Genomic DNA, 144179 nt, shown 5'->3' on the forward strand with positions numbered 1-144179 from the left:
TCGGCCCGAGCTTCGAGCACCCGAGCATTTTAGTGATCGCTCAACACTATCAGTCGTCATCTTGATGAGGACACGGAAGTGTTGCCCGTTACCAGTCTGGCACCCATGGCTGACTTTATGTTACGCTGCCTTAACTGTGACCCTCGCATTGTCAAAATGTTGGGTGACAGTCATTACTGGTTGATGACACTTTTAGACCCCCTCTACAAGGAGACCTTTCACTCTCTTATTCCTGAGTTGGAGAGGTCTACAAAAATGGGGTAGTACCAGAAGGCCCTTGCTGCAGAACTATTAAAAAAATTCCCATCTGAACACGGTAGCGTCAGAGGTCACAGTTCGCTGCCCAACTAAGGCATACAGGCGAGAGAGACGCAACTCCAATCCAGCAGAGGCAGGGGAACACTGTCAATGTTCTAGGACAGTTTTCTGAGACCTGCCCAGCTTACAGGCCCTGAGGCGCAGGGTACTCTCACAAGGAGTGGAAAGTTTCAAAAGATGGTGAGGGAGTACCAGCATCCTCCGTCATTCCTCTGTGCCTTTTAATTATTGGGTATCCAAGCTGGACACTTGGAATGAACTCACTCTGTATGCCTTGGAGGTCCTGGCCTGCCCTGCCGCTAGCGTGTTATCGGAGCGCGTTCTTAGTGCCGCTGGGGGAATTATAACTGATAAGCGCACTCGCCTGTCAACTGACAATGCTGACAAGCTGACCCTTATCAAAATGAACAAGAGCTGGATTGGGCCAGACTTCTCATCACCACCAAATGACAGCAGAGTAACATAAAGTCAAATCCACTGTGTTATTTCGGGAGGTGTATTCCCATGCATCGCTTCACACCCACACACGCTTCCTAATTTCAGCTGTTTTTTGCTCTTCTCCTTATCCTCAGCCTCCACGACCACTATACCACCAGGGTGACCGTGGTCCATGTTGCCAGCATTGCAAGTTCCTCTGTCCTAATTTTTGGCAGCTTTTGCTTGGAAGGCATAGGCAAAGACTATGGGAGACCCACTCCCCAATAATGGGAATAATGTTTTTAATATGCTGTACTGCATGGCTCTTGTAAGGGGCATTAAAATCGTCTTGTTAAGCTACTGTGACCTCCAAGTCTCTTCCAAGGGTCGTTAATATTGTCTTTTTATTCCACTATAACCTCCACCACTCTTCCAAGGGGCATAGATATTATCTTTTTATTCCACTGCGACCTCCACCACTCTTCCAAGGGGCATTAAAACCGTCTTGTTAAGCTACTGCGACCTCCACATCTCTTCCAAGGGGCATTAAAACTGTCTTGTTAAACCACTCTGAACTCCACGTCTCTTCTAAGGGGCATTAAAACCGTCTTGTTAAACCACTCTGAACTCCACAGCTCTTCCAATGGGCATTGACATGTTTTTAATTACCTCTAACCTCCACGACTCTTGCAACGGGCATTGCATTTCCTCCTAATTTTTGTCAGCTTTTGCTTTTCAATGCATAGGCGAACACTAAGGGAGACCCACTCCCCAATAATGGGTAGAAGGTTTTTAATACGCTGTAATCCACGTCTGTTTCAAGGGGCATTGCAGTTCCTAATAATTTTTGGAAAGCCTTCCATTCCCTGCTTAGGCCAACAGTGTACAGGAGACCCAGTTGCTATAAATGGAAAAAACGGTTTAGTTAAGGCCCTCTGACCTCCATGTCACTTCCAAGGGGCATTGGAGTGCCTCGAAATTTTTGGTAGGCATTGCATTCACTGTATGCCTTATAACTGTGTAGCTGAACCGCTCCTTTTGGTACAGAAACATATCCTACAAGACATGTGTGGTTGGCTGGCCTGATATTGATGTGAATGGTCCCTGTTCCTCCTGCTCTCTCAACCTTTGCCACCACCTCATCCATCATTCATCACCTGAAGCTTTGTTTTAACGGGAGTCATAGAACTGGGATAGTAGCAGGAAAACATCCAGCAATCCTCGAAGGAGGTAGAATATGCGCCAAAACGCTGACCACCTCAGGCCTAGCTGCTACTACATACATGCGCTTGCATTCCAAGGAACAGAAAGCTAAGGAGGTGGATGGCCTCATGATCATGAATAATTTACTCATTATGTAGGAGGCCAACCACTGCTGCTGTCTACCTTCTGAACTTTGTGTTGAAACCTGATTGACCCAGGACCCGCAATCCTCTATGTCTGGAGGACGTGTTGCATCCCAATGTCCAACTGTGTCCCGGCTTCCACAATATTAACCCCGTGTGAAGGAGTCAGTGAGATGGACCATTACTGGCCACGTGTTTGTGGTTAGGCTGTCCTTCCCACTAACTGCACTGGGGAGGGCACAGGTAATGTTTTGGTATGCGCGCTTGTGTATAAGGCGCACCGGGACAAATAGGGGCGGCTGGGGACCGTTTATGGACACCCGGCCACCCCCACGCGGCTGGGGACTGTGTGTGGGCACCCGGCCGCGGGGCGGCTGGGGACTGAGTATGGACACCCGGCCGCCCCCTGGCGGCTGGGGACCAAGCGTGGACACCCGGCCGCCGGGCGGCTGGGGACTGAGTATGAATACCAGGCTACCGACGCAGCCATGACGTGGTGGCCAGATTCCACCTCCACATGCCTAAAAGGCCCAATTTCAAGTGCAAGCAAGCTAGCAGTATGGTATTGCAGCCTGGGGGTGGGTGGGTGGCAGGCTGCATACTTGCGCTTGTATTGCAAGTTATGGGGGAGGTACAATTGAACACTGCCCTGGGACAAGGACTTGCACGGGGATAGTTGCAAGTCTGCATCTTCTGATGCGGCAAGGATCACTTCTGATGGGCACACTTTTAGGCAGTGACCTGGTTGTCAGAGATGCTTCCAGGGGTCTTCCCCATGCTGTTCCCATGTCTTTTTAGCACTGTATGCATGTGTCACACAGCACATGGCCAGATAAGGTTGTAAAATGTTAAAATGACATTTCCCGGTGAATGCATTTGTCACAGTTGAAAGCAATACAAACGTGCAAAAACGCATAAAAAATGCTACTTGTGAACATAACCAAAAACAAAAATACTCCTCCACACCTTGGGCTATTTATTTTACCTTATACACAAGTCTTTACCCTGGAAAGGATGTTCCTTAACCCCTTTCCGACCTGGTCAGTAATTGTACGCACCAGGTCAGGAAGGCCGGTTCAGCGGGGGCTCCGGCGGTGAGTCCGCACTGAAGTGAGCACATGTCAACTAATTATTGGAATCGCAATCCACCCGCGGCTGTTAACATGTTAAATCTCTGACAGTGGCATTTAACTTGCGCTTCCGGGAGTCCTAAGCCCCGCCCATCAGTAACCCCGTCACGTGATCGCGGGTCACCAATGGGTGGGCATGACAACTCAGGGTCTGCAGCAGACGCCTGTGGTTTTCATGTCTCAATTGCTATGAGCGCCACCTAGTGGTCAGCGCTCATAGCAAGTGAGCATTTCTCCTGCATACCAGCGATCTGCTCATCACTTGTATGCAGTAGAAGCAATCAGACAACTGCTGCTTCTAGTCTCCTCTGGAGACTATAGAAGCAAGCAGAAAGTGTGAAAAAAAGTTTTTAAAAAGATAAAAAAAAATAAAAAATATATAAAAAGTTTAAGTCACCCCCCTTTCGCCCCATTCAAAATAAAAAATATATATATATATATATATATATATATATATATATATATATATATATATATATATATATATATATATATATATATATATATATATATATATATATATATATATATTAAAAAAAAAAAAAAAAAAAAAACACACACACACACATATTTGGTATCGCCGCGTTCAGAATCGCCCGATCTATCAATATAAAAGAAGAATTAATACAATCAGTAAACGGCTTAACGAGAAAAAAATTTTAAACGCCAGAATTAAGGTTTTTTGGTCGCTACAACCTTGCAATAAAATGCAATAACGGGCGATCAAAACATCGGATCTACCCCAAAATGGTATCAGTAAAAACGTCAGCCCGGCACGCAAAAAATAAGCCCTCACCTGGCCCCAGATCCCGAAAAATGGAGAAGCTAAGGGTCTCGGAAAATGGCGTAATTTTTTTTGTTTTTTTTAGCAAGCTTTGGATTTTTTTTTTCACCACTTAAATAAAAAAGAACCTATACATGTTTGGTGTCTATGAACTCGTAACGACCTGGAAAATAATGATGGCAGGTCAGTTTTAGCAATCTGTGAACGTGGTAAAAAATGGACCCAAAAAACAACTGTGGAATTGCATTTTTTTGCAGTTTCACTGCACTTGGAATTTTTTTCCCATTTTCCAGCACACGATACGGTAAAACCAGTGATGGTGTTTAAAAGTACAACTCGTACTCGCAAAAAATAAGCCCTCACATGGCCATATTGAACGAAAATTAAAAAAGTTCTGGCTCTGGGAAGAAGGGGAGCAAAAAAGGAAAACACAAAAACAGAAAGACCCATGGTCTGACGAAACAGAGGAATGGAAGCATGTGACCCACAGAAGCAGGAGGATCGAGAGGCAGTCAGCACCCATACTGCTCAGGAACCAGTACCAGGCTCTCATGCAGGAGAACCATGAAGAAATACAGCAAAATAAGACTTTGCCAGCAATGAATAACCTTGTAAGCCCTCAGAATCCTCCTGGATGGAGAAAGAAGAATGTTGTGAAGAAAAAACGGAGAGTGGTGGTCATGGGGGATTCCCTGTTAAGAGGAACAGAGGCTGCTATCTGCAGACCAGACATAACCTCAAGAGAAATGTGCTGTCTTCCAGGAGCAAAAATTGAAGATGTGTCTGACAGGATATCAAGACTCTTCAGACCTACAGATCACTACCCATTCCTGCTAATACATGTGGGGACAAATGACACCGCAAGAAAGGACCTGGAAACCATCTGCAGTGACTTTGAACACTTAGGCAAGAAAGTGAAAGAATTGGGAGCGCAGGTGGTCTTCTCATCCATCCTCCCAGTGGATGGCCATGGAACAATTAGGTGGAATAAGATTCTACAGGTGAACAACTGGCTACGTCGATGGTGCCGTCAACAAAGATTTGGATTTCTGGATCACGGAATGAATTACCTATACGATGGACTACTTGCTAGAGATGGGGTGCACCTTACGAAGACTGGAAAACATGTATTTGGAAGTCGCCTTGCTACACTCATCAGAAGAGCTTTAAACTAGAACAATGTGGGAAGGGAAGCAAAAGGCCAGAAAAAGCCATACAGCTGACAAATACTATTGAGATCTCTGCTACTGGAAGTGGAAAAGAAGAACAAAGACAAAACAATTTAAATAATAAAAATATGGGAGGAAGAGAAACCAATCACAAACTAAAATGTTTTTATACAAATGCACAAAGCATGGGCAACAAACAAGGAGAATTGGAACTACTAATGCAGGAAAAGGAATATGATGTCATTGGAATCACTGAAACTTGGTGGGACGATATACATGATTGGAATAAAAGGCTAAAAGGATACAACTTATTTGCAAGAAACAGACTTGATAAACGAGGAGGAGGTGTTGCATTGTATGTTAGAAAAGCGTATATCTGCACAGAGATTGAAGCTTCAGAGACTGGGAGTTCTGTGGAAACTGTTTGGGTAAGAATACAAGGAGAGAACAACGGAAAGGACACCATTGTAGGCATTTACTACAGGCCACCTGGGCAAGCTGAAGATATGGATGAACTCTTTATGTATCAAATGACCAAGTTCTCCAAAAAATATGACGTAGTGGTCATGGGAGATTTCAACTATCCAGACATTTGTTGGGAATCTCTCTCAAGTAAAACTAACAGGTCAAGCAAATTCTTATCCTCTCTTGCTGACAACTTTATCTTCCAAAAGGTAGGGGAGAAAACAAGGGGATCTGCTACTTTGGATCTAATCCTTATAAACAGGGAGGAAATGGTTGAGGAGGTAAAGGTGGCTGGGACCCTAGGAGTCAGCGATCATGCTATTTTAGAATTCTGGATAACTAGAGGAGGAAGACATGTGAAGACTCAAACTTCAAGGTTAGATTTTAGAAAGGCAGATGTTAAGAGACTCAGAAAGAGAATAGGAGGGATCCAATGGCTGGATGTCCTTAAGGACAAAAATGTCCAGGAAGGATGGGAAATTTTTAAAAATGAGATTCTCAAAGCACAATCCTTAACAATCCCGAAAAGAAGGAAGAATGGGAAGCATTTAAGGAAACCAGGATGGATGAACACAGAACTTAAACACATGCTAAAAAGAAAGAAAGAAATGTTTATTAAATGGAAAGAGGGAGGCATATCTAAAGAAGATTATAATGCAGTCTGCAGATCCTGTAGGGCACGTATCAGGTTAGCTAAAGCTGACAATGAATTAAGGCTTGCAAGAGATGTCAAAAGCAATAAAAAAGGATTTTGGGGGTATGTCAAAAGTAAAAGAAAAGTCAAAGATGCTATAGGATTTTTACAGGATGAAAATGGAGAAATGGTAAGAGAGGATGTTGAGAAGGCCGAACTTTTTAATTCCTATTTTGCATCTGTTTTCTCTCAGAAAGAAAATGTAACATCAACTGATCTTCACTGTCCTTTTAAAGGAATAGAGGAATCCAAGTTATCTGTAAACAGAAAGATTGTGAGGGAATATTTAGCTAACATAAATGAGTTCAAGTCTCCAGGTCCAGATGAATTACACCCCAGAGTACTGAAGGAGGTCATAGAAGAAATTTTAGAACCACTCTCCATAATCTTTGAAAATTCTTGGAGAACAGGATAAGTCCCAGAAGACTGGAGAAGAGCAAATGTTGTTCCTATCTTCAAAAAGGGGAAGAAGGTGGACCCAGGGAACTATAGGCCGGTGAGTCTGACTTCTATACCAGGAAAGATCTTTGAACAAATTATTAAACAACATGTATGTAAGTACATGGATAAGAATGAAGTGATTAACCAGAGTCAGCATGGGTTTGTAACTAACAAGTCATGTCAGACTAACTTAATTTCCTTCTATGACAGAATCACTGACTGGGTGGATCAGGGAAATGCTGTAGATATAGTATATCTTGACTTCAGCAAAGCATTTGACAAAGTATCTCACACCATCCTTATTGAAAAAATGACCAAGTATAAAATGGACCAGGCAACTGTTAGGTGGATTCATAACTGGCTTAGTGATCGGACTCAAAGGGTGGTTGTAAATGGCTTCACATCCAGCTGGATGAATGTCTCAAGTGGGGTACCACAGGGCTCCGTCCTGGGACCTGTATTGTTCAACATCTTTATCAATGATTTAGATGAAGGAATTGAGGGTAAACTGATTAAATTTGCTGATGACACAAAGCTAGGAGGGATAGCTAATACTAGAGAAGAGAGAGAGAGGATTCAAAATGACCTAAATAAACTGGAGCAGCGGGCAGCAACCAACAGAATGGTTTTTAACAGGGAAAAATGCAAAGTACTACATCTGGGCAATAAAAATGAAAAAAGCATATACAGAATGGGAGGAATAGAGCTAAGCAACAGTACATGTGAAAAAGACTTAGGTATACTAATAGATCATAGACTGAACATGAGTCAACAGTGTGATGCAGCAGCAAAAAAGGCAAATACAATTCTGGGATGTATTAACAGAAGCATACAGTCTAGATCACGTGAAGTCATTATCGGTCTTTACTCCTCTTTGGTCAGACCTCATCTGGAATACTGTGTACAGTTTTGGGCACCACATTTTAAAAAAGACAGACAAACTGGAGCAAGTTCAGAGAAGAGCGACCAGAATGGTGACTGGTCTGCAAACCATGTCCTATGAGGAACGGTTGCAGGATTTGGGAATGTTTAGCTTGCAAAAAAGAAGACTGAGAGGAGACTTAATAGCTGTCTACAAATATGTCAAGGGCTGTCACATTGTAGAAGGATCATCATTATTCTCATTTGCACAAGGAAAGACTAGAAGCAATGGGATGAAACTAAATGGGAGGAGACACAGATTAGATATTAGAAAAAACTTTTTGACAGTTAGGGTGATTAATGAGTGGAACAGGCTGCCACGAGAGGTGGTGAGTTCCCCTTCAATGGACGTCTTCAAACAGAGGCTGGACAGACATCTGTCTGAGATGATCTAGTGAATCCTGCTTTGAGCAGGGGGTTGGACCAGATGACCCAGGAGGTCCCTTCCAACTCTACCATTCTATGATTCTATGAAATATTTCACAGGAAAGCACTTTCACTTTTGAACATTTTATTGTGAGCCTGTAAAAGTGGCTTAATACCTCTGACCACGTTGTTGACAGCAGTGACCTGGGGGTCAGAAATGCTTCCAGGGGCGATCCCCATGCAGTCCCCATGTCATTTGAGCACTGTCACTATCGTTTTGGGCACTTTTTAGGCTTACAGACTGCCGGGGGAGCCGCCGCAAAAATGTTCGGGTCTTCCATAGACTAACATTGGGCTCGTTGCTCGGGTCGAGCACCCGAGTATCACAGTGAGCTCGGCCCGAGCTTCGAGCACCCGAGCATTTTAGTGCTCGCTCAACACTACTTACAACCAATGAAAACACAAAAGTCATTATCTCAGTAAATTAGAATACTTTATGACACCAGCTTGAAAAATGTTTTTAAAATCCGAAATGTTAGCCTACTGAAATGTATGTTCAGTAAATGCACTCAATACTTGGTCGGGGCTCCTTTTGCATCAATTACTGCATCAATGCGACGTGTCATGGAGGCGATCAGCCTGTGGCACTGCAGAGGAGTTATGGAAGCCCAGGTTACTTTAATAGCAGCTTTCAGCTCGTTTGCATTGTTGGATCTAGTATCTCTCATCTTCCTCTTGACAATACCCCATAGAGAATCTATGGGGTTAAGATCCGGTGAGTTTGCTGGCCAATCAAGCACAGTGATACTGTTGTTTTTGTGGCGCCCTGCTGCGCATTGGTGCCACAGATCCCAGAGGGGTGCATGGGCGTATTTCTCCACAAGATGCCCTCATAGCATACACACACCTCCACCTTCCACCTTAGACCACCAGGGGGAGCCGTTAGGGATATAAAAAGGGAAGGTGGAGGTAGGTAGTCAGTCTAGTCTGGAGTCCACAGAGAGTGAAGTCTTAGTTTCAGTCAGAGTCTGTTGAGAGGAGCTCCTGCAGAAGCTAGCCTGCAGTGGAGCTCAGTCAGTTCAGTCCAGACTCAGTGAGCCCAGATTAGTGAGCCAGGAGCGTGCCGACGCTCAGAGAGGGGCAAAGAGTAGTGAGGCCTACTGCCCGTATAAAGCCTAGAGAGGGCCCCGAGTGTGGCCGAAGGCGAGTGGAGTAAGCAAGCAACATAGGCGGCAGAGGAGCTTAACCAGCTCACCCAAAAACCATTTACCGGACACCGGGTCCGCGTCTGCAATGATTCCTTACATCCAGCAGAAACAACCGGAACCCCTGGCAAACTATATGTCCCAGGAACACCAAAAGCTGATTACGTACCAGGGTCAGGAGTCACGGATGACCAAGAGACCCGGGAGTGTGATCTCCAACAGAAGGCCCTACCACCAGGTCAGCAGGTGCAAGACAGAGACCAAGTTAGGCCTAGCTCCAGGCAGGTCAGAAACTTATCAAGGAAAGGCAAGGAACAGGAGGCCCTATACCCGCTCACTGGGGAGAGTCCTGATATGCACCCTTCACCCTGAAGTACCCTGGACTGTGCCAGAAACACCACCAGTAAAGGTACTGTAGTGAACTGTTGTGAGTGTGCCTATTCTTCCTCTGCCCCGGCTCGGTCCCCTCTGTCCTGCATCCCTTTCTACACTGCCCTGGGGCCCCTCTCCACCTGTGGGGAGTCGTACCAACTAAGCTGCATAAACACCGGCCTCAGAGGACTGTTGCAGCGCTGGTGATCCTCACCAGACACCACAGGTGGCGTCACAAACATTCCCCTATCCCATAAATCTTCCCCCCTTCTTTTAAGAGTGACCCCAGGGTATGGGCCCGGGAGCCGACCACTGCGACATCCCCCAAGGTTAGGCAACAACAAGGCCCGGGCACCGAGTCGTCCCCATCCCCTGGGTGTGTCATTTTTAAACCAGGTATTGGTACTTTTGGCAGCGTGGACCGGTGCCAAGTCCTGCTGGAGAATGAAATTTCCATCTCCAAAAAGCTTGTCGGCAGAGGGAAGCATTAAGTGCTCTAAAATTTCCTGGTAGACACCTGCAATAAGTTTGGTCTTGATAAAACACAGTGGACCTACACCAGCAGATGACATGGCTCCCCAAGCCATCACTGATTGTGGAAACTTCACAATAGACCTCAAGCAGCTTGGATTGTGTGCCTCTCCACTCTTCCTCCAGACTCTGGGACCTTGATTTCCAAATGAAAATTGGAACTCTGGGACCTTGTGGAGCGTGTCAATGACTGCTTTCTGGACATCTATCAAGTCAGCAGTCTTCCCCATGATTGTGGAGCCTAATGAAACAGACTAAGGGACACTTTTAAATGCTTAGGAAGCCTTTGAAGGTGTTTTTTGTTAATTATTTTAATCTACTGAGATAATGGCTTTCGTGTTTTCATTGACTGTAAGCCATGATCATCAACATTAACAGAAATAGATCACTCTGTTTGTAATGACTCTATATCATAGAATCATAGAATCATAGAATGGTAGAGTTGGGAGGGACCTCCTGGGTCATCTGGTCCAACCCCCTGCTCAAAGCAGGATTCACTAGATCATCTCAGACAGATGTCTGTCCAGCCTCTGTTTGAAGACGTCCATTGAAGGGGAACTCACCACCTCTCGTGGCAGCCTGTTCCACTCATTAATCACCCTAACTGTCAAAAAGTTTTTTCTAATATCTAATCTGTGTCTCCTCCCATTTAGTTTCATCCCATTGCTTCTAGTCTTTCCTTGTGCAAATGAGAATAATGATGATCCTTCTACAATGTGACAGCCCTTGACATATTTGTAGACAGCTATTAAGTCTCCTCTCAGTCTTCTTTTTTGCAAGCTAAACATTCCCAAATCCTGCAACCGTTCCTCATAGGACATGGTTTGCAGACCAGTCACCATTCTGGTCGCTCTTCTCTGAACTTGCTCCAGTTTGTCTATGTCTTTTTTAAAATGTGGTTTCACTTTTTGCATTGAAGAACTGAAATAAATTAACTTTTTGATGATATTCTAAATTAGTGAGATGCACCTAAATATACAGTACAGACCAAAAGTTTGGACACACCTTCTCATTTAAAGTTTTTCTGTATTTTCATGACTATGAAAATTGTACATTCACACTGAAGACATTAAAACTATGAATTAACACATGTGGAATTATACACTTAACAAAAAAGTGTGAATCAACTGAAAATATGTCTTATATTCTAGGTTCTTCAAAGTAGCCACCTTTTGCTTTGATGACTGCTTTGCACACTCTTGGCATTCTCTTGATGAGCTTCAGGAGGTAGTCACCGGAAATGGTACTTCACAGGTGTGCCCTGTCAGGTTTAATAAGTGGGATTTCTTGCCTTATAAATGGGATTGGGACCATCAGTTGTGTTGTGCAGAAGTCAGGTGGATACACAGCTGATAGTCCTACTGAATAGACTGTTAGAATTGGTATTATGGCAAGAAAAAAGCAGCTAAGTAAAGAAAAACGAGTGGCCATCATTACTTTCAGAAATGAAGGTCAGTCAGTCTGAAAAATTGGGCAAACTTTGAATGTGTCCCTAAGTGCAGTTGCAAAAACTATCAAGCGCTACAAAGAAACTGGATCACATGAGGACCGCCCCAGGAAAGGAAGACCAAGAGTCACCTCTGCTTCTGAGGATAAGTTTATCTGAGTCACCAGCCTCAGAAATCGCAGGTTAACAGCAGCTCAGATTAGAGACCAGGTCAATGCCACACAGAGTTCTAGCAGCAGACACATCTCTACAACAACTGTTAAGAGGAGACTTTGTGCAGCAGGCCTTCATGGTAAAATAGCTGCTAGGAAACCACTGCTAAGGACAGGCAACAAGCAGAAGAGACTTGTTTGGGCTAAAGAACACAAGGAATGGACATTAGACCAGTGGAAATCTGTGCTTTGGTCTGATGAGTCCAAATTTGAGATCTTTGGTTCCAACCACCGTGTCTTTGAGCGACGCAGAAAAGGTGAACGGATGGACTCTACATGCCTGGTTCCCACCGTGAAGCATAGAGGAGGAGGTGTGATGGTGTGGGGGTGCTTTGCTGGTTACACTGTTGGGGATTTATTCAAAATTGAAGGCATACTGAACCAGCATGGCTACCACAGCATCTTGCAGCGGCATGCTATTCCATCCGGTTTGCGTTTAGTTGGACCATCATTTATTTTTCAACAGGACAATGACCCCAAACACACTTCCAGGCTGTGTAAGGGCTATTTGACCAAGAAGGAGAGTGATGGGGTGCTACGCCAGATGACCTGGTCTCCATAGTCACCAGACCTGAACCCAATCGAGATGGTTTGGGGTGAGCTGGACCGCAGAGTGAAGGCAAAAGGGCCAACAAGTGCTAAGTATCTCTGGGAACTCCTTCAAGATTGTTGGAAGACCATTTCCGGTGACTACCTCTTGAAGCTCATCAAGAGAATGCCAAGAGTGTGCAAAGCAGTCATCAAAGCAAAAGGTGGCTACTTTGAAGAACCTAGAATATAAGACATATTTTCAGTTGTTTCACACTTTTTTGTTAAATATATAATTCCACATGTGTTAATTCATAGTTTGGATGCCTTCAGTGTGAATGTACAATTTTCATAGTCATGAAAATACAGAAAAATCTTTAAATGAGAAGGTGTGTCCAAACTTTTGGTCTGTACTGTATATATATATATATATATATATATATATATATATATATATATATATATATATATATATATATATATATATATATATATATATATATATATATATATATATAATGTTTGTTGGACATATTTGTTGCGAAGGTAAATACGCCATGACAACCTATACAGTTTTAGAGATAGAATTCAGCTTCAAAGACCTTAAGAACCATTGACCATGACCATCAACTTATGTATAGTAATCTGTTGAGGATTTATTTCTTAGAGTTGGCACTGGTGGCTAAGGATTCCAATTTTATATCATGCACAAATTTATTATCAGTATTTGTTTTTTTCTTATAGCCATCAATAAAATTAGTATGCATTGAGAACAGATTCCAATAGAATTGAATTGGTTAAATGGCCATATTTCACCATTATCTCTTATTTACTGTCCCTGTTCTAAATTCACTCGGCTGATCTCTGATCTTTGCAGTAAATGGTTGATGTGCCGGCTGTGCACTTTTAAGGTCAATGTTAGCACAGTATTCAATCACATCTATTATTTCTGGCCACTTTCTACCTGCTCCCTGGGTTTAATGGGGTAACAAAGGAAATGTGAGGTGCTAATAGCAGAAATATAATATGTAAGAAGAAATCATAAAGATGCTTCCCATCAGGGCTGTTTAAAAAACATTTCCATAGCAGCAAAAGTCTTGTTTAAAAGTAAAAAATAGATTTATTAATGAACTTAAGAACAATCTTCTAAGATGTATGTAATATGTATATATATATATATATATATATATATATATATATATATATATATATATATATATATATATATATATATATTAGTATGGAATGTACAGTATGTAGTTCACAAACGCACGCACATACTGGTTGTATATTTTTTACAAATATTTTACAAATCAGAGAACAGAGGATTGAGAATGAGTAAAATTTCCTGTAAAAAGAATCTCACCCGCCACAGTTTCCCACACTGTTGAAGCATAAGAGAGTTAGGTACGGTCTTATCACATGGCCATGCGGGCTTTTCTGTAATCCACTGCATCTATTACATAGGATGGATCATCATACCTGACAAATATTACAGCTGGGGGACCACACTGAACCCTCCCCAATGTTACCTTTCTGTCACCAACAGCCCTCTGCTGCCCACTATCGTCAGCACAATTACACAATTGACAGACGATTAACGGAAGAGTCTGTGGCTGTTTCCACTTATAAGCACTTATAGGCCCGGTTATTGGAGAACTAACAGTAACAGCTCATGGAATATATGTCTATACCCCTAGTACGAAAGTACTACATGCTGCCTCCACCAATTGTTTTTACAGGCGGATTAGACATCTGACAGGTAGCGTATGGCTTCGAGGAGTGGCTTACAAAAAAGTAACAGAACTATTACGTTTTATATTTAATCTAGAAAGCTAGGCAGTGTTTATAAAAAATATACAAACGATTTTACAAAGGGGACAAAACAATACAGCATATACAATTACATAAAATAAAAAGGATTAACAAATGAAACTTACTAAACGCTGGTTACAGAGATGACTCAGAGCTTAGAGGATGGAAGCAATCCAATTGAAAAACGTTTGGTTAACGTGAATCAAGCCTACCCTAATATGTATCTTCCTTAGCATTAAACACAGATCGTAATTTGCCTTGTCTTTTTATCAGCACCTATGTTACACCCACACACCTCCCCTTGATGACTCATAACAGGGCCAGTCATGGGATGTGGATCCAGTTTGAGAAAGTTATGATATTCCCAACATTCACAATATCTTTACTCCTGACAATCACCGGTGTTTGATATTGCCGTTATAATTTTTATCAAGATTTTACTTTTTCATAGATAACTGACAACAGCCATGCCATGTTTCCTATCTGGTCACTATTAATTTGGGGCTAATTGGAATGTTTCACAGTTATGAAAACTATGCATATTCATCCCCTATTAGTCCTGAAGTCAAAAATGTATGTAATTATCATCATTGTACAGTTTACAGTGAATGAAGCTGATGTCTTCATATCAGAATTATGGACTGTAGACATGTGTCACTTATAATCAGAATTATTTCTCATTGTATTTCAATGTGTTCATAAAAAATATTATCTGTCTGATTTTTTGATAAGCTGCTCAGAAAAAATAAATTGTCAAGTTGGCAACCCTCCTTGTACAGTAGTGGTACCAGGGCCATCAGAAATAATCACTTCCTCTCTCCCATTTTTTTATATGAACAATATAATAAAAAATAAAGGCCAAATACAGTTCTCTATCTTTATAATTGTAATGTATACGTGAAAAACTCATGACATAAGGATGGCAACTTGTATGTGATCTGTTTTTTACCTAATCATTGGCTAATAAGGGGCAGTCTGATCCAGAAGACGGATGAAATTAGTGCATGATGCAATATTTTACATGTAGACCATCGATTCTTGTGTAACAATGTCCTTGTAAACCACCACATTGACTTGCGTTAGCATACGGACAGCTCACTGACTATCAGCTTTGTTTACAGAGAGCAGATAGCCGTTTAATACATTCGTCTGAACAAGTCCTAACAAATTCATGGATGTTTGCAAGTTCCAATCAGATGAATGGGACAACCACAAAATTTGCAGTGTGTAAATGAACACTTAGGCTGTGTGCGCACGATGCACGGCAAAAACGCTGCAGAAACGCTTAAAAAACGCATGGTAGAAGGCCTGCCATGATTATCATTGCGGAAAAAAAGGCAGCACTACCAATTATTTTGCAGAAGTGCTGCGTTTTTGCCGCCATTGACTTGCATTAGATCGCATGGATTACGCATCACTATATATGTAGATGCGCATTCCATGCGTTCTAATGTGCGGATGGTACCCAGGTCTAGAGAAGAGGAGACTCTCCTCCGGACCTGGGTACCTTAGAAAACTGTAAAAAAAAGAATAAAATAAAAAATAAATATGATACTTACCTTCTGGCGGCCCGCGCTGCGCTCCTCCTTGCTTGCCGGCAGTTTGCGATGGAATGAAGGACCTGCGCTGAGGTCATAGTCATGTGACGGGTCACGCGACACTGACGTCGGCAGATCCTTCACTCTGCCGCTGCCGGCAGCCGGGACGGAGGGAATCAAGACTGCGGGGGCCATCGGAAGGTAAGTATACATTTATTTTTTATTTTGAACCATTCTTTAGGTCACACTATATAAATCCATGCCGTGTGCATGGTTTAAAAAGTGTGACCAAGTTGACAAGCACTTTCCAAGTGATGCTATAAACGCTTGGAAAACGCTTGTCAACCCGCATGCGGAAATGCAAGTGAAGAACGCTTCACTTCCGCATGTCCCTGGCAGGAAAACGCATGTACAATCCGCAAGCGTTTTTTTCTGCCAGGGAGATGCAAAAATGCTCAGGAAAAAATCCTGAGGATTTCTGCATCGTGGGCACATAGCCTAATGGTCTTCCGTGGGCGTAATACTACTCAGGCAACACAGGGAGAAAACAGTGTGGCAATACTTTATTGAACCACAAATCAGACAATAAACACAGAACAGTCCCAGCAAATATCCAAAATGGTCCAACATTACACAGTCTCACCCTTCCGCTCCGCCCGCCTGGAATAGAGCAGCTGCGACTTTGGGACTTCAAGGGCCAACTACCTCAACCAGTGGCCCCCCGCTTCTGGCTGGCCCCCAGATAGAGAAGGTAGCGGCAAGCTTAGGAAGCTAGCAGTCCATCGAGGTACAAGGCCAGGAGACCCGAGGGGGTCCCACCCTGGCCTCTCCCAGAGTTTTTGTGGCACCCCAGGGGTCCAGTTGCCACAGTGGCATTGCCTCCCTCACAAGGGGTGATGCCATGCTTGGAAGCAAGGAGGGGTCCCCTTATCAGGTTTTCCAGCATACAACACTTTCCTGGCTCCAGATCAGAAAGGGGAGCTCCTCCCCTGAGCAACTGGAATCTGGAGGCAGGGTTAGTAAGAGTTAGTGAGAGGAGTTGAAGACAGTAAGCCAGCTCACCCCAGAGGAGAGAAGCGCAGAAGAACCGGACACCAGAGTCTGAGGTTGTGGGGCACTGAAGGCCCAGCAGCAGAAATCGGAGGGCAGGAGACTGCAGGTCTCCTGGCCCCATCAGACGCCCGGCGACACAGCAACACCATAGGGCCCAGAACCGCCAAGTGGGAGCGACACATAAGGAAGGCCAGAGCTGCCTGCGTTACTGGTGAGGAACATACGTTTTACTCAGGGACGAGGGCCGCAGCATAGCTACAAGCAGCAGGACCAAAAGAGATGAGCGCAGAGGGAAGGCCTAAAACTTCACCTGGCGAGGTGGATCCACCAACTTGCTTCCAGGCCGCCCGGACCTCTACTACCAGATAGTACCCATGCCCCAGTCTGCTTAACAACCGCAAGTAAAGATGAGAGGAAACCGCCATTAAGTTGTGGACTGGTCATTATCTGAGCCATCACCTGCACTACACCGCACCAGCAACATCTACCTCATAAAATCACCATCTACTGCCCTGGAGCTAAGCTCTGCCTGTGGAGAGCTGTACCAACTGTGCTGCATCACCATCAGCTCCAGTGGATCTGCACCGCAGTGGCGGCCCCTTATAGTCACATACCACAGGTAACGTCACGAACATTATATCTTAAAACTTTATTCCCCTTTTACCTTTTCCTTTAATTGACCGTCCTGGGTCACGGACCGGGTCACTGCCACCGTGACATCCCCCAGCATTGACCGGCCCGGCTATTGAGTACCCCACGGCCCACGGGGCGCGTCATACTTGGCGTCATGAACAGGAATCGAACCCCGGTATAACCGGGTACTGTGTGCCTTAGACTTTACTGAACTGTGTCATCACGTCATTTGCCGTCAGCTGAGGGGAAGAAGGAGGCCCCGATCCTGGAACCACCGGGTAAGCGATCCTTCTCGCCGGCAGAGCAGCATACTGGGACGTCAGCAGAAACCCAGGACCTGGCTGAGGTTCACTAGGGGGGGGGGGGGGGGGGGGGGATGCCCAACCTGGGAGAGGATTCAGCCGTGGGCACGGCCGCCGCCACTGTAATGATGTTATCAGTGCCATATATACCAGGGGTGGTGTGGTTGCCCCAGTACTCAAGGGAGTCTCACACCCTGAGCGACTTTGAGGAAAGACAGCGCAGTTTGTTCCAAGTGATCCTGACGCACCCAGGGGATGGGGACAACTCGGCACCCGGGCCTTGCTGTTAGTTTTGGGGGGATGCTGCGGTGGCCTGCTCCCGAGGCCGTACCCTGGGGTCACTCTTAAAAGCAAGGAATAATGGGGGAAGGTGTATGGGATAGGAAGAGTTCGTGACGCCACCCATGGTGTCTGGTGAGGATCACCAGTGCTGCTACAGTCCTCTGAGGCCGTTGGTCAGGCAGCTTAGTTGGTGCGGCTCCCCACAGGTGGAGCGGGGCCTCAGGGCAGCGTAGGAAAAGGGATGCAGGACAGAGGGGACCCAGCCGGGTCAGGAGAAGAATAGGCACACTCAACAGTTCACTTCAGTACCTTTACTGGTGGTGTTTCAGGCACGATCCAGGGCACTGTAGGGTGAAGGGTGCATTTCAGGACTCTCCCCAGTGAGCGGGTGTGGGGCCTCCTGTTTCTTGCCTTTTCCTGGTAAGTTTATGACCTGCCTGGAGCTAGGCCTAACTTGGTCTCTGTCTTGCACCGGCTGACCTGGTGGTAGGGCCTTCTGTTGGAGTTCACACTCCCTGGTCTCTTGGGCCTCAGTGACTCCTGACCCTGGTATTACAGTCAGATTTTGGTATTCCTGGGACATGTAGTTTGCCGGGGGTTCCTGTTGTTTCTGCTGGTCCTAGAGATCCTTGCAGACGCGGACCCGGTGTCCGGTATATGGTCTTGTGGTGAGCTGGCTAAGCTCCTCTGCCCCTTATGTAGCCCACTTTCTCCACTTGCCTTCGGCCGCGCTCGGGGCCCTGACTAGGCTTCACACTGGCAGTAGGCCTCGCTACTCTTCACTGCTCTTATGGCGTCGGCACGCCTTAGGCTCACTAATCTGAGCTTCTGAGTCTGGGCTGAACTGACAACCTCTCTGGGTGCAGCAGACTGACTGTAGCTTCCAGACTAGACTGTAACTGGACTCCTTACAGACTTCAGACCACACTGAACTGCCTAGCTCCACCTTCCATATTTATATCCATAACGGGCTCCCTCTGGTGGTCTGAGGTGGAAGGTGGAGGTGTGTGTATGCTGTGAGGACCTCTTGTGGAGGAGTCCGTCCATGCACCCCTCTAGGATCCGTGGCACCAATGCGCAGCAGGGCGCCACATACCCCCTGTCTGAGGAGCAAAAAGTCAGCATCCTCATAGGCCAGCTAATCGTGCAGCCCAGAGAGAGGTGAAGTCCTGGCCGGGCAGGGACACAGGCACTGTTAAGGAAATACTGGCCCGGTTAAAGGATACCTTTGACACCTGCACAGCAGCAGAGATTAAAATGAAGCTCTACAGGTGCAAACAAAGGGTGCAGGACAGTGTGCGGGACTATGCTCTAAACCTGCAGGAGGCGCTGGGGGCCATTAAACAGGTAGACCCCGACAGTGTGCGAGACGAGGACAGATTGCTAACTGAGCAGTTTATTGAGGGGCTCCTGTCTAACGCTCACCGGACACAGCTCGCATATGGCTCTGCAAATCCCTGATCTAGACTTTGCGCATTTAAAGACGGGGCCATCCGGGTGCTGCGAGAATCAACCCCAAGTGGCACTGCACCCCTCCGGCGCCCAGCTATCACATAGCACCAGGAGTTGGCGTCCTTTTCCCCGGCACCTGTGGATGCTGATGCGCAGACCCTAGATAATGACACCTCTGCAGACCTACGACTTCAGGTCCAGGAGCTGACCAAAAGTGTGGCTACGCTAACCAAAACCATGCAGGCCATGCAAGTGTCTCTAAAGGAAAGAATCCAGCTGGTTTCCAGTCCAGATGACATCCCGTGGCGACGACAGAGAAGAATTCCACCGACCAGGGGAACAGCGATCGCTACGACCAGGACGGACAACCCATCTGCCGCTGCTGTCAAAAGGCGGGGCACTTTGCAAGATTCTGCAATTTAAAACGAGCAATCCCTGGGGCAGAGCGCCAACCCCCAGGAGTAAGATGACCAGGCCCACAAAGCTGGCGAGAAAAGTACGTGGGATGACGACTGGTCCTACCTGTCGTGCTTGATGGCATCCCGATGAACGTGTTGCTGGACACGGGTTCCCAGGTGACAACGATGCCATATATCCTTTATAAACGATACTGGACTGACTAAGACATTACCCGCAGTCCAGATGAACATCTTAACATCTATGCCTGCAATGGTCAGCCCTTGCCTCAGGTGGGGTATAAAGAGGTGACCATAAAAGTTGGCCGAGTAGAATTGCCATCACAAGGAATGATTATTGTTGATATTGATCGCCGAGAAAGTCATCCTATGATAACTATAGGCACCAATGTGATAGAAAATTGTCTTGAAGAAATTATTGTTTTGTTGCAACAGGTCGCAGAGACTGCCAGTTCCAGTCAGCAGCGAGTTCTGCAGAAGGAGATCAGAGCCCTGATGCAGAGACAACGGGTAGAGCTGTCTGGAGGAGAAGTTGGCAGTGTCAGAATGAGTGCTCCATTCCCCATTGCAATGCCCCGTAGGAGTGAAATGTTAATATGGTGCTGGGCAGCAATAGGTCTCAAGGGTCAACATTACCAGGCCCTGTTAGAACCCATGTACTCTGATAGTAGGCCCACCATCTTGATGGCCAGGGGGGTGGTCGATATCCTCAAGGGGAGAGTACCGATACGCATCCTGAATTGTGGGGAGAAAGAGGTCCATTTACCCTGGTATGCCACCCTTGCTAAGCTGTTCACTGTCAGTAAAAACGCAATAAAGGCAGTGGAACCCTTGCCTCCATCCAAAGAGGGGGGAGTATAATGGCTCCAGGGGGCAGATGGAGAATTCGTGTCAGAAGCTACAAGTAGGCACTGACTCCACCCCTTTGCACCAAAAGCATGTGGTGTACCGGGTGGTCCAAGAATATGAGCGAGTCTTTAGCAAACACCCACTAGACTTTAGGCAGATAAAAGGGGTCCAACATCATATCCCCACAGGTGATCATCCGCCCATTAAAGAGAGGTACCGGCCTGTACCCCCATCTCACTATCAATGTGCCAAAGGAATATTACGGGAGATGAAGGAGGCTGGGGTGATCAGAGATATTTGTAGCCCCTGGGCAGCTCCATTAGTTCTCGTTAGAAAGAAAGATGGTACAATGAGGATGTATGCTGATTACAGGCAGATTAACCGCATTACACATAAGGACGCCTACCCATTACCCAGAATTGAGGAATCATTAGCTGCACTAAGATCCGCTAACTATTTCTCCACTTTGGATCTCACCAGTGGGTATTGGCAGGTTCCCGTGGCAGAGGCAGATAGAAAGAAGACCGCATTTACAAAACCAATGGGCCTCAGCGAGTTCAACTGCATGCCATTTGGGCTCTGCAACGCCCCAGGACTTTTCCAGCGGTTAATGGAGTGTTGCCTGGGACACAAAAACTTCGAAACCGTTCTGCTGTACCTAGACGATGTAATCGTCTACTCAAAGACATATGAAGACCACCTGGAGCACCTGGCCGAGGTGTTCGAAGCCCTATCTGGTTATGGCCTGAAAGTAAAGCAGTCCAAGTGTCACCTGTTGAAGCCCAAGGTGCAGTACATAGGTCATGTGGTAAGCGCCAAAGGTGTAGCACCAGACCCTGAAAGAGTCACCGTGACCAAGGACTGGCCAAGACCCTCCACTATCAATGAAGTGCGGCAGTTCCTCGGGCTGGTAGGCTACTACAGGAGATTCATCGAGGGTTTCACCAAGATAGCGGCACCCATGCAGGACCTCCTAGTGGGCCAGTCCAAGAAGGCCAAGAACCCAAATCCTCCGTTCAAATGGGGTAAAACAGAAGACCAATCCTTCACTCGACTGAAAGTGGCTCTTACGGGAGACGAAGTCCTGGCCTACCCCGACTACTGCCAACCCTTTATACTCCATACGGATGCCAGCAACGTGGGATTGGGAGCGGTGCTGTCCCAGGTACAGCAGGGCAGAGAGAGGGTGATTGCTTACGCCAGCAGGAAGCTCCGTCCTACGGAAAGGAACCCCGACAACTATAGTTCCTTCAAGTTGAAGTTTTTAGCCATAGTCTGGGCTGTAACAGTGTGCTTCAAACATTACCTCGCCTCCTCCAGATTTACAGTCTTCAAGGATAACAACCCACTGACGCACCTGGAGACTGCAAAGCTTGGTGCCCTAGAACAATGATGGATGGCTTGACTGTCTAACTACGAGTTTACCATCAAGTATCGGGCGGGGCATAAAAACACTAATGCTGATGCGCTGTCCAGGATTCCCCAACTTGCCAGATGGGGGAGAAGACCCGGAAGATCTGGAGGAGATAGAGATACCCGCTTTTCATCACGGGGTGACCCAGTGCTCCCACTGTGTGAGGAACAAGCGCTCCGCCAACAGAGAGGCCACGTATAACCCATTGCCCCACCATGGATGGGCAGAGACGCAGGATAGTGTCCCAGCTGTCCACCTAGTAAAGGAGTTGCTGACACAAGCTGGCTCGCACCCTGATTCAGATGCTCCACAGGAGACCCAACAGTTGTGGAAGGAGAAGGGTAAGCTGTTCATCTACGAGGGAAAGCTGTGTCGAAGAAGCATCAACTACTGGACACACTGGTCTGGCAGGTGGTAGTCCCGAGGCGGGATGCGCCAATGGTCTTAGAAGCGTACCACGATGGAGCAGGACACTTCGGGTGGAAGAAGTTGGAAGCTCTGCTACGTGAGCGATTCTATTGGGCTGGCATGAGGAAAGCGATTGAGACATGGTGTCGAGAATGTGGTCCATGCAACCTGAGATGGAAAGACCGTGATAACCAGAGGGCTCCCCTGTAGCCCATAATCACCAAACAACGACTTGAACTGGTAGCCTTGGACCACGTGAAGCTAGCCCCAAGCCGGTCAGGCTATGTCTATGCTCTCACCATAGTAGACCACTACTCCCGATTCTTGGTAGTAGTGCCAGTGAAAGATCAGACGGCAGCCAAAGCGTTTCAACAACACTTTTGTCGCCTGCACGGTTACCCTGAACAAGTGCTGACCGACCAAGGTCCAGCCTTTGAAGCAGAAGTGTTTCAAGAATTCTGTAACTTGTACGGCTGAAAAATAAGGACGACGCCGTATCATCCCCAGACCAACGGGTTGTGCGAGAAAATGAACCAGGTGGTAATAGACCTGTTGAAGACGTTGCCCCTTGAAGAACGTAGCCTGTGGCCAGAGAAGTTACCAGATTTGTTGGACCTATATATCCACATCCTGGTGAACTCCACCAACTGTACACCCGCCTACCTGATGAGGGCAAGACCTGGAAAGCTACCCATTGACTTAGACATGGGAGTCTTAACACCTGAGATGACATCACCAGATGCAGACTGGGATACGGACCGGCAGCAACAATACCGCAAGGTGCAAGAATGTGTGGAAAGAAGTTTGTCCCAGGCGAGACAGAGGCAGGAGAAAACTTACAATCAGCACGCACTTGCAGTTCCCATGTCACCTGAATAACAGGTACTCAAAAGGAAGAGATGAGTCCACAAATTAGATGACCAGTGGGAGGTTGAGCCATACACCGTCTTACCTTCAAATTTTGATAATACCAAGGTGTGCCTCATCAGTAAAGATGGAGGGGAAACTTCAGCAGCAGTCTCAAGAGACTACTTGAAGATAGGCCCTGATCAGTTGAAACACAAAGAAGAAGACCAAGACAACCCCCAGCACACAGGAAAGGTGGAAGAAACGGTTCAAACAATCCTTGGAGAATTTCCCTGGTCTTGGATGCAGGTGAACCGAGCAATCGTGGTACCTGTCCTGACCTTTCTCTAAGCGGCCTCACCGGAAGCTGCAGAGGCTCTAGAACAGCAGAGAGACCAGTCAGCCCCAGAAACAGATGCTTCATCAGCAGCAGATCAGGAGAATCTACCCTCTGCTAGCGGTGAATCTGTCATACCCATGGTGAGTCAAAGAGTTCGTAGAAGACTACCAAGCTTACTGGTGTTACCTCAGACTAACCGAAGTGTAGTTTACATTGACTTACCACATCAGCGGTAGACACTAGAGATCAGTGTAGGTCATTGCCCACAAATGTACTGCGTAGATCAACCTGTAGTACTAGAGGTCAGCTCCCTGTGCACTGGAGGAACTAAAGTGTAAGAGAATAAAAATATAAAGTATATAGTTGTTGAACTTATGGACAATTGGACCACAGGACTAGGTGTGGTCAGGACAATGTTAAAAATAGTTAATAATTGGCCTTGAAAATAAACTGCAGGCGTGTCCGAAAACCAGGCCCACTGACAGAGTGCCCTGAAGCCACGCCCAGGGACGATACACAAAGTGGGTTGAGGCGGTTCCCACCAACCAAATTTCAGTTATCCGGAAAGAAACAATTCCCGGATAGCGGCGTAAAGACTAAGCGCCGCAAAGACTGCTACCAATTTTTGTTGGGTTTTTGTGACTTTTGCTTTTTGAGACTTTGTAAATTGTTTGTAATGTGAATTGTTATTGTTGTTAATTGTTTAATTCAAAAGGTGTCCTCAGTCCGGGAGTGCTGAATTTATCTAGGAGGGAATGTGTCCGGTTGCCACAGTGGCATTGCCTCTCTCACAAGGGGTGATGCCATGCCTGGAAGCAAGGAGGGGTCCCCTAATCAGGTTTTCCAGCACACAACACTTTCCTGGCTCCAGACCAGAAAGGGGAGCTCCTCCCCTTAGCAACTAGAATCTGGAGGCGGGGTTAGTAAGAGTTAGTGAGAGGAGTTGAAGACAGGACAGCGACGAGGAAGGACCGGTTGAGTGGAGCTGTAAGTCAGCTCACCCCAGAGAAGAGAAGCGCAGAAGAACCGGACTCCGGAGTCTGAGGTTGTGGGGCACTGAAGGCACAGCAGCAGAATCCGGAGGACAGGAGACTGCAGGTCTCCTGGCCTCATCAGATGCCCGGCAACACAGCAGCACCATAGGGCCCAGAACCGCCACGTGGGAGCTACACATTAGGAAGGTCCGAGATGCCTGCCATACGAGTGAGGAACAGACGTTTTACTCAGGGACGAGGGCCGCAGCATAGCTACAAGCAGCAGGGCCAAAAGAGATTAGCGCAGAGGGAAGGCCTACAACTTCACCTGGCAAGGTGGATCCCCCAGCTTGCTTCCAGGCCGCCCGGAACTCTACTACCTGCTAGTACACGTGCCCCGGTCTGCTTAACAACCGCAAGTAAAGATGAGAGGAAACCGCCATTAAGTTGTGGACTGGTCATTAACTGAGCCATCACCTGCTCTACACCGCACCAGCAACATCTACTGCCCTGGAGCTAGGCTCTGCCTGTGGAGAGCAGTACCAACTCTGCTGCGTCACCATCAGCTCCAGTGAATCTGCACCACAGCGGCGGACCTATATAGCCACATACCACAGGTGGCATCACGAACATTATATATCTTAAAACTTTATTCCCCTTTTACCTTTTCCTTTAATTGACCGCGCTGGGTCACGGACCGGGTCACTGCCACCGTGACATCCCCCAGCATCGACCGGCCCGGGCCCAGCTACGGAGTACTCCGCGGCCGAGGGGGAGCGTCATTTCCATGTGGCCAGATGCCCGGCTGGTCCCAATCTGGCTTCTCCGAAGGTCTCCATGGGTTCCAAGCGACCGGAGGGTCTCACCTAGCAACCCCAAACAACATATCCATGGGGCCAGGTGACTTCATCCTCAACTGTCCTGAAGGATGTCTCTCATTCTCCTTGTAAAGTCTTTCTGATCCCCTTGATTCTCCTTGCAGCACTACAGGCATCCCTGTTTATATTTACATCTGTGTAAGGTCATCATTCACAGGTTGGGGAAAGGGCAGCACTCAGGTCTCAATGTTTGAGCATTTAATGAATTTTCGTAGTTTGTACTCCTGTTTTGTGAGTCTACAAGCCACACAGGGTCCACACAAAGGTTAACTAACATGTTTAGCAAACATTCATTGTTCCACAGACAACAATCAGGGTTATACAAATAATCGTATGTCGGTCTTGACCAGCCACAGAAAAACACATACATTTACAAGTCAACACAAAGATATTAGTGTATTTCTCTTGGCTTAACAAATCTAGACGTCTGGCTGATTAAGACTGAAAGCTGTATCGTCACAGGCTCGTTCAGATGAATGTATTAAATGTCAATGTGCTGTTCGTATGCAAAACTGGTATGGTCACTGACCATTGTAAGTCAATGTAATAGTTCACATGAATGTTTTTACACAAAGAATGATAATCTGCTTATAAAAAAAAAGTCGCAGCCTGCACTATTGTGATCTGTGTTCTGGATCAAACTCGCCCATTATAAGTCAATGGGTTGTAAAAAGAAAACAGATCACATACAGGTTACCATCCATGTGTCATGAGTTTTTCATGACTACATTACAATTATAAAGATAGGGAACTGTATTTGGCCTTTTTTTTTAATTAAATTGATCATGTAAAAAAAAAGAAAAGAAAGAGATAGTGATTCTTGTTATAAGTAAATTGGTGTGAAAAAAAATGGATCACATACGGGTTACCATCCGCATAGCATGCAGTTTTCACAGATCCATTACAATTATAAAGATAAGAAACAATATTTGAGCTTGATCAATTATTGTTGTTCATGTAAAAAACGGACATATGAATTACATACAGATGAAAAATAGTCAGTTTTTTCAGGACGTAATATGGACGATTTTGAACAGACTTGTATTAACCCATCCTAATAGACAGAATAATAGTCTAGGCAGTCTGAAGATTTATCAGATTTATCACAGTGGTGCACATTGTAAAGTAGGTTTGGTGCATTTTGCTTGAAGTCAGACATTTTCTCTATCTTTTAGTTTACTTAACTTAGTCCATTAATTTTTGCCATTACATGGTCTCATACCAATAATACATCAGACGTATTTTAGGCTTGACAATTTTATGGTGACTTTTCTAATCACTTTTAAAAATAACAAATGTGAATCATTGTATACAAACTTTTTACAGTTAAAAGTCTCGAAAACGTCTCCATCCAGACCAAATATTATATTATGTTACATATTTTCAGTTCAAACATATTTCTAAGTATATTTGCCATTGTCTTTGAGAGGCTCATCCCACTAAAGACTATTCGTCAAAGCAATTTTGAATGAACATTTCCAAGAGGTTTCACTTTATATTAGCACTAGGTAAAGGTGGTAAAACATCAAAATCTGACTGCATCTACTGTAAATCAATGTGATTTGACTAATAATATAAAGTGTGTTACATTTTAAGCAAGAAACACTTAGCTGAAAAGTTAGCATTAGAACCTGAACCAGGTCTATTATTTGGGATCTTAGATCTAAGATCTAGATCTAAGATCTACTGTTACTATAATTTTGGCAATTGATTTCTTAGATAATTACTCTTCAGACAATAAGCTTGTTGGATATGGAAGAATGATCAGAAGAGGGAGCTGCTGCTGTAAATGTGACTAGACTGAATCAGTGCAAAAAATAGACATTCTTTCATGCATCGTACTAATGGGAGAAGTGTTCTAGCATGTGAATTTCCAAGCAATCTGTTACAGTGTACAGCTGCTAATCAAGCAACATTGACCATCTTAAATAAAATCTTAAAGAAATTAATGTTTACATTAGTATATAACTATGCACTTATAAGTTAACAGCTCTCTGTGAATATAAAGCGAGAAACGTGTTTAAAAAAAATAAGATGAAAAACCATACTTTTTGAAAAAAAAAAGCCAGCCTTATACGAAAACCCACTGAAGTAATATGCAACAAATGTATTAAGAAAGATGCTCTTAATAAATTTGGCACAATCTAATCACAAACTAAAAATTATGGTGGCAATTCATTAAAGAGGTTGTCCACTACTATAAATAATACCCATAGCACGTCACAGACCCCCCCATTGCACACCATAGTCTAGCATCCAGCATGCACTTTCCCTCTCCTCTGCATTGATTGGCGGTAAGAGCATGCTGGATGATGGGCTGTGACGTGCAGTAACACGCCGCCTAAAGCCCAGTAAATCAGAGGGGTGCATGTCACTGTGTCACATCTGTGTGAATCCGAAACTTGAGTGACATCAGCGGATGTCAGAGGAGTCTTCAGCTGGGGTCACATGATGCCTAGTGAGTGGTCAGCGATAGCACCGCTCACAGGCAAGAATGACAATGGCAGGTAATTACAAAAAAACTTTTTTCTAAAGTTTAAATTGATGGGGGCATTATTTATAGTAGTGGACAACCTCTTTAAGGTGTTTACTCCAGAATTCTGGCATAAACACTTTAATAAGCCACAATATTTTTGTGCAACTTGGAAACTGCACAAAAAATATTGCAACTAGTGATGAGCGATCATGCTCTGTTCTCACCCGAGCATCTAAATGCTCGAGATGCTCGGCGAGTACCTCCGAAATGCTCGGGCGGGAACTCGAGTCACCCTCCCCGCATGTTTGGTGCTGTTTTAACAGTGAATAAACATGCGGGGATTGCCTCCCACTCACTGTATTGCCGCATCCATGTTAGTTGTGTCATTACAGTGATTGGCTGGCCACTTAGCATTATCGGGTCTATATCAGACCCGGTGACCCTATGCTTGTCACAGTCTACCCTTCAGATAGGCAGAGTAGGGAGAGCTACTGCTGAGCTAGGGAGAGAATTGGCAGTTTATTAGTGAGGTATTAGGTACTCCACAGCTATACAATAAAACATACAAAAACAAAGCTAAATGGATTTTCCTGGAAGAAATGTTAACAAACTTTCTTTCCAGGGTCATGACTTGTATATAAGGCCAATTAAAAAAAAAATAAAGGTATGGACTGTGGAAGAGATTTATCCAACCAGAATGAACACTCCTCTCGGCTGATTATACCACCTAGCAGCACCTGTCCCTATTGTAAATGCATCTAATAGTGGTATCAATAGGGAATAGAATAGATTTGTATTTTTTTTTCAGCAGCACGCAGTATAAGGCAATAATACTTGTCTGGTTCGGTGTAATACGCTATCATACTGTGATAGCTCACCCGTAAACGAATTTCAGATAAGACAGGTAATATTCCAGAATATAAAATCTATTTGAATTGTCCTTCTCATTATTAAGAAGTGGTTCTCCTATACTGTTATATTGTATGCAGCAATTTCAAGGGCTGCCAAAAATTAGGATGCACTCCAATACACATTAGAGACTTTAAAAAAAAAAAAAAAAAACTATAAAAACACAGCAAGAGCTTTAGTATAAAAATCAGACTCGCCAATGTAACCTCTTAATTCTTGCAAGCTTCAACACAATGTTCACAAGGCAGACAGCAGTGGTGATCGGTCCCCTAGACAACGAGCAAACTCCTTCATGATGATAGAGGCCACCATCTCCTGAGATTGGTGGTACTTTTCTGTGGGAATGAGCTGGTCTCCAACCAGCCAGGAATATCCAGTGAATGGCACACCATGGTTTGGTATTAGCACCCAATACCAGAATTGAAACCATCCACAATTTCCATATCTCAGGAATTTTATTTGGTAGACTGGCTGCCCAAACATTAGTTTCTCACAAAGGAGTTGAAGACACTGAGTGGCAGTAAGTGCAAGTTTCTCCATCATGACCTGTTTGTTAGATATCAGAGGGAGAACAGAACTGGACTTTGCCAAGGTGCCAGATTGCATCTTAAGTCTTATAGATTGCTGGAGCCAGTCCACAGTAAAAAAACAGCCATAGAGTGTCCGAGAACATTTACACAGACTTTTCTTAGCCAGGGCTGCTTCTTGGTTAGAGTTGTATTTCACCTCAGCCATATTCTTTAGGTCGGTGAAAGGACTGGCAAAGAGCGAAACCGTATCTAATCCAGCTGTCATTTCTCCCAGGATATCCTCTAATGCATCTTGTTCCATAAGCAATGGCAGCCCATCCAACATCAGCTCACATTTCTCGGTGTTTTGACACACATAAATCTTTATGCCTTGAATTTCATGGCTACAGAGTTGGGCAATGGCCTGATCTGCAATACGTTTTGAGAAATAACATGCATAAGCAAAGCCACAGTTTAGGCCACTGAAGGTCATCATTAAAGGGAACCTGTCAGGTTCTAGCTACTATCTACTTTGCCCCCATTGCTTTGTTAGTGATGCAATGTGCATCACTAACAAGCTTTTTCATTAAAATTGGTGGTATTATAATGATTTTATAACCTTTTATGTACTTAGATCCTACCTGCTCGTTTTCAGTCATAGGGGTGTGATTTTGCTGGTAAGCTCCCTCCGCACGCACGGACCAGCGGCCGGACATGTAGAAATGCGCATGCGCTATAATAGCGCTTGCAGGGAGCAATATTCAAATATGTGGGTGGCGCCAGCAGTGACTGAATGTCCTTACTGAACAGCAGAATCACACCCCTATGACTGAAAATGAGCAGGTAGGATCTAAGTACATAAAAGGTTATAAAATCATTATAACACCACTATTTTTAATGAAAAAAAAACTTGTTAGTGATGCACATTGTATCATTAACAAAGCAATGGGGGAAGTGTAGATAGTAGCTAGGACATGAAAGGTTCCCTTTAAGCGAAAAACATACAGCTTTCCCACAGACTGAAAAAGGGGTATCAATGCATCTTTATATATCTCCTGAGGAATATTGCCAATAAAAATCTCAGAACAATGTGGAGGAGCTTCTCCAACCCAACCTAGAGGGGGAGACCATCATATTTCCTTTGTCCATTCTCTTGCACCAGTGATACATTATAGCTCCTCATCCACTTGATGAGTCCAGCTTTATTTTTCCTGTTCACAGAGTTGAGTCATATCTGAGGTTCGCAGGCTGCACTGGCTGCTTCCTACTGCTACATGGTTCCTCTCCTGCAGTGTCTGTGTTTCTTTGGATAAAGTCATGCTACCAAGCTGATGGTCTGCAGAGAGTCTGATCTTTGATTCACCTTGTAAAGTCTCTTTCAATGCTCTGTGTCTAATCTCCTGCTACAGAGGCATATGTTCATTAAATCGTTCAATTGTCCTTTCAAGTACACATCCATAGGTCAAGGATTAGGGAGAGTATTATTCCACAGGGCTCAGGTCTTATTGTTTCAGCCTTTAATCAATTTACATAGTTGGTATAATAGGGGGCTCTTGTGAATAAACATCTAGCTGGCTTTAGTATAATAAGCAATTAGCATAGTAACAAAGATTATTTTTGAGAACCAAGAGAAGACAACAATAAGGGTTATACAAATACTGATCTGTCCTTCTTGACCCACCACAGAAATACACATACATTCACAAGTCAACACAAACACAATAAAGTATTTCTCTTGGCTTAACAAATTCAACCATCTGGCTGATTAAAATTATAAGCCGTTTTGTCACTGTAGTGGAGGGCCACAGTTAAAAATTTACTTTCTATAATTAAGGAGTGGGTATCCTAAACTGGTAACGGCCATGCACTAAGTGCATGGGCTGAAAAACATTGACCCCTGGGGGGTATACATATATATTATATATGAAGTTAGAGGTAGGCCTTTAAAAATAGATGGCATCATAAACACTAGTGATGAGCGAGCATGCTCGCCACTGCTCGATACTCGCCCAAGCATCACCCTGCTCAACAAGCTCAGGGCTCTGCGAGTATTTCCTGGTTGCTCGGGCGGGAGCTCGGGTCCCCGCCCTGCATGTTTGGTGCTCTTTAGAGAGCCAATGAACATGCAGGGATTGTCTGCCAAGCACTGGAATGCCGTAGCCATGATGGTTGTGGCATTACAGTGATTTTCTGGACGCATAGTGTCATCGGGTCTATATAAGACCTGGTGACGCTCGGCTCATCACAGTCTATCCCAGAATCAGAGTAGGGAGAGGTACTACTATGTGAGGAATATAACTGCTGGTTTAATAGTTAGGCATAGGTAGTGGTACTCCAGAAGTATATACGGTATATCCATCTGAACTATGAGTTCTTCTGAGGACTAATCCAGCTGTATATATTAATCCTGATAGCAGGAGTTAGGCAGGCAGGGTTTGTGGCAGTGTATACAGCACAAAAGAGTCCATTGCACATTCTGTCTGCTCCTGCTGTTACAGAAATCCGTAGACATAGCTCCAGCTATCAGGGGCCAGGGCTAATTTGTTTTGTTTTATCTTAATCCTAATTATTTTCTTAAAAAGCAATACAGAGTACACAATTTTAGTGCTCCATATGATCCCGTATTACAGCGATAAAAATCATGAAATTTGTAGTGAAAGGGGAAAATATTTTCCTCCATTTAGAGTTTTGCATGAGTGTGACAGTCAAGCTATTCACAAGTGATCGCTGTGAAGAATAGGAAACTACAAGCCCGCTATTTAAAAACGTAGGTGTTCATCAGACGTACAACATATGACTGCTGTACAAATCCAGCCATTTGTAGGGAACGTGTAAAATATTGTCCTCCATTTAGATATTTGCACCAGTGTGTCAGTGAAGCTATTCACACGTGGTCGCTGTGAAGAATAGTAAACTACAGGGCCGCTTTTTAAAACCGTGGTTGTCTGTCAGACGTATCACATATAACTGCGGTACAAATCCAGCCATTTGTAGCAAGCGAGGAAAATATTGTCTTCCATTTAAAATGGGCAAGGCATGTGGCAAGGGACGGGAAAGTGGGCGTGATGCTCATGGTGCATGCAGAGGCCGTGGGCAAGTTCAAATTGTGCCACAACAAACAACCACATCTTGTCGCCCGACCTTCCTGTCCCAATTGCTAGGAGACCACAACACACCACTATTGAACCCAGAGCAGTGTAAAAAGGTTGTTGGTTGGATAGCAGATAATGCTTCCAGTCACTTTGCCACTATCACCCTGTCTGCCACATGTCAAGTCTCAGTAGTCGTGAGTCTGGACCGCATATTCCTCACCCTGTTCCTCCTTCCTCCCACCATGCCGAGTGCCCGGAGACAACTGATCCCACACTTGGACACGCCAAAGAGTTGTTCACTTTTCCATTTAGAGATTCGGGCCTCTCGCCCGGCAAGCTTTAACCGGGGCAAGAGGAGAACTCGTGCAGCGATGCCCAAATATTTGAGCAGCCATGGTCACATGAAAGCAATGGTGGGAAAGTGCAATTACTGTCACAAGAGGTGGATGATGGTGATGAAACACAATTGCCAGAAAGTCAGGAGGAGGACCAGGGTGCAGAAGTGGAAGACGAGGTGATGGACAATGAAATCACTGACCCAACCTGGCAAGAGGACATGCAAAGTGAGGACAGCAGCACACAGGGGGAGGGAGGCAGAGCACCACAAGAGGCAGGAACAAGCAGTGTGGTGGACACAGACACAAGGTGGGCAACAGTTCCCCTGAACACCAACACGACGAACATTGCCAGTACAACTGTTAGGTCTTCCCAAGTCTGGTTCTTTTTTTAAAGACTCTGCCGATAACCCCAAAAAGGAAATTTGCACCATCTGCTAGTCCAGCATCAGCAGGGGTAGCAAAACTAGCAGTCTGACCACCACCAGCATTATCAGGTACATGACTACAAAGCACCCGATTAAGTGGGCAGAACCCCAGGGTCCAGAAACAGTGTCTATGGGTGACACCACTGCTTGTTCCGCTGTTGTGCGTGCATGCCAATCCCCTATCCATGGCACATGCGAAGATGCCTCCCGCCCTGCACATGTTGTTGCACACTCTCAACTAGCACCATCAGCAACCACGTCCACATCCTTGTCCCGGCACAGTGTTCAGTTGTCTCTATCCCAGTCCTTGGAACGCAAGCACAAATACAAAGCCTAAATTCACACATTTCACGAATACTTGCACTTGAAATGTTGCCTTTTAGGCTCGTGGAAACGGAAGCTTTCCGCAACCTGATGGCGATGGCCATACCTCGGTACTCGGTCCTCAGAAGCCACTATTTCTCTCAGTATGCCGTCCCAGCACTAGACAAGCACGTATCCCAGAACATTAGCCGTGCCCTCAACAACGCAGTTACTGGGAAGGTCCACCTAACCACGTACACGTGGACTTGTGCTTGTGGGCAGGGACAGTACATTTTGCTGATGGCACACAGGGTTAGTATAGTGGAAGCAGTTACCTAGTCGGACCTTGGGACAGAACACGTAGTTCCGATGCAGAGGATTGCAGGCCTTGGGTCAATCAGGGTTGCCCCCACATTCTACAGTTTCTGCACCTCCTCCTCTTCAGCCTTCATCTCCAAAATGCCCACATCAGTCAGAAGCTGGAAGCACTGCAACTACTCTCAATACCTGTCCAGATCTGCCGGATCTGCTTGTCAAAGTACGCCGCATGTGTGCCCATTTTAGAAAGACAGCTACAGCTTCCACCACCCTTGCCGTGATTTAGCAGCGTTTTCAGCCTCCAGCTCACCGACTGGTGTGCGATGGGAAGGATTTGTGAGCAGCACAGGGCAGTTGTTCAGTACAAGCTTCAAAACATCAGTCGGTATTCAGGTCAGCCTCCACAGATAAGAGCTCAGGAGTGGGCATGGATGTCAGACATCTGTGCCATCCTCCAAAACAGTACTATCCGCACAACTGTCATACCGTCTGGTCAGCATGAATAGGAGAGCATGGACAGTCGTCCTCTTGGTGAGGACACGGAAGTCTTGCCTGTTAACAGTCTGGCACACATGGCTAAGTTTATGTTACACTGCCTTTCCCGTGACCCTCATGTTCTCCAAATTTTGGTTGACAGTCATTACTGGTTGGTGACACTTCTAGACCCACGCTACAAGCAGAACTTTCTATCTCTTATTCCCGCGGTGGACAGGTCTACTAAAATGGGGCAGTATCAGAAGGCCCTTGTTGCGGAATTCTTAAAGAAATTCCCATCTGAAAATCCTGGCGGCAGTGGTCCAACTTCCATGGACAACCAAGGAGAGACACGAATACAATCCAGCAGAGGCAGGGAAACACTATCAAGGTCCTGGGACAGTTTTCTCAGACCCTCCCATCACACAGACCCTGATGAGCAGGGTAGTTTCACACAGAGAGATAATTTTACGAAGATGCTGAAGGAGTACCTTGCTGACCTTACCAACGTCCTCCATGATTCCTCTGTGCCTTATAATTATTGGGTATCCAAGCTGGACACGTAGCATGAACTGGCTCTCTACACCTTGGAGATCCTGGCCTGCCCTGCCGCTAGCATTTTGTCAGAGCGGGTTATTAGTGCCGCAGAGGGAATTATAACTGAAAGGCGCATCCGCCTATCAACTGAAAATGCTGACAGGCTCACTCTTATCAAAATGAACAAGGGCTGGATTGAGCCAGACTTCTCAACACCACCGAATGATAGCAGTGTAAAAAACTCAAATCCAGAGTCTTTTTTTGGGAGGTCTATTCTTATGCACCTCTTCACATCCAGACATGGGTATATGCTTCCTGATTTTGTCTATTTGCTGTTGTCCTCCTCCTTCTCCTCATCCACCATATCTATGATATCACCATATCTACGTCCCGTGCAAGGGGCATTGGAGTGCCTTCAAATTTTTGGCACCCCTTGCATTTACTGCATAGGCAATAACAGTATGGGAGACCCACTTCCTAATAATGGGAACATTTTTTTCATGAGGCCCTCCTCTATGTCTTTTGCAAGGGGCATTGGAGTGCCTCAATTTTTGGCAACCTTTGCATTCGCTGCATAGGCAATAACAGTATGGGAGACTCATTCCTTTATAATGGGAACATTTTGTTACGGAAGCCCACCTCTATGTGTCTTCAAATTGGTATTGGAGTATTTCCCAAATTTAGGCAGCCATTGTACTCACTGCATATGCAATAACTGTATAGCAGAATAACTCCTTTCTAATGGCAACATGTCAATACTGAGACACCTCTGTGTCTTTAAATTGGTGTTGGGGTTTTTCCCAAATGTAGGCAGCCGTTGTACTCACTGCATACGCATTAACTGTATTGCAGAACCACTCCTTTCTAATGGGAGAATCCAGTTACAGAGGCCCACCTCTATGTGTCTTTAAATTGGTATTAGGGTATTTCCCAAATTTAGGCAGCGTCATGTCTCGTACACCACATGGGAAGATAACGTAGTAAAATGTTAAAATGACATTTACTGGTAAATGTACAGGTGCATCTCACTAAATTAGAATATCATCAAAAAGTTAATTTGTTTTAGTTCTTCAATACTAAAAGTGAAACTCATATTATACAGAGTCATTACAAACAGAGTGATCTATTTCAAGTGTTTATTTCTGTTAATGTTGATGATTATGGCATACAGCCAATGAAAACACAAAAGTCATTATCTCAGTAAATTAAAATAATTAACAAAAAACACCTGAAAACACTTCCTAAGTATTTTAAAAAAGGTCCCTTAGTCTGTTTCAGTAGGCTTCACAATCATGGAGAACAATGCTGACTTGACAGATGTCCAGAAGGCAGTCATTGACACACTCCACAAGGTCCCAGAGTTCCAATTTTCATTTGGAAATCAAGGTCCCAGAGTCTGAAGGAAGAGTGGAGAGGCACACAATCCAAGCTGCTTGAGGTCTAGTGTGAAGTTTCCACAATCAGTGATGGTTTGGGGAGCCATGTTATCTGCTGGTGTAGGTCCATTGTGTTTTATCAAGACCAAAGTCAGCGCAGCCATCTACCAGGAAATTTTAGAGCACTTCATGCTTCCATCTGCCGACAAGCTTTTTGGAGATGGAAATTTCATTCTCCAGCAAGACTTGACACCTGTCCACACTGCCAAAATTACCAATACCTGGTTTAAAAAAAACAGTATCAGTGTGCTTGATTGGCCAGCAAACTCACCTGACCTTAACCCCACAGAGAATCTATCGTGTATTGTTAAGAGGATGATGAGAGACACCAGACCCAACAATGCAGACGAGCTGAAGACTGATATCAAAGCAACCCAGGCTTCCATAACACCTCAGCAGTGCCACAAGCTGATCGCCTCCATGCCACGCATAAGTGATGCAGTAAATTATGCAAAAGAAGCCCCGACCAAGTATTGAGTGCAATTACTGAACATACATTTCAGTAGGCCAACATTTCGGATTTTAAAAAACATTTTTCAAGCTGTTGTTATAAAGTATTCAAATTTACTATGTAAGGCAGCGCTAGTCATCATAATGGGGGATACTCGCTTCGCTGCGACAATCAATGCACACGTGCAATGTCTTTACATTTTTCTCACGATACTGCAGTTTATTACTTCATAAGCCACAGTTCACCGGGTCCAACTCAGTGGCACGCCGACACACATATCTATAATATTCACGAGCCAAGTGGCACACAGGCCCACTGGCTCCAGGTTACAGCCTACGGCAAGGTAATAAATTATCAATGTCCATAACACAGTCCATGTAACAAAGTGTATTACCTTTGCCGGGTTTAGTTGCTGCAGTCCATTTAATCTGCCACCACTGTGGCTTTGTGGCTTCCCAGGTAGGGGTCTCCAGCCGTCGTTCCCTCAAAGGCCACTGACATCCACACAGGATCCAGGCTTTGCCTTTCAGGACTCCTTACCAAGCCGGCTCTCCCTCAAAGGCCACTGACATCCACACAGGATCCAGGCTCGACCTTTCAGGTACCAGGCTTCACTCCAAAGCCGCTGCCTTCCAAGGCCACTAGCATCCGCACAGGATCCAGTCTTTGCCTTTCAGGCTGCCAGGCTTCACTCGGCCTCACTAGGCCTCTCACAAACGGTGTCCCACACACACGGAGCACAGGCCTCATGCCTCACACCGAACACACCTGTCTCAAATTACCAGGGTTTATATATCCTGTGCACACACACACACAAACTGACAGGACCTTGCTGATGTCACAGTCATGTGTCCAGTCAGTTAAAGGGGAAGGTACATGGTCAGGTAAAACACATCCTGGACCATTTACAGTAATGCTAGCAAACTGCTGCATTACAACTGAGATAATGACTTTTCTATTTTCATTGGCTGTAAGCCATAATCATCAACATTAACAGAAATAAACACTTGAAATAGATCACTGTAATGACTATATAATATATGAATTTCACCTTTTGTATTGAAGAACTGAAATAAATGAACTTTTTGGTGATATTCTAATTTAGTGAGACGCACCTGTATTTTTCACCATTGAAAGGAATGCAAAAGTGCAAAAAATGCATCAAAAACACTACGTGTGAACATAGCCCAAGCTGTGGAGGAGCATTTTTGTGTTTGGTTATTTATTTTACCTAATATACAAGTCATTACCCTGTAAAGGATGTTCCTTGACATTTTTCCCAGGAAAATCCATTTTAGTTTAGTTTTTGAATGTTTTATTCTGAGTCTGTAAAAGTGGCTTAATACTCTGACAACGTTGTTGTTGACAGCATTGACCTGGGAGTCAGATGCTTCCAGGGGTCTTCCCCATGCTGTTTCCATGTCATTTGAGCACTGTTCCCATCAATTTGGGCAGTTTTTAGGCTCTCTGCAGAACTCCGGGGGGGCCACCAGAAAAATGATTGAGCTTCCCATAGACTTACATTGGGCTCGTTGCTTGGGTCAAGCACTTGAGCACTTCAATTTGCTTGACTCGAGCAACGAGTACCCGAGTATTTTAATGCTCGCTCATCACTAAAACACCCTTAAAAAAAATTATGTGGGCATTGCATGATGGTCACTGTGGTGATATTGTGGTGTAGGATGAGGAGAAGGAGGAGGGTGACATAAAACAGAAGAAACCTTGAAGTGTATAACCAGGTCTGGGTGTGAAAGGGTGCATGGGAATAGACCCCCAAAAAAATAAACACGGGATTTGAGTTTATGTTTGGCTGCCATCATCTGGTAGTGTTGAGAAGTCTGGCCCAATCCAGCCCTTGTTCATTTTGATAAGTCAGCCTGTCAGCATTTCTAGTTGACAGGTATATGCGCTTATCAGTTATATCAGTTATAATGCCCCCAGGGGCACTAAAAAATATCTCTAACAAAACGCTAGTGGCCAGGACTTCCAAGGCGTAGAGAGACAGTTCATGCCACGTATCCAGCTTGGATACCCAACAGTTGTAAGGCACAGAGGAATCATGGAGGACGCTGATATGGTCGCCAAGGTAGTCTTTCAGCATCTTCCAAAACGTTTCCCTCCTTCTCAGAGTACCCCTCATATCAGAGCCTGTGCGCTGGGAGAGTCTGAGAAAACTGTTCCAGACCTTTGACAGTTTTCCCCTGTGTCTCCCTTGCCTGTACTCCTTGGTTGTCTAATGAACTGTGACCTCTGTCACCAGCTTTTTCAGATGAGAATTTGTTTAATAATTCTTCAACAAGGGTCTGAAACTGAATCTCTCCAAAACTGAACTCCGTGTATTTCCTCCCTCTACTCTACCTATACCTGACTTTGCAATTTCCTTAGGTGGTCTTGGAGTCATATTTGACACACAACTTTCCTTTATTCCCCATGTACAATCACTCACTCGCTCATGTCACCTGCAGCTAAAAAACATCTCCAGAATTCGACCTTTTCTCACCTTTGATACTGCAAAAACTCTTACTGTCGCTCTTATTCACTACTGCAACTCTCTTCGAATCAGTCACCCTCTAAACAAGCTGTCTCCATTCATTCTGAATGCTGCAGCCAGAGTCATATTTCTATCATGCTGCTTCACCAACGCTTCTACCCTGTGCCAGTCATTGCACTGGTTACCCATTCACTACAGAATACAATACAAACTCATCTCTCTTACCCACCAAGCTGTCCACAGTTTTGCACCGCCCTATATCTCATCCCTCATTTCTGTCTATCAGCTCTCCCATGCCTTCCGTTCTTCAACTTATCCAAGACTAACATCCTCCTTAATTCGAACCTCACACCTCCGTCTCCAAGACTTCTCTCTTGTCACGCCAATTTTCTGGAATGCACTACCCCAAACGATGTGACTTATATCTAGCCCCCAAGTTTTAAAACGTGCTTTAAAATCACATCTGTTTAGACAAGCCTATCACTTCAACTCACTAGCCCAACTCTCCCCTGTTCCCTCCTAAATGTTAATCTTAATCTGCTCCTGCCTATTCATGTGACTCCACATCATCCATGCAATAGCACACAGTAACTACACTTAGACAGATACTGGCTGATGACCATGTTCTACCTATTGTGTCACCCTATTACCATATAGATATTAAGCTTGCGAGCATAGCCCTCACTCCTCCTGTAACTGTTGAAATGTGATACATTGTATTGTTTGTATTGTCTGTACATGTCCTTATTTAATTGTAAAGTTCTGCGGAATATTTTGGTGCTATATAAATAAAAATTAATTTAAGTGTGACCAACCAGTAATTACTCTTGCCCAAAATGCGTACAACGTGAGGGTCATGGTAAAGGCAGCAGAACATAAAGTCAGCCATGTGTGCTAGACTACCAACAGCCAAGACTTCCCTGTCCTCACAAAGAGGACGACTTTCCATGTTCTACTCCTCATCATTATCACCCAATCCAAGTTGAGATGAGGCTGGGCAGCGTAGCATCACACTGTATAGTTCCATTCTCCATCTGCAAAGCCTCCACTTTAATTGTGAACAGTGAGCGTTTCAGTGGACAGAGAAATGGGATGGTGACTAGTGATGAGCGAGCACTAAAATGCTGGGGGTACTCATTGCTCGGGTCGAGCAAATTGGAATACTTGGGTGCTCGACCCGAGCAACAAGCCCAATATAAGTCTATGGGAAACTCGAGCATTTTTCAGGCGGCTCCCCCCCGGCAGTCTGCAGAGGGCCTAAAAATTTCCCAAATTGATGGGAACAGTGCTCAAATGACATGGGAACAGCATGGGGAAGACCCCTGAAAGCATTTCTGACTCCCAGGTCACTGCTGTCAACAACGTTGTCAGAGTATTACGCCACTTTTACAGACTCACAATAAAACATACAAAAAACGAAACCAAAATGGGTTTTCCTTGGAAATATGTTAAGGAACATCCTTTCCAGGGTAATGACTTGTATATAAGGCAAAAAAAAAAACCTAAACTAAAAATACTACTCCACAGCTTGGGCTATGTTCACACGTAGCGTTTTTGATGCGTTTTTGCACTGCTTTCAACAAAGACAAATGCATTCACTGGGAAATGTCATTTTAGCATTTTACAACCTTATCTGGCCATGTGGTGTGTGACACATCAGACACATGCATACAGTGATGAAAAGACATGGGAACAGCATGAAGAAGACCTCTGGAATCATTTGACTCCCAGGTCACTGTCTAAAAGTGTGCCCATCATAAGTGATCCTTGGCGCATGCGAAGATGCCTCCCGCCATGCACCTGTCATTGCAGACTTGCAACAATCACCGTCCACGTCCTTGTCCCAATGCAGTGCTTAGTTGTCCCTACCCCATTCCTTGGAATGCAAGCGCAAGTATGCAGCCAGCCACCCACCCTCCCACAGGCCGCAATACTAAACTGCCAGATTTCTGGGCAGCTGCTTGCACTTGAAATGTGGCCTTTTAGGCTCGTGGAGGCGGAAGTTGTCCACAATCTTATGGCGGCGGTGACCGGGTATCCATACTCGGTCCCCAGCCGCCACTATTTTTCCCGGTATCGCCTCCGCCTTCCAAAAGCACGGGTCCCACAACATTACCCGTGCCCTCCCCAGTGCACTTACTGGGAAGGACTGCCTAACCAAACACGTGGACAGGTGAATGTGGCCAGGGAAGGTACGGAGCGAGTCCACAGCTTTTTTTGCTGAGTTGTAATTCACCACAGCCATATTCTTTAGCTTGGTAAAAGGACTTGGGAAACCATATCTACCCAGCTGTCATTTCTCCCAGGAAGTCCACTAAAGCTGCTTTCACTTGAAATGTGGCCTTTTAGGCTCATGGAGGCGGAAGTTTTTCATAACCTCATGCCGGCGGTGACCGGGTGTCCATACTCGGTCGCAAGATGCCATTATTTCTCCCAGTATCATCTCCGCCTTCCACAAGCACGGGTCCCACAACATTACCCATGCCCTCCCCAGTGCACTTACTGGGAAGAACCGCCTAACCACAAACACGTGGACAGGTGAATGTGGCCAGGGACGGTACGGAGCCAGTCCACAGCTTTTTTTGCTGAGAGTTGTATTTAGCTCGGTGAAAGGACTGGCATAGAGGGAAACCGTATCTACTCTGGATGTCATTTCTCCCAGGAAGTCCTCTAATGCAGCTTGTTGCAGAAGCAATGGCAGCCCGTCCAACATCAACTCGCACTTGTCGGTGGTGCTTTGACACACACACACATCTTTCTTTGCGCATTTAACTTCATGACTACAGAGTTGGGCAATGGCCTGATCTGCAATGCGGTTTGAGAAATAACATGCATAAGCACGTCCGATCCGCATTAAAAAAGCAGCCATAGAGTGTCCGGGAACCATCCCCGACACTTTTCTTAGCCAGGACTGTTTCTCAGCAGGGTTGGAGGTTCCCACCAGATAATTCTCTGGTGTGCCTTGGCTTCTACCTCAGGAGAGTTCATGATAGCGCTAACTTTGCAGCTGCTATGGGGCTCTTGAGCGGGGGAGAAAGGTGAGCCCTCAGAATCAAATCCTCTGGTGGGCACAATGCTTTTCAATCTGAAACAGCTTCTCAGTGGAAGTTGTATTTCACCGCAACCATATTCTTTGCCTCGGTGAAAGGACTGGCATAGAGGGAAACCGTTTCTACTCCGGCTGTCATTTCTCCGTCACCAGGTTCCGCCCATTGTCACACACGACCATGCCTGGCTGTATGTTCAGCGGTGAGAGCCACAGATCAGGCTGCTGTGTTACAGCTTTCAACAACTCTGCAGTGCTTTGCGGTTTGTCACCTAAGCATTAAGCATGTTATCTTCAGCACAGCCTGTTGCTGCTTGGCTAAGGCAGTGCTGTTAGCTTGTGACTGATGTGGTCATTTCGGAGATGGAGGAGGAGGTTCAGGAGCTGAACAATGTGATTACATTGAGGTTAAATTGGTGACGCTGTTTTTTATACTAAAGAACGATCCTATTGTTTTGGGGTTTTTTTTACGTTATTTTTTAAAACAAATGCATTCACTGGGAAATGTCATTTTAATATTTTACAACCTTATCTGGCAATGTGGTGTGTGACACATCAGACACATCCAGTTTTATTTATGATGGAGGGACTCAAAGTCATAAAGCCTTTTTTTATAGGGCCATCAGAGGACCCTTACTATTCTTAAAAAGGCCAGCAGTCTGCCCTCGCTATCGGTAGAGAGCCATCAGCCGGCTATGCTTTGTTGTTCCCATTATTAACAAGTGTGTCTCCTATATTGTTATTGCATATGCAGTGACTGCAAGGGCTTCCAAAAATTTAGACGCAATCTAATACCCTTTTGAAGAGACGAAGAGGAGGGTCTCAGTAAAAAAATGTTCCCATTATAAAGGAGCGGGTCTCCTATAGTGGTAATGCCCATGCTGTGACTGCAAGGGCTGCCAAAATTTGGGAAAAACCCCACTAAGAATTTAAAGACACATAGAGCAGGGCCACAGTAACAACAAATTCTCATTAGAAAGGAGAGGGTCTCCCATAGTGTTGGCCTATGCAGTAAATGCAAGCGCTGACAAAAAATTGGGGGGCACTCCAATGCCCCTTTGAAGAGACGTGGAGGAGGGCCTCATAAAAAATGTTCCCATTAGAAAGGAGCGGGGTCTCCTATACTTGGAATGCCCATGCACTAAATGTATGGGCTGACAAACATTTACCCCTGGGGGTATAAATGAACATACTGTATAATTTTTTTTTTTATGGGCATCATAAACACCCTTTAAAAAAATTTTGTGGGTCTTGCATCACAGACCACGGTCACCCTGGTGATATGGTAGTGGAGGATGAGGATGAGGAGAAGGAGGAGGACAAAAGAAAATAGCCAAAATCAGGAAGCGTATACCCATGTGTGGGTGAGAAGAGGGGAATGGGAATACACCTCCCAGAAAAAGACACTGCATTTGAGTTTATGTTACGCTGCTATCATTCAGTGGTGTTGAGAAGTCTGGCCCAATCCAGCCCTTGTTCATTTTTATAAGAGTCAGCCTGTCAGCATTTTCAGTTGACAGGCAGATGCGCTTATCAGTTATAATTCCACCAGCGGCACTAAAAACCCGCTCTGATAAAACGTTAGCGGCAGGGCAGCCCAGGACCTCCAAGGCATTGAGAGGCAGTTCATTCCACGTATCCAGCTTGGATACCCAATAGTTAAAAGGCACAGAGGAATCACAGAGGACGTTGGTACGGTCGGCAAGGTACTCTCTCAGCATCTTCCCAAACTTAGCACTCCTTGTGACAGTACCCCGCACTTCAGGGCCTGTGCGATAGGAGGGTCTGAGAAAACTGTCCAGAACTTTGACAGTGTTCCCCTGCCTCTGCTGAATTGCATTTGTGTCTCTCTCGCCTGTACTCCTTGGTTGTCCAACGAACTGTGACCTCTGCCGCCAGCGTTTTCAGATGGGAATTTTTTTAATAGTTCCGCAACAAGGGCCTTCTGGTACTGCCCCATTTTTTGTAGACCTCTCCGCCTCAGGAATAAGAGATATAAAGTTCTCCTTGTAGCGTGGGTCTAGAAGTGTCACCAACCAGTAATGACTATCACCCAAAATTTTGAGAGTGCAAGGGTCATGAGAAAGGCGGCACGGTGGCGCAGTGGTTAGCACTGCAGCCTTGCAGCGCTGGGGTACTGGGTTCAAATCCCACCAAGGACAACATCTGCAAGGAGTTTGTATGTGTAGCACCCTGAGGACTCGGCTGCTACAGGGGTATTGCACCTCACTCCAGAGGTGTGGTATTCCACTCCTGGGTAAGGATGGAGTGTGGGACTGAGCTCAGTAGGCTGCATGCACTACATACATCCCATTTCCGGGGGACAGAACTACGGTACTCCCACCAGTTAAATGTGCAGGTACGACAGCGTCTGTCCCTGGCTGGAGTGGGAGGGGGGGGGTGGAACATCCCAGTAGTGTAGGGGCAGATAGGGGGAGTACTCTGGGTAAAGCTAGGAGCCCATTGGGTGCTGGTCACCTGGGCTCACACATAGAGGGAGTATATAAGGTGGGCACCATCTAGAGACAGGGTCTTTTTAGTCAAGTTCAGCCTGAGGAGAAGCAGAGCAGAGGAGCTCCAGAGCAGAGGAGCTCAGCTCCAGGGCCAAGCATGAAGAAAGAGGAGGAAGAAGGATCCAGAGAGGCAGAGCCAGAGGGAACCCTAAGATCCCAGAATCAGACCAAAAAGGGTGAAGGGTTGGCAGAAAAGGGCACCGGATCCCAAGCTGGCGGAGGCAAAAGTAACCCTTAGCCAGGAACCGGAGGTCGTGGGCAAGCTTTGCCACGACCCTCACCACATCCACCAGGAAGGTACACCAAGAGTAGGGTCAGGAAAGCCAGAGAAGGTTTTGCCATCAGAAGGCCCAAGGGAACCGGACAAAGGTGGATCCCTGGTGGGGACGGCCAGCAGAAAGAGAGAGAGAGAGAGAGGGGAGCTCAGGACCATGCTCCGGAACTGCCTGGGGGTTAGCCGAGCCCCGCACCTGGTGGACGCAGCACGGCTCGGGTGGTCACTCAAGGCCAGAGTGACTAAAGCAACATCAGTGAGTAAAAACCCTGAAACTGCATCCCACGTCTCTGTGCCTCCTTACCGCACCATCACAACCTCCATCATCTACTCCTGCTGCCCTGAGGCCATACCCCTCCCGTTGGGGGTTATACCATCCCTGCTGCACCCATACCACCGGCCTCAGCGGACTGTTTTGCAGCGGCGGCCTTGTGACCGCAAATCAACGGGTGGCGTAGTCGACACACATTCTAACATCTACTGCTAATAGACTCGCCGCTTAGTTTGACTCCCTGGGCACGGACCGGGTCACCGCCACGAGACTACTACCCCCATCTGATCCGGCTCCGGGTAAGCCCCCGTGCGCGCGATGCCGCACGACACAGAAGGCCCAGGGGCGCGTCATATGTTCTCCCCGTGTTTGCGTGGGTTTCCTCCCACACTCCAAAGACATACTGATAGGGAATCTAGATTGTGAGCCCCGATGGGGACAGCGATGATAATGTATGTAAAGCCCTGCGGAATATGTTAGTGCTATATAAAAATAAAGATTATTATTATTAAAGGCAACATAACAAAAACTCAGTCATGCGTGCCAGACTGCTAACAGGCAACACAGGATGACTGACCATGCTCTCCTCCTCCTCTCAGTTCTCTGGCCATCCACGCTGAATGAGAGTTGTGCAGGTATTACCGTCTATAGCGCATGAAACTAGCTCTGTTCTTCCTCCTTCTCATGCTTTTCCTCATCGTCACCCAATCCACGTTGGGATGAGATGAGGCAGAGCTGTGTGTAATCACCCTGTATGGTTCCTTCCTCCATCTCATCGTGCTCCGCCTGCAATGCATCCTGTTTGATTGTGAGCAGAGAGCGTTTCAGAAGACAGTGAAGCGGGATGGTGACGCTAATTATGGCGTCATTGCCGCTCACCATCTTGGTGGAGTCCTCAAAGTTTTGGAGGAAGGTACATATGTCTGACATCCATGTCCACTCCTGAGGTCTTATGTGTGGAGTCTGAACTGAATACCGACGGCCTTGTTGATGCTGGTACTCAACAACTGCTCTCTTCTGCTCACAAATCCTTCCCATCATCTGCAGTGTAGAGTTCCAACTCATGGGGACATCACATATCAGTCTGTTAGCCGGAAGCTGCAAACGCTGCTGAAACACGGCAAGGGCGGCAGAAGCTGTAGCTGACTTTCTAAAATGGGCACACAGGCAGCGTACTTTAACAAGCATATCCGGCAGCTCCGGGTAGGATTTGAGAAACCGCTGAACCATGAGGTTAAGCACATGAGCCTGGCATGGTACGTGTGTGAGCTTGCCTTGCCTCAGAGCCGCCACCAGGTTCCGGCTATTGTCACACACGACCATGCCTGGCTGTAGTTTCAGCGGTGTGAGCCACAGATCTGCCTGCTCTTTCAGAGCTGTCCACAACTCTTCAGCATTGTGCGGTTTGTCACCTAAGCATATTAGCTTCAGCACAGCCTGTTGCCGCTTGGCCGAGGCAGTGCTGCACTGCTTCTAGCTTGTGACTGATGTGGTCATTTCAGAGATGGAGGCTGAAGAGGAGGAGGAGGCTGAGGAGGATGAGGTACAGGAGTTGTAGACCATGGGGGCAACCCTGATTGTCTTAGGGCCGCCATCCTCGGCATCGGGAAGACGTGTTCCGTCCCAAGGTCTGACTGGTTCTCGGCTTCCACTATGTTAACCCAGTGTGCCGTCAGTGAGATGTACTGTCCCTGCCTACAAGCATTTGTCCACGTGTCCATGGTTAGGTGGACTTTCCAGGAAACTGCGTTGTTGAGGGCACGGCTAATATTTTGGGACACGTGCTTGTGTAATGCGGGGACGGCACACTGGGAGAAATAGTGGCGGCTGGAGACCGAGTATCGAGGGACAGCCGCCGCCATCAGGTTGCGGAATGCTTCCGTCTCCACAAGCCTAAAAGGCAACATTTCGTGCACAAGCAGTCGTGAAATGTGGGAATTTAATACTATGGCCTGTGGGGCGTTGGCTGCTTATTTGCACTTGCGTTCCAAGGACTGGGATATGGACAACTGAACACTGCGCTGGGACAACGATGTGGACATGCTTCCTGATGCTGCTACTTGAGAGTGTGCAATGACAGGTGCAGGGCAGGAGGCATCTTCACATGCACCATGGACAGGGGATTGGCTTGCATGCACAACAGCGGAAAAAGCAATGGTGCCACCCGCAGACACTGTTCCTGGACCCTGGGATTCGGCCCAAAAAGTCGGGTGCTTTGCTGCCATGTGCCTGATCATGCTGGTGGTGGTCAGGCTGGTTGTTTTGCCACCCCTGCTGATGCTGGCCTGGCAGGTGGTGCAAATGGCCTTTTTGGGGTTATCGGCAGAGTCTTTAAAAAACAACCAGACTTGAGAAGACCTAACAGTTGTACTGGCAACTTCCTTCGTGTTGGTGTTACGGGGAACGGTTGCCTGCCTTCTGTCTGCGGCCACCACACTGCTTCTTCCTGCCTGTTGGGGTACTCTGCCTCCCTCCCCCTGTGTGCTGCTGTCCTCGCTCTGCATGTCCTCCTGCCAGGTGGGGTCAGTTACTATATCATCCACCACCTCGTCTTCCACTTCTGCACTCTGGTCCTCCTCCTGACTTTCTGGCAATTGTGTCTCATCATCGTCCACCTCTTGGGACACTTTCCCACAGTCGCCTTTGCGAGACTGTGGCTACTCAAGTATTTGGGCATTGCTACATACTATCTCCACTTGCCCCGCTTCAAGTGGACCAGGCGTGAGGCCCAAATCTATAAATGGGAAAGTAAACAGCTCTTCGGAGTATCCAAGTGTGTGATCAGTTGTCTCTGGGCACTCGGCATGGTGGGAGGAAGGAGGTTCAGGATGCGGAATATGTGGTCCAGACTCACAGCTACTGAGACTTGACCGTGTGGAAGACAAGGTGGTGGTGGCGGCTAAGTGACTGGAAGCATTATCTACTAACCAACCAATAATCTTTTCCCTCTGCTCTGTGTTCAATAGTGGTGTTCTGCGGTCTCCTATTAATTGGGACAGGAAGGTTGAGCGAGAAGATGTGGGTGTTTGTTGTGGCACAATTTCAGCTTGCCCACGGCCTCAGCCTCTGCATGCATCATCATCACCATCACATCCAGTTCCCTGTCCCTTGCCACATGCCCTGCTCATTTTAAATGGAGGACAACATCTTCCACGCTCACAACAAATGAATTTGGAGCGAACTTATATGTGATCTATGTGACAGGCAAACCACAGTTTTAAATACCTGACCTGTAGGTAACTATTTTTAACAGCAAACTGGTGTCAATTGCTTCACTGACACACTGCAACAAATTTTTAATGAAGATCCGAAATGGCAATATTTTCTGAAAACGTATATGTGATCCGTGTGACGGAGAAAACAGTTTTAAATACCTGACCTGTAGGTAACTATTTTTAACAGCAAACTGGTGTCAATTGCTTCACTGACACACTGCAACAAATTTTTAATGAAGATCCGAAATGGCAATATTTTCTGAAAACGTATATGTGATCCGTGTGACGGAGAAAACACAGTTTTAAATACCTGACCTGTAGGTAACTGTTTTTAACAGCAAACCAGTGTCAATCGCTTCACTGACCCACTGCAACAAATTTATTTTGGAGGCCAGAAAAGGCAGTATTTTCTGAAAACGTATATGTGATCCGTGTGACGCAGAAAACATAGTTTTGAATAGCTGGCTTTTTAACGCTGTAATATGGAAAGGACCTGGCTGTATTCTGCAGTGCCAACAAGCAAATGGCGAGGAAAAACGTTGTTCTCTGGATTGCTTTTTAAGCAAATAATGAGGATTAAGATGCAAAAAAATCTATTCCTGGCCCCTGAGACCTGGGCTTTTGTCTAGAAATGTCTAACAGCAGCAGAAGGCAGAACTGGAATGGAGCCTCTTGTGCTATATGCACTGCAGTCTGCTATATACACTGCCTGCCTGCCTATATACACTGCCTGCCTGATATCTCTGCAGATGGATTAGTCCTCAGAAAGATTGTTTGTTGAGATGGATATTGTCTCTAATATAGTCTGTACACCTACACTAACTAGAAACAAGCGAATATCTCTCTAGCTCAGCAGCAGCACTCCCTACACTGTCTGATTCCGGAGTGACTGACGAGCATGGTGGCACCAGGTCTGATATAGACCTGATGATGCTGTGGGCCAGCCAATCACTAATGCTACAACCAACATGGCTACGGCATTACAGTGAGTGGCAGGCAATCCCTGCATGTTCATTGGCTTTCTAAAGAGCGCCAAACATGCAGGGAGGAGACCCGAGCTCCCGCCGCGCAACCCCGAAAATACTCGGCGAGCGCCGAGCATGTCGAGCTGTGAGATGCTCGGGCGAGCACCAAGCAGTAGCGAACATGCTCGCTCATCACTAATGGTGACGTTAATTACAGTGGGGAAAAAAAGTATTTAGTCAGCCACCAATTGTGCAAGTTCTCCCACCTAAAAAGATGAGAGAGGCCTGTAATTGACATCATAGTTAGATCTTAATTATGAGAGACAAAATGAGAAAAGAAATCCTGAAAAATCACATTGTCTGATTTGGAAAGAATTTTTTTTTTCAAATTTTGGTGAAAAATAAGTATTTATTCAATTACAAACAAGCAAGATTTCTGGCTCTCACAGACCTGTCACTTCTTTAAGATGCTCCTCTCTCCTCCACTCATTACCTGTAGTACTGGCACCTGTTTGAACTTGTTAGCAGTATAAAAGACACCTGTCCACAACCTCAAACAGTCACACTCCAAACTCCACTATGGGAGAACTTGCACAATTGGTGGCTGACTAAATAGTTTTTTTCCCTACCGTATGCCGTCATCGCCGCTCACCATCTTGGTGGAGTCCTCAAAGTTTTGGAGGATGGTACAGATGTCAGACATGCATGCTCACTCATCAGCTCTTATGTGCAGAGGCTGACCTGAAGTCCAACGGGCGTGTTGAAGCTGGTACTCAACAACTGCCCTCTGCTGCTCACAAATCCTTTCTGTGACGCGAGTCACTACAGAAATAACAGTCTCAGAAGAGGAGAGAAGAGACTAATATTACTGACAGAAATATTAAATAAGTGCTACTTACTGGATAAATAGAGGGAGGTCAAACAATCCAAAGTCAAGTCCAGGAAAGTGGCGCAGTACTAAGGGAGCAGACAAAAGAGTAGTCAGATAACAGGCAAATGGTCAAAATCCAGGTAAGGGAAAATAGTCAGGCTGGGTCAGGCACAGAGCACAGAGAGATCAGTCCTACACAGGCAATAGCAAGTGTACAATTGACATTGGGTGAAGGAGCTAGCATGCTTAAGTAGGAGACTAATCAAGGGAAGTGAACACAGATGATTGCAGAAACAACCCAGCAAAACCAAAACAGACTGACAGCCTCCACACAATAGTAACATAGCAGACAAGGAAGGTGAGTAGACTGTGACACTTTCCAACATCTGCAAGGTTCAGTTCCAACTCAACACAAATGGTTTATTAAATTTTACTGTAATTGTTGTTTTCTATGAAAGTGAATTCCAACAAGGGTGTCAGAGCACCCCATGATATAGTTGCCACTTTCCGAGAAGTACTGCTCAAAAATTGAGGTGGAAGCCAGCGGATGAAAAAGTGAAGTGCAGTGAGGTACATGCAGCACAGAGTGTAAGACAGGGATCATGGCTGAATTTTATATTCTGAGGACATAGTGCCTTTATTTTATATATTTAAGTGGCATAGTGGCTTCATTTTTATATTCAGGGAGCACAGAAGATTCATGTTGGGCGTGGTGGCTTCATTTTAGCCATTTTATCTTTTGTTAAATCAACCAGAGTTCTTGCAGATTAAACTGTGAACTTTGACAACTCAGCTTCAAAACTCCTGCCTAATTTAGGAGGACATCAGGTGAGCCAAGAGCGATTTCCTCAAGCAAAAAATCAATAGATTTGTGAGAGTAAAGCTGTATTTACACTGAAATAATAATCTTTTTATTTATATAGCACCAACATATTCCACAGTGCTTTACAGTTCAGACAATTTACAGACATTATGGGCACTATCCCCATTGGGGCTTACAATCTAGATTCCCTTTCAGCATGTCTTTGGAGTGTGGGAGGAAACCCACACAAACACAGGGAGAACATACAAATTCCTTGCAGATGTTGTCCTTGGTGGGATTTGAACACAGGACCCCAGCGCTGCAAGGCTGCAGTGCTAACCACTGCACCACAGTGCTGCCCCACTGAGAGATAATTATGAACAAGTATTCTTAAAAATGACCATTTCACAATAATATTTCAGTATAAACAGGCTCTCGACCACCTGATGAACAAGGAGCAAAATATTCATTCATCAGGTACAATTATTTTTTGCACATTGCAAATCATCATTCTCAGCAGAGCATTGTCCTGTGTAAATAGGACTTGCAGTGCCGAGAACCTTAACCGCCTCTGTAAACTGAGCGATCTATTGCAGAGCGCGCAGTATGCATCGTTTACTTTGGTCAAATGACCGATTGATAAAGGTTTACTGATCGGAGGTCGATTAGTGCTTCTGGTGACTCCATGTAAACGGACCCTATGTACCACAAGAAATTCATTCATTGTGGCCATGAATAACTTAATATTCTGATACCAGTAACAAACACTGATTTATAGGTATTGCTTATTATGTTCTTAGGTGTTTTTTCGGCCATTGTAAAAAAAAAATATATATATCTGGTAGGAAGCCTTGAGCTAATTTTTTTTTCCACAGAGGTGCCTCGAGGCCAAAGGTTGTAAAAAAATTGTCTACAAGCAACTTGTTAGAAATTTAGGATTTGGTCTGTTTGCACCCTGGTACATGGTTTCAGTCCCTGTGGGGGGGCAATTGATTTTTTGGCATTGTATTGTATTGTATGTTGTATTAGCATTCATGTTTTCACACAAAAACCACACGCTCTCTTAAAATGGGTTTTTAAGATCGCCTGCAATTATCGAAAGGAAACCACTATTCACCTGTAGGTGATAAAAAAAAATCTATCCAGTTCATGTTCCCCAGCCTGGGAATCACTCGACCAGTGCAGAAATTTCTGCAATCTGCAACATGTGAATATTCAATTGGAATAATGGCGAGGGCAAAATCTAAAAATCTCACTTTTGAACAACTCAAACTCAAAGTGGGAGCCTTAATTGCTGGGCAGGCACAAGCTTGAATTTAAGATTTTGCCCACATGGTCAACTTAGCAAATTATAAATCATTTAATTTCAAAGCAACATAGAATAGTATACAGGAGGCCAAACTGAGAGATGAACAACAATTTGAAAATCATAAAAGAAAGGTAAAAGAAAATAATTTTAGTGTTCTGGAATCATTTTTCTTTCATGCTTATTTTAATTGCTCAGATTGAAAAAAATACATTATTGTTATTAGTATTTTTATTTGTTTTTCTAATTGAACTTTCATTTTAACTTACATATATTCTTGTCTTAATACATGGACGTACAATACAACAGATAGTTGTTATATAGCAGCTGTCTATATTTCAGGATGTGTAACTTTGTGGTAACCTTGTGCCTAATACAGTCTCATGCGTGTTGTACCCTCTCCATAATTATATGAATTATTCATGATGGAGCACAATTTCCTCTTTCTCTTCCCTACTCCTTTCCTTGGTCAGAAACATGCCAATTAAATCAGCTGGCAGTAAATCTGATTGGCTGCTGACTCATGTCTGACAGAGCTCTCCTGGGACATAGACAAAGGCTGCAATATCTCATTCGAGATGAACAATACAACAGACAAGGTCGGTTCAATTCATTCGTCTTTACTTTTGGGCTTATGTAATCCAAAACATTACTGTAGGATTTCTTCAAGAAGTCGTCTACAGACACTTCTCCAAAGATCATCTTAATTGTTATTAAAGTTCCAATATTGTGCAATAAAATATTGCTGTAACATTATACAGTAATAGCAAACGAAGCCCTGATATCTGCCCACACTTGAAGTTACAAGCGAAGTCTAAAATAGTTGCCATAGGAACCATCTGGCAATCCTGTGAACTTAAATTTGATTTCACATTGCGATGCAGAGTTTAATTAGTGCTCGTGTGCCAAAGACATTGACCAAAGCAAGGGGACTCTATCTATAGAAATGTAATCACATAAATGATAGCCAGTGTCGCACTAAGTCTCACCCAAAGCCACTAGAGACACAAATGCTTAGAGAAAATTAGCTCAGTTTTTTTCTGTAACTATTAATTTTAGCATTGTATTCACTGACAATATCTCAATTATTTGTTGAAGTGAAAGGTAAAAAAAAAAGAAAAAGGAGAAAGACAATAAAGGAGAGTAACAAATCCCACTAAAGCTAACTGAGAACATGTCCTGTAGCGCATATATTTTACAAGGCAATCCGTGCATAACTATATGATGTTTTAGGAATGGTTCATTGTCCATCTGCAATTGACCATCTACCAGACCAAGGGTGTAAGATCGCGGTCACAGTGGATGTGACCGTCATCGGACCCAGAGTGAAAGGCCTCCGACTATGACCCACAGGCAGATAATGCTTTTAACTATATTAGCGCTTTTATGGTGTGGATGCAGTTAAATACTGCCCTTGGCTCCCTGCCCCTTCACTAGCCTTGGTAGGTCATCAGCTGTTTTATACCTATCAGACCTCGTAAGTGTGCAGAGGAAGTAAGGTAGCACAGCGATGCCACTTCATTGAGTCACTTGTACCCGGCTGTAGGCTGCAAGGAGATGAAGAAGGAGGATATCGCCACTCGTTATGGAAACAGGATGAGGTGAGTTTGAATTTTTTTTATTGAAAATTCGAGCATCGGAACTCACTAAGGAGGATATCATTAGCGTGATGTTGGCAAAGGGGCATTATTATTATTGTATGGGGCAAAGAGAGAGTTATTTATTAAATGTGAGCAAAGGCCTACCATATATAAATATTGTATGGGGTACAAAAAAGGGGCATAATTATTGTATGGGGCCACAAAGAGTGACATAATTTGTGTTTGTGGCTGCAAAAAGGGACATAAATATTGCATGGGCCACAAAGATGAAACATAATTATTGCGTTAGGCCACGACATGGGATATGATTATTGTTTTGGGCCGCAAAGGGGAACATAATTATTTTATTGGGCCATAAAGTAGGATATAATTATTGTATGGAACTGTTAAGAGGGATATACGGTAGCTGTGTGCGGCTGGAAAGGGGGACATAATTATTGTATGGCGCTGCAAAGAGAGACATGCTTATTGTGAGGAGTACAAAGAGGGACATAATTATTGTATTCAGAATAAAGAGGGAAATAAATGTAGTATTGGGCACAAAGCAATGCAATGGGAACATGACATGAGTACTGCATAGAGGCATGAAGGGGCACAATTAGTTCTGGGCAGCACAAAACTGGCATATTTCAATGGGGGGTGGAATTATTACCATGTAGGGTGCTGTTAAGATTATTTAGAGTTGGGTAAAAATGATCAGCCAAAAATTTCTGTGTGTTACATTTTGCTGAAACAAGATTTGATTGGTGTGAAGTTGTCATGGTGGTTTGGGCTGGATAGAGAAGAACAGGGGAAATGAATTACTTTGATCACGGACAATATCACCAATGAGATACTGGATTTATCTGTACATACTACACAAACATGGAATGCAGAGCATCCTATGTACAACTGTTAACTGCCACTATAGGGTCACTGTATGGTGGTAATATTGATCTTAATAAAATTGTTTTTGTTAATGATCAGAATGATAGTATTATTTGGTTGCTATGTGGAGGTAATATGTGGTCCTGGTGTGGCAGTAATATTTATTTATTTTAGAGTGGCATTATTGATAGTTTTGGTATTAGTATAGTGAGTTTTGTTCAGAGTTTTGTTCACAGTGTGGTGTTATATTTAGTTGTGAGTGATTTTATTTCCTTACTGTATGATTGTGTTGTTTATGTTTGTCTTTTTTGTTTTTTTTTATGAGGTTTTTTTTGAGGAGAGGATGGCATATTTCCTTGCAGATCTTAGCAGACTCACAAGAGTCCTGGCGTTAAAGCAAAAACCTGGTGGTTATGGGGGATCGAGTGGGCACAGGTCTAAAATTTGCCTTGGAGACAGCCTAGTTACACCCCTGTCATCTACTATAGCGTAAATAGCTGCCATGAAAGGATGAATTTAGTCTGGCACAATGTTTAAGCAAGCCTACTGTCCAAATGTCCATCCAAAGGTATCAGAGGACTCAAGATGTAGCCAAAAATAAATTTTCATTGATTCATGCTGTTTGCACAAAAATTTGATTTTTCCAACAGCATTGTGCAAAATAATTCTGGATTCATTTAACGTGGCAATGTTTTTGACTACAATCCAATTTTTTGTTTTTACTAGATTCTTGAGCTTCTTTTTCCATTAGACAGTACTTGTAAAGAAACTGTCTGATATTACAGTCCATCCATATTAAAGGGAATATGCCACCAGGTTTTATCTACCTTATCTGAGAGCAGCATAATGTAGTAAATGAGACCCTGATTCCAGCAATGTGTCACTTAGTTTACTGGGCGTAGCAGTTGTCATACAATCAGAGATTTTTTCCTGCTGTAGGTATAGCATTACTCCGAAAGCTAATCCCGCCCACACCTCAGATTAAAAGATTTTTGTGTACATTGTATATTGACAGTACGCTGCTTATCAGTGCTGGGAGCTTGGGTGGACTAGGATGCACGCCACAACCTAGTCCGGCAGTGATAATCTCCTGCTGATAAAACATTGATTGTATTAAAAAAAAACAGCACACAGCCTCATAAATGACACATCACAGAAAAAAACAGCCTTACCAACTCCAGGTCAGATTACAAATGCACAAGCAGGAAGCAGGAGGCCACCATGATAAAGGCGGGGGCAGCACAGGTGCAAAAAACTGATGAAGCAACCACTCACAAACCTATCAACTCCTGGAGGGGTTGGTTACCTAGTATATAAAATTCTCCCAGATGGGTCTTGCATATGGTGCCAATCACACAGGTAAGTGTGATACACAGTATCTGGCTTACAGCCTATTGATGACGCCCATACTATTATATACTGCTGGGCAGCCTGCCTGATCTAAGTGCAACCTACAAAACAGAGACCGCAATTTGCCCAACCAACACTAAAGGGCCTGGCTGCATCCTACAAAAAAGTGGAAAAATGTGCAACAAGAAGATGAAAAATTCTGTGTAACATACATGAGGTTTTGGTCGATATTTTGGCCAAAATACGCTTGCTCACAACCTATGTCAAGGGTCCTAATACTCGCAAATTCAAAAATGTCTCACAGAAGGGCATACATTTAAGGAAAATCACAGAAAAAAATAGCCCTGCCAACACCAGGTCAGGATACCAATGCACTACCAGGATGCAGAATCCCCCATGATAAAGGTGGGGGCAGCACTTGCTTGACTGTTCACCGTTTGTCTATTAAATCAATTCTTGACGTCCACCACTGAATGACTTGCTTGCATCCACAGGATCCCCTTACACTGGATCTTTTTCCTTGAGAACACTGTTCTAAAGACAATCTTGACATTGTTGAAACCTGAAAACCCCACAACATTGACAAGGTTATGAAATACTGTTCCCGGTTACACTAACAACAATTATCATCTGTACAGTAGTCGTATACATTTCATAATTTCTTTGATATGTCTCTCTAATGATATGAAATATAGAGAAACAGACATTTTATCAGTGGGGCAAAAGCACAGACACAACTTGCTTTGTTTCTACAATGACCTGGGAGAGAACAACATATTCTTCCTTATAGGCTCTTGACATGTAGACACATTAATTTGTGTGTACGGAGTCATGATATTCAGCTATCAGGGCAGTTAGACTCCCCACTCACACATACATTAATGTAAATTGATCAGTATTGTTTTCACTCTTGCCTAGTTTTCATTAGCAGGCTAATGCAGTGTGACAGTCCCAATGTATTCTTGATTTAGCTATATTAATAGAAAACTGTCATTTACTGCAAACTATAATCAACATGCAGTTTAAGATACAGATACAGCAGTGAAAACACAGCATTATAATTTAGCATGAATTGCACCAATGATGGAAGAAACAATTTGCTTCTGTGCTTGGCCTCATCAATAGCATCTAGTGGCTGCCAGAGCTTCTTAGTAATAATGGTGCTGGCGCTGAAATGGCTGAATAGTCTAAATAACAGTGAAAGGTCTTTGTTTATGTAAGTGAGTCCTTTGGGGCCATATTAAAATGATTAATATTGCAATATTCTGTGATGCAAAAAAAAGAGAACAAAAAGGGAAATTACTGTAGAAATAAAATGCCAATCACATGGGTGAGCATATGAAGCCTCCGTATATATTTCACCAAGTAACCATCAAAAGCACACCACGCTTGTTGGTAATGAGAATAAGCAGACTATTATCAGTCCACGGTGGTTCAAAGAATCATAGGCTGCTGTTTATCATGCAGACTCTGTAACCCAGAAAACAAAGGAAATAGCAATTCTGTTGTTCTATGGTTAGAGGGCATCCAATTACATTCTCAATTACTTAACTTAGAGTAACATGTACGATTTTTAGATGTTGCATATTTAAGTGGTTGCAATCATTTCCACAAATTTTACAAACATCAATAGTACAAACAAATCTAAAAAACATATGGGCTACTGTATCTCCTGCCCAGTGCCTCCTGAACTCATCATTCACTAATGATCCACTGTACTCACGATAAGACTAACTGCAAGATAACTTAGAGATAGAATTCTAGCTGCTAATTGAAGTCTATGGAGAGAGGAGGAGCAGAGTAAGAAATAGAGAGGCACAGAGACGCACACAGTGCTGCTTAGTAATAAGTGTTTTGTCTCACCTCAGAGCAGGATGGGCCATGCTCAGTACTGCTGTACCATGCTGCTGCTGCTTTTGAACATGAAATGGGAGGACAGGAATCTCTCATGCAGGCCTGGCGTCAGCACCCGGCGCACCCGGCCAAGACCGCTGCATGAACCAGTGCAGGGCTCGGACAGCAACGGCAGCCCTGCTCAGATGCTGGGGAAGCGGCCCGGGCCCCCACGGTGAGTGGGCCCTCCTGATGGTCCAGGGCCTTGTGACACGTCGGAGGCCTTGCACTGCCACATGACTGAGGAGCTGGACAGGACACAGGACAGGGGACAGGTGAGCAAGCTTCTCCAGTCCCCATATAAAAATATTTCTAATGTGTGTGTGTGTGTGCATGTATGATGTGAATGTCTGTGTATGTCAATGTGTATGTGACGCGCCCCTGGGCCTGTGTCGCGCTGCGCTGCGCATGCGGGAGCTTACCCGGAGCCGGATCTGTGGAGGGTTGTAGTCTCGTGGCGGTGACCCGGTCCGTGCCCAGGGAGTCAAACTAGACGGCAGTCCATTAGTAGTAAATGGTTGATGACTACGCCACCCGTTGAGTGCAGCCAGGGGGCTGCTGCTGCAGGGCAGACCGCTGAGGCCGATGGTGGGATTGTGCAGCGTGATAGTATAACCCCCAACGGGAGGGGTATGGCCTCAGGGCAGCCGACGTGGATGATGGGGGTAGCAGGAACCACTCAGAGACGGTACGGTGTAGTTCAGGGTCTTTACTGGTAACAACAAAAGACCCTCCCGGAGTACTTGCTAGCGGATGGGGCCTGGTCAGTCCTTGAGCAGATGGGATCTCCCCTGGCCAGGCGTAGTTGTAGGCCTCCCAAACTGACTGTACTCTTCTGGCTACCTTGCTAGGAGCTGATGTAAGTAGCCCACGTCCCTGAGTGTACCGTGTGGTGCTCACCCGTATGGCCGGTGACTCGGGGCCTTCTAATGGCTTCCGCTCCACGATGGCGGTGCTGGTCCCACGCGTGTGACCGTGCCTTCGGGCTTCTGGGCCAGAGGACCTGAAATCCCCTGCCTGACGGATTCTGCTGCTGGGCAGGAATTAGTCCCCACAGCCTCGGACTCCGGGTCCGGTAAAAAGTCTTCTTAGTCAGGGCGAACTCTGCAGCTGCCAGCCCCTGACTCCTTGTAACTGCTGTTTCTTCCTATGCTGTCTCTACTTCTTCTCTTCTTCTACTCACTCACCCTGCCTCAGCCCCAGGTTTATATAGGGGAAGTTCTTCCCCTCCCAAGACTGGGCAGGAGGTGTGGCATGCACAGGATCCCTGACTAAAGGACCTCCCACCTGCTCTCAGACATAACATTACGTTACTGTGGCAACCAGACCCCTGGGGTGTCACATTCCCCCCTAGTAAAATTTAGTACTCCGGGACTAAACACATTTAGAAAACATAACAAGGCAAAACATTAATAATACAATAAGAAAACACATAAAGATGGTTACGGCGTGTCCGCAACCGGGTGCAGTCTCTGAAGAAAGCAAGGTGTCCATTTCACCAACACAGGGAGACGTAACCAGGTAGGGGTCTGTTCTACCCCGAGTCCTTGACAGTCTTTAGTCCATCCTGGGTTACGCTCCAACTATATACAAGGATTCCCGGTAAATCCACCAAGGATTCCTAAAAACAACTAGAAATACAAAATTACACACAAGCAACTATAGACAGGTAAACATTATAAAATAGCTTAAACATTTAGATCCTCCAACGTGCGGGTAACTGGCCTCTAGTGGCCCGAGTGGACCTACGGAGCTGACTGTCTGGCCCTGAACTACAGGGTGTAGGAGCTGTCAAGGGTAAACTGGGCAGCTGTCTACCGGCTCTTTGTCTCACTAGGGGTACGGCAGGCTCACTATAAGCAGAGGGTTGATTCTCCTGTTCTGCTTGTGTGGAGTCTTCTGCCTCCTGGACCGGCTGTTCTTCCAGCTCTACCCGTTGCTCCGTAGGTTCTTGGGATGATGGTTGGAGGAAGGTGAGTACGGGTACCACAACTGCACCATTGACTTGAGTCCAAGACTGAGGAAAGTCCCCGAGCACGGTACTAACCATATCTTCCCTTTCTTCCACGGGTCGATGGTCTTCTTGTTCCTCTTCAGGGTTCCTCAGTTGTTCGGGACACTTCTTCAGGTGGTCCCGGGATACAATGGCTGTGGTTTCCTGGTTTCCCCTCCGTCTTTACTGATGGTACAGACCTTCGGGTTCTCGTGGCTTGAGGGCAGTACGGTGTACGGGTCCTTCTCCCACTGGTCGTCCAACTTGTGGAGCCGTCTCTTCCTCTTCAAGACCTGCTCTCCGGGTACCAGGGGAACAGCGGGAGCATACTGGTTGTAAGTCTTCTCTTGTCTTTCCCTAGCCTGACAGAGACTTCGCTCCACGCTCTCCTGTACTCTCCGGTACTGCTGCTGCCTCTCTGTGTCCCAGTCTGTTTCTGGTGAAGTGTCCTCAGGTGTCAGGACTCCCATTTCCAGGTCAACAGGTAACTTACCAGGTCTCGCCCTCATTAGGTAAGCCGGGGTACAGTTGGTGGAACCTACCGGGATGTGGTTGTATAGGTCCACCAGATCGGGCAACTTCTCAGGCCACAGACTGCGTTCTTCCAGGGGCAATGTTTTTAGAAGATCCATTACCACCTGGTTCATTTTTTCACAAAGTCCATTAGTTTGCGGATGGTAGGGTGTCGTCCTTATCTTCCGGCAGCCATACAGATTGCAGAATTCCTGGAAGACCTCCGCTTCAAAGGCAGGTCCCTGGTCCGTCAGCACTTGGTCCGGGTACCCGTGTGGACGGCAGAAGTGCTGCTGGAAGGCCCTAGCTGCTGTTTGAGCCGTTAAGTCCTTGACGGGGACGACAACCAAGAACCGGGAGTAATGATCCACGATGGTTAACGCGTAGACGTAGCCACTTCTGCTTGGGGTCAGTTTTACATGATCCAAGGCTACCAGTTCCAACGGTTGCCGGGTGACGATGGACTGCAGGGGAGTCTTCTGGCTGGCCCGGTCCTTCCTTCTCAGATTGCACGGGCCACAGTCTCTGCACCACTTCTCGATGGTTCCCCTCATGCCTACCCAGTGGAACCGCTCGCGCAGCAGGAACTCCAGCTTTTTCCACCCGAAGTGTCCAGCTCCGTCGTGGTATGCCTCCATCACCATGGCTGCGTCTCTTCGGGGCACCACTACTTGCCAGAGTAGTTCATGCGTCCGGGAGTTGACCATTCTGCGGCACAACTTCCCCTTGTAAAGGAATAGTCGACTCTTCTCCGCCCATAGTTGTTTGGCTTCCTCCGGAGCGTCTGGTTCAAGGCGAGCCTCCGGCCGAGTCAGCATCTCCTTCACCAGTCGGACGGCAGGGTCGCTGTCTTGCGTTTCCGCCCAGTTGTAGTGGGGTAAGGGGTTCAACGTAGCAGCCTGCTTACCCCTTACCCGGTGGGAATACTGGATAGTCCCATGACGGTGGAACGCAGGGAGTTCAACTTCTTCCAGTCCCTCCGGATCTTCTCCTTCGTCCGGCAGGTTGGGCATCCTGGACAGGGCGTCCGCGTTAGTATTGGAGCGTCCTGCCCGGTATTTGATTGTGAACTCGTAGTTGGACAGACGGGCCATCCACCTCTGCTCCAGGGCACCGAGTCTTGCCGTGTCCAGGTGTGTCAACGGGTTGTTATCCGTGTATACGGTGAACCGGGAAGAAGCGAGGTAATGCCTAAAGCGCTCGGTGACTGCCCATACCACGGCCAGGAACTCTAGCTTAAATGAGCTGTAATTTTCGGGGTTCCTTTCGGTGGGTCGCAGTTTTCGGCTGGCATAGGAGATTACTCGTTCTCTCCCCTGCTGAATCTGGGACAGTACGGCTCCTAGCCCGATGTTACTGGCGTCGGTGTAGAGGATGAAGGGCTGGCTATAGTCCGGGTACGCCAAGATTTCATCCCCCGTGAGGGCCATCTTCAGCTGGCGGAAGGACTCTTCTTCTAGCTTTTCCCATTTGAAGGGCGGCTTCTGGTTCTTGGCCTTCCGGGACTGGCCTATCAGGAGGTCCTGCATAGGTGCTGCCTTTTTGGTGAAACCGGGAATAAACCTTCGGTAGTAGCCTACCAACCCTAGGAACTGCCGCACTTCTTTTACGCTGGAGGGGCTTGGCCATCCCTTAATTGCGGTGATCTTATCGGGGTCGGGAGCCACTCCGTCAGCGCTCACCACGTGTCCCAGGTATTGCACCTTTGGTTTCAGGAGGTGACACTTGGAGGGTTTCACCTTTAGGCCGTAACTCGCCAGAGCTTCGAACACCTCCGCCAGGTGTTTCAGGTGGTCCTCATAAGTTTTGAAGTATACGATGACATCGTCCAGGTACAACAGGACCGTCTCGAAGTTTCTGTGGCCCAGACAGCACTCCATTAATCGTTGGAAGGTTCCTGGGGCGTTGCAGAGTCCGAACGGCATGCAGGTGAACTCGCTAAGTCCCATCGGGGTGGTGAATGCGGTCTTCTCCCGGTCCGCCTCTGCTACAGGAACCTGCCAGTACCCGCTAGTGAGATCCAAGGTAGAGAAGAAGTTAGCAGATCTTAAAGCAGCCAATGACTCCTCTATCCTTGGTAAGGGGTACGCATCCTTGTGTGTGATACGGTTGATTTTCCGGTAATCTACACACATCCTCATGGTGTTGTCTTTCTTTTTGACTAAAACTAGTGGGGCTGCCCAGGGGCTACAGCTATCCCGGATTACCCCAGCCTCCTTCATGTCTCTAAGCATCCCCTTGGCGTGTTGGTAATGTGCAGGGGGTACGGGTCGATACCTCTCTTTTATGGGAGGATGATCTCCCGTGGGGATGCGGTGTTCTACCCCCTTGACTCGCCCGAAGTCTAACGGGTGTTTACTAAACACTCTCTCATACTCTTGAACCACCCGATAGACTCCTTGTTTCTGATGTGAGGGAGTGGAGTCAGTACCCAGATGTAGTTGCTGACACCAGTCCTCCATGTCTTTCTTAGAGCCGTTACCTTCCTCCGGGTGAGATGGAGGCAAGGGTTCCACAGATTGTATAGAATTTTGATTAGTGGTATATAATTTGGCTAGCGTGGCATACCGGGGCAGGTACACTTCCCTCTCCCCGATATTTATTATGCGAACGGGCACCCTCCCATGGCGTACATTGACCACCCCCCGTGCTGTCAAAATGGTGGGCCTACTGTCTGAGTAAACTGGTTCTACCATTGCCTGGTAATCTCTACCTCTCAGACCAATAGCTGCCCGGCACCAAATCATCATTTCACTTTTTGGGGGCATGGCAATAGGAAAAGGGTCACACATTCTTACGCTACCAATCTCACCGCCGGAGAGTTCCACTTGTTGCCGTTGCATCAGTGCCCGGATCTCTTTCTGGAGCACCCGCTGCTCGCCGGAGCTGGCGTTCTTGGCAACCTGCTGTAAAAGGAAAATCACCTCTGCAAGACAATTTTCAATTACGTTAGTTCCTAGAGTTATTTTTGGGTGACTCTCATGTTTATCAATATCTACAATGATCAGTCCCTGTGCGGCCAGTTCGACTCTACCGATTTTGAGGGTCACCTCTTTAAATCCGATCTGTGGCACGGGCTGGCCATTGCTGGCGATGATACTCAAGTCGTCGTCAGGGTAGCGGGTAATATCCGAGTCATTCCAGTACTGCTTGAAGAGCCCGTACGGGATGGTGGTGACCTGTGACCCGGTATCCAGTAGGGCACTCATGGGAATGCCATCCAGTACCACAGGCAAGACTGGACGTCCTCCCACATATCTGTCGCGCCAGTTCGATGGGCCTGGTGATCTTTTTCCTGGGGGTTGGCCCTCTACCCCAGGTTGTGCCCGTTTAAAGAACAGTACCTTTCCATATGTCCGGGTTGATTGCAGCGGCGGCAGATGGGTCGTCCGTCCTCGCTGTATCGGTCACTGGGTCTTCCTCTGGCCGGTGGGGTCCTCCTTGGTCGACGCCACGGGATGTCCTTCGGTCTGGATGCCAGCTGGATCTTCCCTGGGGTGGAAACCTGTAAAGACTGCACAGTTCGGGTTAGCGCAGCAACGCTCTTAACTAGCTCTTGGACCTGATGGTGTAGGTCTGGAGCCGGGTCATTGTCCAAAGCCTGCGCATGAGCTCCCACAGGCCCTGTCGACAAGGGCGCCGCCTCCTGGTGGTAAGTGATAGCTGGGCGCCTGTGGGTCACAACGCCACCCGGTGCTGGTTCTCGGAGCACCCGGATAGCTCTATCCTTGAACTGTGCAAAGTCCAGATGGGGATCCTGTAAGGCCATTGCCCGCAACTGGGTTCGGTGGGCATTGCAATATAAACCCTCTATAAATTGTTCAGTCAACAGCCTGTCCTCGTTTCCCACCCCATCAGGGTCGGTCTGCTTTATGGCCCTCAGGGCCTCTTGTAGGTTTAGTGCATAGTCCCTTATACTCTCATGCGCTCGCTGCTTGCACCCGTAGAATCTAAGCTTGATCTCGGCTGAGGTGCGGGTATCGAAGGTGTCCCTCAGCCGGGTTAGTATCTCTGCGACAGTCCTCCTCCCAGGTGGCCAAGATTTTACTTCTCTTTTGGCTGCCCCGGTTAGTTGGGCCACCAGGATGCTCACTTTTTGCTCTTCTGTGAGGGGGTACACCTGGAAGAGGCTATCCAGCTTTTCTCTAAAGTCATGCAGGGTATGTGACTCCCCTGAGTACTGGGGTAGCCAAGCTGCTCCCGGGATATAGGGCATGGTGAAGGGCATAACTGCAGCAGCGGTAGCGCTGGCGGGGGTTGAGGCAGTGAAGCTCTCCTCCGTATCCGACATCTTCCTCCCCCCTAGTGGACCGTGGCCTACCTTGCGATGATCCTCTTCCGTAGGCCGCGGCTCCGCAGTGGATCGTCAGGGTTGAGGACCTTCCGTCGCGCTCCTGTGACGTCGGCGTCTGCTGGGCTCCTTCCAGGACCTTACGCAACGTCCGGACGTGAGGCGGGGCTTCAGTTCTCGCGCGCTTTCGGAGTCCACGCCCCTCTTCTTCCCGCGCGGCGTCCTCAAGATGGCGTCCAATGGCGGGAAAACTCCACGGATGGCGGGAAGAAGGTCGAAGATGGCGCCGGATGGCGGGAAAACTTCGCGGATGACGGGAAGAAGGTAGAAGATGGCGCCGGATGGCGGGAAACCTCCACGGATAGCGGGAATCTTCACCACTGGTAAGTTTGAACAGTCTTTGCTTTTCAGGCACGCAGTACCCGGTGGTTGCGGGCACGAAATCCTGCCGACTACGCCAAAGTTGACGCGCCCCTGGGCCTGTGTCGCGCTGCGCTGCGCATGCGGGAGCTTACCCGGAGCCGGATCTGTGGAGGGTTGTAGTCTCGTGGCGGTGACCCGGTCCGTGCCCAGGGAGTCAAACTAGACGGCAGTCCATTAGTAGTAAATGGTTGATGACTACGCCACCCGTTGAGTGCAGCCAGGGGGCTGCTGCTGCAGGGCAGACCGCTGAGGCCGATGGTGGGATTGTGCAGCGTGATAGTATAACCCCCAACGGGAGGGGTATGGCCTCAGGGCAGCCGACGTGGATGATGGGGGTAGCAGGAACCACTCAGAGACGGTACGGTGTAGTTCAGGGTCTTTACTGGTAACAACAAAAGACCCTCCCGGAGTACTTGCTAGCGGATGGGGCCTGGTCAGTCCTTGAGCAGATGGGATCTCCCCTGGCCAGGCGTAGTTGTAGGCCTCCCAAACTGACTGTACTCTTCTGGCTACCTTGCTAGGAGCTGATGTAAGTAGCCCACGTCCCTGAGTGTACCGTGTGGTGCTCACCCGTATGGCCGGTGACTCGGGGCCTTCTAATGGCTTCCGCTCCACGATGGCGGTGCTGGTCCCACGCGTGTGACCGTGCCTTCGGGCTTCTGGGCCAGAGGACCTGAAATCCCCTGCCTGACGGATTCTGCTGCTGGGCAGGAATTAGTCCCCACAGCCTCGGACTCCGGGTCCGGTAAAAAGTCTTCTTAGTCAGGGCGAACTCTGCAGCTGCCAGCCCCTGACTCCTTGTAACTGCTGTTTCTTCCTATGCTGTCTCTACTTCTTCTCTTCTTCTACTCACTCACCCTGCCTCAGCCCCAGGTTTATATAGGGGAAGTTCTTCCCCTCCCAAGACTGGGCAGGAGGTGTGGCATGCACAGGATCCCTGACTAAAGGACCTCCCACCTGCTCTCAGACATAACATTACGTTACTGTGGCAACCAGACCCCTGGGGTGTCACATTCCCCCCTAGTAAAATTTAGTACTCCGGGACTAAACACATTTAGAAAACATAACAAGGCAAAACATTAATAATACAATAAGAAAACACATAAAGATGGTTACGGCGTGTCCGCAACCGGGTGCAGTCTCTGAAGAAAGCAAGGTGTCCATTTCACCAACACAGGGAGACGTAACCAGGTAGGGGTCTGTTCTACCCCGAGTCCTTGACAGTCTTTAGTCCATCCTGGGTTACGCTCCAACTATATACAAGGATTCCCGGTAAATCCACCAAGGATTCCTAAAAACAACTAGAAATACAAAATTACACACAAGCAACTATAGACAGGTAAACATTATAAAATAGCTTAAACATTTAGATCCTCCAACGTGCGGGTAACTGGCCTCTAGTGGCCCGAGTGGACCTACGGAGCTGACTGTCTGGCCCTGAACTACAGGGTGTAGGAGCTGTCAAGGGTAAACTGGGCAGCTGTCTACCGGCTCTTTGTCTCACTAGGGGTACGGCAGGCTCACTATAAGCAGAGGGTTGATTCTCCTGTTCTGCTTGTGTGGAGTCTTCTGCCTCCTGGACCGGCTGTTCTTCCAGCTCTACCCGTTGCTCCGTAGGTTCTTGGGATGATGGTTGGAGGAAGGTGAGTACGGGTACCACAACTGCACCATTGACTTGAGTCCAAGACTGAGGAAAGTCCCCGAGCACGGTACTAACCATATCTTCCCTTTCTTCCACGGGTCGATGGTCTTCTTGTTCCTCTTCAGGGTTCCTCAGTTGTTCGGGACACTTCTTCAGGTGGTCCCGGGATACAATGGCTGTGGTTTCCTGGTTTCCCCTCCGTCTTTACTGATGGTACAGACCTTCGGGTTCTCGTGGCTTGAGGGCAGTACGGTGTACGGGTCCTTCTCCCACTGGTCGTCCAACTTGTGGAGCCGTCTCTTCCTCTTCAAGACCTGCTCTCCGGGTACCAGGGGAACAGCGGGAGCATACTGGTTGTAAGTCTTCTCTTGTCTTTCCCTAGCCTGACAGAGACTTCGCTCCACGCTCTCCTGTACTCTCCGGTACTGCTGCTGCCTCTCTGTGTCCCAGTCTGTTTCTGGTGAAGTGTCCTCAGGTGTCAGGACTCCCATTTCCAGGTCAACAGGTAACTTACCAGGTCTCGCCCTCATTAGGTAAGCCGGGGTACAGTTGGTGGAACCTACCGGGATGTGGTTGTATAGGTCCACCAGATCGGGCAACTTCTCAGGCCACAGACTGCGTTCTTCCAGGGGCAATGTTTTTAGAAGATCCATTACCACCTGGTTCATTTTTTCACAAAGTCCATTAGTTTGCGGATGGTAGGGTGTCGTCCTTATCTTCCGGCAGCCATACAGATTGCAGAATTCCTGGAAGACCTCCGCTTCAAAGGCAGGTCCCTGGTCCGTCAGCACTTGGTCCGGGTACCCGTGTGGACGGCAGAAGTGCTGCTGGAAGGCCCTAGCTGCTGTTTGAGCCGTTAAGTCCTTGACGGGGACGACAACCAAGAACCGGGAGTAATGATCCACGATGGTTAACGCGTAGACGTAGCCACTTCTGCTTGGGGTCAGTTTTACATGATCCAAGGCTACCAGTTCCAACGGTTGCCGGGTGACGATGGACTGCAGGGGAGTCTTCTGGCTGGCCCGGTCCTTCCTTCTCAGATTGCACGGGCCACAGTCTCTGCACCACTTCTCGATGGTTCCCCTCATGCCTACCCAGTGGAACCGCTCGCGCAGCAGGAACTCCAGCTTTTTCCACCCGAAGTGTCCAGCTCCGTCGTGGTATGCCTCCATCACCATGGCTGCGTCTCTTCGGGGCACCACTACTTGCCAGAGTAGTTCATGCGTCCGGGAGTTGACCATTCTGCGGCACAACTTCCCCTTGTAAAGGAATAGTCGACTCTTCTCCGCCCATAGTTGTTTGGCTTCCTCCGGAGCGTCTGGTTCAAGGCGAGCCTCCGGCCGAGTCAGCATCTCCTTCACCAGTCGGACGGCAGGGTCGCTGTCTTGCGTTTCCGCCCAGTTGTAGTGGGGTAAGGGGTTCAACGTAGCAGCCTGCTTACCCCTTACCCGGTGGGAATACTGGATAGTCCCATGACGGTGGAACGCAGGGAGTTCAACTTCTTCCAGTCCCTCCGGATCTTCTCCTTCGTCCGGCAGGTTGGGCATCCTGGACAGGGCGTCCGCGTTAGTATTGGAGCGTCCTGCCCGGTATTTGATTGTGAACTCGTAGTTGGACAGACGGGCCATCCACCTTTGCTCCAGGGCACCGAGTCTTGCCGTGTCCAGGTGTGTCAACGGGTTGTTATCCGTGTATACGGTGAACCGGGAAGAAGCGAGGTAATGCCTAAAGTGCTCGGTGACTGCCCATACCACGGCCAGGAACTCTAGCTTAAATGAGCTGTAATTTTCGGGGTTCCTTTCGGTGGGTCGCAGTTTTCGGCTGGCATAGGAGATTACTCGTTCTCTCCCCTGCTGAATCTGGGACAGTACGGCTCCTAGCCCGATGTTACTGGCGTCGGTGTAGAGGATGAAGGGCTGGCTATAGTCCGGGTACGCCAAGATTTCATCCCCCGTGAGGGCCATCTTCAGCTGGCGGAAGGACTCTTCTTCTAGCTTTTCCCATTTGAAGGGCGGCTTCTGGTTCTTGGCCTTCCGGGACTGGCCTATCAGGAGGTCCTGCATAGGTGCTGCCTTTTTGGTGAAACCGGGAATAAACCTTCGGTAGTAGCCTACCAACCCTAGGAACTGCCGCACTTCTTTTACGCTGGAGGGGCTTGGCCATCCCTTAATTGCGGTGATCTTATCGGGGTCGGGAGCCACTCCGTCAGCGCTCACCACGTGTCCCAGGTATTGCACCTTTGGTTTCAGGAGGTGACACTTGGAGGGTTTCACCTTTAGGCCGTAACTCGCCAGAGCTTCGAACACCTCCGCCAGGTGTTTCAGGTGGTCCTCATAAGTTTTGAAGTATACGATGACATCGTCCAGGTACAACAGGACCGTCTCGAAGTTTCTGTGGCCCAGACAGCACTCCATTAATCGTTGGAAGGTTCCTGGGGCGTTGCAGAGTCCGAACGGCATGCAGGTGAACTCGCTAAGTCCCATCGGGGTGGTGAATGCGGTCTTCTCCCGGTCCGCCTCTGCTACAGGAACCTGCCAGTACCCGCTAGTGAGATCCAAGGTAGAGAAGAAGTTAGCAGATCTTAAAGCAGCCAATGACTCCTCTATCCTTGGTAAGGGGTACGCATCCTTGTGTGTGATACGGTTGATTTTCCGGTAATCTACACACATCCTCATGGTGTTGTCTTTCTTTTTGACTAAAACTAGTGGGGCTGCCCAGGGGCTACAGCTATCCCGGATTACCCCAGCCTCCTTCATGTCTCTAAGCATCCCCTTGGCGTGTTGGTAATGTGCAGGGGGTACGGGTCGATACCTCTCTTTTATGGGAGGATGATCTCCCGTGGGGATGCGGTGTTCTACCCCCTTGACTCGCCCGAAGTCTAACGGGTGTTTACTAAACACTCTCTCATACTCTTGAACCACCCGATAGACTCCTTGTTTCTGATGTGAGGGAGTGGAGTCAGTACCCAGATGTAGTTGCTGACACCAGTCCTCCATGTCTTTCTTAGAGCCGTTACCTTCCTCCGGGTGAGATGGAGGCAAGGGTTCCACAGATTGTATAGAATTTTGATTAGTGGTATATAATTTGGCTAGCGTGGCATACCGGGGCAGGTACACTTCCCTCTCCCCGATATTTATTATGCGAACGGGCACCCTCCCATGGCGTACATTGACCACCCCCCGTGCTGTCAAAATGGTGGGCCTACTGTCTGAGTAAACTGGTTCTACCATTGCCTGGTAATCTCTACCTCTCAGACCAATAGCTGCCCGGCACCAAATCATCATTTCACTTTTTGGGGGCATGGCAATAGGAAAAGGGTCACACATTCTTACGCTACCAATCTCACCGCCGGAGAGTTCCACTTGTTGCCGTTGCATCAGTGCCCGGATCTCTTTCTGGAGCACCCGCTGCTCGCCGGAGCTGGCGTTCTTGGCAACCTGCTGTAAAAGGAAAATCACCTCTGCAAGACAATTTTCAATTACGTTAGTTCCTAGAGTTATTTTTGGGTGACTCTCATGTTTATCAATATCTACAATGATCAGTCCCTGTGCGGCCAGTTCGACTCTACCGATTTTGAGGGTCACCTCTTTAAATCCGATCTGTGGCACGGGCTGGCCATTGCTGGCGATGATACTCAAGTCGTCGTCAGGGTAGCGGGTAATATCCGAGTCATTCCAGTACTGCTTGAAGAGCCCGTACGGGATGGTGGTGACCTGTGACCCGGTATCCAGTAGGGCACTCATGGGAATGCCATCCAGTACCACAGGCAAGACTGGACGTCCTCCCACATATCTGTCGCGCCAGTTCGATGGGCCTGGTGATCTTTTTCCTGGGGGTTGGCCCTCTACCCCAGGTTGTGCCCGTTTAAAGAACAGTACCTTTCCATATGTCCGGGTTGATTGCAGCGGCGGCAGATGGGTCGTCCGTCCTCGCTGTATCGGTCACTGGGTCTTCCTCTGGCCGGTGGGGTCCTCCTTGGTCGACGCCACGGGATGTCCTTCGGTCTGGATGCCAGCTGGATCTTCCCTGGGGTGGAAACCTGTAAAGACTGCACAGTTCGGGTTAGCGCAGCAACGCTCTTAACTAGCTCTTGGACCTGATGGTGTAGGTCTGGAGCCGGGTCATTGTCCAAAGCCTGCGCATGAGCTCCCACAGGCCCTGTCGACAAGGGCGCCGCCTCCTGGTGGTAAGTGATAGCTGGGCGCCTGTGGGTCACAACGCCACCCGGTGCTGGTTCTCGGAGCACCCGGATAGCTCTATCCTTGAACTGTGCAAAGTCCAGATGGGGATCCTGTAAGGCCATTGCCCGCAACTGGGTTCGGTGGGCATTGCAATATAAACCCTCTATAAATTGTTCAGTCAACAGCCTGTCCTCGTTTCCCACCCCATCAGGGTCGGTCTGCTTTATGGCCCTCAGGGCCTCTTGTAGGTTTAGTGCATAGTCCCTTATACTCTCATGCGCTCGCTGCTTGCACCCGTAGAATCTAAGCTTGATCTCGGCTGAGGTGCGGGTATCGAAGGTGTCCCTCAGCCGGGTTAGTATCTCTGTGACAGTCCTCCTCCCAGGTGGCCAAGATTTTACTTCTCTTTTGGCTGCCCCGGTTAGTTGGGCCACCAGGATGCTCACTTTTTGCTCTTCTGTGAGGGGGTACACCTGGAAGAGGCTATCCAGCTTTTCTCTAAAGTCATGCAGGGTATGTGACTCCCCTGAGTACTGGGGTAGCCAAGCTGCTCCCGGGATATAGGGCATGGTGAAGGGCATAACTGCAGCAGCGGTAGCGCTGGCGGGGGTTGAGGCAGTGAAGCTCTCCTCCGTATCCGACATCTTCCTCCCCCCTAGTGGACCGTGGCCTACCTTGCGGTGATCCTCTTCCGTAGGCCGCGGCTCCGCAGTGGATCGTCAGGGTTGAGGACCTTCCGTCGCGCTCCTGTGACGTCGGCGTCTGCTGGGCTCCTTCCAGGACCTTACGCAACGTCCGGACGTGAGGCGGGGCTTCAGTTCTCGCGCGCTTTCGGAGTCCACGCCCCTCTTCTTCCCGCGCGGCGTCCTCAAGATGGCGTCCAATGGCGGGAAAACTCCACGGATGGCGGGAAGAAGGTCGAAGATGGCGCCGGATGGCGGGAAAACTTCGCGGATGACGGGAAGAAGGTAGAAGATGGCGCCGGATGGCGGGAAACCTCCACGGATAGCGGGAATCTTCACCACTGGTAAGTTTGAACAGTCTTTGCTTTTCAGGCACGCAGTACCCGGTGGTTGCGGGCACGAAATCCTGCCGACTACGCCAAAGTTGACGCGCCCCTGGGCCTGTGTCGCGCTGCGCTGCGCATGCGGGAGCTTACCCGGAGCCGGATCTGTGGAGGGTTGTAGTCTCGTGGCGGTGACCCGGTCCGTGCCCAGGGAGTCAAACTAGACGGCAGTCCATTAGTAGTAAATGGTTGATGACTACGCCACCCGTTGAGTGCAGCCAGGGGGCTGCTGCTGCAGGGCAGACCGCTGAGGCCGATGGTGGGATTGTGCAGCGTGATAGTATAACCCCCAACGGGAGGGGTATGGCCTCAGGGCAGCCGACGTGGATGATGGGGGTAGCAGGAACCACTCAGAGACGGTACGGTGTAGTTCAGGGTCTTTACTGGTAACAACAAAAGACCCTCCCGGAGTACTTGCTAGCGGATGGGGCCTGGTCAGTCCTTGAGCAGATGGGATCTCCCCTGGCCAGGCGTAGTTGTAGGCCTCCCAAACTGACTGTACTCTTCTGGCTACCTTGCTAGGAGCTGATGTAAGTAGCCCACGTCCCTGAGTGTACCGTGTGGTGCTCACCCGTATGGCCGGTGACTCGGGGCCTTCTAATGGCTTCCGCTCCACGATGGCGGTGCTGGTCCCACGCGTGTGACCGTGCCTTCGGGCTTCTGGGCCAGAGGACCTGAAATCCCCTGCCTGACGGATTCTGCTGCTGGGCAGGAATTAGTCCCCACAGCCTCGGACTCCGGGTCCGGTAAAAAGTCTTCTTAGTCAGGGCGAACTCTGCAGCTGCCAGCCCCTGACTCCTTGTAACTGCTGTTTCTTCCTATGCTGTCTCTACTTCTTCTCTTCTTCTACTCACTCACCCTGCCTCAGCCCCAGGTTTATATAGGGGAAGTTCTTCCCCTCCCAAGACTGGGCAGGAGGTGTGGCATGCACAGGATCCCTGACTAAAGGACCTCCCACCTGCTCTCAGACATAACATTACGTTACTGTGGCAACCAGACCCCTGGGGTGTCACATTCCCCCCTAGTAAAATTTAGTACTCCGGGACTAAACACATTTAGAAAACATAACAAGGCAAAACATTAATAATACAATAAGAAAACACATAAAGATGGTTACGGCGTGTCCGCAACCGGGTGCAGTCTCTGAAGAAAGCAAGGTGTCCATTTCACCAACACAGGGAGACGTAACCAGGTAGGGGTCTGTTCTACCCCGAGTCCTTGACAGTCTTTAGTCCATCCTGGGTTACGCTCCAACTATATACAAGGATTCCCGGTAAATCCACCAAGGATTCCTAAAAACAACTAGAAATACAAAATTACACACAAGCAACTATAGACAGGTAAACATTATAAAATAGCTTAAACATTTAGATCCTCCAACGTGCGGGTAACTGGCCTCTAGTGGCCCGAGTGGACCTACGGAGCTGACTGTCTGGCCCTGAACTACAGGGTGTAGGAGCTGTCAAGGGTAAACTGGGCAGCTGTCTACCGGCTCTTTGTCTCACTAGGGGTACGGCAGGCTCACTATAAGCAGAGGGTTGATTCTCCTGTTCTGCTTGTGTGGAGTCTTCTGCCTCCTGGACCGGCTGTTCTTCCAGCTCTACCCGTTGCTCCGTAGGTTCTTGGGATGATGGTTGGAGGAAGGTGAGTACGGGTACCACAACTGCACCATTGACTTGAGTCCAAGACTGAGGAAAGTCCCCGAGCACGGTACTAACCATATCTTCCCTTTCTTCCACGGGTCGATGGTCTTCTTGTTCCTCTTCAGGGTTCCTCAGTTGTTCGGGACACTTCTTCAGGTGGTCCCGGGATACAATGGCTGTGGTTTCCTGGTTTCCCCTCCGTCTTTACTGATGGTACAGACCTTCGGGTTCTCGTGGCTTGAGGGCAGTACGGTGTACGGGTCCTTCTCCCACTGGTCGTCCAACTTGTGGAGCCGTCTCTTCCTCTTCAAGACCTGCTCTCCGGGTACCAGGGGAACAGCGGGAGCATACTGGTTGTAAGTCTTCTCTTGTCTTTCCCTAGCCTGACAGAGACTTCGCTCCACGCTCTCCTGTACTCTCCGGTACTGCTGCTGCCTCTCTGTGTCCCAGTCTGTTTCTGGTGAAGTGTCCTCAGGTGTCAGGACTCCCATTTCCAGGTCAACAGGTAACTTACCAGGTCTCGCCCTCATTAGGTAAGCCGGGGTACAGTTGGTGGAACCTACCGGGATGTGGTTGTATAGGTCCACCAGATCGGGCAACTTCTCAGGCCACAGACTGCGTTCTTCCAGGGGCAATGTTTTTAGAAGATCCATTACCACCTGGTTCATTTTTTCACAAAGTCCATTAGTTTGCGGATGGTAGGGTGTCGTCCTTATCTTCCGGCAGCCATACAGATTGCAGAATTCCTGGAAGACCTCCGCTTCAAAGGCAGGTCCCTGGTCCGTCAGCACTTGGTCCGGGTACCCGTGTGGATGGCAGAAGTGCTGCTGGAAGGCCCTAGCTGCTGTTTGAGCCGTTAAGTCCTTGACGGGGACGACAACCAAGAACCGGGAGTAATGATCCACGATGGTTAACGCGTAGACGTAGCCACTTCTGCTTGGGGTCAGTTTTACATGATCCAAGGCTACCAGTTCCAACGGTTGCCGGGTGACGATGGACTGCAGGGGAGTCTTCTGGCTGGCCCGGTCCTTCCTTCTCAGATTGCACGGGCCACAGTCTCTGCACCACTTCTCGATGGTTCCCCTCATGCCTACCCAGTGGAACCGCTCGCGCAGCAGGAACTCCAGCTTTTTCCACCCGAAGTGTCCAGCTCCGTCGTGGTATGCCTCCATCACCATGGCTGCGTCTCTTCGGGGCACCACTACTTGCCAGAGTAGTTCATGCGTCCGGGAGTTGACCATTCTGCGGCACAACTTCCCCTTGTAAAGGAATAGTCGACTCTTCTCCGCCCATAGTTGTTTGGCTTCCTCCGGAGCGTCTGGTTCAAGGCGAGCCTCCGGCCGAGTCAGCATCTCCTTCACCAGTCGGACGGCAGGGTCGCTGTCTTGCGTTTCCGCCCAGTTGTAGTGGGGTAAGGGGTTCAACGTAGCAGCCTGCTTACCCCTTACCCGGTGGGAATACTGGATAGTCCCATGACGGTGGAACGCAGGGAGTTCAACTTCTTCCAGTCCCTCCGGATCTTCTCCTTCGTCCGGCAGGTTGGGCATCCTGGACAGGGCGTCCGCGTTAGTATTGGAGCGTCCTGCCCGGTATTTGATTGTGAACTCGTAGTTGGACAGACGGGCCATCCACCTCTGCTCCAGGGCACCGAGTCTTGCCGTGTCCAGGTGTGTCAACGGGTTGTTATCCGTGTATACGGTGAACCGGGAAGAAGCGAGGTAATGCCTAAAGCGCTCGGTGACTGCCCATACCACGGCCAGGAACTCTAGCTTAAATGAGCTGTAATTTTCGGGGTTCCTTTCGGTGGGTCGCAGTTTTCGGCTGGCATAGGAGATTACTCGTTCTCTCCCCTGCTGAATCTGGGACAGTACGGCTCCTAGCCCGATGTTACTGGCGTCGGTGTAGAGGATGAAGGGCTGGCTATAGTCCGGGTACGCCAAGATTTCATCCCCCGTGAGGGCCATCTTCAGCTGGCGGAAGGACTCTTCTTCTAGCTTTTCCCATTTGAAGGGCGGCTTCTGGTTCTTGGCCTTCCGGGACTGGCCTATCAGGAGGTCCTGCATAGGTGCTGCCTTTTTGGTGAAACCGGGAATAAACCTTCGGTAGTAGCCTACCAACCCTAGGAACTGCCGCACTTCTTTTACGCTGGAGGGGCTTGGCCATCCCTTAATTGCGGTGATCTTATCGGGGTCGGGAGCCACTCCGTCAGCGCTCACCACGTGTCCCAGGTATTGCACCTTTGGTTTCAGGAGGTGACACTTGGAGGGTTTCACCTTTAGGCCGTAACTCGCCAGAGCTTCGAACACCTCCGCCAGGTGTTTCAGGTGGTCCTCATAAGTTTTGAAGTATACGATGACATCGTCCAGGTACAACAGGACCGTCTCGAAGTTTCTGTGGCCCAGACAGCACTCCATTAATCGTTGGAAGGTTCCTGGGGCGTTGCAGAGTCCGAACGGCATGCAGGTGAACTCGCTAAGTCCCATCGGGGTGGTGAATGCGGTCTTCTCCCGGTCCGCCTCTGCTACAGGAACCTGCCAGTACCCGCTAGTGAGATCCAAGGTAGAGAAGAAGTTAGCAGATCTTAAAGCAGCCAATGACTCCTCTATCCTTGGTAAGGGGTACGCATCCTTGTGTGTGATACGGTTGATTTTCCGGTAATCTACACACATCCTCATGGTGTTGTCTTTCTTTTTGACTAAAACTAGTGGGGCTGCCCAGGGGCTACAGCTATCCCGGATTACCCCAGCCTCCTTCATGTCTCTAAGCATCCCCTTGGCGTGTTGGTAATGTGCAGGGGGTACGGGTCGATACCTCTCTTTTATGGGAGGATGATCTCCCGTGGGGATGCGGTGTTCTACCCCCTTGACTCGCCCGAAGTCTAACGGGTGTTTACTAAACACTCTCTCATACTCTTGAACCACCCGATAGACTCCTTGTTTCTGATGTGAGGGAGTGGAGTCAGTACCCAGATGTAGTTGCTGACACCAGTCCTCCATGTCTTTCTTAGAGCCGTTACCTTCCTCCGGGTGAGATGGAGGCAAGGGTTCCACAGATTGTATAGAATTTTGATTAGTGGTATATAATTTGGCTAGCGTGGCATACCGGGGCAGGTACACTTCCCTCTCCCCGATATTTATTATGCGAACGGGCACCCTCCCATGGCGTACATTGACCACCCCCCGTGCTGTCAAAATGGTGGGCCTACTGTCTGAGTAAACTGGTTCTACCATTGCCTGGTAATCTCTACCTCTCAGACCAATAGCTGCCCGGCACCAAATCATCATTTCACTTTTTGGGGGCATGGCAATAGGAAAAGGGTCACACATTCTTACGCTACCAATCTCACCGCCGGAGAGTTCCACTTGTTGCCGTTGCATCAGTGCCCGGATCTCTTTCTGGAGCACCCGCTGCTCGCCGGAGCTGGCGTTCTTGGCAACCTGCTGTAAAAGGAAAATCACCTCTGCAAGACAATTTTCAATTACGTTAGTTCCTAGAGTTATTTTTGGGTGACTCTCATGTTTATCAATATCTACAATGATCAGTCCCTGTGCGGCCAGTTCGACTCTACCGATTTTGAGGGTCACCTCTTTAAATCCGATCTGTGGCACGGGCTGGCCATTGCTGGCGATGATACTCAAGTCGTCGTCAGGGTAGCGGGTAATATCCGAGTCATTCCAGTACTGCTTGAAGAGCCCGTACGGGATGGTGGTGACCTGTGACCCGGTATCCAGTAGGGCACTCATGGGAATGCCATCCAGTACCACAGGCAAGACTGGACGTCCTCCCACATATCTGTCGCGCCAGTTCGATGGGCCTGGTGATCTTTTTCCTGGGGGTTGGCCCTCTACCCCAGGTTGTGCCCGTTTAAAGAACAGTACCTTTCCATATGTCCGGGTTGATTGCAGCGGCGGCAGATGGGTCGTCCGTCCTCGCTGTATCGGTCACTGGGTCTTCCTCTGGCCGGTGGGGTCCTCCTTGGTCGACGCCACGGGATGTCCTTCGGTCTGGATGCCAGCTGGATCTTCCCTGGGGTGGAAACCTGTAAAGACTGCACAGTTCGGGTTAGCGCAGCAACGCTCTTAACTAGCTCTTGGACCTGATGGTGTAGGTCTGGAGCCGGGTCATTGTCCAAAGCCTGCGCATGAGCTCCCACAGGCCCTGTCGACAAGGGCGCCGCCTCCTGGTGGTAAGTGATAGCTGGGCGCCTGTGGGTCACAACGCCACCCGGTGCTGGTTCTCGGAGCACCCGGATAGCTCTATCCTTGAACTGTGCAAAGTCCAGATGGGGATCCTGTAAGGCCATTGCCCGCAACTGGGTTCGGTGGGCATTGCAATATAAACCCTCTATAAATTGTTCAGTCAACAGCCTGTCCTCGTTTCCCACCCCATCAGGGTCGGTCTGCTTTATGGCCCTCAGGGCCTCTTGTAGGTTTAGTGCATAGTCCCTTATACTCTCATGCGCTCGCTGCTTGCACCCGTAGAATCTAAGCTTGATCTCGGCTGAGGTGCGGGTATCGAAGGTGTCCCTCAGCCGGGTTAGTATCTCTGCGACAGTCCTCCTCCCAGGTGGCCAAGATTTTACTTCTCTTTTGGCTGCCCCGGTTAGTTGGGCCACCAGGATGCTCACTTTTTGCTCTTCTGTGAGGGGGTACACCTGGAAGAGGCTATCCAGCTTTTCTCTAAAGTCATGCAGGGTATGTGACTCCCCTGAGTACTGGGGTAGCCAAGCTGCTCCCGGGATATAGGGCATGGTGAAGGGCATAACTGCAGCAGCGGTAGCGCTGGCGGGGGTTGAGGCAGTGAAGCTCTCCTCCGTATCCGACATCTTCCTCCCCCCTAGTGGACCGTGGCCTACCTTGCGATGATCCTCTTCCGTAGGCCGCGGCTCCGCAGTGGATCGTCAGGGTTGAGGACCTTCCGTCGCGCTCCTGTGACGTCGGCGTCTGCTGGGCTCCTTCCAGGACCTTACGCAACGTCCGGACGTGAGGCGGGGCTTCAGTTCTCGCGCGCTTTCGGAGTCCACGCCCCTCTTCTTCCCGCGCGGCGTCCTCAAGATGGCGTCCAATGGCGGGAAAACTCCACGGATGGCGGGAAGAAGGTCGAAGATGGCGCCGGATGGCGGGAAAACTTCGCGGATGACGGGAAGAAGGTAGAAGATGGCGCCGGATGGCGGGAAACCTCCACGGATAGCGGGAATCTTCACCACTGGTAAGTTTGAACAGTCTTTGCTTTTCAGGCACGCAGTACCCGGTGGTTGCGGGCACGAAATCCTGCCGACTACGCCAAAGTTGACGCGCCCCTGGGCCTGTGTCGCGCTGCGCTGCGCATGCGGGAGCTTACCCGGAGCCGGATCTGTGGAGGGTTGTAGTCTCGTGGCGGTGACCCGGTCCGTGCCCAGGGAGTCAAACTAGACGGCAGTCCATTAGTAGTAAATGGTTGATGACTACGCCACCCGTTGAGTGCAGCCAGGGGGCTGCTGCTGCAGGGCAGACCGCTGAGGCCGATGGTGGGATTGTGCAGCGTGATAGTATAACCCCCAACGGGAGGGGTATGGCCTCAGGGCAGCCGACGTGGATGATGGGGGTAGCAGGAACCACTCAGAGACGGTACGGTGTAGTTCAGGGTCTTTACTGGTAACAACAAAAGACCCTCCCGGAGTACTTGCTAGCGGATGGGGCCTGGTCAGTCCTTGAGCAGATGGGATCTCCCCTGGCCAGGCGTAGTTGTAGGCCTCCCAAACTGACTGTACTCTTCTGGCTACCTTGCTAGGAGCTGATGTAAGTAGCCCACGTCCCTGAGTGTACCGTGTGGTGCTCACCCGTATGGCCGGTGACTCGGGGCCTTCTAATGGCTTCCGCTCCACGATGGCGGTGCTGGTCCCACGCGTGTGACCGTGCCTTCGGGCTTCTGGGCCAGAGGACCTGAAATCCCCTGCCTGACGGATTCTGCTGCTGGGCAGGAATTAGTCCCCACAGCCTCGGACTCCGGGTCCGGTAAAAAGTCTTCTTAGTCAGGGCGAACTCTGCAGCTGCCAGCCCCTGACTCCTTGTAACTGCTGTTTCTTCCTATGCTGTCTCTACTTCTTCTCTTCTTCTACTCACTCACCCTGCCTCAGCCCCAGGTTTATATAGGGGAAGTTCTTCCCCTCCCAAGACTGGGCAGGAGGTGTGGCATGCACAGGATCACTGACTAAAGGACCTCCCACCTGCTCTCAGACATAACATTACGTTACTGTGGCAACCAGACCCCTGGGGTGTCACATTTGACTATATACTGCATATATATTTGTCTGTTTCATATGTGATTTTAAGAATGTGTTCAAATATGTATGTGTATGTATCTGTGTATATGTTTGTGTATGTCTGTGTATTGTTTGTGTGTATATCTGTGTACCATGTGCATGTCTGTGTAAAGTGTGCGTGCGCATGTCTACATACTGTGTGTATGTGTGTGTGTGCGCGCGTGTCTGCGTACTGTGTGCATGTCTGTATTGTTTGTGTGTGTGTGTGCATGTTTGCATGTGTGAAGGATGACAGGCCTTAGACCTGTTTTGTATATCTATATTTCTTCACCGTATCTGTGCATCATGAATTGTGGTATGCGCTAAAGGGGCCCACTGAGACTCTTTTGCCCGGGGCCCACGAAAACCTGGAGCCGGCCCTGCTCTCATGTTTGTGTGTACTGTGTATAGGAAAATCATAGTAGCTAGTCTGCACCCACTAGCTCAGAGATAACTGAAAATTATTGATAGTGCATGCTGGAGTGCTGAATGAAAATTATTGATAGTGCATGCTGGAGTGCTGAAAAATTCTAGATACAAGTCATATAATGGCCAGAGATAGTGCTATTACTCATGTATACACCCACAAAAGCTTATTCTGAACAGTCACCTGAAACAACAGGTACATGTCTATGTTCTTCCTATTACACCTATCTAGCCTGTAGTGTGGACTGTCAACATGTCCGGAGAGAACTTTGGGACTGCACAAGTTCGGGATCTGACGTTATATTTGACAATGTTACTGTCTGTAATGTGGTTGCTCAAGAGCCGGGGCAGACACCAAATTGCCCCACTTTGCAATTAATGGGGAGTTGTGGTATCGGGTGACCAAAATGAGGGGTGGTGAGGTAGTGGAGCAGTTGTTAGTTCCAGGACCCTATCGGCAGAGAGTTTTAGACATGGTTCATTCACATGTTTTGGGAGGACATCTGGGGGTCGAGAAAACTCAGGAGAGGATAATGCAAAGTTTCTATTGGCCTGGATGTTACCTGGAGATCCTAGATTATTGTAGGCCTGCCAGATAACTGCTCCCTCTTCACACTTCTGCAGTCCCCTAATCCCGTTACCTGTGATATAGGTCCCATTTGAGAGAATTGCCATGAACCCTAGTGGGTAACCTAGCTAAATCTGCACGGGGACATCAATACATTCTTGTGGTCATGGACTATGCGACCCAGTACCCAGAAGCGGTCCCACTAAGGAACTCCTTGGCCAAACGTATAGCCCGGGAGCTTGTCCATATTTTTGCCAGGACAGGCCTGCCAAAGGAGATATTGACAGACTAGGGAACCCCCTTCATGAGAAAAGTAATGAAGGAGCTGTGTAAGGTTCTCCAGACTGCTCAGGTGCGAACCTCAGTTTCATATGGCCTAGTGGAATGCTTTAATAAAACCTTAAAGGCGATGCTCCAGAAGGTCGTGGAGAAGGATGGTCGAGACTGGGAATACCTTCTTCCATTCCTGCTTTTCTCCATCAGGGAAGTTCCTCAAGCCGCTTCTGGCTTCTCCCCGTTCAAGCCTCCATGTGGTTACACCACACCAAAACATCATAGAGCATGTCGCCCAGATGTAGGAGAAAATGGCAAAAGTGATGCCTATTGTGAAGACACATCTCCTCCAGACATAGGAGACACAGATAAGGGTGTATAACCGATCAGCAAGACTGAGGCAATTCCAGCCTGGGGACCGCATTCTGGTGCTTATTCCCACAGTCGAGAGCAAGTTCCTGGCCAAGTGGCAAGGCTCATATGAGGTGGAGGAGAAACTCAGCGAAGTTAATTACAAAGTCCACCAGCCAGCCCAAAGAAAGTTGCACTAGGTTTAACGTGAACTTACTCAAACAGTGGCGAGATTGGGAAACGCTAGGAGCTCCTTGCCTGGGAGCCATTCCCGAAGCCAAAGTGGAGGATGTCACGATAGCGGGGACTCTATCGCCGGCCCAGAAGCAACAGTGATAAGAACTGCTGTAGCAGAACCGTGACCTTTCTTGGAGTTGCTGGGGCTTATGCAGGTGGTGGAGCATGACTTGCTGACAGAACCGCATATAACGGTGAACCTTAAGCCCTATGGGATTCCTGATGCACGCCATATGGTGATCTCAGCTTAGTTGAAGAGAATGTTAGACCTGGGCATGATTGAGAAGCCCAAGAGTGGATGGTTGAGTCCTATTGTTCTTGTGCCAAAGCCTGATGGAGAGTGGAGATTTTGCAATGACTACCGCAGGCAGAATGAAGTATCCAAGTGTGACGCATACCCGATGCTCCGGGTGGATGAACTCATTGAAAGGCTTGGATCTGCAAGGTACATTACCACCCTCAACCTAACGAAGGGCTACTGGCAGATCCTCATGTCCCAGAGGGCCAAGGAGAAGATGATCTTCTCGACCCCTAATGGGTATTTTCAGTACAATAGAATGCCTTTCGGGCTGCATGGGGCCCCAGCCACCTTCCAGAGGGCCATGGATCGGATCCTAGCCCCACATAAGAAGTATGCCGCAGCTTACCTCGATGACATTGTGTTCTTTAGTCCAAACTGGGGTAGCCATCTACCAAAGGTACAGGCGATTCTGAATGCTTTGAGGAAGGCGGGTTTACAATATAGCCAAAAAAAGGGGCATTGGGAAGGAAGAAGCCATGTACTTAGGCTACATCATCGGGAGAGGCAAAATCAAGTCGCAAGTAAACAAGGATGAGGCAATCCAAAAGTGGCCGCAACCGTTCTCCAAGAAGCAGGTGAGAATGTTTCTTGGAATTGTGGGATATTACTGGCGGTTTATCTCAAATTTTGCCATGATGGCCGCACCACTGACAGATCTTCTGAAAGGCACCAAATCAACGAAGGCCAAATGAACTGCTGAAATGAAGATGGCATTCCAAGAGCTGAAGCTGGCACTATGTAAGCAACCGGTCCTGGTCACACCGGACTTTTATAAAGAGTTTGTGGTCCAGACAGATGTTCAGAAGGCCGGAAATTTAAACTAGTGTCAGACCATGTCCCTCTGAGGTGGTTAAGGGAAAAGAAGTGTAAGAATGCTCAGGTGACTAGGTGGTTCCTAGGTCTCCAGGACTTTAGTTTTCATGTGGGGCATAGACCCCGGAAGTTGCATGGTAATGCAGATGCCCTCTCTAGAACCTGTTTGGTGTCTGAAAATGCCAAAACCCCCGGCTTTGGGCAGAGGGGGGGGGGAATATGTGACAGGATCAATGGCGATGTATGTGAGGGGAGATATGTGTCACAGAGGTTGCTATCTTCCGTCCTGTGAAACCCAGAGGCTTTTCTCCAGAATTTTAGGTGCGGAAGAGGTTAATCAGCCATTTTGGGTTGGGTTTTTTGTGAGTAGGTGTGAGATGGGCGGGACTCCGGCTCACCATATCTCCACCTCAAGGCTGTGGCTGAAGAAGATAAGTCTCCAGCATTGTGCTTTTTTTTCGGTTATGTGTTTGGAAACCAGGAAGTCTCCTGTGTGGAACTTCAGCTCAGGAGGAAACCTGAGTGGGTGAATGCCGCATGCTTATGGACTGTGCTTTAATTTATCTTTTGTTTTGGCGTTATGCCAGCAAGGGCATGCTTATTTTGTTTTAAAATAATATATTTGTTTAAAATAAACCAGCAGATGAAAATGGTCCTGTGTCTACTTCTGGAAGGTGCCGAGTGATTCAATCTACCACAATATATACATATATATATATATATATATATATATACATACACACACACACACACACACACGGGAAAATAAGCATTTGATACACTGACTATTTTGCAAGTTTTCCCACCTACAAAGAATGGAGAGGTCTATAATTCTTATCGTAGGTACACTTCAACTGTGAGAGATAGAATCTTATAAAAATCCAGAAAATCACATTGTATGATTTTTACATAATTAATGTGCATTTTATTGCATGAAATAAGAAAAACAGAACTTAATATTTAGTACAGAAAACTCTGTTTGCAATTACAGAGGTCAGACATTTCCTGAAGTTCTGGACCAAGTTTGCACACACTGCAGCATGGATTTTGTCCCACTCCTCCATACAGATTTTCTCCAGATCTTTCAGGTATCAGGGCTATAACGAGGCAACATTGAGTTTCAGCTCCCTCCAAAGATTTTCTGTTGGGTTCAGGACTGGAGACGGGCTAGGCCACTCCAGGACCTTAAAATGCTTCTTACAGAGCCATTCCTTCGTTCCCCTGGCTATGTGTTTCGGGTCATTGTCATTGCCACGATCAATCTTCAATGCTCTTACTGAGGGAAAGGGGCTGTTGGCCAAAATCTTGCGATACATGATCCCATCCAACCTCCCTGCAATATGGTGCAGTTGTTCTGTCCCCTTTGCAGAAAAGCACCCACAAAGTATGATGTTTCCCCCACCTTGATTCACGGTTGGGAAGGTGTTCTTGGGGTTGTACTCATCCTTCTTCTTCCTCCAAACATGGCGAGTGGAGTTGATACCAAAAAGTTTTCTCATCTGACCACATGACCTTCTAACATGCCTCCTCTGGGTCATCCAGATAGTCATTGGCCATCTTCAAATTTGCCTTGACATGTTCTGGCGTGAGCAGGGGGACCTTCCATAACATGCAGGATTTTAATCCATGATGGCGTAGTGTGTTACTAACGGTAATGTTTGAGACTGTGGTCCTAGCTCTCTTCAGGTCATTGTCCTCCCGTGTAGTTCTTGGCTGATTCCTGACCTTTCTCAGAATCATCCTTAACCCACAAAGTGAGATTTTGAATGGAGCTCCAGAACGAGGAATATTGACAGTCATTTTGTGTTTCTACCATTTTATAATAATTGTGCCAACAGTTGTTGCCTTTTCACCAAGCTGCTTGCCTATTATACTGTAGCCCATCCCAGCCTTGTGCAGCCTTGAAGTGTACCTACAATAAAAATTACAGTCATCTCCCATTCTTTGTAGGTGGGAAAACTTGCAAAATCGGCAGTGTATCAAATACTTATTTCCCCCACTGTATACATTCTGATATTTTTCCAGGACTGAGATAAAGAGAGAAGGCAGACAATTTTTCCAAAACCTTGACAGTATGCCCACTGAGGAACATTACAGTCAACCTCTCTTCAGCATGAAATGGCTTCTAATGGGGAACAAAAGATCAAGCCCAGCGAATGAAATAAGGAAGCTTAAAGCACACCTGTCAGCAGCTTTGTGCTCACTAAACTACATACACTGTCAGGTGGGCGACATTACACTGATTAAAATGATATCTTGGTTGATGGAATACGTCCTGTGGTTCTTGTGTAATCGTTACTTTCAGTTTGGAGATAATGATATGCTTCTGCTTCAGGGCGGCCTGTGGGGTGGGTTCTATCTGGCGCTCTGCTTACATATTTATCTCTATGCTCTTATGACAGCTCACTGTGCCTTCACTGACCTGCCTCCTATTTTACCTAGCTCCGCACTACTAGATGCATTATGTAAAATAGGAGGCAAGTCAATTAATTGCTATCATTGTTTCTCTTCAATGGGCAATAGTACAGATCATCTTATTCATTTTTATTTAAAACACTTTTAAAAGAACATGAACAATCAAAAACAAGAATAAACTGTACATGCTTTGCAATTATTTTGAAACATGGCTTTATCAGTAAAAGTGCTCCTTATTTTACTTCCTGTGACATATTAAAGCACTAAAATAATTAAACTATGTAATATTGAGATACAATTAAACAGGTTTTTTTTCATTATGTGGTGAAATGTTGTTTCCCAAGCTAAAATGAAAGACTGTACAACATACATTTTATTTAAAAAAAAAAATTCTTTGCAGAAAACATGTCTATTGACATTTGGAAGCATTTATCAAAAGATTCAAACCCCTTCAAAATTATTATAATTTTCCAGTACAAACAGCCATCTATTACATAATAGTGATTTAATATATAGGTGTCATTGATATGTTTTCATCATTTGGATCTTGTGAAATTTTAGCCCATCAATAAATATTTTAACTTTGCTTTCTGGTAAGAAGTCAGAAAAAATGGAGCTTTTTATTGTTTACCAATCAATAGCATTCTCAATGCCTAATAAACTACCCATTAGTTTTGAAAAAAAATGAACGACTGCTTTTGTTTTCAATCCTCAAATATGACTTGACAAGATTGTGCCAATTTTCTCTTGACATCTGTTACATCTGTAATAGTATTTGCATTCTCTTGTTAGACAAATCAAGAACACTGTAACATTTTGGAGAATTAAAGTAATATTTACCAAGTTCCCCGCCTCAGAGATACATTGTGATTAGTGATGAGCAAGCATGCTCGTCACTCGAGATTTACGAGCATGCTCGGGTGTTTCCCGAGTATCTTCAGCGTACCCAGGTGTTATGTTTTAGCCGCGCTGTGCTCATAATTTGCGACTGACAGCTTTAATACATGTGAGGAATACTTGTTTCTTACATGTATTTCTTACATGTATTCTCATATGTATTAAAGCTGTCAAACAGTCGAAAATCAACACACAACTCGACTATAACATAACACCAGAGCATGCTGAAGATACTCGGCGAGCACCCTCGCCGAAATGGTTAGCAGAACATACTCGCTTATCACTAACTGTGATCTTTTATTGGTTTGGCTCCTCAGCAATTATCAAGAGCCATCCCAGGAACCTGTACAGAGAATGTTGTTTTTCACCTTTGTGAGTTCCTTGGCAGCTCAGGACAACCACTGCTCAGCACTTGAACAGGAGTCAAGCTGAAGAAGTCACCCACATGTAGACCCCCCCCATTCATCTCTATTAAACAGCAAAAGCATTATAATTTGGTGGTGAGGTGTTTGCCTTAAAAGAGGTTTTCTGAGCCATATAAAAAATTAGTGAGGGAGTCAAATATGCAGAATCCTAAGGCTGTGTGCCCACGTAGCGTTTTTCAAGCATTTATGCTGCGGAATTTCCGCAGCGGAAACGATTGTGAAACACTAGGTAATCCGCACCCCATGGTCCCCAAGGGGATTCCGCATGTTCTATGCACATGCTGCGGATTTTTCCGCAGCGTTTATGCTGCGTACAAAAATCCGCAGCATGTCATTTAATTTTGCGGAAGCGCAGCGGAACTCCCGCCATTGACTTGCATTGAGACGCACAGAAACCGCGACTGTACATTTTTACAAGCGGCTTCTATGCGTCTCTATGTCCGGATGGTACCCAGTTCTGGAGGAGAGGAGACTCTCCTCCAGACCTGGGTACCATAGAACCTGTAAAAAAAGAATAAAATAACAAATAAAGTTTATACTCACCTGTCCGGCGTCTTCTCTCTGAATGCCGGCATCGCTTGAGGACCTGCGGTGACGTCATAGTCATGTGACCGCAGGCCCTTCACCGATCTGTCTCGCGATATGCCGGCATCCAGGAATCAGACAGGAACGAGCGCTGCAGCCACGCCGGGGCCTCGGGGGTGAGTATAGCTTTATTTGTTTTAATTTTTACGGTTCACACTGTATAAATCCATGCTGTTTGCATGGATTTATACAGTGTGACCTAGTTGTCAAGCACTTTCCAAGTGATGCTATCGCCTGGAAAGTGCTTGTCAATCTGCATGCAGAAACGCATGTGAACCCGCATGTGGATCCGCATGTATTCTGCTGGAAAAACGCATGCACAATCTGCATGCGTTTTTTTCTGCCAGGGAGATGCAGAAATGCATAGCCTAAGGCTGTGTGCCCACGTAGCATTTTTCAAGCGTATATGCTGCGGAATTTCCGCAGCGTAAACGCTTGAAAAACGCCTGTATATCCGCACCCCATGTTCCCCAATGGGATTCCGCAAGTTCTATGCACATGCTGCAGATTTTTCCGCAGCGTTTATGCCGCGTTCAAAAATCCGCAGCATGTCATTTAATTTTGCGTTTCCGCAAGCGGAATTGCCTTTGTCCAATGCATAAAAAACGCAAGGCAATTCCGCATGTGGAAAACGCGTGATAAACGCGCGAAAAATGCGCGATAAACGCGTGTGGAATTCCGCATGCGTTTTTCCGGGAGAGGACTTGCATTTATGCAGCAGAAATTTTCTGCTTCATAAATGCAACGTGGGCACATAGCCTAAGGCTATGTGCCCACGATGCAGAAATGAAGCAGAAAATTTCTGCAACATTTCTGCATGTCCCTTCCCAGAAAAACGCATGCGTTTTTTGGTCGCGTTTTTGACGCGTTTTTGTATGCGGATTTTACATGCGTTTTTGTAAGCTTATTTCATGCGTTTTTGAGCACAAATAAAGTTATTGAAAAAAAAAAAAAAAAAAAAGGGAAATCCTGATGTCATTTCCTAGTTCAACCCCTCTTCACCATTTTGTTTTATGCAAAAGACAGTATGCCACAGGAATTGCAGCCCCTGCGGGTCAGCAGACCATGCCTAAACCTTCTGCTAATGACTTGCATAAATCTCCTGCACTACAACGTTGAGCAGGTAATATAAACTATGTTTTTTTGGGGTACATTATTTTTATGTAGTGTGTGTACTAACCTATTATTGTTCTATAGGAGCTTTTAAGGAGGAGAAAACGACAAAAAAAAAATTTGGGTGCACCCTATCTTGCAGGAGCGGACGGACAAGGGCCACTTTAATGTTCTCTACCAGGATTTAAGGAGGTAAGATATATGTGAAGAAAGTATAATGTCACCCGTGTATGCTGTTTTTTTAAGGTTTTGTTTGTATACTATGTTACAAAATTATCTTTTAATAATTTTTTTTTCTCTGTTTACTATAGTTTTCCTGATAAATTTAAACAGTTCTGCCGTCTGAACATTATTGCATTTGATCGGCTGCTGAGCCTTATGTCTCCTGACCTGGACTTCCAAGACACTGTAATGCGAAGGGCCATCTCTGCTGAGGAAAGGCTGCTCATCACCTTGTGGTAAGTTGAATGTTGATTTATATGTACCTGGTTTTGTTCGCCACCCTGCGGTGATGGCTGGTGTACCTGGTTTTGTTAGCCACCCTGCGGTGATGGCTGGTGTACCTGGTTTTGTTCGCCACCCTGCGGTGATGGCTGGTGTACCTGGTTTTGTTAGCCACCCTGTGGTGATGGCTCCACTGTGTCTGTCTTTGTGTACATATTTTTGGCTTGACCATGAGATCACCATGCACAGAGATCAGATTGAAAAGGTCACTGATGTGTTAACTCTAGAGCAAACATCGTAGGCAAACACAGACACAAAGTCAAAACACAATATAAATTGATATGTGTGAACTCAAGAGAAAACAAAAGATGACCAAAAAAGATTGAAAATGTGGAGCCCCCCCCCCCCAAAAAAAAAAACAAAACGCGCCCATTGCTGGAATAGTATTTTGTAATAAAGACCTTAATTTTTTAAAAGATTAATCAATAATGGATAATTACTGTTGGCTTGTATTTCTTTTTATGGCTTTTCTAATGTTCTATTTTTCCTTTTCAGATTTTTGGCCACAGGAGAGAGCTATACATCACTGCACCTCCAATTTAGGGTTGGTAAATCCACCATTTCCAGAATTGTGAGGTGCACATGTAGCGTCATCTGGCAGAAGTTGCAGCCCATCGTGATGCCTTCTCCAACCGAGGAGACTTGGCTGCAGGTCGCAGCAGGCTTTCAAACTGTGGCCAATTTCCCAAACTGCATTGGTGCTGTCGATGGCAAACATGTGAGAGTTCAGCAGCCACCAGATCAGGATCCTGCTTCTTTAATTATAAGAAGTATTTTTCTGTGGTACTGATGGCGGTGGCTGATGCACATTTCAAATTTGTTGCCATTGACGTTGGTGCTTATGGCAGTACTGGGGACTCTCGGGTGTTTAGATCATCACAGATTGGGCTGCAAATTCTTCAAGATGGCGTAACGCTCCCAGCCCCAAGACCTTTGCCGGGTTCCACACATCCAGTTCCTTTTGTGATGGTATCGGATGAGGCATTTCCCTTACAGACCAACTTGCTGCGCCCATACCCACGAAGGGCACTGAATGCCCGGCGGAGGATTTTCAATTATCGGCTGAGTTGTGCACGCAGATATGTGGAATGCACCTTCGGAATCATGTGTAGTCAGTGGAGGATCTTTCACACTGTCATCCAGTTGGATACGGAGACCGTTGACACTGTAATTAAGGCATACTGTGTACTCCACAACTATGCTCGTGAGTACAGCACTGAGCAAGATGAGGAGTCACAGCTATCTGAATTAATTCCAGTTGTCAACTCCGGTCAGGGAAGGCCATCCAACTCTGGTGCCAGGGTGCGAGAAACCTTCGCTGACTACTTCATGAGTCCTGAAGGTGCCGTGCACTGGCAATACTCCTGTGCTGGTGTTGAGCAGCCTGACCAGCAGAAAAGATCTGATGAACAATAAAAGAAGAACTTCCTCCTTTTTTTTTTTAATTAAAAATGTACAAAAAAGTGTTTATAAAAAAATAAATTTTGATTAAACTTAAATTTGTCTAAAATATTTCTTGAATTGCAACCTTCTACGTTTTGTTTTCCGACCATACGTCAACGCAAAAGTGAACAACCCACAAAGACCAGAGCCTGTAAATTGGCATTACTACCTAGAGCGCTCTTCACAAGTACTGTCTGCTAAAGTCATCCCTCACCATTGTTATTTGCTTGCGCTAAGAACAGAACTAGCAAATAACAGTGTTGAGAGTAGTATTCATCCAAAAAATAGTTGTGGCCCAAAATATCAAAGTATATTTCTAATTTAAAAATGACTGTATACAGCTGACCACATACGTAGATTAGTTTGAACAAATTTCAAAAATGTAGAGTTCCTCTGACCTGCGCTATGGTGAGCGCAGATCAGGGTAACACTTTTTCATTTCAACCCAATCCAACCACATATACACTTGAAAAGAAAAATTAACAGTTTAAATAATTTTTTTAATACATAATATAGAATAACTGTAAAAAACTTTGTAAAAACAAAAAACAACAAACTTCTACAAAATTTAATCGGACAAACATTGCCCATAACTTGGGAATAAATTACACACTGTGTACAGCACACCTGTCCTGTAATCAGTTTTGGGCCCTAAAATACGGACAGCACCTGTAGGTTGTTTAATTATATAAAAAGAAACACCTTTTCTTACAGTCCCCTACGCCTGAAGGCTGGTATAGGTGACCATAAGAAAAGGTCTTTGTTAATTGTCTGATTCTCTAAAACATTGTGTATCTATCGACCTACAGGTGCTGTCTGTATTTGCTAGGGTCCAAAAATGCTGACAGGGAGGGGTAAAATTATTGAACTACAAATTATGAAGGTCTTGTTCAAAGCTGTACCCAGGAAACATTTCTGGTGAAAAACTAGAGTTGGGGGATGGTCCTCTGACAAATGATGATGCACCATGAGCCATTTGGCGACCATAACTTGGTTGCATATCTTCAGGACGGTATGCTGCAGCAACCTGCCCAAAACGCTGGGTTGCAGCTGCTGGTGGTGGTGGAGGCACACTAGGATTAAATAAATTAAATATTCCACATACTACGGCTGGGGGCGAGGGCATAACTGCTGCCTCTTCAATTGCCATGACCATAGCGCCTGCTGCAGTCATGTACATGTTCTGCCTATCTCGTGGCAGAGATCTGATGCGGGCAGCTTGGGCTGAGCAAAATTTATCTATGGCATCTTCCTCGGCTGCCCTTTCCACAAGGCTGAGGGTTCGATTTGTGAGTGCTTCAAGCACAATAGTCCCACCCCCGTGGATTTTTGCCTTTTTTTTGCCCGCCCTTCTCGATGCCACGAGATGAGCAGAACCAGACCCCCTCCCAGTGGGCCTCAACACATCACCAGCAGAGCTTCCAGCATCACTTGGTGCAGGAGCAGGAGAATCAGTCACCAAACCCGTCCCGACGTCCGCTGGATTGGACAAAGAATGTGAGGGACAACCAGATGTTGAAGATGCCGAAGCAGATGGATCCGGTGAGGAAAGCTGGAAAAAGTCCTCGGATTCCTCCTCGGCTTGCTCAGTGTTTGTGTCCTCTTCTGCTGTTGGGGCCCTGATGTTTCCTTCAGTTCTGTATAAAATAAAAGGTAAAAACCAATGTAAATACAACATTTTTGGAAACATTTCAATTAATATGTTTTGGGAATTTACCTCCGCAAACTCCTACTGCTTAGTATGAAGGCCAGCTCGTCCGCAAAAGGAACTTTTCTTTTTCTTGGTGATGAGCCACTTTGCACCGACTGGTGATACTTCACCAGCCGGTCGGTGACCGATCTCCACCGATTTTTAATATCAGACACTGCAATGACAAAACCAAAACAATTTATGAACTGCTTTAACAACAAAAATGCAATTATAAATAGATATAAAAATAAATGTAAAAATCAAAACTTACTAATTTCCTCTTGGGCATCACGTTCCTCATTCAGCCACTGGGGATACATTTGGCTCAACACAGAGGCCCAGGCGTCTTTTTTCTTCTGCTTGTCTTTGTATTCAGGACTTGCTCGGTCCCATATTTCAGGATATTTTTCAATCTACAGTGAATAATAACGTCTGTGAATATTATTTTTAAAACAAAATGGAGGAATAAAATATTAACCCCAAAAAAAATATTAAATAAACATATGGAGATATCTACGCACACACACCAACACTAACCCCTCACCTATATTGTACGGTTCTTTCACACGTCAATCTCCGGGACGAGTGTTGATGCCATTTTCCACACATAGTGGAGACCCACACACAGACCCATTGCAAAGCATGCTCTGTCACACTTATCTGTAGTAACGTGGATATGTGGACGTGAGAAATCAACCTTACAGCGTATGCAGGAGCTTTCAGTGAATGAACCTACATACACTGTACAATAATCTTTCAGTTTAATAAAATCTTTTAACCCAAAAAAATAAGTGGGCTCACGCATAGTTTTAATAACTAGCAAAGGGAAAGCAGACGGTTGTTGGCTGATGTTATAGTCTGTGAAGTAGCCAATAACCATGGACCCTTCCCTTGCTATTAATACCAGGCCGCAGCAGTTAGCTTAGCCTTTACTGGCTACTATATAGGAAGACCGCCCCAAAAGAAATGACATGGGGTCCCCCTATAAATTGTAGCCAGCAAAGGCTAGCCACTTTGCCTTTTCTGGCTACTATATAGGAAGACCCCCCCAAAAAGATCCTAGTTACTTACCGGTAACGGGATTTTACAGAGCCCATGACAGCACCACCTGAGAGAGGGTATCCGCCCACCAAGGACAGGAACCTACTGAATAAAAAGGCGGTACCTCTCCTCCGCATCAGTTTTTTGTTTCAGAGCATGAGAGGGCCTCCGAAGACAGGTTAATACATAACCACCACCTCAACATATGTACTAAACACCTTAAAAAAAGTGCACACCACAGTGATAAAGGGGAGGGAATTAATAGGGTGCTGTCATGGGCTCTGTAAAATCCCGTTACCGGTAAGTAACTAGGATCTTTTCCCCTTCTCCCATGACAGCACCACCTGAGAGATTTATAGAGATTAAATACCAGAGGGAGGGATCACCGCTTGCAACACCCTTCTACCAAAGGACAGATCAGTAGAAGAGGAAAGGTCAAGACGGTAATGTTTGTAAAATGTAGCAGGGGATGACCAAGTTGCCGCCTTACATATAATGTCGATGGGCACATCCGCCTTCTCAGCCCAGGAAGCAGCTACCGCTCTGGTGGAATGGGCCTTCAGGTTCTCAGGAACCGGCAGATTGCTAGAAGAGTAGGCTAAGGTAATAGTATCCCTGACCCATCTAGCTATGGTCCCCCTTGTAACCTTAAGTCCTTTCCTAGCCCCCTGAAAGGATATAAATAAAGCGTCACTCTTTCTCCAGGCTTTTGTCACTTCCAAATACTGGACTAACACCCTCCTAACATCTAAGGTGTGAAGCTTATATTCCTCAGAATCCCTAGGATTAGGATAGAAGGAAGGGAGAGTGATTACTTGCGTCCTATGGAACTTGGAGGCTACCTTTGGAAGATAGGCCGGGTCTGGTCTTAAGATTACTCTATCCATACATACTTGAGTGAATGGATGGTTAACGGATAGTGCGTGTAAGTCACTGACTCTACGAGCTGATGTCAGGGCCACCAATAGCGCAGTCTTTAAAGTTAAGATTTTTTCTGAAACCTTCTCTAAGGGCTCGAAGGGAGGTTTGGTTAATGCTTCCAGAACTAAATTAAGGTCCCAAGGAGGCATTCTTGGAACAGGAATAGGTCTGGATCTATGACAGGCTTTAATAAATCTAATGATCCATCTATTTGCTGCCAAGTCATAATTATACAGTGCCCCCAGAGCCGATACCTGTACCTTAAGAGTACTGGTGGCTAGTCCCATGTTTAACCCCTTCTGGAGGAATTCTAGTATGGCCTCAATAGGAACCCTCCCTTTGGCAGACTGACCCGAGGTAGACAAGAACTTAGCCCAGGTTCTACCATAGATTCTAGTTGTTATCGGCTTTCTACTTGCTAGAAGGGTAGTAACAAGATCTGGAGAAAACCCCCTTTGCGTCAATAGCGACCTCTCAAAATCCAAGCCGTCAAATGCAGGCCCGCTCTTTGGGGATGACAGACTGGGCCCTGCCTGAGGAGATCCGGGATGTCCGGAAGAACCCATGGATCTGCTTGGGACATTCTCTTCATCCAAGTGAACCATGGTCTCTTGGGCCAGAACGGGGCGATCAATATAACCCTCGCCCGTTCCTCTCGGATCTTCCTCAGGATAGTAGGGATCAGTACTAAAGGGGGAAAGGCATAAGCTAAAGTGAAATCCCACTGAATCTGCAGCGCGTCCACCGCAAACGCCCCCTCTTTTGGATTCAGGGAGCAAAAGGTTTCGGTCTTCCGATTGTGTCTGTTTGCAAACAGATCTATCTGGGGCTGTCCCCACCGATCCACAATCTGCTGAAAAACGGCTGGATTCAACTCCCACTCTCCTTGTTTCAAGATGTGACGACTCAAGAAATCGGCCTTTATGTTCTCTTCCCCTTTTATATGCAGTGCCGAGAGCGTAACCAGCCGACTCTCGGCAAACCTGAAGATCTGATCCGCTATTAACATCAGAGGGAGAGACCTGGTACCCCCCTGATGATTGATGTAGGCGACTGTTGATCTGTTGTCTGACATTATCCTGACGTGAGGACCCTGAAGAACAGAACTGAATTCTTTTAGCGCGTTTCTGGCTGCCAACAGCTCTTTCATGTTGGAAGAGAGGCTTGTCTCGCTGTCCGACCAGAGGCCTTGTACAGAACGATCCCTTAGGTGAGCTCCCCAACCTTCCGCACTTGCGTCTGTTGTAATTGTATCCGACACCTGGAAGGTCCAAGGAACCCCCAAAGATAGGTTGACCGGAGATGTCCACCAGTCCAGGGAGTTGATCACAACATCTGGAAGAGATATTTTCCCATTCAGGCGACCTTTGAGCCGCCTGTCCGCTGCCAGAATCTCCTGTTGAAGACATCTGGAATGGTGCTGGGCCCACTGAACCGCCGGAATGCAAGACGTCATTGTACCCAACAGAGACATTGCACTCCTCAGGGTGATGGTCGGATTGCTGACAATCTGAGATGTTAGGGATCTGATCTTCAGTTTCTTTTCCTCTGGCAGAAGACAGGTTTGGTTTTCCGAGTCCAGAATGAGACCCAGGAAAGACTGAACCCTCTTTGGTTCCAGCCTTGACTTCTCCAGATTTAACAGCCAACCTAGGCGTCTTAGACTGGCCATGACGTCCGCCAGGGCTAGAGCACAGAGTTGACTTGATCTGCCCACTACTAAGAAGTCGTCCAGATAAGGGATGACTAAAATATCTCTTTCCCTCAAGTGCGCTGTGACCTCCAGAATGATTTTTGTGAAGACTCTCGGCGCCATGGAAATGCCAAAGGGAAGAGCTGCGAACTGAAAATGCCTTACGTGCCTGCCGAATTGTACAGCTACTCTTAGAAACTGTTGATGATCTGGCAAAATCGGGACGTGGTAGTAGGCGTCCTTCAGATCGAGGACGCACATAAAACAGTCCGGAAATAACATCTTTATGGCTGATTTTATTGTTTCCATCTTGAAAGGCCTGTAGATTAAATGGTCGTTCAGTCTCTTTAAGTTCGCAATGGTCCTGAAGGAGCCGTCCGGCTTCTTTATTAGGAAGAGGGTCGAATAGAATCCTCTTCCTTGCTCGGGTGCAGGTGTTTCCACCAGAACTCCTTTCCTGAGCAGAGAGAGAACTTCCTGCTGTAAGGCTATCTGTTCCGCTAAACCTCTGGGGGCTGATATTTTGACAGTGTTCTTGGGCCTGCTCTTGAACTCTAGTGTGAGCCCCCTCCTGATTATCCCTAAGATCCAAGAATTGGATGAAATTTTCTTCCAGGCAGGCAGGAAGTGGGACAATCTTCCTCCCACCTGGGGGGAACTGTCACTTAGGGGCTTTCTTATTCTCGGAGGAGGGACCCCCAAACATGAAGCCTCTGCTATACGGCTTTCGGTCTTTCCAGCTACCTTGGTCTCTGGGAGCTTTACTGCGGCTGTATTTTCTCTTCCGAAAGGAACTGTTAAATCGGGAACCAGACACCGTGGGAAATCCATGTTTTTTGTCTGCGGCTTTATCTAGGATGTCATCTAGACCTTTGCCGAACAAGAAGTCCCCCTCACAAGGGATTGAGCACAGTTTAGACTTTGACTGCACATCTCCTGGCCAGCTCTTGAGCCATAGCGCCCTACGGGCTGCATTAGAGAGGTTTGCAGACCGGGCAGCCAGCCTAACTGAATCTGCCGATGCATCTGCCAGGAATGCAGCCGCTCCCTGCACAAGAGGAAGGTCTGATAGAATTTTCTCCCTGGACACATTCCCCCTGATCTGGTCTTCCAATTGTTGAAGCCAGATCATCATAGATCTAGCAGTGCAGGTCGCTGCTACTGCCGGTTTAAGGGCCCCTGCTGACGACTCCCAGGTTTGCTTAAGGAAGGACTCCGCTTTTTTATCCAGCGGGTCTTTTAAGGCTCCTAAATCCTCAAAGGGCAGAGTGGATTTTTTTGAAGATTTTGAAATGGCCACGTCAATCTTAGGGGTTTTGTCCCATTTAGCCGCATTCTCATCCTCAAAGGGGTACCTCCGCTTGGAGGATGACGGCAGCTGACCCTTCCTCTCCGGTTTCTTCCATTCCCTTTCTATCAGAGATTTAATCCTGTCATTGACCGGGAATGAGCGTCTCCTCCTTTGGTCTAAGCCCCCGAACATAACATCCTGGACTGTTCTGGGCACTTTGGTATCGGTAATACCCATAGTCCCTCTGACGGCTTTAACTAGTCTCTCAGTATTATCAACCGAAAAACAAGGTCTGCCCCCCCATTATCATCCGAAGACTCCGATGACGATGAAGAGTGATTAGAGGAGGAAGGCAGTTCTCTCGTAAAACGGGACTCCACTGATTCCTCTGATTCTGAAGAAACTAGTTTTCGCTTCTTCTTTTTGAGTGAGGTTAAGCCTCTTAAAGACTCTCTGACCTCTGTCTGGATTAGATCCTTTAATTCTAAAGAAAACCTGGGGGACTCCTCTGCAATGGTTTTCTGAATACAGTCTGAGCATAGGTTTTTGGCATAGGAGGTGGGAAGACCGATTTTGCATAAAGCACACTCCCTGTTTTTATTTTTAGCACTACACTTCTTCGCCTCCTGCCCCAAGAAATAAAAGGAGAAGAAGGAGGAAAAGAGAGAGAGAGAGAGAGAAGAGCACATTATTCAAGGTGAGACTTTCACGAAGATCACTCACCACACTGCCGTTCAGACTAGGGTACCGGAGGCGGTGGTTGCCGTTCACATGAGGGCTCCCATCTGGCGGAGATGGACTGACGAAGTCTTTTCTGACCAGTCTTGCCGGAACTCGTACGCCCCTCACTGCTGTGACTTTGTCGATGGGAAGATTCCCGTTCCATTTGTTTGAGCTGCTTGCGCTGCTTTGATGGCTGTGGCTGCTGCTGTACTTCCTGTGGCGGTGACAGCTGCTGCCCAGGTGACTGCGGTTCCTCATTCATCATGGCGGGGATGCAGACACCGCCATCCTGATTGCTCCCCATCCTTAAAAGCAGTAGGGCTCCACCTCCTTTAGGCTCCTCCCCTTCCGGCAGCGTGCTCATCTCTCTTTTTCTTTTTTTTAAATTTTAGCCAGCTGGCGCGCTACCCGCAGATCCACCTGCCTCTGCGCGTGCGCAGCCCAGCGGCACCCGGCGCGCTTGCAGCGGGATGACAGCTTCCCACCCGCGCATGCGCAGACCCGGTTTCCGACGCACTCCGTGATAGGGCGCGTCAGCACCCCGCGCGTGCGCAGCCCGGACTTCCGGCGCGCTCCGTCACAGGGTGCGACGCGACCCCCACGTGCGCAGCCCGGAAGACCTGCCGGCCGGCGCGCTCAGTTCATCTTTGCGAGGCGCAGACCCGGCCGCAGGCCCCGGCGCACGCGGGGAGGCATCCAAAGGAAAACAGCACCTCCTCCCCACACGCAGACCCGGGCAGCAGCCAGATGGGCTGGGAACAGGGACCATCTGCTGCTTCCACGGCCTCCAGGCCGCACCGTCCATAATCCAGGTACGTGAGGTACCACCTGGTGAGGCTCCCATCAGGGACAGGAACCAAAAACTGATGCGGAGGAGAGGTACCGCCTTTTTATTCAGTAGGTTCCTGTCCTTGGTGGGCGGATACCCTCTCTCAGGTGGTGCTGTCATGGGAGAAGGGGAAAAAAATGACATGGGGTCCCCCTATAAATTGTAGCCAGCAAAGGCTAGCCGCTTTGCCTTTTCTGGCTACTATACAGGAAGACCCCCCCCAAAAAAATGACATGGGGTCCCCCTATAAATTGTAGCCAGCAAAGGCTAGCCGCTTTGCCTTTTCTGGCTACTATATAGGAAGACCCTCCCCAAAAAATGACATGGGGTCCCCCTATAAATTGTAGCCAGCAAAGGCTAGGTGGACAGCTGCGACCTGATATTAATAGCCTAGAAAGGGGCCATGGTTGTAGGCCCCCTCCCAGGCTATAATATCAGCCCTCAGCTGCCCCAGATTTGGCGCATCATATTTGTGCGCCAAATCTGGCACTTAGCCTCGCTCTTCCACGCTGCCCTGGTGCGGTGGCAGGGGGTAATATTGGTGGGGTTCATGTCAGCGCCAGCTGCCATGAAGCCCAGGTTAGTAATGATGGGCGTCTATAAGACACCCCCATTACTAACCTACAAAGTGTTAAAAAAGAAAAAACACACACTACACCCAGAAAAAAAAATGTATTTGAAAAGAAAACACAATTTTATTTAATTCTAAGTTTACTAAAAAAAAAAAATAGTTACCTGTCCACGTTCCTGCGCTGATCTCCCATGCACAGCTGTCACATCTGGAGATGGTGACAGCTGTGCATGGCTGCTGTAAACTCACGCTGCCGGGAACACGTCCGCTCCCGGCAGCGGGAGCCACTGACTGAGGTCACCGGAGTGCATTCAGGCAGCGCAGCTCCGGAGACCTCCTTTACAGCCCTGTTGTACCGTGGGAATTTCTCACGGTACAGCGGGGCCGTAAAGCAGATCACCGGAGCAGCGCTGCCTGAACTCCGGCGAACCCGGCAGCGGTTCAGAGCGGTCGCATTCTATGTGGCTGCTCTGAACTGGAGATCTTCGTGGGACACTCGTGGACTACTACGGAGGGGTAAGGATAAGGTTGTGGTTTATTATTTTATATTTTATTACAGGAGATCGATGGCTTCGGGGAATTAGGTGTCTAGGTGAGTATAGGTGTAGTTTTTTATTTTTTACTTTATTTTAGGTGGCGATCGGCGGGGACAGGTAATGTATAAAGTTTTTTTTAGGTAACCACCGGCCACCAATGAAAAAAAAAAAAAAGGGGGCAGTAGATTAGATATTATTGGGGCCAATAAACAAAAAACTTTAATGATGATAGCACCGCACCTCCCCCCCCCCAAAAAAAAGTTAGGGGGGGGGGAATAGGGTCAATAATATATGGAGGCACATATGGGGGCTATTAAATTTAATTTTGGGGCACATTTTACAGCAGGATCAGGCTGATGGGAACTACTGCTCCCATCGAGCTGATCCTGCTGGCACTAGTGGACGGGGCACAGACATAGGCCGATGGGAGTAGTAGTGTCACATCGGCCTATGTCTGCCTGCTGACACCCGCGCACACAGACCCCAAACAGACCCCACACAGACCCCACATACACACCACACAGACACATACAGACCACATACACACCACACAGACACATACAGACACTTACCACACTAATCATGAATCCCACGTTGACATTCATGCGCTTGTACCACCCCACGTTAGCAGCCATGATCCTGAGAGACAGGAATATTATGGGATTCTCGTCTTCCTGGATTATGGGATGCTCATGGGATGGATGGATGGAACGCCCAATTGTGACGTAACTTCCTATTTGCTGCGGTTTTGAGGTACAAGACCGCAGCAAATGCGCTTCACTTCCGCAATTATTTTTACATATTTGCGGATTTGAAGCGGCCCAATGCAAGTCAATGGCGGCGATTACGCCGTGCTTCCGCAAAATTAAATGACATGCTGCGGATTTTTCCGCGCAGCATAAACGCAGCGGAAAAAAACGCAGCGTGGGCATTGACAGTGTGGCTTGTCATTGAGGACCATGGCGGGCGGATTACCAAGCGTTTTTGAAGCGTTTACGCTGCGGAAATTCCGCAGCATAAACGCTTGTAAAACGCTACGTGGGCACACAGCCTAATAGTATGTTCAGAATGTTTTTTCAAGTATGTAAAAAATAAATTACAGATCATAGATGTCAGTTTTCATCTCTGGTCATCGGAGCCATGAGCAAAGGCAATGCAATAAATCCTCTCTAAGAAAGAGTCCGGCACTTCGTCTTCCTTATAAAAACGATCCAGTTTATATCAGGAATGAATTATGTACCACCACATATAGACACAAATGTGGAGACATCTGATGCGTTTCAGAGATTACATGTTCAGATGTCTGTACATTTGTGCCTATATGTGGTTTTATATCATTCATTCATGAAATAAACGGGATCGTTTCTATAAGGTCTCTTTCACTTTTCTTTTCAAGCGGGTGATGCTGCTTAGATTTTCAAGAGAAAGAAGCTTCAGGAAATCCCAGCGGCTATTTCCTAAATCAGATTTTATAGCATTTTTTTGTCATTACCTGAATGATTTTTTGATATTTTTTTTGCTGCCATCATTCCTATTAGCATTTCTCCAGTGTTTCTGTTGCATCATTTTACAGCCATTTTCCAGATGGAAACTGTATTCAATAAAGAAGAAACAGCTATTGGGTTTTCAAGCAAAAATCCTGCAAAATGCTCAAAGAGAAATCCGAGCCTCTTCTGGGCATCTTTAGAGCCTTCCCATTGACTTGTACTGTAATGTATAGAGCACCTTTAGAGCAAATCCTACATTCATGTTACTGTTATGTTCTGCTACCAGAGCTAAGGAAAGAGAGGAGATCTGTCCCTACGATAGAACTCAGCTTAATCCCTACGATGTAACAGGGGACCTGATCCTGCGATCAGACCTGCTAAAGTCCTAATCTAGTCTGTACGGAGACCTATAGATGTGGGGAAGGAATCCTTACAAGTACTAAGGACTGGGAGGAAAATGGGACACCTCCTAACAGAAATAGTAGCAGACAGACGAACAAACAAAATATATAGAACATAGTGGTCCGTAGACCAAGCAAACTAACAGAGTTAGATACTGAGCACAGGCTAGCTAGAAAGTAGTTAAACAATGAAGTCCAGCAAAGCCAGAAGGGCGGAGCAGGATTAAATAGGCCAACAAGGTCATGTGACCAGCAAAGGAAAAAACCTAAGAACAAGGTTCTAACAGTACCCCCCCTTCTAAGAGGATCCTCCGGATCCCCTGGGACCAGGCTTATCAGGAAATCTCCTGTGAAACGCTCTGATAAGTCTGGACGCGGAAACATCATCCGACCTCACCCAAGAGTTATCCTCGGGTCCGAAACCTTTCCAGGCCACAAGATACTGCAAACTACCTCTATACTTTCTAGAGTTAAGGATGCGAGAAATTTCATATTCCCCGTCCTCCACCACCGGAGGAACAGAGGCAGAGGCGTCACAATCCGATACAACAGCTTTTTTCAACAGAGAGACATGAAATACCGGATTAATTCTCCAGGAGGTAGGAACCTCCAACCTAACAGCAGATTGGTTGACAACCTGAAGCACCTTAAAGGGCCCTACAAACTTGGGACCCAATTTCTTAGAAGGAATCCTCAACCGCAGATTCCTAGAGGACAACCAAACCATGTCAGCAACAGCGAACAAAACCTCCTGTCGTTTCCTATCAAAGTAGTCTTTAGATTTTCTGTTGGCCTCCTGAAGATTACCACGCACATCCGTCCAAACTCTCTCCAAATCACCGGAAAAATTCTCCTCCTCAGGCACGGCAGATCCCAACTTGGAGAACAACCCAAACGACGGATGTCTCCCAGAACAACAAAAAAAAGGCGAACAACCAGCAGAAGAAGATGTATGATTGTTCAGAGCAAATTCAGCAAGTGGCAGAAACTCAGACCACCCCTCTTGATTGTCTGCCACAAAACAACGCAAGAACTGCTCAACATCCTGGTTTTTCCTTTCTGTCTGGCCATTAGATTCAGGATGATATCCTGACGAGAACGACAAATGAACTCCCAACCTGTCACAAAAGGCACGCCAAAAACGAGCCACGAACTGAGGACCTCTATCAGAAACAATGTCAGTAGGAACGCCATGAAGTCTGACAATTTCCTTGACAAAGGCCTTAGCGAGAGTTTTAGCGCAGGGCAGTTTGACGAAGGGAACCAAGTGACACATCTTGCTAAAACGGTCCGCGACCACCCAGATGACAGTAAAACCCTCAGAGGGGGGAAGGTCAGTTATAAAGTCCATAGCCAAATGTGTCCAAGGAGCACTGGGAACCTCCAAAGGACAAAGCAACCCCGCAGCAGGAGTATGTGAGGACTTAGATCTAGCACATATAGTACATTGGCGCACCCACTTAATGACTTCCTTCTGCCATCCAGGCCACCAAAAACTGCGACCCACCAGTCTCTTGGTCTCAGAGATTCCGGGATGACCTGCCAACCGAGATTCGTGACACTCAGCAAACAAATCTCTCCTAAAGGTCCCAGGCACAAACAACCTCCCATGAGGAGTGTTAGATGGGGCATTCTCCTGTGCTTTAAGAATCTCATCTTCCAAAACGGAGTCCAAAGCAGCTATCACAACACCTTCTTGTAAAATGTTCTCCTCTTTCTCAGCACCGACTATGGGAGAAAAACTGCGAGACAAGGCATCCGCCTTAACATTCTTAGTACCAGGGATGTAAGTAACGGAGAAATTAAACCGCGAGAAAAACAGTGCCCACCTAGCCTGACGGGCATTCAGGCGCTTGGCAGCATCAAGATATATCAGATTTTTATGATCCGTAAGAACCTGAACGGGAAATTCCGCACCTTCCAAGAAGTGGCGCCAGTGTTCAAATGCGAGTTTAATAGCCAATAATTCCCGATTACCAATATCGTAATTCAGTTCAGTCTCCGAAAATTTTTTTGAAAAAAAGGCACAGGGATGTAATCCATCCCCGTTATCCTGAGACAATACTGCGCCAACCCCCACAGAGGAAGCATCAACCTCAACCAAAAACGGCTTAGTCACATCAGGCTGCATAAGGATGGGAGCAGAGGTGAACCTCTCCTTGAGATACACAAAAGCTTCAATGGCCTCAGAAGACCACTGAACCGCATCAGCACCCTTCCTGGTGAGATCGGTCAGAGATTTGACAATACTAGAAAAATTTTTTATGAATTTTCTGTAATAATTGGCGAAACCCAAAAACCTCTGTATCGATTTCAAACCAATAGGCCTAGGCCATTCCTGTACAGCTTGAACTTTAACCGGGTCCATCTCAAAACCTTCGCTGGAGATAATGTAGCCCAAAAAACTAATTCTCTGTACAGCGAACTCACATTTCTCCAGCTTAGCAAAAAGCGAATTGTCCATTAATAACTGTAATACCTCACGTACGCTCCGCCAATGAGACTCCAGATCCGGCGAATAAATCAAAATGTCATCCAAATACACAACCACATTTTTGACGATCAAAGGTCTAAGGATGTCATTAATAAGATTCTGAAAAAAATGCAGGAGCATTAGTAAGACCAAAAGGCATAACCAGATTCTCAAAATGACCCACAGGAGTGTTAAAAGCAGTCTTCCATTCGTCACCCTCCTTCATGCGCAACAGATTGTATGCCCCCTTAAGGTCGATTTTAGAGAACCACTTGGCCCCCATTAACTGGTTAAACAGATCAGGAATCAATGGCAGTGGGTAAGGATTGCGTACAGTAATTTTGTTAATCTCACGAAAATCCAGACAAGGACGTAAACCGCCGTCCTTTTTTTTTACAAAAAAAAAATCCAACCGCCACAGGAGACTTAGAGGGCCTAATGTGACCAGCGGCCAAACTTGTCTGTATGTATTCCTCCAAAGCCTTTCTCTCAGGAATAGTAAAGTTAAATAAACGACTTTTAGGAAGAGTCGCTCCAGGGACAAATTCAATAGAACAATCATAGTCTCTATGGGGAGGCAAAACCTGCGATTCCTTCTCAGAAAAAACTCTCCAAAAATCCTGAATAGGAACAGGCAATTCTCCCCTATCCAAAGCTGCAATACGCCCGTTACAACACTTGTCATAACATTTATGGCTCCAGGATTTAATTTCACTGGTAGACCAATCCAGTACAGGATTGTGAAATTTTAACCAGGGCAATCCCAATATTACTGGAGAAGGCAAGTTATTCAACACTACCAAATCCAATTTCTCATGGTGAACACCATTAATAGTGAGAGGAAATTCACAGACCTTGAGAGTAATATTCTTCAAAGGGGAACCATCCACAGAAACCACAGCAATGGGGGATGATAAAGGTTCGGGTTTTAAATTGAGTCTTTCCAAGAATCCCCCATCAATAACATTCAGAGTAGACCCACAATCAACAAACACCCGAAATTCCATTAATTTTTCCTGAGCAATCGTGGAAGCAGCTAAAAATACACCCTTGGAATTTAAACAGGCAATACGGGCATGACTGACCATTTTTTTTTCTTTCTTGATACGAAGCTCACAGTCTTTGATTAAATGACCAGATTTTCCGCAATAGAAACACAAGCCTTCAGAAAATCTGCGATCTTTTTCTTGAGAGCGAGGTGCCATCGCTCCAATCTCCATCGATTCACCACTGTTAGTACACACATTCTCATAACCAGAAACTGACATAGCAGAGGATTTGCTCTCATTAACCCTTGCACGCAGTCTCCTATCCACCCGTATAGCTAATTGCATAGCCTGTTGCAAATCTTCAGGTGTAGGATAAGCAATTAGCAGGTCTTTAACCCTTTCACTGAGCCCAGCAAGAAATAGACTTTTCAGAGCATAATCGTTCCACCCTGTTTGAGTAGAATATCGACGGAAATGAGTACAATATTTTTCCACATTACCTGATCCCTGTCTCAAACGTCTTAACTCAGTCTCAGCTGATGAGACACGGTCAGGATCATCATATAATAGTCCCAAAGCAGAAAAAAAACTATCCACTGAACTGAAGCATGTGTCACTAGGTTGCAAAGAAAAGGCCCACTCCTGAGGCTCTTTGCGCAAAATTGACATTATAAACCCTATGCGCTGGGAATCATCCCCAGAGGACTTGGGTCTCAAACGAAAATACAATAAGCAAGCATTTTTAAATGAAAAAAATTCTCGGTGTTCACCAAAAAATAAATCCGGCAAACGTACCTTAGGCTCCAAGAAATGTGCTCCAGGACAGTTACTCACGTGTTGACGGAGCTCAGTCACCTCCAAAGAGAGTCCCTGCAGGTGTTTAGCCAAATCCAGAACCGACACCATGATGGAACAGAAAAAATCTTTCCTTAGAGCATTTGCTGGGCTGGACTTACTGTTATGTTCTGCTACCAGAGCTAAGGAAAGAGAGGAGATCTGTCCCTACGATAGAACTCAGCTTAATCCCTACGATGTAACAGGGGACCTGATCCTGCGATCAGACCTGCTAAAGTCCTAAGCTAGTCTGTACGGAGACCTATAGATGTGGGGAAGGAATCCCTACAAGTACTAAGGACTGGGAGGAAAATGGGACACCTCCTAACAGAAATAGTAGCAGACAGACGAACAAACAAAATATATAGAACATAGAGGTCCGTAGACCAAGCAAACTAACAGAGTTAGATACTGAGCACAGGCTAGCTAGAAAGTAGTTAAACAATGAAGTCCAGCAAAGCCAGAAGGGCGGAGCAGGATTAAATAGGCCAACAAGGTCATGTGACCAGCAAAGGAAAAAACCTAAGAACAAGGTTCTAACAGTTACTCCATGCACTGATCATTGCATACAGATAACCTTATAAAGGTCTGAGCAGCTGACAAGTTGGAAATTGTATCTGTTTTCACTGTTTTCATTATTTTGTCATTTCAGTGCCAAAGTTATCTTTCTATTGCAAAGTATTAGCCAGAAAATGGAAATATAATAGGTCATAGTATTTGATGTCTGTCAATGATTAGCTGAAAAAATGGCGGCAAATACCAAGCCTTCAAGACTACCCAGTTCACTTAATAAGGCGTCGTTCACCACAATACCTGAAGAGTCACATAATTATACACAAAATAACTTTGTAATAGTAGGGTTAGTGCTGTGAACCAGTGAACTTGTTATAGTGTGAATAGGTACATCAGGAAATGGTAGGAGCAGCCAAAAATAAGAGTTCATTCTAATTCAAGTTTCTGCTATGTTTCACCAATATAGAAACCCCAGAATTGGCATATTTAGAACATACTATTAAGTGTAGAACATTTGGTGGGTGGGGGGTAATGACCAACAGAGCATATAGGAACCTGTGTAATATTCTTGCTCCAGAGCTAATCGGCTTATAGCATGGCTCATATAGGCTGAACAAGCATTTTTTCTCAGTATATCAATGTTGCAGAATACTCCAAAAATGCTGGAACATGGTTCATGCAAACCAAAGAAGAGCCCTCTCAAAATTACCAAATTCTTCTCAGTCACAGACTTTTCTCAAAAAGGAGTTGACCAGGCACTAATATGAGACAGCATCCACCTCCAGCCTGGACCCCTATCAATGTGCTTGAAATTATGAGGACAAAAAATTATAAAAATGTAGTTACTCTTTGACAAAAAAATTGACAAAAGCATATCACATGTCTCTTGAAGTTTCTGACTGCTTTAATGATATCTTTTTATTTGCCGCATTGTCAGTGCAGAAAGGCCAAAAGTTATATGGGACCATAGCATTCAATATAAATGAGCATTCTCTGCTGAACTCATAATCGCAAAGAATGGCTCCAATACACAATATTTATTTTGTAATTGATGATAGCTCACCATTAAAAAAGTCTCCCACGATTCTGAGCACAACGCTCCCTCTGTCATCATCAGTCCCCTGACACGGACACTGACTGGGCTCGATGATGTCATCACTTGGCGCCCGCTGTTCTGAGATGTGCGGGAGCTCGGAGCAGCGCGGGGAATGAGGATAGGTGAGTATTGTATTTATTTATTTAATTTTTATGGGGGATGTATTATCATATATACTCTGCCTATGGGGGTGTATTATACTATATACTCTGCCTATGGGGGTGCATTATACTATATACTTTGCCTATGGGGGTGCATCATACTATATACTCTGCCTATGTGGTGAATTATACTATATACTCTCTGCTTATGGGGGTGCATCATACTATATACTATGCCTATTGTGGTGCATTATTCTATATACTCTTTGCCTATGGGGGTGCATTATACTATATAGACTTTGCCTATGGGGGTACATTATACTATATAGACTCTGCCTATGGGGGGGCATCATACTATATACTCTGCCTATGGGGGTGCATCATACTATATACTCTGCCTATGGGGGTGTATTATACTATGGACACTGCCTATGGGGGTGCATTATACTATATACTCTGCCTATGGGAGTGCATTATACTATATACTCTGCCTATGGGAGTGCATTATACTATATAGACTCTGCCTATGGGGTTGCATCATACTTTATAGACTGCCTATGGGGGTGCATTATATTATAGATGACTATGGGGTGCATTTTACTATATAAAGTCTGCCTATGGGGGTGCATTATACACTATATGGAGGCCTATAGGAGTGCATTATACTATATAGAGTCTGCCTATGGGGAGTGTATTACACTATAGAGGCCTATGGGGAGTGTATTATACTATATTGGGGACTATCTGGTGCATTATACTATATGTAGGCTATTTAGGGGGCCATCATACAGTGTGGGAAATAATGTGGGGTCTTTGTATAGTGTGAGGACCATCATACAGTGTTGGAGCCATCAGTTTGGAGGCTACTAAAGGGTCAGCATACTGTGTGGGGGGTACTATACAGTGAGGGGGCATTATACTATGTATAGGAGAGCATCATACTGTGTAGAGGGTAGCTGTATATGGGGGAGACTCAGGACATTATTAAATGTTAAGTGGGCACTTATCATTATAGGGGAACTCAGGTTTTTGTGACTGTCAAAGGGGCAAACAGAGGGCACTATTACTTTCTAGGGGGCAAAATGAAATGTGGGCTTTGTTTTCTAGGGCATTTCTATAGTCTAGCGTTTTGTTTTACCATTTAGAGGGCACACCGTACCACACAGCAGGTGCTGTAATAAGGACACGGCAGCAGCGGCTCAGTATTGAGGTATCAGCAGGATGAGGAGTTTGTACAGGTTGGGAATAGATGAGGACAGTGCCTGAAATGTAAGGAGTCAAATGTGTCTGTGTTGTAATCTCTGACGAGTCCTGGATGGAGAAGTTGTCTTGTCGGTCTGGGCCAGATGGAAAAAACGGGAAAAGTGAACGATTTCATCAGAAAGAACGTCACCTGTAAGGTACTATATATAACTGAACTGTAATCTCTTTAGTGTTCTGCAGGACTGGTATCTACGACTATATGGTCATCATATAGCAGTAATATCAGTGTTAGTCTTTGTATAGAAATTTTTTTAGTAACAGCGCAGTCATCTGTTGAGGCTCTCCTACATCCACTATTAGGGTGCTCCACCATAGTTGTAAGCAGGATGACCTGGCTGGGGCCCACTCAGAGGCTTCGCCACCCCTGAGCCAAAACCCTAGCTATGCCTCTGGATCTGATTAAGGAGTTTGTACTCTGTAATGCATTATCTGTGTGACAATGAAGAATACCATCAGCTACTACAAGTTTGCTACTTCGTCTTTGGGGAATGTGCAGTCTCCTGTGAGATTATTTTCATGTTGAACTATCATCTTACATTTCTTCTCATCCTGTCTAGTAACTTCCAGTGGCTGCAGCTCCATCAAAACACCCGCACAGATATGCTTCTAAGTTGTATCTTCACACAACCATTAAAGGTCAGCACCCTCCATTAGTGGCCTGAAGAAGGGTCATTGTAATTCCAAATGATCCTATACAAGGAAGCACTCTGTCTCTCTGTTCAATTTTGTCTTGTGTGACAATGTACAAATGTTTGTTTGTTCAACATTTCTATCTCTTGTTTTCGACCTGTATAATGCAGCAGCTCAATACAAAGCAATAGAGTCATTGCACTATGCAAACTGCATAGACATGCAACTATAAAGTCGTACTGCACCGAGCTGGTCAAGGTTAGGATTGCTACATCTGTAGGGACAGGTCTACATTTATTTCTTGTAGCAGGTAAACATTGGAGACGACGGGGAGTTTCTGACAATGATGTTTCTCTAATTAGAGGGCTGCCGATAACACAGAAGAGAGACGTCTGGAAATATTGGCTCTAATTCATCAAAGTGATTACACTAGAATTCTGGCTGATATTGATTTTTCTTGCAGTTTTTGGTATTTTAATGGCTCAAGCAATTTTATTTTGAACAGTTTATTTTTTCTTCTGATTTTGTGATAAGCCATGCCTGATTAGGAGATCTAGCTACTCTCACAAGTTTGGGATTTGTCCAAATTCTTTCAGTTCCAGAAAAAAAGATTAAATCTTTTCTGGATTATTATCTTTATCTATTATTTGACTTGTGCAAGATATGAGCATATTGAAATTAAAACACACAAAAATTCAGAAATTTGCAGAACGACAATAGTATTTACAGATTTTCTCTATTGTAAAGAAGAAGGAGGCGTCTGGACTGATGAAACACCACCTCAATGTATTATATAGTGAGCACTTACTTTGGGTTTACCTAATTCTGCATCCTTCTTAAAGTAAGACACGTACATGTGCTGTCAGGTGGAGTTTTACTACTAGATTGAGTAAGCACTCCCATTAATCAATCCTATTAATCCTTCCAGGGAATCTGTTGTAAAATGTACTGAAATAAAAAATGATGTGAGTGACATTAATACATTATACATTAGTTATATGAATGCGTCTCTGCCTGCAAGTTTAGAGAAGAAGGAAGATCAGACAGAAAGCCTTTGTTCAAAGCTCTTTTTTTTCATTTGGTGAATAAGCAAGACACGCTTACTGAATATTGGAGCCTGAGACGGTTTTACTCTCCTCTAACTTCAATGGCTTGGCATGCCACTCTCCTAACACCATAGCTTTCCATCAAAAATAAAAACGATGCTGCTTGATTCATTATTTTCCGCTGACACATCCCCTCTTTGTAGTCAGGGATTAAGATTAAGGAACACTTTGGTTCTTGATAGAAAAAGAAACATTTAACTCTTTCTCCACTGAAAATATCTTTACGTCTGAAAAAAATGGTTAATTTGTAGCACTGGCATCTAATAGTTTGCATTGAATCTGTACTGACATGATAGCCTGCAGCCATGTAGTTGTAATATATTGTGTCCTAGACTGTGTGTGTTCGGGATTCAAGTATGCAAGTATAACAAAGTAGATTTGGATTGAAAACATGCTGTTTTATTTAACAGCTTTTATTTATACTGTTTAGATACACAAGTGTCTGTGCAGAGAGGCTCTGTGTCCTTATATAGCTACTGCTGAGCTTTTATATTAAAGGAAACTAAACACCACCAAGCTTTCTGTACAGGAAATAGACAAGGGAACCACAAACGGGCATACAATAGGGGTGAGTCACAAAGGCCAGCTGAGGTTACCATGGTCTGTTGGGTTATCCATTAGGGCATTATTTTTTATTTGTCTGGGTCTTTTTAAGTCTCGACTGCAGTTTTATCATTACACTGGGACTAATCAAGAGGACACATTTTCAATTTTATTAGAACAAGGTTTTTAAATAGTTATCAAAAGACTGAAATTATTTTTTGAAAGAATTTAATAGAAGCGTTATTTATATATTCAATGGTCCTATTTTATTAAAAAGATTTCTGCTTGAAATGGTTCAAAAATTTTCTCTACTCAAAGTTGCGCAAAAATGTTATGACGTTGGAAACTCCCAGCCAGATCTGCTTTTTGAAAAGAGGGCAGAGCTTCACCACTAGGGGGCATAAATGATGACAGAAATGTGCTAGCCCCTGATTGGAGTACATTTCTTATGGCTGACTGCAGATAAAAGATGCTCTAAATTCATTAAGAGGCACAAATTTCATAGCGAATTTGACACATCCTATTCCAACACACTGTTTATCGAGATTAGTGTGCAAAACTCAAGTCCTATGTGTTAGTACTATGCAAAGCAAAAAAAAAACTAGGAGCTCTGATTGGGAAGATTTGTTTCAAACAAACTAACCCGTGAGGCAAAAAACTGTAGAGACCTATAGTAGCGTTTAGGGCCCTTAGATACAGCATGGCAAATTTTGTAAAGTTTGACAATACTACATTTACATTAATATATAGACATACAACTGAAATAAATATTACATGATACCGCTATAAAGTCAGTAAATAAATAGTGCTGCACGTTGCTCAGAGCGTGTGGAGAGTACCATGCATCACTCATTTATTCCATGTAGATTAGATGTAGTAAATTCAGTGCCTGGATAGTGCCATCAATTGCTCAAATACATAGTACATTGTCCAGAGGGACATACATTGGGTACGAAAAGTATTCAGACCCCCTTAAATTTTTCACTCTTTGTTTCATTGCAGCAATTTGATAAATTCTAAAAAGTTCATTTTTTTGTCAAAGTACACTCTGCACCCCATCTTGACTGAAAAAAACAGAAATGTAGAAATGTTTGTAAATTTATTAAAAAAGAAAAACTGAAATATCACATGGTCATAAGTATTCAGACCCTTTGCTCAGACACTCATATTTAAGTCACATGCTGTCCATTTCCTTGCAATCCTCCTTGAGATGGTTCTACTCTTTCATTGGAGTCCAGCTGTGTTTAATTAAACTGATAGGACTTGATTTGGAAAGGCACACACCTGTCTATATAAGACCTCACAGCTCACAGTGCATGTCAGACCAAATGAGAATCATGAGCTCAAAGGAAATGCCAAGGAGCTCAGAGACAGATCTGGCCAAGGTTACAAAAGAATTTCTGCAGTAATCAAGGTTCCTAAGAGCACAGTGGCCTCCATAATCCTTAAATGGAAGAAGTTTGGGATCACCAGAAGTCTTCCTAGACATGGCCGTCCAGCCAAACTAAGCAACGACTGGTTGCAATTAAAAGAAACATGAATGCGGCCAAGTACAGAGATATCCTGGATGAAAACCTCTTCCAGAGTGCTCTGGACCTCAGACTTGGCTAAAGGTTCACCTTCCAACAAGACAATGACCCTAAGCACATAGCTAAAATAACAAAGGAGTGGCTTCAGAACAATTCTGTGACCATTCTTGACTGGCCCAGGCAGAGCCTTGACCTAAACCCAATTGAGCATCTCTGGAGAGACATGAAAATGGCTGTCCTCCAATGTTCACCATCCAACCAGACGGAACTGGAGAGGATCTGCAAGGAAGAATGGCAGAGGATCCCCAAATCCAGATGTGAAAAACTTGTTGCATCATTCCCAAGAAGACTCCTGGCTGTACTAGCTCAAAAAGGTGCTTCTTCTCAATGCTGAGCAAAGGGTCTGAATACTTATGACCATTTGAGATTTCAGGGTTTTTTTTAATAAATTTGCAAAAATTTCTACATTTCTGTTTTTTTCAGTCAAGATGGGGTGCAGAGTGTACTTTAATGAGAAAAAAAAAATGAACTTTTTAGAATTTACCAAATGGCTGCAATGAAATAAAGAGTGAAAAATTTAAAGGGGTCTGAATACTTTCTGTACCTACTGTATTTTGACAATATAGTTTAACTAGCTATTGAAACCATTCTACACCCGGCAGGCGAGCAATTTTATTGTTACATTTCCGGCGCCTTTTTTTTTTTTAAAACACTGTGGCTGCGAATTCAGTATAAAATGTCTTAAATAAAATGTCGCTGGAGATTACGGTATGTACATGCGGTGTCTCAGGCGTCATTTTATTGAAGTAATGTACTACAATGTCAACATAGCAGTATGCATGCACCCGCCAGAGGGATAATTGCGATGGGTGGTGCAAAGCACTGCTATGTTGACAAGGGTGCCGATGAGTGGGATTAGTGACGCGCTTCCAACGCGGCCATGTTAAATGCTGCTGTCAGAGATTGACAGCGGCATTTAACATGTTAACAGCCATGGGTGGATCGCGATTCCACCCACCGTTGTTAAGAGTACATGGCAGCAGATCAGATCAGCTGTCATGTGCCAGGAAATATGTGGGCTCAGCGCCGGAGCACGCTTCAAAGGGGGAGATACACCATGGCACCTGTCACCAGAAATAACACTGTTAACCTGCAGATATGCAGTTAATCTTCAGGAAAATAGCTTTATTATGCTGCTCAGCGCCTGCACACAACCGAATGCAGTGGCACGCAGTCAAATGCAGTGGGGAGAAAATTAACTTTATTCTCCCTACCAGCATTCAGTTTCAGTCATGGGGTTGGGAGAGGCACTGAGGCACTGGTTCAGTCATTGCTCTGAGAACACAGTGTCCACTGTAACTGCGCCCCCTGCCCTGACTGACACTCCCTCTGCATTAGGGCTGGATGGATGGGTCCACCATCCTGGCATATGCTTCCCCATCCTGCGTGCGCTGCTGCTCTATTCATCCATTCATGCTGCTCACCCATCCATCCATCTATCCATGCTGCTCATCCATCCATTCACAAACACTCCTACTCACCTTTCCCCAGTTCTCCTGCAGTGCGTCGACTCGTCCTTGGTAAATATTTAAATAAAATGGCGCTGGAGTCAACGTGTGCCCATACCATATCCAGTGGCATTTTGTTGAAGACACTGCAAATTTGTCTAAAAAAATGGCACCAAAGATCGCGCTATGCGCGGGCGCTGACTCCAGTGCCACATTCTTCCCCAGACTCGTCAGAGATCGCAGTATGTCCTAATGGCGCTGGAGATCGCGGTATGATGTCAGCACCTTTGCATATCATGATCTCTGGCGCCACACACTCCTCCTCCAGCCTGGTCCTCCTCCCAGTCTGGATGCATCCTTCTGTCTCTGGCCACGCCTGCGCAGTCTAAAGAGGCTTCGGATAGAAGAATGCGCCACTGGTTATATTATAGATACAACATTGTATAATTCCTACTCACATGGAAAAAATTGTTGGTACCTTTCTGTTAGAGTAAGAAAAACCCACAGTGGTCAGTTAAATAACTTGAAAGTGACAAAAACAATTTTCAATTTAAATTCACTGAATATTAACTAATGAAAATCAGACATTGCTTTTGAGTTAAGGTTCAACAGAAAAAAAAACGAAAAAACGAACTAATGAAAATGCCCTGGACAAAAAACTATGGTTACTTTAACTCAATATTTTGTTGCATAACATTTGAGGCAATCACTGCAAACAATTGATTTCTGTAATTCCCAATTAGACTTCAGTACCTGTCCACAGGTTTTGGCCCACTCCTTGTGAGCAAACTGCTTTAGCTGTCTCAGGTGCGAAGATGCCTTCACCAGAATGTATGTTTCAGCTCTTTCCACAGATGTTCAAACGAAATTAGATCAGGGCTCATATAAGACACTTCAGAACAGTCCAATGTAGAGATAAACAAATCTTGTGAAATTCTAATTCACTGACTTGCCTAATTTCCCCCCGCAAAGAGAACATTTTATTTGGGGAGCATAAATTCCCATAAATTTCAATATTAGAAAGTTTCTAAATGCTCAGAAAATACACATGGGGGAGAGGAGAGAGAGAGAACCCCAGTGATCATAAGAGCTTACACTCTACAGGAGAGAGAATCCCACTGACAAGAGCTTATTCTCTACAGGAGAGAGAGGACCCTGCTGACTATAAGAGCTTACACTCTACAGGAGAGAGAGGACCCTGCTGACCATAAGATCTTACACTCTACAGGAGAGAGGCTTACTCTGGAGAGACTCAGGAGATCAAGAATGACTCTGCCGTACAAACTGTGCTCCACTGGAACGACCGATCTGTGATGTCCCAGGTACTGACCACCACTGTACAAGATATAGTAATCTATAAGATGCCACAGCTGCAGGGCATTATGGGGAATGGCATTTGCCTGCTCTCTAATGATTTACCAGTTTGGGAAATGGTACCAGGCAAGTTTTTTTTGTGAACTATTAATCAAATGTCAAAATGTTCGAATTTGCGTGAAAGTAGTGAACTTCAGAAACTTTTACGTTAACTTGATCCGCTCATCTCTAGTTCAATGCTTTGCTCTTAGCCATTCTTGGATGTTTTTAGCTGTGTGTTTTGGGTCATTCTCCTGTTGGAGGACCCATGACCCGCAACTCAGGCCAAGCTTTCTGACACTGGACAGAAAGCTTGTTTTCTCCAGAATGCCTTGACAGTCTTGATATTTTGTTTTACCCTGCACAGGTTCAAGAAGCCCTGTGCTTGATGCAACAAAGCAGCCGCAAAAGACAAGCAGAGCGCAGCATTGAGCAAGCGGCTCTGATGAGAGTTGTCATTACCCAGCGCATGTGAATAGCAGTACTGTAACTGACATCAACACTCTCGACAGGCCTCATGGAGCGAAGCCTATCCAGGAGTATCTATGAAGTTTCATTCTCAAAGCGAGACTCCATAGGTTGTACTACAAAATTGGTGGACGTCGTGGGATCGCCATAAATTACATTGAGATGCGAGGTTAATAAATTGGTGAATGAGGGACAGTCTCTTGTATTTATTTATTTCTCTTTTTATATATTTCAGGTTGCCATTTGTGGACTATGTCAGAATCCTTTGTCCACTTTGGACCAGCATGGCTTTTTTTTTTTTAATTAATAAATTTGTGAACCAGGGAGTTTTTTTTTTTTTAAATAAAATATTTTAAACTATTACCCCGATTGCTACTGCACCAGGGCAGTTGGAAGAGCTGATGCAAAGATTCAGAATTGGCACATCAAATGTGATGCACCAATTCTGGGGCAGCTGTGGGCTGGTATTTTCAGGCTGGGAAATGGCCAATTTCATGGACCTTCCCAGACTATTAATATTAGCCACTAGCTGTCTGCTTTACCTTGGCTGGCTATCAAAAATAGGAAGACTCCACATAGTTGTTTTTAATTATTTATTTAATAGGTTGAACAAAATGTTAAAAACACCCTTTAGTTCCACATGAACGGCACTAAAGGGTGCAACTTCATAATATTTAGTGGGTTAGCGGACATTAATGTAAGCTCTCCCTCGTATAACAACTCCCCCTGAACTGCTTCCTGAGGACAGTGTGCTGAGCATCATGTCTCCGGGTCTTCTATAAGACACGATGACACAAAGTGGCCGAAGAATCACAGTAATGCCAGTAGCCAACATGATGACGACATTACTGTTTATGGCTGACAATCCCCGCATGTTTATTGGCTGTCTAACAGCTATGAAACATGCTGGTCAGGGACTCAAGCATGGTACTTGAGCACCCGCGATACTCGAGCAAGTATCGAGCACTTTCACTCATCACTACTGAGGACAGGACGAATTCTGGAAATATTTTTGAGTTGGAGGCAGAAGGAGGTGGTGGTAAGGGCTTTGTTGTGCAGTTTGACGGACAGAGCAGAATCAGTGGTTACACTAAGGTAGTGGACTTGTGATAGAGGGGAAAGCGTGATGTCATTTATTGTAATGGATAGATCTGGTAGGGCTGCTTGAGTGAGATAGGATAAAAATCAATTAATGGGCAAGAGCTGCAGAATGTCTCTCCTTATTGATACACATATTGATATGATATTGATATGAATACACATAACTATAAAGGAGCCTTCTCTTTTCTGCATAATTGGTGTGTGGTTTGTGCCCAAAATTACATTGTTCTGAACTAATGGGCTTCATGTGTTGCTGATTAACTTGTCTGATAACCAGCCTGTGGGAGGGATAGGGCAGCCAGTTGGCCCTGCTTCAATGTTCTGATAATCCCCCACCTCCCACCAGGTACTGAGCCCCTAACTGTGGTGAAGATACTTAAACTCTCTTAGAGTGGTTTCTGCAGTACTTATCAAAATCCCCAGGCAGACTCAACCCATAAAGAGGCAAGTGTGGCTAGAAAAGTGCTTCTGAGACTCCATCAGTGTTGACCATGTGTTTTCAAGTTTTTTTTTTATTCTCTTATCAACATATGAGGTGCAAAGACAGCACATGTTGGATGTGGATGCATAAAATGTCCAGGAGCAGAGTCTGCAGTAAAGAATAATTGAAAAAAAATTATAAAAATGACCTAGCTTGTCATCCAGTTACTGAGGTGAACTACTCTCTTACACATGTGTCCTATGCATGGTGGCAGAGTTTCCAAATATCAGGATGTCAGTATTTTATTATTTGTCTGATTTGTAGTGTGCTGATACCATGCAACCCCCCTGTTTGCTATGTGACCAATATATCATCACTGCATTTGGTCTCAGTTTAATGGTAAAACTACTACATATGTGCTACTGTATGGTGGTAATTTTTGTTATTGTTGTATTTTTTTTTATTCAGCAGCAGTATGAAGACATTATACAGTCATGGTATAATGATATGTATTTATTATTATTTTGGAGTAGATCTATGTATACAGATTCCAGTCCTGTATATTGTGCTCTGCATTTCACAATACCATAAATGATTCTTGAGGTGCACAGTCCACAACACTGACAACAGGACCTAGCTGTGTGTTAGGTCCAGACCGACAGTGGGTCTCCTGACCAAACTTACTAACCACATTTATGCCTATAAGGTTGTCAGTTTTTGTGTGGACCACTGTGGTCAGTCCAAATATTGCGGCCCATTCACAGATCCTGAAATAAAGACTTTAAGGGTATGTGTCTAACAGCCGTCAGCGTACCAGCAGAGTTTTTGCTTTATGAAGGCGCTTTAGGAAAATGCCAGCAAGGTTCTCTTTGAAGCATCTTCTCTGATGCCTCTTTGGACATCTTTTGCAGTGGCGGCTTTTTTTTACATTTTATATATAATCTAGTGGTGGCTTTGAAGATGAAGCAGCCAGAAAAATGGACTGATCACTTCTTTTGGCTACTTCATTGTTTTCGAAGCCTGGTCGTTTTGACATTGCTATACATATGTTCATTCTTTTTGGTGTTTTTTAAGCTTTTTTCAGGTGGGCTCAAGGCAGAATTTGCCTGAAAGATACATCACGTGCAGATACCCTAAGCCTGGCATTAGGCAGCTATTCATTGTCTAAAATATCATCTACCTTTATCAGTCATGCAACTGATTATTATTTTTGTTTTTGTTCTTTGATGTTCTTTTTATTATCATTACAATTACTCAATTATTATTACAATTACTTAACACAAGCAAATCATTATATAATTGATAAGTGTAATTGGCTAGGGCATCATGAGCTGTAAATATGGCATGGCAGTCAGCTACAATTGTGATTATTACAGATTGCTTGGAAATCTTATTATCATACAAAAGAGAAATTAGTAATCTCATGTAAATAAACGATCAATCATGGGGATCTTTGATTTAAGTTGAAAATAAACCCCCTGTTAATAGAAGTCAGTGCTCCGGCTGTTAGGGTGAACACTTTGGTATGTTCACTAGTTGCCTGCTCCTGGCCTAATGGATATGATCAAGTGCATGCAAGAAAGAATAACATCAGACACACACAGGATGTAAGCTCCAAGCTATGGCACAGCTCCAAGTGTCCTTTATTCAACTTCAACATAGATTTATATAAACTCTGTATATGGGCTCGGTTAGCCCCAGAATGTGAGTAACCAGATGTATTGATTGGTTAGTCCATGGGCAGATCCATGAGGTCATCAGGGTTGGTTGGTCCATGAGGTCATCATGGGGCATTGTCCATGAGGTCATCGGGGGGCATTGTCCATGAGGTCATCGGGGGGCGTGGTCCATGAGGTCATCGGGGGCGTGGTCCATGAGGTCATCGGGGGCGTGGTCCATGAGGTCATCAGGGGGGCGTTATCCATGAGGTCATCAGGGGGCGTTATCCATGAGGTCATCAGGGGGCGTTATCCATGAGGTCATCAGGGTGGGTGTCTCCAAGCGATGTGTCGCTCTGTGATTGGTTAGTCCTTCTATAGAATTCAGCTTCCTCCCAGAACTTCCTTGTACGACAGGATGTAGTCATAAAGTCTCCACCTTTGCCACATGTACAACAGGATGTAGTCATAGGTCCAGTTGCCATCTTGCATAACAGAGTATGGTGTGATGAAACAGGAAATGGCAGCCATCTTTTGATCTAAACAAGCTTATGTAAGGTGAAATAATACACTTTGTGGGTCTTTTCTGTCAATCTCCTATGTCTTGAGGTTAATTAAGTATTTGATCCTATGGCTCCCCTCAACACAGCAATATAGTACATTTCAGCTAGAACCTCTTTAAAGAGAATAAGATTCAAACTGGGTCACTTGCTTTCAGTAGCACCTGTAAACAAGGGACAAAAAGTGAGTTTAATAAACCTGTAAGACATTGCATTTTTCTATTCTTATTATTGGAATTTAATTTTATAATGCTTACTTTATACTGCATAATTAACAGTCAATTTTATGCCAATCCCTAAAGATAATTAACTTTTATAGTATCATTTTCAGGTTTTATGTTCTATGAGGAAAGCCAGAAGTTGATTCTTAATTTTGTTATCTTAAAAGACTAGATAAATAGCAAATTGTTGCTTAATTGGTTAGGAAATCATGTGTCTTTGTGTTATGCACTTTGCAGAGGGACCCAGCAAGACTGGCACCAAACCAACAAAGGCGCAGCCACAGAAGCACTTGGTGCAAGCTATCCAGATAGGCGAGGACTTGAGGGCCTGAAATACTCTTCACCCAGCTGCCAGTAAATGGAAGGGGGACTTTGCCAAAGCCCTTCCCAGGACCACTGTCTTCGGACAGCTGGCATCTGGTGATGCGTCTGGTGCCTAGTCAACAACCAGATGAGAACCTCTACAAGAACCCCAGGAAGTGTAACCAGAAGAGAAAATGAGAAAACCCCAGAAAAGGTAGAAACTCTAATACTAGCACCACTGACCACCACAGCACATAGGAACTGCAACAAACAGCAAAGGACTGAGCAGGAAGCAGGATTAAATAGCCACCTAATAATCAGGTGTTGAATACCTCCCAATCATATTCAGACAGCCACTCCCTGCTAATTTGAACAGCAGAATGGACAACATCCCACCACTGCATAGTGCCAGACATCGCAGCGTTCTGCATTGCCTGGCAACTGGAGAAATCCCGCTTCCTCAGACTTTCTACAACACCAGAATGTGATGCTCCATAAGATTGAGACAGTCTCTGTGCACATGTAGTAGCTCCACCTCTGGGGTCAGGACAATGGAGGTGCCTGCAACCGAAGTAGCGTAGCACCGGACCTGCTCCATTCCCAGGTGGGAGCACGGTATCACGATTTCTAATACTTTGCTTTGGACCACATTTCTACTCATCTTAAGAGAAACAGATGTTGAAAGACTATTAGCTGAAAAAAATGCAAACATTAAATTGTTTTCTAAATTCTGGTGAAGGTTAATTTGATTGTTGCTTTTCAGACTTTTTTGATAAAATATTAATTACACTTCACAATGTATAGTCATGACCAAACATTTTGAGACTGACACAAATTTGGGTTTTAACACAGTTTAACTGTTTTAGTTTTTCTAGTGCCAATTTGTAATAACACTACATTGTTGCAAAAATTTGCAAAGTCACTCCTTGCTGTGAAAATTAACTTAAATCACAAAAACCCTATTTTCACTAAATTTCAGCTGTGTCATAAATTGACCTTCTATATAATTTCATAGTTTTTCTTATTTGCTCTGGAGAAAGTGTTAATGAGGACAAGGCAGCTGATATCACTCATGCTGATTGAATTATAAGAAGAGACTGGTATCTTTCAAAGGCAGATGGTGCTTAAAATCAGTTTTCTTCCGTTAACCATGGTTATTCCAAAGAAAAAAGTGCAGTTATCATTGCTTTGCATCAAAAGAGTTTTACAATCAAGGACATTGCTGCCTAAAACATTGTCACTAAATCCACCATTTATGGGATCAGCAAGAATTTCAAAGAGAGGTTCAATTGCTCCAAACAAGGCTTCAGGGTCCCAAGAAAGTCCAGAAAGTGCCAAGACAGTCTACTAAAGAGGATTCAGCTGCGGGATGGGTTCAATACCAGTGCAGAACTTGCTCAGGAACAGCAGTAAGCGTCACTGCATCTATATGCACAGTAAGGCTAAGGCTTTTGTAAGCAGGCCTGGTGTCAAGAAAGGAAACAAAGAAGCCACTTCTCTCCATGAAAAACATGGAGTACAGACTGACATTCTACAGGAAAAACATGATTTGAACAGTGGAGTACTGGGGTAAACATTTTCTTTGATGAACTGTTTGGGACTAGTGATGGGCGAGCACTAGAATGCTCAGGCTGAGCACATTGGAATACTCAGGTGCTCAACCCGAGCAATGAGCCCAATGTATGTCTATGGAAAACTCAAGCATTTTTCAGGTAGCTCCCCCCGGCGGTCTGCAGAGGGCCTAAAAATTGCCGAAATCGATGGGAACAGTGCTCAAATGACATGGGAACAGCATGGGGAAGATCCCTGGAAGCATTTCTGACTCCCAGGTCAATGCTGTCAACAGCGTTGTCATAGGTATTATGCCACTTTTATGGACTCACAATAAAACATACAAAAACAAATCTAAAATGGATTTTCCTGGGAAATATGTTAAGGAACATCCTTTCCAGTGTAATGATTTGCAAAATAAATAACAAAAGAAAAATACTCCTCCACACCTTGGGCCATGTTCACACGTAGCGTTTTGATGCATTTTTGCACTTTTCCATTGCTTTCAACCATGACAAATGCATTCACCGGGAAATGTCATTTTAACATTTTACAACCTTATCTGGCCATGTGGTGTGTGAGACATGATCAGACACATCATGTTTAATTTATGAAGGAGTGACTCTGAAAATCACAAAGCCTATTTTTAAAGGGCCATCAGGCGGCCTTTACTATTCTTAAAGGGCCAGTAGTCGGCCCTCACTATTCTAAGAGAGCTATTAGCCGGCTATGCTTTGTTGTTCCCATTACTAAAGAGTGGGTCTCCTATACTGTTATTGGATATGCAGTGAGTGAGGGCTGCCCAAAATTTAGACGCACCCCAATACCCCTTTGAAAATTTGGACGCACCCCAATACCCCTTTGAAAAGACTTAGAAGAGGGCCTCCTGAAAACAATGTTCCCATTATTAGGAAGTGGGTCTCCCATACTGTTTGCCTATGCAGTGAATGCAAGGGCTGCCAAAAATTGGGAGGCACTCCAATGCCCCATGGAAGAGATGTAGAGGGCCTCATGAAAAAATGTTCCCATTATTAGAAAGTGGGTCTCCCATAGTGTTAGCCTATGCAGTGAACGGAAGGGCTGCCAAAACTTGGGAGGCACTGCAATGCCCCTTGGAAGAGACATAGTGGGCCTCATGAAACGATGTTCCCATTAGAAAGGAGCGGGTCTCCTATACTTGTAATGCTCATGCACTAAGTGTATGGATGGACAAACATTTACCCCTGGAGGATATACATGAACATACTGTATACATTTTTTTTTTTACGGGCATCATAAGCAACCTTTAAAAAAATTATGTGGGTGTTGCATCACGGACCACGGTCACCCTGGTGATATGGTGGTGGAGGATGAGGATGAGAAGAAGGAGGACAAGAGCAAATAGCCAAAATCAGGAAGCGTATACCCATGTGTGGGTGTGAAAAGGTGCATGGGAATACACCTCCCAAAAAAAGACACTGGATTTGAGTTTATGTTACGCTGCTATCATTCGGTGGTGTTGAGAAGTCTGGCCTAATCCAGCCCTAGTTCATCTTTATAAGAGTCAGCCTGTCAGCATTTTCAGTTGACAGGTAGATGCTTTTATCAGTTATAATTCCAACAGCAGCACTAAAAACCCGCTCTCATAAAACGCTAGGGGCAGGGCAGGCCAGGACCTCCAAGGCATAGAGAGACAGTTCATTCCACGTGTCCAGCTTGGATACGCAATAATTATAAGGCACAGAGCAATCAAGGATGACATTGGTACGTGTTATAAGCTGCAACATGAACTAAGGAAAGATAGGGGAAAGCTGTCCCTACAGTAAAACTAAGCTGAATCCCTACGATGTAGCGGGCTGCCTGTTCCTTGTGAACAGACCCACCTTAGTCCTCAGCTAGTCTGAATGAAGACCTATAGAGTTAAGGGACTAAAAGAACTAAGGACTGGGACAAAAATGGGACACCTCCTAAACAGAAGTAGATGCAGAGCACAAAAGACAAACAGACAAAACGTACTAGAGGTCCCAGAGGACCAAGCAAACTAGACAGAGATAGGCACCGAAGCACCTGGCTAGAGACACAGTCAAACAACACTGAAGTCCAGCAAAGCCAGAAGGGTGGAGCTGGAATAAATAGACAGATGGTCACGTGACCGCAAAACACAAGATAGCAAAAACTAACTGGAGGGTTCTAACAGTACCACGTCTTCTATGAGGATCCCCCGGATCCTCCAGGCCCAGGCCTATCAGGAAACCTCCTGTGGAAAGCTTTAACAAACCCAGGAGCAGAGATATCATCCGTCCTTACCCAGGAGTTGTCTTCGGGACCGAAACCCTTCCAGGAGACAAGATACTGTAATTTCCCTCTATGCCATCTAGAATTCAAAATGTGAGAAATTTCATATTCGCCGTCTTCCACAACAGGAGGAACTGTGACAGTGGCGTCCCTATTAGATACGTCAGCCTTTTTCAACAAGGAAACATGAAACAAAGGATTAATCTTCCAGGAAGTAGGGACATCCAACCTAACAGCAGATGGGTTAACAACCTGAAGCACTTTAAATGGACCCACAAACTTAGGACCCAGTTTTTTAGAGGGAATCTTCAACCGCAGGTTCTTCGAGGACAACCAAACCATGTCACGCACAGTAAAGAAAACCTCTTTACGTTTCCTGTCAAAATACTTCTTGGACTTCTTGTTAGCCTCTTGCAGGTTACAACGTACATTAGTCCAAACTCTCACCAAATCACCGGAAAAATTCTCCTCCTCCGGCACCGCCGACCCCAATTTGGAGAACAAACCAAAAGACGGATGTCTCCCAGTACAACAAAAAAATGGAGAACACCCAGCAGAGGAGGATGTATGATTGTTAAGAGCAAATTCTGTGAGAGGCAGAAACTCAGACCACACCTCTTGATTGTCCACCACAAAACAACGCAAAAACTGTTCTACATCCTGGTTCTTTCTTCCAGTCTGTCCGTTCGACTCAGGATGATAACCAGACGAAAATGGAGCTTCACAATCTCCTTAACAAACGCCTTAGCGAGTGTCTTGGCGCAGGGCAGCTTAATGAATGGAACCAAATGACACATCTTACTAAAACGGTCCACGACCACGCAGATGACAGTAAAACCCTCGGACACAGGAAGATCAGTAACAAAATCCATAGTGAGATGCGTCCAAGGTGCACTAGGAACCTCCAGAGGGCAAAGCAACCCCGCAGCAGGAGTATGTGAAGCCTTTGACCTAGCACACACAGTACACTGACGCACCGACTTGATGACTTCCTTCTGCCATCCAGGCCACCAAAAACTGCGACTGATAAGTCTTAGTCTCCGAAACTCCTGGATGACCTGCCAACCGAGACTCATGACACTCCACAAACAAATCTCTCCTAAAGGTTCTAAGCACGAACAACCTCCCATGGGGAGTGTTAGATGGAGCATCATCTTGAGCTCTCAGATCCCATTCTCCAAAACGGAGTCCAATGCCACCACCACAACTCCTTTCTGTAAAATGCTCTCCTCCTCCTCAGCACCGACCGTAGGAGAGAAGCTGTGAGATAAAGCATCGGCTTTAACATTCTTAGTACCAGGGATATAGGTAACAGAAAAATGAAACTGAGAAAAAAAAAGTGCCCACCTAGCTTGACGGGCATTCAAGCACTTGGCAGCATCCAGATAGATCAAATTCTTATAATCTGTGAAAACCTGAATAGGAAATTGTAATGCATGCGCCCGGACTGACTGGCGTGTGCGTGTATATGTAGTGATTCCACTGGACCGTACCGGAGAGTGAATGCCTGGAGGGGCGTAACTAAGTATCCACCCGATCTGACCAAGGTCGCACGACGGCATACGACGCCAGTGCACCAAGGAGGAACCGAGCAGAGGGACCAGGTGCTACTCCAGGTCAGACCCCGGACACGGCTGTTGACCCACACCGGGGAATACAGGAACAGGCAGGTTAGGCTGGCACACAGACTGGTGGGTATAGGCAGACACGGCTGGTATGCAGACGGGTGGATGCTGGCAAGCACAACTGGTATGCAAACAGGGAGGTACTGGCAGGTACGGCCGGTATGCAGGCAGGTGGATGCTGGTAAGCACGACTGGTATGCAGGCAGGGAGGTACTGGCAGGTATGACAGGTTGGAGCACAGAGTGGATAGGACCCAGTACAGACTGGGACTCAGGAACATAACCGCAGATGCGGTGGACGAACACAGCAGAGTGAGGCCGCCCAGAGCGGCGAGCAAGAGCAGAGCAAGACGAGACCGCCTGGAGCGGTGAGCGAGAGCAGAGCAAGACGAGACCGCCTGGAGCGGTGAGCGAGAGCAGAGCAAGACGAGACCGCCTGGAGCGGTGAGCGAGAGCAGAGCAAGACGAGACCGCCTGGAGCGGTGAGCAAGAGCGGAGCAGGACGAGACTGCCAGAGCAGTGAGCAAAGGGTCAGAGCAGAGCGAGACTGCCGGAGCAGTGAGCAAAGGGTCAGAGCAGAGCGAGACTGCCGAAGCAGTGAGCAAAGGGTCAGAGCAGAGCGAGGCTGCGGGAGCAGTGAGCAAAGGGTCAGAGCAGAGCGAGACTGCGGCAGCAGTGAGCAAAGGGTAAGAGCAGAGCGAGACTGCGGCAGCAGTGAGCAAAGGGTAAGAGCAGAGCGAGACTGCCGGAGCAGTGAGAAAAGGGTCAGAGCAGAGCGAGACTGCCGGAGCAGTGAGCAAAGGGTCAGAGCAGAGCGAGACTGCTGGAGCAGTGAGCAAAGGGTCGGAGCAGAGCGAGACTGCGAGACTGCAGAAGCAGTGAGCAAAGGGTCAGAGCAGAGCGAGACTGCGAGACTGCAGGAGCAGTGAGCAAAGGGTCAGAGCAGAGCGAGACTGCCGGAGCAGTGAGCAAAGGGTCAGAGCAGAGCGAGACTGCCGGAGCAGTGAGCAAAGGGTCAGAGCAGAGCGAGACTGCCGGAGCAGTGAGCAAAGGGTCAGAGCAGAGCGAGACTGCCGGAGCAGTGAGCAAAGGGTCAGAGCAGAGCGAGACTGCCGGAGCAGTGAGCAAAGGGTCAGAGGAGAGCGAGACTGCCGGAGCAGTGAGCAAAGGGTCAGAGGAGAGCGAGACTACCGGAGCAGTGAGCAAAGGGTCAGAGGAGAGCGAGACTGCCGGAGCAGTGAGCAAAGGGTCAGAGCAGAGCGAGACAAGGAGACAGGACTCTGTTCACACAGAACAGGCAGGAAGGGAAAGGCAGAACCAGATACCCACAGGGTACTTGCAGTGAAGTAGCGAGTGGACCACAAACTCACAAACGGAAGTACAGTGACAACGAGTAGGAGATAGGAGCAGGTTCAGACTCTGCAGAAAAAAGGAAGGTACGGACATAGAGAAAAACAGGAAACAGATTAGAAGACAGTTCAGACAGGAACTGTTACTGCAACAAATACAGGAATGAGCCAAGGTAAAGCCAAGTGCTGGTTCAGACAATGCAGGAGAAAGGGAAGGTGTAACGGGTCTGGGAGGTGGAACCTCTGAGCAACAATACAAAGGGGCAGTCCTTGTAAGGAAGCGGGTGTCTCCCAGGGTAGGCGGGCAGGCAGTCACGGCAAGTGACGGAGACAGTCTCTGGGTAGAAGGGCAGGAGGTCACGGCAAGTGACGGGGACAGTCTCTGGGTAGAAGGGCAGGAGGTCACGGCAAGTGACGGGAACAGTCTCTAGACAGGCGGGTGGTCATGGCAAGTGATGGCTAAGCCTCCAGATAGGCTAGCAGGCGGGAAGCAGGTGGACACTCCAAGGTGAGCGGGCAAGAGTCTCTGGACAGGCAGGTGGTCACAGCAAGTGATGGCTAAGCCTCCAGGTAGACTAGCAGGCAGGTAGCAGGTGGACGCTCCCAGGCGAGCGGGCAAGAGTCTTTGGACAGGCAGGTGGTCACAGCAGGTGACGGCAGAGCCTCCAGGTAGGCTAGCAGGCAGGTAGCAGGCAGACGCTCCCAGGTGAGCGGGTAAGAGTCTCTGGACAGGCAGGTGGTCACAGCACGTGACGGCAGAGCCTCCAGGTAGGCTAGCAGGCAGGTAGCAGGCGGATGCTCCCAGGAGAGCGGGTAAGAGTCTCTGGACAGGCAGGTGGTCACAGCACGTGACGGCAGAGCCTCCAGGTAGGCTAGCAGGCAGGTAGCAGATGAGCGCTCCCAGGTGAGCGGGTAAGAGTCTCTGGACAGGCAGGTGGTCACAGCACGTGACGGCAGAGCCTCCAGGTAGGCTAGCAGGCAGGTAGCAGATGAGCTCTCTCTGGTGAGCGGGCAATCAGATCCATAGACAGACTGGCAGGGCTGGTAGGCAGACTGTCGGACCGCAGGAATGCAAGTAGATAGACAAGTATCAGGCAGGTATAAAGCAGGAATCTGGCAGGTAACTGGCAGGTAACTGGCAGGTAACTGGCAGGTAACTGGTAAAGGGACCTGAGGGCTGAAGTAGAGTGATAGGCTATGCAACAACATTGCTCGGGCATCTCCATTTTGGAGGAGGTGCCTTATATATGGTGAGGTCCTCCGGCCATTGGCCGGGGACTCCTTAGGACGGCGCGCGCGGCCCCTTTAAGAGAGGGGGAGCGCGCGCGCCCTAAGCACAGTGGCCGGGAAACAGCGCGCGCTGCCAGCAGAGCGGGAACAAGATGCTGGGCACGGAGCGGAGAGGTGAAGGGAACAGCGTCCCTGCCTAGCAGGAGGCAGGGACGCCGACGCTACAGTACCCCCCCCCTTTAGGCCCCCCCTTTTTTAGGCCAGACAGAAATTTATCAAGGATGAGAAGGGCATGGATGTTCTCCCGGGGCTCCCATGTTCTCTCCTCAGGACCAAACCCCTTCCAATCCACTAGAAAAAGGTCTTTCCTCTTACCCTTTTGGTGGCCAGAATGTTCTCTACCACATACTCGTTTTCAGCTTAAACCGGAGCAGGAGGCGTACCTGTAGACTTGGAAAAAGTTAAGTACCACGGGTTTGAGGTGCAACTGATTATTATTTTTGTTTTTGTTCTTTGATGTTCTTTTTATTATCATTACAATTACTCAATTATTATTACAATTACTTAACACAAGCAAATCATTATATAATTGATAAGTGTAATTGGCTAGGGCATCATGAGCTGTAAATATGGCATGGCAGTCAGCTACAATTGTGATTATTACAGATTGCTTGGAAATCTTATTATCATACAAAAGAGAAATTAGTAATCTCATGTAAATAAACGATCAATCATGGGGATCTTTGATTTAAGTTGAAAATAAACCCCCTGTTAATAGAAGTCAGTGCTCCGGCTGTTAGGGTGAACACTTTGGTATGTTCACTAGTTGCCTGCTCCTGGCCTAATGGATATGATCAAGTGCATGCAAGAAAGAATAACATCAGACACACACAGGATGTAAGCTCCAAGCTATGGCACAGCTCCAAGTGTCCTTTATTCAACTTCAACATAGATTTATATAAACTCTGTATATGGGCTCGGTTAGCCCCAGAATGTGAGTAACCAGATGTATTAATTGGTTAGTCCATGGGCAGATCCATGAGGTCATCAGGGTTGGTTGGTCCATGAGGTCATCATGGGGCATTGTCCATGAGGTCATCGGGGGGCATTGTCCATGAGGTCATCGGGGGGCGTGGTCCATGAGGTCATCGGGGGCGTGGTCCATGAGGTCATCGGGGGCGTGGTCCATGAGGTCATCAGGGGGGCGTTATCCATGAGGTCATCAGGGGGCGTTATCCATGAGGTCATCAGGGGGCGTTATCCATGAGGTCATCAGGGTGGGTGTCTCCAAGCGATGTGTCGCTCTGTGATTGGTTAGTCCTTCTATAGAATTCAGCTTCCTCCCAGAACTTCCTTGTACGACAGGATGTAGTCATAAAGTCTCCACCTTTGCCACATGTACAACAGGATGTAGTCATAGGTCCAGTTGCCATCTTGCATAACAGAGTATGGTGTGATGAAACAGGAAATGGCAGCCATCTTTTGATCTAAACAAGCTTATGTAAGGTGAAATAATACACTTTGTGGGTCTTTTCTGTCAATCTCCTATGTCTTGAGGTTAATTAAGTATTTGATCCTATGGCTCCCCTCAACACAGCAATATAGTACATTTCAGCTAGAACCTCTTTAAAGAGAATAAGATTCAAACTGGGTCACTTGCTTTCAGTAGCACCTGTAAACAAGGGACAAAAAGTGAGTTTAATAAACCTGTAAGACATTGCATTTTTCTATTCTTATTATTGGAATTTAATTTTATAATGCTTACTTTATACTGCATAATTAACAGTCAATTTTATGCCAATCCCTAAAGATAATTAACTTTTATAGTATCATTTTCAGGTTTTATGTTCTATGAGGAAAGCCAGAAGTTGATTCTTAATTTTGTTATCTTAAAAGACTAGATAAATAGCAAATTGTTGCTTAATTGGTTAGGAAATCATGTGTCTTTGTGTTATGCACTTTGCAGAGGGACCCAGCAAGACTGGCACCAAACCAACAAAGGCGCAGCCACAGAAGCACTTGGTGCAAGCTATCCAGATAGGCGAGGACTTGAGGGCCTGAAATACTCTTCACCCAGCTGCCAGTAAATGGAAGGGGGACTTTGCCAAAGCCCTTCCCAGGACCACTGTCTTCGGACAGCTGGCATCTGGTGATGCGTCTGGTGCCTAGTCAACAACCAGATGAGAACCTCTACAAGAACCCCAGGAAGTGTAACCAGAAGAGAAAATGAGAAAACCCCAGAAAAGGTAGAAACTCTAATACTAGCACCACTGACCACCACAGCACATAGGAACTGCAACAAACAGCAAAGGACTGAGCAGGAAGCAGGATTAAATAGCCACCTAATAATCAGGTGTTGAATACCTCCCAATCATATTCAGACAGCCACTCCCTGCTAATTTGAACAGCAGAATGGACAACATCCCACCACTGCATAGTGCCAGACATCGCAGCGTTCTGCATTGCCTGGCAACTGGAGAAATCCCGCTTCCTCAGACTTTCTACAACACCAGAATGTGATGCTCCATAAGATTGAGACAGTCTCTGTGCACATGTAGTAGCTCCACCTCTGGGGTCAGGACAATGGAGGTGCCTGCAACCGAAGTAGCGTAGCACCGGACCTGCTCCATTCCCAGGTGGGAGCACGGTATCACGATTTCTAATACTTTGCTTTGGACCACATTTCTACTCATCTTAAGAGAAACAGATGTTGAAAGACTATTAGCTGAAAAAAATGCAAACATTAAATTGTTTTCTAAATTCTGGTGAAGGTTAATTTGATTGTTGCTTTTCAGACTTTTTTGATAAAATATTAATTACACTTCACAATGTATAGTCATGACCAAACATTTTGAGACTGACACAAATTTGGGTTTTAACACAGTTTAACTGTTTTAGTTTTTCTAGTGCCAATTTGTAATAACACTACATTGTTGCAAAAATTTGCAAAGTCACTCCTTGCTGTGAAAATTAACTTAAATCACAAAAACCCTATTTTCACTAAATTTCAGCTGTGTCATAAATTGACCTTCTATATAATTTCATAGTTTTTCTTATTTGCTCTGGAGAAAGTGTTAATGAGGACAAGGCAGCTGATATCACTCATGCTGATTGAATTATAAGAAGAGACTGGTATCTTTCAAAGGCAGATGGTGCTTAAAATCAGTTTTCTTCCGTTAACCATGGTTATTCCAAAGAAAAAAGTGCAGTTATCATTGCTTTGCATCAAAAGAGTTTTACAATCAAGGACATTGCTGCCTAAAACATTGTCACTAAATCCACCATTTATGGGATCAGCAAGAATTTCAAAGAGAGGTTCAATTGCTCCAAACAAGGCTTCAGGGTCCCAAGAAAGTCCAGAAAGTGCCAAGACAGTCTACTAAAGAGGATTCAGCTGCGGGATGGGTTCAATACCAGTGCAGAACTTGCTCAGGAACAGCAGTAAGCGTCACTGCATCTATATGCACAGTAAGGCTAAGGCTTTTGTAAGCAGGCCTGGTGTCAAGAAAGGAAACAAAGAAGCCACTTCTCTCCATGAAAAACATGGAGTACAGACTGACATTCTACAGGAAAAACATGATTTGAACAGTGGAGTACTGGGGTAAACATTTTCTTTGATGAACTGTTTGGGACTAGTGATGGGCGAGCACTAGAATGCTCAGGCTGAGCACATTGGAATACTCAGGTGCTCAACCCGAGCAATGAGCCCAATGTATGTCTATGGAAAACTCAAGCATTTTTCAGGTAGCTCCCCCCGGCGGTCTGCAGAGGGCCTAAAAATTGCCGAAATCGATGGGAACAGTGCTCAAATGACATGGGAACAGCATGGGGAAGATCCCTGGAAGCATTTCTGACTCCCAGGTCAATGCTGTCAACAGCGTTGTCATAGGTATTATGCCACTTTTATGGACTCACAATAAAACATACAAAAACAAATCTAAAATGGATTTTCCTGGGAAATATGTTAAGGAACATCCTTTCCAGTGTAATGATTTGCAAAATAAATAACAAAAGAAAAATACTCCTCCACACCTTGGGCCATGTTCACACGTAGCGTTTTGATGCATTTTTGCACTTTTCCATTGCTTTCAACCATGACAAATGCATTCACCGGGAAATGTCATTTTAACATTTTACAACCTTATCTGGCCATGTGGTGTGTGAGACATGATCAGACACATCATGTTTAATTTATGAAGGAGTGACTCTGAAAATCACAAAGCCTATTTTTAAAGGGCCATCAGGCGGCCTTTACTATTCTTAAAGGGCCAGTAGTCGGCCCTCACTATTCTAAGAGAGCTATTAGCCGGCTATGCTTTGTTGTTCCCATTACTAAAGAGTGGGTCTCCTATACTGTTATTGGATATGCAGTGAGTGAGGGCTGCCCAAAATTTAGACGCACCCCAATACCCCTTTGAAAATTTGGACGCACCCCAATACCCCTTTGAAAAGACTTAGAAGAGGGCCTCCTGAAAACAATGTTCCCATTATTAGGAAGTGGGTCTCCCATACTGTTTGCCTATGCAGTGAATGCAAGGGCTGCCAAAAATTGGGAGGCACTCCAATGCCCCATGGAAGAGATGTAGAGGGCCTCATGAAAAAATGTTCCCATTATTAGAAAGTGGGTCTCCCATAGTGTTAGCCTATGCAGTGAACGGAAGGGCTGCCAAAACTTGGGAGGCACTGCAATGCCCCTTGGAAGAGACATAGTGGGCCTCATGAAACGATGTTCCCATTAGAAAGGAGCGGGTCTCCTATACTTGTAATGCTCATGCACTAAGTGTATGGATGGACAAACATTTACCCCTGGAGGATATACATGAACATACTGTATACATTTTTTTTTTTACGGGCATCATAAGCAACCTTTAAAAAAATTATGTGGGTGTTGCATCACGGACCACGGTCACCCTGGTGATATGGTGGTGGAGGATGAGGATGAGAAGAAGGAGGACAAGAGCAAATAGCCAAAATCAGGAAGCGTATACCCATGTGTGGGTGTGAAAAGGTGCATGGGAATACACCTCCCAAAAAAAGACACTGGATTTGAGTTTATGTTACGCTGCTATCATTCGGTGGTGTTGAGAAGTCTGGCCTAATCCAGCCCTAGTTCATCTTTATAAGAGTCAGCCTGTCAGCATTTTCAGTTGACAGGTAGATGCTTTTATCAGTTATAATTCCAACAGCAGCACTAAAAACCCGCTCTCATAAAACGCTAGGGGCAGGGCAGGCCAGGACCTCCAAGGCATAGAGAGACAGTTCATTCCACGTGTCCAGCTTGGATACGCAATAATTATAAGGCACAGAGCAATCAAGGATGACATTGGTACGTGTTATAAGCTGCAACATGAACTAAGGAAAGATAGGGGAAAGCTGTCCCTACAGTAAAACTAAGCTGAATCCCTACGATGTAGCGGGCTGCCTGTTCCTTGTGAACAGACCCACCTTAGTCCTCAGCTAGTCTGAATGAAGACCTATAGAGTTAAGGGACTAAAAGAACTAAGGACTGGGACAAAAATGGGACACCTCCTAAACAGAAGTAGATGCAGAGCACAAAAGACAAACAGACAAAACGTACTAGAGGTCCCAGAGGACCAAGCAAACTAGACAGAGATAGGCACCGAAGCACCTGGCTAGAGACACAGTCAAACAACACTGAAGTCCAGCAAAGCCAGAAGGGTGGAGCTGGAATAAATAGACAGATGGTCACGTGACCGCAAAACACAAGATAGCAAAAACTAACTGGAGGGTTCTAACAGTACCACGTCTTCTATGAGGATCCCCCGGATCCTCCAGGCCCAGGCCTATCAGGAAACCTCCTGTGGAAAGCTTTAACAAACCCAGGAGCAGAGATATCATCCGTCCTTACCCAGGAGTTGTCTTCGGGACCGAAACCCTTCCAGGAGACAAGATACTGTAATTTCCCTCTATGCCATCTAGAATTCAAAATGTGAGAAATTTCATATTCGCCGTCTTCCACAACAGGAGGAACTGTGACAGTGGCGTCCCTATTAGATACGTCAGCCTTTTTCAACAAGGAAACATGAAACAAAGGATTAATCTTCCAGGAAGTAGGGACATCCAACCTAACAGCAGATGGGTTAACAACCTGAAGCACTTTAAATGGACCCACAAACTTAGGACCCAGTTTTTTAGAGGGAATCTTCAACCGCAGGTTCTTCGAGGACAACCAAACCATGTCACGCACAGTAAAGAAAACCTCTTTACGTTTCCTGTCAAAATACTTCTTGGACTTCTTGTTAGCCTCTTGCAGGTTACAACGTACATTAGTCCAAACTCTCACCAAATCACCGGAAAAATTCTCCTCCTCCGGCACCGCCGACCCCAATTTGGAGAACAAACCAAAAGACGGATGTCTCCCAGTACAACAAAAAAATGGAGAACACCCAGCAGAGGAGGATGTATGATTGTTAAGAGCAAATTCTGTGAGAGGCAGAAACTCAGACCACACCTCTTGATTGTCCACCACAAAACAACGCAAAAACTGTTCTACATCCTGGTTCTTTCTTCCAGTCTGTCCGTTCGACTCAGGATGATAACCAGACGAAAATGGAGCTTCACAATCTCCTTAACAAACGCCTTAGCGAGTGTCTTGGCGCAGGGCAGCTTAATGAATGGAACCAAATGACACATCTTACTAAAACGGTCCACGACCACGCAGATGACAGTAAAACCCTCGGACACAGGAAGATCAGTAACAAAATCCATAGTGAGATGCGTCCAAGGTGCACTAGGAACCTCCAGAGGGCAAAGCAACCCCGCAGCAGGAGTATGTGAAGCCTTTGACCTAGCACACACAGTACACTGACGCACCGACTTGATGACTTCCTTCTGCCATCCAGGCCACCAAAAACTGCGACTGATAAGTCTTAGTCTCCGAAACTCCTGGATGACCTGCCAACCGAGACTCATGACACTCCACAAACAAATCTCTCCTAAAGGTTCTAAGCACGAACAACCTCCCATGGGGAGTGTTAGATGGAGCATCATCTTGAGCTCTCAGATCCCATTCTCCAAAACGGAGTCCAATGCCACCACCACAACTCCTTTCTGTAAAATGCTCTCCTCCTCCTCAGCACCGACCGTAGGAGAGAAGCTGTGAGATAAAGCATCGGCTTTAACATTCTTAGTACCAGGGATATAGGTAACAGAAAAATGAAACTGAGAAAAAAAAAGTGCCCACCTAGCTTGACGGGCATTCAAGCACTTGGCAGCATCCAGATAGATCAAATTCTTATAATCTGTGAAAACCTGAATAGGAAATTGTAATGCATGCGCCCGGACTGACTGGCGTGTGCGTGTATATGTAGTGATTCCACTGGACCGTACCGGAGAGTGAATGCCTGGAGGGGCGTAACTAAGTATCCACCCGATCTGACCAAGGTCGCACGACGGCATACGACGCCAGTGCACCAAGGAGGAACCGAGCAGAGGGACCAGGTGCTACTCCAGGTCAGACCCCGGACACGGCTGTTGACCCACACCGGGGAATACAGGAACAGGCAGGTTAGGCTGGCACACAGACTGGTGGGTATAGGCAGACACGGCTGGTATGCAGACGGGTGGATGCTGGCAAGCACAACTGGTATGCAAACAGGGAGGTACTGGCAGGTACGGCCGGTATGCAGGCAGGTGGATGCTGGTAAGCACGACTGGTATGCAGGCAGGGAGGTACTGGCAGGTATGACAGGTTGGAGCACAGAGTGGATAGGACCCAGTACAGACTGGGACTCAGGAACATAACCGCAGATGCGGTGGACGAACACAGCAGAGTGAGGCCGCCCAGAGCGGCGAGCAAGAGCAGAGCAAGACGAGACCGCCTGGAGCGGTGAGCGAGAGCAGAGCAAGACGAGACCGCCTGGAGCGGTGAGCGAGAGCAGAGCAAGACGAGACCGCCTGGAGCGGTGAGCGAGAGCAGAGCAAGACGAGACCGCCTGGAGCGGTGAGCAAGAGCGGAGCAGGACGAGACTGCCAGAGCAGTGAGCAAAGGGTCAGAGCAGAGCGAGACTGCCGGAGCAGTGAGCAAAGGGTCAGAGCAGAGCGAGACTGCCGAAGCAGTGAGCAAAGGGTCAGAGCAGAGCGAGGCTGCGGGAGCAGTGAGCAAAGGGTCAGAGCAGAGCGAGACTGCGGCAGCAGTGAGCAAAGGGTAAGAGCAGAGCGAGACTGCGGCAGCAGTGAGCAAAGGGTAAGAGCAGAGCGAGACTGCCGGAGCAGTGAGAAAAGGGTCAGAGCAGAGCGAGACTGCCGGAGCAGTGAGCAAAGGGTCAGAGCAGAGCGAGACTGCTGGAGCAGTGAGCAAAGGGTCGGAGCAGAGCGAGACTGCGAGACTGCAGAAGCAGTGAGCAAAGGGTCAGAGCAGAGCGAGACTGCGAGACTGCAGGAGCAGTGAGCAAAGGGTCAGAGCAGAGCGAGACTGCCGGAGCAGTGAGCAAAGGGTCAGAGCAGAGCGAGACTGCCGGAGCAGTGAGCAAAGGGTCAGAGCAGAGCGAGACTGCCGGAGCAGTGAGCAAAGGGTCAGAGCAGAGCGAGACTGCCGGAGCAGTGAGCAAAGGGTCAGAGCAGAGCGAGACTGCCGGAGCAGTGAGCAAAGGGTCAGAGGAGAGCGAGACTGCCGGAGCAGTGAGCAAAGGGTCAGAGGAGAGCGAGACTACCGGAGCAGTGAGCAAAGGGTCAGAGGAGAGCGAGACTGCCGGAGCAGTGAGCAAAGGGTCAGAGCAGAGCGAGACAAGGAGACAGGACTCTGTTCACACAGAACAGGCAGGAAGGGAAAGGCAGAACCAGATACCCACAGGGTACTTGCAGTGAAGTAGCGAGTGGACCACAAACTCACAAACGGAAGTACAGTGACAACGAGTAGGAGATAGGAGCAGGTTCAGACTCTGCAGAAAAAAGGAAGGTACGGACATAGAGAAAAACAGGAAACAGATTAGAAGACAGTTCAGACAGGAACTGTTACTGCAACAAATACAGGAATGAGCCAAGGTAAAGCCAAGTGCTGGTTCAGACAATGCAGGAGAAAGGGAAGGTGTAACGGGTCTGGGAGGTGGAACCTCTGAGCAACAATACAAAGGGGCAGTCCTTGTAAGGAAGCGGGTGTCTCCCAGGGTAGGCGGGCAGGCAGTCACGGCAAGTGACGGAGACAGTCTCTGGGTAGAAGGGCAGGAGGTCACGGCAAGTGACGGGGACAGTCTCTGGGTAGAAGGGCAGGAGGTCACGGCAAGTGACGGGAACAGTCTCTAGACAGGCGGGTGGTCATGGCAAGTGATGGCTAAGCCTCCAGATAGGCTAGCAGGCGGGAAGCAGGTGGACACTCCAAGGTGAGCGGGCAAGAGTCTCTGGACAGGCAGGTGGTCACAGCAAGTGATGGCTAAGCCTCCAGGTAGACTAGCAGGCAGGTAGCAGGTGGACGCTCCCAGGCGAGCGGGCAAGAGTCTTTGGACAGGCAGGTGGTCACAGCAGGTGACGGCAGAGCCTCCAGGTAGGCTAGCAGGCAGGTAGCAGGCAGACGCTCCCAGGTGAGCGGGTAAGAGTCTCTGGACAGGCAGGTGGTCACAGCACGTGACGGCAGAGCCTCCAGGTAGGCTAGCAGGCAGGTAGCAGGCGGATGCTCCCAGGAGAGCGGGTAAGAGTCTCTGGACAGGCAGGTGGTCACAGCACGTGACGGCAGAGCCTCCAGGTAGGCTAGCAGGCAGGTAGCAGATGAGCGCTCCCAGGTGAGCGGGTAAGAGTCTCTGGACAGGCAGGTGGTCACAGCACGTGACGGCAGAGCCTCCAGGTAGGCTAGCAGGCAGGTAGCAGATGAGCTCTCTCTGGTGAGCGGGCAATCAGATCCATAGACAGACTGGCAGGGCTGGTAGGCAGACTGTCGGACCGCAGGAATGCAAGTAGATAGACAAGTATCAGGCAGGTATAAAGCAGGAATCTGGCAGGTAACTGGCAGGTAACTGGCAGGTAACTGGCAGGTAACTGGTAAAGGGACCTGAGGGCTGAAGTAGAGTGATAGGCTATGCAACAACATTGCTCGGGCATCTCCATTTTGGAGGAGGTGCCTTATATATGGTGAGGTCCTCCGGCCATTGGCCGGGGACTCCTTAGGACGGCGCGCGCGGCCCCTTTAAGAGAGGGGGAGCGCGCGCGCCCTAAGCACAGTGGCCGGGAAACAGCGCGCGCTGCCAGCAGAGCGGGAACAAGATGCTGGGCACGGAGCGGAGAGGTGAAGGGAACAGCGTCCCTGCCTAGCAGGAGGCAGGGACGCCGACGCTACAGTACCCCCCCCCTTTAGGCCCCCCCTTTTTTAGGCCAGACAGAAATTTATCAAGGATGAGAAGGGCATGGATGTTCTCCCGGGGCTCCCATGTTCTCTCCTCAGGACCAAACCCCTTCCAATCCACTAGAAAAAGGTCTTTCCTCTTACCCTTTTGGTGGCCAGAATGTTCTCTACCTCAAACTCGTTTTCAGCGTAAACCGGAGCAGGAGGCGTACCTGTAGACTTGGAAAAAGTTAAGTACCACGGGTTTGAGGAGAGATACATGGAAGGAGCTAGGGATCCGCAAGTTGGCCGGGAGTTTCAATTTATAGGCCACTGGGTTGATTTGTTTGATAACTTCCAGTGGGCCGATGAACCGAGGCCCCAACTTGTAGGAAGGAATCTTGAGCCGGACATATTTGGAAGAGACCCAGACTTTATCTCCAGGACGGAATTGTGGAGGATCCAGGCGTTTTTTGTCAGCGTGTCTTTTCATCCGCTCGGACGACTGAAGGAGTGTGGATCGGGTACTCTGCCAAATGGAGGAGAATTCGCTAACGAGAGATTTCGCAGCCGGATTGTCCACCGAGGTGGAGACGGGAAATGGGATCCGAGGATGCTGACCGAAGACTACAAAAAACGAGGATTTGGAGGAAGATTAGCTCTCGTGATTATTGTAAGAGAACTCGGCCCATGGTAGGAGATCCACCCAGTCCGAATGGTGGGCATTAACGAAGAGCCGGAGGTAACTGGTCAGGATCTGATTGATCCGCTCCACTTGACCATTGGACTGTGGGTGGTAGGCGGAGGAGAAGTCCAGGGTGACGTCCAGCAGCTTACATGTGGCTCTCCAGAAGGGTGAGGTGAACTGAACCCCACGATCCGACACGATGTGGAGGGGCAGGCCATGGAGACGGAAGATGTGGCGGATAAAGTCTTTAGCCAGCTCGGGTGCAGACGGGAGGCCCGGCAGGGGAATGAAGTGAGCCATCTTGGAAAAGCGGTCAGCGACCACCCAAATGACCGTACAACCGGCAGAGACAGGGAGATCCGTTATAAAGTCCATAGCTATATGCTGCCATGGGGCAGCAGGTACTGGAAGAGGAAGGAGGCGACCGGCTGGCAGATGTCTCGGAACCTTGTTGCGGGCGCAGGACACACAGGCTGAAACAAAGTCTATTACGTCCTTGTGCAGGGTAGGCCACCAGTAATGCCGGGTAATAAGCTGGAGGGTCTTTTTCTGACCGGCGTGGCCAGCTAGCTTAGACGAGTGACCCCAGTGTAGGATCTTCTTCCGAATAGGTACTGTTACGAACGTCTTACCGGGAGGGAGACGATTTAGATTCACGGGGGCCACCTGCATTACTCTGGCGGGATCAATGATGTGCTTAGGCTCCTCCTCTAGATCAGACACCAGGAAGGATTGGGACAAGGCGTCAGCTTTGATGTTTTTGTCTGCTGGGCGAAAATGAAGAACGAAATCAAAGCGTGCAAAAAACAAGGACCACCGGGCTTGGCGCGGGTTAAGTCTCTGGGTGCTCTGGAGGTAAGCCAAGTTCTTGTGGTCCGTGTAAGTAATTACCGGGTGAAGAGCCCCCTCGAGCAGGTAACGCCACTCCTCCAGTGCCAGCTTAATGGCCAATAACTCTCGGTCTCCTATAGAATAATTGCGCTCAGAAGGGGAGAAGAGTTTGGAGAAGAAGCCGCAAGTTACCATTCTTCCGGAAGACGACTTTTGGGTAAGTACCGCTCCGGCTCCAGAGGAGGAGGCGTCCACCTCCAGGAAGAATTGTTTGCTGCCGTCCGGACGATGAAGCACCGGGGCGGAAGAGAAAGCCTGTTTTAAGGAAAGAAAGGCTTCCTCTGCTTCGGGCGGCCATTCTCTGGGATTAGTGCCCTTACGGGTGAGCGCAGAGATTGGGGCAGTCCGGGAAGAGAAGTGCGGTATGAAGAGGCGGTAGTAGTTGGCGAAGCCCAGGAACCGCTGAATAGCCTTCAACCCCTCTGGTCGGGGCCTCTTCTGGATGGCAGACAGTTTCTCAGGATCCATTCGTAGGCCGGTCTGAGAGATTATGTAGCCCAAAAACGGAAGCGAGGTCTGCTCAAAGAGGCACTTCTCATATTTAGCGTAGAGGTGGTTCTGCCTGAGCCTGAGCAGGACCTGACGAACATCCCTCCGGTGAGTGAGAAGATCTGGAGAGAAGACCAAGATGTCGTCCAGGTACACCACTACGCAGGAGTAGAGAAGGTCCTGGAAGATGTCATTGACCAACTCTTGAAAGACGGCGGGAGCGTTACTGAGACCGAAGGGCATTACCAGGTATTCATAGTGGCCGTCCCGGGTGTTGAATGCCGTCTTCCATTCATCCCCCTGACGGATAAGGGCCAGGTTATACGCCCCACGGAGGTCCAGTTTGGTGAAGATTCTAGCCCCCCTCAGACGGTCAAATAATTCCGGAATGAGCGGAAGAGGGTATTTATTCTTCACCGTGATCTGGTTAAGGCCTCTATAGTCTATACAGGGACGGAGTGAGCCGTCCTTCTTTTTGACGAAGAAGAAGCCTGCTCCCGCCGGGGAGGTCGATTTCCGGATAAATCCCCGGGCCAGATTCTCCTCAATATATTCAGACATGGATCGGGTCTCAGTAGCGGACAAAGGGTAGATACGCCCACGGGGAGGAGTAGCGCCGGGCATCAGGTCGATTGGGCAGTCGTATGGTCTATGAGGGGGTAATGTCTCTGCCTCCTTTTTATTAAAGACGTCCGCATAAGACCAATAGGGAACCGGAAGACCAGGTAGATTGGCTGGGGTAGGAGAAGGACGGACAGGATGGACGGGAACTAAACAAGTCTTATGGCAGTCCTGTCCCCAGCGAAGGACTTCTCCGGTCTGCCAATCAAGCATGGGTGCATGTTTCTGAAGCCAAGGTAGGCCTAGCAAGAGGGCGTGAGAGAGTCCAGGCAGAACATGAAAGAAGATGCTCTCTGAGTGCAGCATTCCCACCTGCAGGGTTATGGATTCGGTGATGGGTTGGATGGGATGTGGTAAGAGGCCCCCATCTACGGCAGCGACAGACAAGGGTACAGCTAGAGGTTTGGTGGGAATGCGGTATTTCTCCACCAGGGACTGAGAAATGAGATTTCCGGCAGCTCCAGAGTCAAGTTGGGCTAGTTCAAAATAACGGTTCTCCCCGCAGATGATAGAGACCGACAGCAACAGAGATGGAGAGGGTTTACTCTTTTCTAGGACGACCTCTCTGAGCGATCCTAGACAGGCGTTTCCCGACCTCTCCGGGCAGGAACGGATCCGGTGCTCCTTACTGCCACAGTAGAAGCAGCTCCCCTCGGCTCGGCGTAACTCTTGACGGGTCTTGACCATCTTGGTCTGGTCGACCTGCATAGGCTCGGGTGAGTGCGCCTGGGGAGTAACGGGAGAAGTGACGGGTTTCTGGAAGGTAGGGGCTAGACGTGGAAACCTCCTCTCACGGGTGACCTCTTTGGCGCGCTCCTGGAACCGGATGTCTATCCGGGTGGCAAGAGTTATTAAGTCGTCGAGAGTGGTAGGAATGTCCCGACCGGCGAGTTCATCTTTAATACGGCCGGACAGACCCTCCCAAAAGACAGACACCAGGGCGTCGTTATCCCAGGCCAGCTCCGAAGCAAGGGTACGGAACCATATGGCATATTGGCCAATGGTGAGATTTCCTTGACGGAGGCGTAGCAGAGATGATGCGGATGAGGTCTTCCGTCCTGGTTCGTCGAAGACTTTCCGGAAAGCTGTGAGAAAGGCTGGCAGGTTGTACACCAGGGGGTCTCCTCTCTCCCATAGAGGATTTAGCCAAGCCAGTGCCTCTCCCGTGAGATGGGACAAGATGAAGGCTACTTTAGCTCGGTCGGTGGAAAACTGGTGTGCCAACAGTTCAAAGTGCAGAGTGCACTGGTTAATGAAGCCCCGTGCCTGGCTGGGATCTCCGCCAAAACGAGGAGGAGCGGAGAGGCGGGGACCGGGAAGAGATGCCATGGTGTTGATGGACTGCGCGGTGCCAGGGTAATAAGTGTGCGTGTGAAGGCAGCTCCCGAAGAGGTAGACAATGTGTCCAGGCTGGAGTTAACACTACGCAGATGACTCAGGATGACTCAGGATGGACTCCTGTTGGGACCTCTGATGGGAAAGTTCATGACAAGTCCGAGAGCGAGGGAGCTTGGGTGCCACCGGGTTCCATGGCCCGAGCAAACTGTAACGGGTCTGGGAGGTGGAACCTCTGAGCAACGATATAAAGGGGCAGTCCTTGTAAGGCTCCCAGGGTAGGCGGGCAGGTATTCACGGCAAGTGATGGGGACAGTCTCTGGGTAGAAGGGCAGGAGGTCACGGGAAGTGATGGGGACAGTCTCTGGGTAGAAGGGCAGGAGGTCACAGCAAGTGACGGGAACAGTCTCTAGACAGGCGGGTGGTCATGGCAAGTGATGGCTAAGCCTCCAGATAGGCTAGCAGGCGGGAAGCAGGTGGATGCTCCCAGGTGAGCGGGCAAGAGTCTCTGGACAGGCAGGTGGTCACAGCAAGTGATGGCTAAGCCTCCAGGTAGACTAGCAGGCAGGTAGCATGTGGACGCTCCCAGGTGAGCGGGCAAGAGTCTTTGGACAGGCAGGTGGTCACAGCAGGTGACGGCAGAGCCTCCAGGTAGGCTAGCAGGCAGGTAGCAGGCGGACGCTCCCAGGTGAGCGGGTAAGAGTCTCTGGACAGGCAGGTGGTCACAGCACGTGATGGCAGAGCCTCCAGGTAGGCTAGCAGGCAGGTAGCAGGCGGACGCTCCCAGGAGAGCGGGTAAGAGTCTCTGGACAGGCAGGTTGTCACAGCACGTGACGGCAGAGCCTCCAGGTAGGCTAGCAGGCAGGTAGCAGATGAGCGCTCCCAGGTGAGCGGGCAATCAGATCCATAGACAGACTGGCAGGGCTGGTAGGCAGACTGTCGGACCGCAGGAATGCAAGTAGATAGACAAGTATCAGGCAGGTATAAAGCAGGAATCTGACAGGTAACTGGCAGGTAACTGGCACGTATCTGGTAACGGGACCTGAGGGCTGAAGCAGAGTGATAGGCTATGCAACAACATTGCTCGGGCACCTCCATTTTGGAGGAGGTGCCTTATATATGGGGAGGTCCTCCGGCCATTGGCCGGGGACCCCTTAGGACGGCGCGCCCGGCATCTTCCTCCCGCTCTGCTGGCAGCGCACGCTGCTTCCTGGCCACTGTGCTTAGGGCGCGCGCTGCCAGCAGAGCGGGAGGAAGACGCCGGGCACGGAGCGGAGAGGTGAGGGGAACAGCGTCCCTGCCTAGCAGGAGGCAGGGACGCCGACGCTACAGAAGGTACGGA

General features: G+C 46.9%; 1 long non-coding RNA gene across 1 annotated transcript; it reads left to right on the forward strand.

Moving 5' to 3' along the window:
• The first annotated feature begins 88623 nt into the window (after positions 1-88623).
• On the forward strand, positions 88624-89165 carry LOC141160811 (uncharacterized). The gene is made up of 3 exons (XR_012250529.1): positions 88624-88725; positions 88800-88907; positions 89027-89165. It is a non-coding gene; the product is annotated as an uncharacterized lncRNA (long non-coding RNA).
• The last annotated feature ends 55014 nt before the right edge of the window (positions 89166-144179 follow it).

This window comes from Phyllobates terribilis, unplaced genomic scaffold (genome assembly GCF_046119375.1).
Source record: "Phyllobates terribilis strain yellow unplaced genomic scaffold, ASM4611937v1 Scaffold_9__5_contigs__length_417890890, whole genome shotgun sequence".
NCBI classification, from domain to species: domain Eukaryota; kingdom Metazoa; phylum Chordata; class Amphibia; order Anura; family Dendrobatidae; genus Phyllobates; species Phyllobates terribilis.